Genomic DNA, 139,377 nt, shown 5'->3' with positions numbered 1-139,377 from the left:
TATCCTACATGTCACACATTTTAAATTATGATTCATAACAGTAGCAAAATTAGTTATGAAGTTAGCAATGATTTTATGGTTGGGGTCAGCACATGAGGAACTGTATTAAAGGGTCGCAGCAGTAGGAAGTCTGAGAACCATGACACAGGCTGATGGGGCTCTGAGATGGTGCTGGGCTAGCAGGAGGGGTGGAGAGAGAGCGAGCTTCCTGGGTCCAACATGAACTTTGAATGGCAAGAGAAATTTGTTGGACATTGGCTTGAGACAGGGGCCAGAGAGACGGCTCAGTGGTTAAGAGTATATATTGTTCTTGCAGAGGATCTGAGTTTGATTCCCAGCACTCATATCTGGCAAACACACAAACTGCCTATAATTCAAGCTCTAGGTGATCTGAACCCCTTTGTCCCGCCCCCCCATATGCAGACATACATAAATTAATAGTAATAAAAGAAGCTGGGTTGGGGACAGCTCAGTGTAAAGCACTTGCTGTACAAGCCTGGGAGACTTGAGTTCAGATCCATGTATAAGCCATGTCTGTAATCCCAGTTTATCTACAGGAAAAGAGAGGCAGACAAGAGAGTCTCCATGAGTTCCATAGCCAGCTGGTTCTGGCTTACACGATAGTGAAGAAACTGTCTTGAATGAGGTACAAGGTAGGTCTAATTCCTGAGAGTTGTTCTCTTCACGGCGGGGCGGCCAGGAGCGCACCCCACACCCGGGGCCTGTGTCAGTAGCCAGTCTGGGACTCCTATAGGAGGCCTGCTCTCCAGCAGTTCCTTCTCCCCTTTCAGGGCTTCAGGCAGAGCTGGGACAGTGGGGTGCCGCCCTCTGCCGCACACAGAAGGAGCTGCTGGGGAACTGGAACCTGGCCAGAGACTGCAGGACAACCGCCTTCCACCCCAATCCAAATGCCCCACCCTGGGAGTGGTGGCACACATGCAACCCCCCAGCACTGAGAAGGCTGAGACAGAGGAGTGCTTCAAAGTCAGGGTCAGCCTGGGCTATGTAGAATGACACCGTGTCTCAAACACTGAACATCTGAGGGTGACTGCTTAGGGCGGCTGAGAGAATGAGGAAAATCGGTGATTGGATATAGGCTGCTGCCCTGGGAGACTGGCAGTTCCTATGTATGGCCTGTGGCTCCTCCTGACTCCAGGCTTCTGGCTGTGACCTTCAGGGTGCTCCTTCCCAAGGTGGGCCTGACTCACAAGGTCATAGCCCTGGAGCCCCAAACTCCAGGACTGGAGCTCCCTTCTACCCGCCCTCGCCTACCGTCCCTGTCTCCAGAAAGCACTGTGACCTCAGCCTGAGGAGCGATGGAGACAAAGGATGGCAGCGGGCACGCAGCACACATCACCGAGCCAGTCACAGCGGTCTACCTGGGAACACCTTCCTTCTTTCAGAGACAGGATCACGTAGCTCAGGCTGGCCCAGGAGTTACTGTGCAGCTGAGGATGACCTTGAATTTGCAATCCTCCTGCCTCAGCCTCTGAGAGCTGGGGTGGAACTCAGCGCTTCCTGCACGTTAGGAAAGTGATCTGCCACCTGAGTCACATGCCCAATCCCAGCAGCTGTTCCGGGAACCCAGTCCTGGCCTTGCCCGCCTCTGCCCGGTATCAGTCCTCCTTATGCTAAGAAAGACTACCACTCCTGTCTGGCCAGGGTTTGAGTGGGGTCTGACCAGTCATTTCCTCCAGGCTTGCTGCTATGGCTCAGGGTGATGGCTGTCAGATGTGGCTGATGTCCACCACTATTCAGACACGAACAGGCTCAGTCTCCTACAAAATACTTGGTGTTTATTATCAGACAGGGTCTTGCTGTGTAGCCCAGGCTGGCGTGGAACTTGTGATCCCCCTGCCTCAGCGTCCTGAGTGCAGACCTGAGTTTATTTTATGCTTCTTAGCTGTCTGCCCTGTGGTCACAGCAAACGAGGTGCAATCTCAATGGTGTTAATCCGGAGGACGGTCTGTGGGTTCACGATGACTGAAAGAGAGAACCTTGTCATACGCCAGGCCTCATGTCCTTGCTGGTGCCCAGCTGTCCCCAGCAGTGCATTCTGCCTGGCCCCTGGCCATGTCCCTTGCCCCACCCTATTGATGTGTACTGACCACCTCACTCCTGTCATGGGCCCCACCTACAGCTGCTGATGCTGGAAGCGCAGCAGCCCACGGTCAAGGGTCTGCTCCTATAGCCACACTGGCCTTAAGGCCCCGAGGGCAGGATGGACTTACTCACTTTGGGAGACCATGGTGCTCCTGACTGGGTGGGTATGAGACTGTATCCCACTGCCTAGGGCTGCGTCGCAACTGCCTCTGTTACTATTTTGCGGGGGATGCAGGGAGGGAGCTGATAAAAAATTCTTTTTATTGCATTTATGGGGCCCCTCTGCCTTGGCGTTCCGTGGCTCTCTATCTGTTCATGGACAATTGGCTGCTTTGAGGACAATATCAAATGTCCACATCAGAACAAAGCAGGTAACAGAGTGGGTCGCACCTATTAGGACCTAACAACTAGGTGTTCCCTCAGGGATGAGGGGCAGCAACATCTGCACTGAGGATATCCTGCACTTCCCCTTAGGAACCCCCTTACTCCAGACAAGAGAGAATGACTGGAGGGCACTGGTGTTCCCTCCTGCCCGCCTCGGCACCACACACCCGCTCTCTGGCACTGCCTCCCCATGACTTCCACCACCACAGCTAAGCCAACCACCACCTTGCCCCCGTCCCAAAGGGAACGCAGTGCCCTGTGAAGTCACCCTCAGACTCCACCCTGCCCTCACTCAGGTCAGCAGCCTCATGGGATCACTCCTCCCTAGGACTGTTACTACTGGGGGCCGTGGGAGGGGGCCGACTAAAGAAAACAATCTCCCTGTGGGAGAGCTTGTCTTTGCCTCTGCCCCGTCCCCTGCACAGCTCCCGCCAAAGCAGCCCCGGGGCAGCTCTCAGCTGGTGCTGAGGGCCCGGCCTGCAGCCTTCTCCCATTGGTACTAGGCACTGTGGTCTCAACCCTGAACACTCCTAAGCTGGCCTCAGCCTCTCTCCTCACACTGGCTCTGGGGCTTCTTCAGCATCCTCTGCTTCCAGCCTTCAGATGAACCTGATCCTGTCACAGGCCTCCTCAACTCCCTAAAACTCAGCCAGCTGGCCACGGCCTTGACCACTCAGGATGTTTGTACTTGGCATCTCCATGACAACACTGCCGGGGCCCATTCCTAACCAGCCAACGCAGCATCACTGAGAAGGGAGGATGCAGACTGCCCAGTGACCAAAGGACTTCAAAGGAGCACAGTTGGCTCCCCCACTTCCTGCAGAGGTCACAGACGACCTGGTCCTGAGCGTCTAATCACGTCTCCCTTTGAATTATCTGTGATGTCACAGGTACCGCACATGCCAGGAGCTTTCCATCCTATTACGTCCTAAACCCAACCTGTGCCATGGAGGGTGAACTATATCCCACTCCTGTGGGAGCTGCTTCTGGTTTTCTGAGACAACTCAAGGTACTACTGCTGTCCCCCCAAGTCTCAAGTCGGGTGCTAGGCTCGGTCAACAGCTGCCATGTGCTCTGCGTGTCACACTGGGGCCATGTGAGTAGTTCTGGGGCCCTCACCCCACACAACACTGGCATGACTATTAGGGATGACATCACCCTGGTCTTGCCCAGCTACTTGGCAGGGAACATGGGTGACAATCACTATGTTCTGGGAGCACGGGCCTCAACACACTGTTTTGCACTTACTTTTTTTCTTCCTCAAGTTTTTCCTTTTCTTAAATTTCATGTTGATTTTGGGCCATGATTCTGTCTTTTCAATGACTGTGGCTTCAACTCGCACGAGATCCTTCCTAGAAAAAAGGAAAAGAAACAACAATTTGGAGGTGCACTGCTAATGCACCTCCTTGGCTGCTTTCAGCTTCACTCACACCTTGGGGAAGCTCCCCAAGGGAGTCCTGGCTTTGCAAGGGGGTCTCATGCAGCTCAGACTGACCTAGAACTCCCTTTACATCCAAGGAGCGACTCTGACCTGATCCTCCTGCCTCTGCTTCCTGTGCAGGAAGCAACAGACATGTGCCCACATCTGCTTTATAAACTGTAAACATTTTGAAAACAGTAAGAAAGCATAATGTAGAGTATGGCCTCCCAGTTCTTGGGAGGCAGAGGCAGGAGGATGGCCACAAATTCAAGGCCAGTCTAGTGTACACTGTGAGCTCCAGTCTAACCAGGCTATACAGTTAAACTCTGCCTCAAAAAGACAACAAAGAAAACTTTCTTTTTTCTTTCTGTTTGTGGTGCTGAGATATAAACCCAGGGCCTCAAACTTAACAGTAGGCACCCTATTCCTGAGTCGAGCCACCAGCCCTTAAGATGATCTAAAAGGCCACACTGGCTGCCAGCTATGGTGCTGCACGCCATTGATCCCAACACCCAGGAGGCAGAGGCAGTAGGATCTCTGTGAGTTCAAGGCAAGCCTGGTCTACATAGTGAGTTTCAGGACAGCCATGGCTGACACGAGAGAGACCCTGTCTCTGAAAACCAAAATAAAATAAAAGAAAGAGAGGCTGCACTGTAACGGATCAGTGACAGACCAGTCACCTGACTGGATGTCCCCTGGAGCAGCAAACACCCTCCAGAATGGTACAGGAGGATGTTGCATCTAGCTCTCACAGTGATGTGCGATAATCCCCACGGGGCCCACCACACAGTGTCCCATTGTGGATCGGCCTGGGCCCTGGACCAAGCCCCGTGTTTAGCAGCTCATTACCCGAGGAGTGGTTTGCCGAGGAGTGTGAAGTTGTCTGCCCCGACCAGCAGGACCTGAGAGGATAAAATGTATCGCATGTAATCCCTGGCTCCTCACCAAGGACACAGAAACCACTGGGAGCAGGGAGTGGGTGATGCCCACATGCTGAAACTGGACAGGAAACTGAAAATACAGCGAGGCCCAGGGCCCACAGTGGAGGGAGATAAATGACCTCTGCAAGCTGTTCTCTAACCCCCGCTAACTGCTGGAGAGATAGATGCTGGAGGATCAGGAGTGGTCTTGTCTACACAGCAAGTCTGAGGCTAGCTTGAGATACAAGAGACTTTGTCGCAAATAAAAATAAAATGATCAGACTAAGCTGCTCTGGCTGCCATGACTGCTGCCCGCACGGCAGCAGCATCCTGCTGGACCTTCCTAGCCTCCCTGCAGCAGCAGGTGCCAGAGATCCCACTCTGAGCTCTAATGGCGGCTTTACATCGGTGACTTACGGAGGCACAGCTCGGTCTCCTTGCCCTCCACCAGCCCTGGTTTTCCTTTTGCTCTGCCCCCACACTGATCCGGCTCCCCATCCACTGTGGCTGGACTCCTGTGTTCCAGCATAGCTGAGAACACCCTGTCAGTGATGCCCGTTTGGTGCCCAAGTCCCTGAGTCCACAAAACAACCTGCACCTCACCTTCTCCAGCCGAATCCTCTCCCCACACTTGATGTCCAACTCATTTTCAATTAGAATCAGGTCCTCGGAGGTCACCTTCCATTGGTGGCTGGCAAAGTGCACGACAGCAAAGAGCCGGCCATACTGGCCCGTGGCGATCAGCTCATTCACCTTCCTTACAACCTCTGCAGGACAGCAGTTGGCAATCATCCACTGGGCAGGTGGCTGGCCGCCGGCCATCTACTTGTGAGGGGTGCTCCCTGCAGTCTGTCCAGCCCTGCTTCCCCACCCAGTAGGCAGGTTCAGGGTTGGGCTGGTGCTCTCAGGAGTGCTGGCAGGGTGTGTCACTTCTGCAGTTCTGGGGCAGGACCCTCACCTTGCTTTGCTTTTTAAAAAAATCAATTAAGAGACAGTGGACAAGCTGAGCATGAATGGCACACGCCCATAATCCTATTATTTGGGAGGTTGAGGCAGGAGGACTGCAGTGAGTTTTGAGTCTAGCCTGGGCTACATCCCAGGGTGAGGTGTAAGCAGTCTGAGAAGTGAAAGGACAGTCCTTCTGCAGCCTAAGGAGCCAGAATTCTATCTCTCTGAACTGGCAGGGCCCTCCCGTCCTCCCCCACATTCCTTCTCTGCCCCCATCATCACATGCTGGCTCAAGTCATAGTCCCCTAGCCCTCAACTTTGCCCTGAATGGTACCCAGTGAGCACCCAGCCCCACTCCTAGGCTGAGGGCTGGACACACAGGATGGACATGACAATTCCTGCTCTGGAGACAGACCGAGACCAGAAGTGGCTCCTGGCATTCTTGGCGAAGGCTCAATGAGGAAGAGCCTTCAGTATCCTTGGGTTCAACATCCACAGAACTGGCCAGGCACAGACAGATGGAAAATATTCAGAAAACCACAATAAAAATCAAAAACAAAACTGGTGCATGCACCAACCAAACATATGCAGACCTCTCCTAGTGGTGGTACCCTCAACAGTGCAGTGGGGTGAGCAGAGTGCAGCGGGGTGAGCAGAGTGCAGGGGGGTGAGCACAGCGCAGTGGGGTGAGCGCAGTGCAGTGGGTTGAGCACAGTGCAGTGGGGTGAACAGAGTGCAGGGGGGTGAGCACAGCGCAGTGGGGTGAGCGCAGTGCAGTGGGGTGAGCACAGCGCAGTGCAGTGGGGTGAGCACAGTGCAGTGGGGTGAGCGCAGTGCAGAAGGGGCTCCAGAGGACAGGAAGGCCTGCACAGGCTGCACACAAACACTTTGCTGTTCAAAATCAGGGTATGACATTCATGGATTCTGATATCTGTGGGAAATCCTCCCACCAAACCCACAGACCCCGAGGCAGGACTCTATTTATCTTGAAGAGCATCTCAAACAGTATGTCAAATGCCAGAAGATTGCCTGCAACGGTGGGAACTTCTAACTCTGGGAAACTCACACGTGACTCTACAGCTGACACAGCTGTGCTGCTTTTCCTGACATGTAGCCCAGGCTGGACACGAACTTGTGATTATGAGGGTTGGGATGCCAGGCGTGCACCAACACATGGCATATCTGGAGATGGAGGTGGACCCACTCCCCACTCCCATCATTCGGCTGCCTTGGGGCAGGTGCTGGAGGGCTGTTTACCAAGTGAAGGCACACCTTAAATGTTGCTCACCCGTGCTGTGGTTCAGAGCACTCAGAAACCGGTCATCTTGCTCCATGGCAACGACTGCCTCCATGGCTCGTGAGAATGGACACTAGGTGCTACCCATTCATTTCCCTTTTTGTTCTGGTTTTTGAGATGGAGTCTAGGCTGGCCTCAAACCCTCAGTAATCCTCCTGCCTGGGTCTCCAAGTGCTAGGGCTACAAGGGCCACCCTGCCGGGCCCCTGCCAAGTCTTACCTGCATGGTGTCTGGTCTCTTCAGCTGGGTCTGGCAGAACCACCTCTTGCCAGGGTGGTGAACTCAGGGAGGTCTTTGGGACGTATCTGCAAATGCCAGTTCATAAATTCACATCACACGCACAGGAGAGGTGGCTTCAAGTGCCTAACAAACAGCTGGGTGGTGTCAAAGGGTGTGTGTACAAGCTTGCTATGGAGGGGTATGAGATCCACAGCACTAATGCTGGCTCTAAATCACTAACATGGGAGTTCTAACTGTTCTGTCCCCAAGGGAATGTGCAGACTTCAGACCTAAGCCTTGCCTGTCCATGCCATTCACAAGCACATCTGTGTAATGAATGGACACTTTCCCACCATACCAGTTCTCAAAGTCTCTAGGAACATGAATCCATGGTCTGTGGCCAGGCAGTGACCTTGGGGGCTGGAGGAGCTGTTCTCTGAGAGTCTCTGTTCTGAGTGCCATTGGGTCCAGTGACTGGGTAGGACAGATGGAGAACATGGAAAGAGGGAGCTGGGAAAACAATCTGTCACAGGAGAATCGGAAGAACAGGCCGCTCGTGAGATGCACTTGGGGTTCTTCATGTTTTCACACTCTGTTTTGTAATCTGTCCTTCTGAGAATCAAAGAGGCTTCTGCTGCTGAGACTATCCGCACAGCAGGCTCACTTATATAGTTTTGGGCCAAACCTGTATGCCAGATGCTGTTCTGGGGGTATGCATATATGTAACTTATGCACACATGCATGCATTACTTCTGTTGGGGATGGAACTGCATGTATGTAAATATATATATATATATGCATTTGTGCTGAAGGTGGAACCCAAGGCCTCAAGTATGTTAGGTAAACATGCTATCATTGAGCTATAGGCCCCCACAACTCCATCAAAATATAGACTTTTTGTTGTTGTTTGTGTTTTGTTTTGTTTTAAAGATAGGGTCTCTATTATGTAGCTCTGGCTATTCTGGAACTTGCTATCTAGACCAGGCTGGCCTCAAACTCAGAGAGATCCATCTGCTTCTGCCTCCCAAGTGCTGGGATTAAAGGCGTATACTACCAAGTCTGCCATCACACCCAACCTCAAATTTAGAGAAGTATTTTGTTTTGTTTGTTTTTCATAGGGTTTCTCTGTGTAGCTCTGGCTGTCCTAGAACTTGCTCTCTAGACCAGGCTGGCCTCGAACTCAGAGATCTGCCTGCCTCTGTTCTGTCTCCTGAGTGCTCAGATTAAAGTTTGTGCCACCAATGCCCAACTTGAGAAGTTTTAACTTGAAAGTAACATTTTTACAAAGGAATGAAAAAAAATCACCAAACCCACATATTGGTATCATTACCCTTGTGGATATGAAGTGCTCTGTGAATTGAACCTTTGAGAAGCAGACTGGAGCGAGGCTGTAAGAACAAGAGAAACATGGTGGGTAGTTACTCTGAGGAAATGCACAGATCTGTTGCAAGTGTCTGGTCTGACCTACGGGATCACAATCTGCCTCTGGAAAAGTCCAGGTGAGGACTGGTGATGGCTGGGGGTAAAGTACCTGCTATACGAGTGTGAGAACCCAAGTTCGGATCAGCAGCATTAAAACAGGCTGATCCACCAGGCATAGCACCACCCATTTGTTACCCCAGCACTGGGGATAGAGACAAAGGGATCTTGGGGGCTGGGTGACTAGCTAATCTAACCCAAAAGGCCAGCTCCAGGTTTAGTAAGAAACCTTGAGAAATAAGGTGGGGAGGGGCTGGAGGGGCTTAAGAGCACTGGCTGTTCTTGCAGAGGGTCAGGTTTGATTCCCCGCACCTACATGACAGCTCACAACGGCCTGTAACTTCAGTTCAGCCTCACTCTATCTTAGGTGTGAAAGCCATCTTATCTGAGTAAAGACAAACTAGGTTCATTCATGTTTATGATTAAATCTGTTTCTCAAGCGTCAGGTTTTGCCCCACTTGTGACCTTAACTACAAATGGTTCTGTACTGCCTGTTCCAGGAAACAGCAACTGTGCTTCTGTTTCAAAAGGTTATTATGACCACCTGTTGTTAGACCACCTTGTTATAACTGACTACCTTGTTATGACCACTTGCAATTCATTCAGAAGGTTAATATGACCAACTTATTATGCTTATGATCTGCTTCTGTAATCCCATCTATTTGCCTGCCAAATCTTCCATTTGGAAACTCCCTACTCCTGAACTATAAGAACTTATCTCACCCATGTCCAATGCTGACCTTTTGAACTCTGCCTTAGAGGGAAGCAGCTGTGTGTACATGAATTAAAAAACAAACAAACAAACAAACAAAAACCAAAAAAACTTGCTTTAATTAATTTGTCCATGATGATTTGGGTTGGTGGCTTTTCTCCTCAAATCTATGAGATTAATATCTGGTCCCTTCTTTTGGACTCCAAAAGCACCTCACTACAATGCACATATAAGACACCTCTCATACACAAATAGACATCAAAATAAATTTTAAAAATAAATTTTAAAAGAAAAAAGAAAGGAAGGAAGGAAGAAAGAAAAAGAAAAGGTAGAAAACAAATAGTGTTCACCTGACATTGTCATCCGCTCTCCACACAGGCATTTGCGCCCACTTGCACACATACATACACACAACACATATTCAACCCCAAAAGTTCGGCCGACAAAACTAAAGACACATCACTAAGTTACTAGTTGTGCTGCAAGATGGTTCATCCCATGCATGGTCTAAGATCCGAGGGTGGCTAGCAGCCCGAGGGCAAATGTCCACGTTCAGGAGTTGAAACCCTATATAGAGGCTTCTGAATCGCGTCTAAGTCCCCTCCCTCTATATGACCCTGGGTGGCACTTCTCTGAGACTGTTTGCGTCTTTGTAATATAGGACCTACATATACGTTTAAGAGTGCTTGTTATTATTAAACAACGAACTGAAGGAACAGCGTTCTCATCCCAGGTTCTCGGACTCCCAAATCCCGTGCAATATTCACGACGCATGCAACCAACACACCAGGTACCAAGGCGGACTCAGACAACGTGCTACAAACAGCGGGCGCACTGCTTCTGTTTCCTCCCTCCCCAGGCCTCCCTGGTCTCACCAGCTCCGGGTCCGGAGGATGCCAGGATGCAGCGGCTACATACAGACACCAGCCTCCCGAAAGCGCCAGGCAACGCCAAGGCCGCTATGGACGCCGCCATTTTTCCACAGTTCCAACCGGAAGCGGAAGCTGCGCGAACCTCGTGCTTCGACTCACTATCCCGGGAGGGAACACCTGGAAGGGGGGAACACGGGTCCTACTGGAATCACTGGTTTAACAAGGAACACAGGAAACGGGTCCGTCAGGATTCACTGTCCCGACAGGGAGTACAAGTCCGTTGAGGACACTGGCCCGGTGGGGGACAGGGTCCGACGCGAACACAGGTCCCACAAGACCGTGTTCCTGTTGAGCAGGAAGCACCAATCGGGCTGCACCGTGGGGGAGATGGCCTCGTCCACCGTGGAGAGTTTCGTGGCCCAGCAGCTACAGCTGCTGGAGCTGGAGCGGGACGCCGAGGTGGAGGAGCGCAGGTAAGTGCGGCCGCGGATCTCCGGGCCTCTGCAGCGCTCCTTCGTAGTCTCCCGGAGCCGGTCTGGTGTTGGCGGCGGGCCGGGCGGACCAGTGGGCAGCACGCGGAGTCGGCACTCGGCTAGGACTGCAAAGCGCTGTCAGGGCCGCACGCATGTCATCCCAGCATTCGGGGAGTCAAGGCAGGAGGATCGTGAGTTCAAGGTCTTTGGCTACATGGCCAATTTGAGATCAGCCTGTGCTACAGGAGACCCTTTGCCACTCCCTCCACCCCTTACCCCCACCCCCCAAAAAAAGAGAAAGAGAGGAGAGAGAGGAAGGGAGAGAGGGAGAGGGAGTAATCTGCAAATCAAGCTAGAACCTTGAACCACGGTTAGCGTGTTGGGGGTAAAAGGCAGAGAGGGAGTAAGGTATAAATAGGAGGCCCACAGGACTTGCTGAAAGATGGCGTAGAGGCATGGGAAGACTATTGGCAGACCTGGAGCAGGTTAAGCAGTACCAATCCTGGGAGCCGTGGGAGGGGCAGGGTTGGAGTGGAGCAGATTCCAATTTGGTGCCCATAAGCAGAACTCTTTCCTCGCTTACTTTTCCTGCAAGGGATTGAAATAGGAAGGGTGTGGACACAAACAGCTATCCTGGGTGTCTTCCAGGTCCTGGCAGGAACACAGTTCTCTGAAAGAGCTCCAGAGCCGAGGGGTGTGTTTGCTGAAGCTTCAAGTATCCAGCCAGTGCACTGGGCTGTACGGACAGCGGTTGGTCACCTTTGAGCCTAGGAAATTCGGGCCTGTGGTGGTGCTTCCCAGCAACAGCTTCACTTCTGGTAGGTGTCTGATGTAGGCGTGTGTTGACCATTGCTGGTGTTCAGATTAAGGCTTGTGCTCTCCCAGAGGCTGCAGGACAGACCCAGACGGAGTATGAAGCAATGAAAACTTCCTGTTCAGAAATCGGACGATTATGATGGCTGGTTTTGTTGTTTTGAGTCAGGGTATGAAGTTGACTGTCTAGCTGAGGATGACTTTGAGCCTTGAATTGATCTTACCATTACCTCCCAGTTGCTGAGATTACAGACCTACACCATCATGCCTGAGTATTTTGTTGGTTGGGTTTTGGAGCCAGGAATGCGACTGACTGTGTAGCTCTGGTCCATCTGGAACTTTCTGTGTAGACCAGGCTGTACTAGAAGTTGCAGTGAGCTTTCTGTGTCTACCTACTGAGTTCTGGGATTGCAAGTATGCACTACCACATTTGTCTGTGACGACACTGCTTTTTGGTTGCCCAGATTGTCAGCTGTCTCTTGGCAGTGCCTGGGATAGAACCCAAGGCCTCTGTCATGCTGAGCAAGCACCGTGCCATTGCTCTGTACTCTGGAGCTTTTTGATCACACACCAGGGATGCTAGGCTGGCTTCAGTCCTGAAAACTGAGAGCCAGCAGGGCTGCCTGTGCTGTCCTGTTTTGAGGGGCAGCCTCTGACTTCATAGACTCCTGTCCCAAGAGTTTTCAGTTCCTCTGCTGGGTTTCAAGAAGGTAAGATGAGGGGGAGGGGAAGACGATGAAGGAAGCTGCTGGTGGCTGTGAGACCAAGAACTTGAGGCCGTGACCTTGTTAAGGGAGCTACATTCAGTCGGCCCCCTGGGGAGATGGGAGGAGTGCCTGCCACTGTCAGGCAGGAGGGTGCAGGACGGAGCATGTTCATTGTCCTCTCTGAAGCTGTGTGGAGTGACTGGCAGGATGGGTGGTGGTAATGGGAATTGGGCCTCTGTGTGGAACACCAGCAAGCTGGAGTGGTGGTGTGTGGACACGGCTGTTGACCAAATTCAGGGGATGTGGCTATTGTTCTGAGGCGCAGTCTCAAGTCTCAGTCGCTCAGAAGAGGCAATCTTGAGATGAGGGGTCCTGCACAGGGTGGGGCATGGGGAGTCTGACACACAGCTCAGCTTCTGCCCAGGAGCAGCCTTGTCATATCCCATTTGTCTTTCTAAAGTCAGGGAGGAGACCAGTAAGATTCAAGGCATAGGTGAAACTCACACATGGGTGAGGTGGCTCCAGGGAGAAAGGTGCTTGAATTCAGTTCCCAGGATCCACATCGTAGAAGCAGGGGAACCAATTGCCACGAGCTGTCTTCTGACCTGCACATAACGAACCATAACATGCACTTGTAAATAAATGCATGATGATATATATTGTTTGAAATCATATGTATTTGTTTGAAACATAGAGGAAATGATCACATACTATAATATTTAGCTGGGTTTGTTTTTGCAGGTGATATTGTGGGTCTGTATGATGCTAACGAAAGCAGCCAGCTGGCTACTGGGGTCCTGACCCGCGTCACTCAAAAGTCAGTCACAGTGGCCTTTGATGAGTCCCATGATTTCCAGTTGAACCTGGACCGAGAGAATACCTACAGACTGCTGAAGCTCGCCAATGATGTTACCTACAAGCGACTGAAAAGGTGAGCATTCCAGGCTGAAAATTGGAGGGGCGTTTTCCTTGGATGGGACTCGTGGGCACCCTTATTTGTGTTGAGGGAGGGAGTGGCCTGTCTGCTGGGTGCTCTCAGGTGATGGTGTCCCAAAGAGCTCCTCATTTTGGCTCTGGTTCCTCGCAGAGCGCTGATGACACTGAAGAAGTACCACTCTGGGCCAGCATCCTCACTCATAGATGTCCTTTTGGGTGACTCCACCCCAAGTCCCACCACTGAAATACGTGAGGATTTTTTAATTTCTTTTTTAAGATTTATTTTTATGTGTGTGTGCGCGTGTGTGTGCATGTGCCAGAGATTGCTATCACATATCTTCCTCAGTCCCTTTCCATCCTGTTTTTTCTCTATTATTGTGTGTGGCATGTGCGTGCGTGCGCATATACCTGGGTATTATGCGATCACGTGTCTCCCTCAGTCCCTTTCCACCCTGTTTTTCCTTCATCTATTATTGTGTGTGGCGTGTGCCTGTGGAGATCAGACATCAGCTCTGGGAGTTGGTTCTCTCCTCCCTGCCTTACATGGCCCTAGAAATTGAACTCAGATCATCAGCTGTGGCAGTGCCCTTACATACTGAACGGTCTCACTGACGCCAGCTTAGGTTTGAGTTTTGAGGGAGGGTCTCTCACTGAACTTGGAGCTCACTGACTAGCTAGGCTGATTGGTCAGTGAGCCCCAGGGATCCACCTGTCTCCACTTCCCGGTGCTGGGACTTTAGGTGCTCTTCACCGTACCCAGCTTTTACATGGTGGTGGAGAGCATGTAAAGCACTTTGCCTGCTGAGCAGTCTCCCCAGCCCCATACCACAGTCTTAAATGATACTCTTTACCTTTTATTTTATTTTATTTTATTTTAAATAGGTCTCATGTAGCCCAGGCTGGTCTTAGTCTCAAACTTACTCTATATCCAATGATGACCTTGAACTCCTGAGTCTCGAGTGCCACAATACTCACCTCAAAAGTGTGTTAGCTGCCTTTAAAGACTGGTGGGTCCTCATTGTAGCTGTTCTCTCATTAGCAAGAATTGATACAATGTAGAATGTGCCAGAAACTTGGAATTTGGTAGTGCATGCTTCGTCTCTCATCCGCTCTTTTGATAGTCACAGGCCTGTTGCCTCTCATAGGTCCCCGTCAGCACCTTCTTGTAGGAGCCTGGTGCACTCGGGTGTCCCTGGTGGACAATGGGGCGGAGCCGAGCACAAGAGGCCGTTTGGGCTAGAGTGCCTTGGTGGGTCAAGTGCCTGCTGTGCAGTGTGAGATCCCGAGTTCAGATCCCAGAATCCAAATGGTCATGTATGTAGTTCTAGCACTCCTACTATGAGATGGGAGGTAGAGACAAAGTTCCTGGAAGTGTGTAGGCCAGCTGACCTGGCTGCACACTGGTCAACAACAGACCTGTGTCAAAGAAGGTGGAAGACGAGGACAACATCCGAGGTTGTCCTCTGACCTCTACAAGGATACTGTCACACAGGCACACACATGCACACACAGCACACAAGCACATGCACATACATGCATGCTCGAACACATACAGATGACTTTTTAAGAAAACATCATTAGTTATTTGAGTCTTCCATTATTCAAAATAAAGGCACGATCCTTTGTCTTTGTTATTTTATGGTCACTTAAGAGGGACAAAAACGGTGGAAATGAATATGGTCCAAGAAACAGTTCCTTCACGTCTGTTATTCTAGAGCATGAGTTGGCAAAGTTCATAAGAAGCAGGTTGTCAACATCTAGACTGTAGAGCCATATTATCTCTTTTGTAACTCACCTGCTGTGGCACCCAGCAGCCATTGGTTGGATTATAACTGAATGGCATGGCACTTTCTCATAAAATGGGGGACAGTCAACAGCAGGCTTGGTGTTGGTTCCTGTTCCTGGAGAAAGCTTGCTTTGGCAATGAGAGCTTGGGACTGTAGCTCAACTGATAGCATGCTTGCCTAGCACAAATGAAGTGCTAGGTTCCACCTCTAGCACCACTAAACCAGGTGTGGTGGTGTAGCCTGTAATTCCAGCACTCAGGGGTGGAGGCAGGAGATCAGAATGGCAGGGTCATATTCACCTACTTAGAGAGTTTGAGGCTAGCCTGGGCAATATGAGACCTTGGTTTTTTTTTTTTTTTTTTTTTTTTTTTTAAGTACAAGCACACCTTTAATCCCAGAATTTGAAGGGTAGAAACAAGTAGGTCTCTGAGTTTTGAGGCCAGCTTGGTCTACCTAGTGAATTCCAGACTACTCAAGGTTACATTGTGAGATCCCGTCTCAAAGAACAAGAAAACAGAGCAGATTGATTCTGTGCTGTGTAGCTCAGCCTGGGGTCCAGCCTGCTCTGTGTACTGTTTCTTCCTGATTGCTGACAATGGCACTTCTCCCACAGCCCCACTCACTTTCTACAGCACGACCCTGGACCCTTCCCAGAAAGAAGCTGTGTCTTTTGCACTGGCCCAGAAAGAACTGGCCATCATCCACGGGCCTCCTGGTACCGGGAAGACAACAACCGTGGTGGAAATAATCCTGCAAGCTGTGAAGCGAGGCTTAAAGGTGGGCCAGGAGCTGTCCTAAGAATGCTGGGGTTAGCCGTGTGGCCTCTGCTCCTGTTTTGAACGAATTTCCTCATCTTGTCATAAAGTGTCTGATCTCAGCTTATGATACTGGGAAAGTTCCTAGACTGTCCTCAGGGCACCAGCTCTCAGGTCCAGGCGGGAGCCATCAGCTCACAGCTAGTTCCTCCTGACCTCCCGGGACGGGTCCCCATGCTTTCTTTCTATAGACTGGCAATAATTTTAAAAAGCTAGCGAGGACTTTCCACATCAGGGCAATACAATCTTGTTTGTACTGTGCAAGCAAGACAGACAGACAAGGTACAGAAACCAGAAGTTACCAGTGTGGTATGTTTCATAGGCTGCCAACTCCTAAAGTTGGGACCCATACCATTGGCTAGCTGCAAGTGTAGGGTCCCTTTCCAATAAAACATCTGTTGCTGGGGGAGGGCCTCTCACCTGGTAAAGGCTTGCCAAAGCTGTGACTGAACTCAGGGCTGTTGCTGGCCATTTTACCAAAACACTGGCAGACAGGAGCTGGTCAAAAGAAATGGGTTGCCAGGTGGTGGTGGCGGCGCACGCCTGTAATCCCAGCACTCGGGAGGCAGAGGCAGGCGGATCTCTGTGAGTTTGAGGCCAGCCTGGGCTACCAAGTGAGTTCCAGGACAGCCTCCAAAGCTACAGAGAAACCCTATCTCGAAAAAACAAACAAACAAAAAAAGAAATGGGTTAATACTGGCCCAAACTGAGAAGAGAAAACTCCCTGGCTTCTCTGTGTTCTCCACTTGAATCTTTTCCTCCCTGCCTCTCCTCTCTCTTCCCCTCTCCACTCCCCCTCTCTCCCTCTCTTCCCCTCTCCACTCCTTCCCTTCCCTCTCCCCGTGTGTCTCTCCTCACTGTATAGCCCAGGCTGGCTTTGAACCCACACTGACCTTCCTGCCTCAGCCTCCTGAGCACTGGGATCACAGGTATGTGCCACTGCACTAGCAGCTCTGGAGCCAGCCGGCAGTGTTCAGTGCTTTGGATGCATGGGTTGTGGATACCTGGACTCTGGTTATCTGGGTGTGGCCTGGGTTGAGTGCCATGCACCCCTGACACCAATTTTTACTCTCTCATCTTAGTACCTACTTCCTGTCCTTTAAGGGTTATTGTTTCATTTAATGTGTTGGTAAGTGGGTTTGTTTGTTTTTGTTGTTGGTTTTGTTTTTCAAGACAGGGTTTCTCTGTGTAGCCCTGGCTGTCCTGGAACTCACTCTGTAGACCAGGCTGGTCTCAAACTCAGAGAGATCTGCCTGCTTCTGTCTCCCGAGTACTGAGATAAAAGGCGTGCGCCACCACTGCCTGGTTGATAAGTAGTTTTAATTAGGAAGGAAATTGCTAGAAGCCTCACTGCCTGCTTTCCCAGGTTCTATGCTGTGCTCCCTCCAACATTGCTGTGGACAACCTGGTGGAGCGTCTGGCCCTGTGTAAGAAGCGGATTCTGCGCCTGGGGCACCCTGCCCGCCTCCTGGAGTCTGCCCAGCAGCACTCCCTGGACGCGGTGCTAGCGCGCAGTGACAACGCCCAGATTGTTGCTGACATCAGAAAGGACATCGACCAGGTCTTTGTAGGTGTCATGGAGCCAGTGTCCTCTGGCATGAGCTTGTTTGAGCTTCAGTCTTTAAAGAGCGACTGTTCTTTTCTGCCCAGCTTCCACCTCCTCATCTCCTTCTGTTAACTCACTTAGTACTCTATAATCCAGGGCTGTGGGTGTGGCTCAGGGTAAGGTGCCTCCCTAGCTGGCACAAACCCTGGGTTCAACCCCAGCACCACATAGAATTGAGCATGGTTGCTCAGGCCTGTCATCTGAGCTCTTGGGAGGTAGAGTCTGGAGGATCAGAAGTTCAAAGTCATCCTGGGTTGCATAGTGAGTCCAAGACCAGTTTGGGCTACCTGAGACGACCTGGACCACTCTTTGGTGTTGAGCCCCTCGAGTTTGGACTGCTTACTGTGGGTAGAGAACTGCAGTGAGCGTTTATAGGGAGTATAGAGGAGGTGAGAAATTGTCCTGAAGAAAGGGTTTCCTGGGCTTGGGGGTGGTGCAGGGCAGAGCAAGTGCCAGTGTGTGCACAGTCCTCACTTTCATCTCTGGCACCAGAAGAAAATGCAGCCAAAATAAACATTTCCTTGGTACCTCCCAAGCACTGGCAAGGTGGGCAGGCCGATACTGGCAAGACCGAAAATACTTAGAAAAGTAAATCCCTTCTGGAATTGTTGGTCCGTGTCACCTCCTGTACCAAGGACACCAGGCTTGTAGAGCAAGGTGGTGGTGGGCTCCAGGTGAAGCGGCTCTGTTCTATTTTTGGTTGTGAGCCTAGCCTTTAACGGCTGAGCCATCTCTCCAGCCTGCGGCTCTGTTCTAGTAGCTAGTGGTTATAACTGGATCTCTCATCCACATCCACACCCACATTTTCCTTCGTTTCCTGGGCTGGGCTCTGTCCTCCCATCAGCAACCCCCCTGCCTCACCTTGGCACTCCTTGGTGGCCTCACCACTGGAGAATGATGGCAGCAGAGATGATGCCGGGGCAGGAGTCCTCCCGTTTTTGGGGAGATTGGAGGCTGCATGGTGCAGACTGAGGTGTCACCCTGGGGTCAGATGGTGTACGTGGAGGTGGGAACAAAGAGGAGTGTGCTGCTTGGGGCTCAGGCAGTGCTCAGGCAGTGTACTGCGTCCCCCTGCCCACATGTGATGGCAGTGAGCTCAGCCTCTGGCTGAAGTTCCCACCCAAGTCCAGACTGACACGTTCTTGTCTGGATCACCAGCTGTCTGTTGTCCCTGGTCACATTTGTAGCTGTCCCTTCCTGCCCCTTGGTGGGGACTGGCCCCTGCGGCAGGTGGGCTGTATGCTTCCTTCACGATGATTCTGCTGTTCGGCACTGTCTCAGGAACTCACTGAGCTGCATCTCTGACTGCCTGAGAGCAGCGTAACAGAAAATAAGTGCAGGGTCTTGTTGGAGTAATTACCGATTTTTCTCCTAGAGCAAGAACAAAAAGACCCAGGATAAGAGAGAGAAGAGTAATTTTCGAAATGAAATTCAGTTACTAAGGAAGGAACTGAAGGAAAGAGAAGAAGCGGCCATAGTTCAGAGCCTCACTGCTGCAGACGTGGTCCTAGCCACCAACACAGGTGAGAGCGCAGCCTCCCACCCCACGGCCTTGGCCACGAGTCTGCAACAGCTGTTGCTCTTCCTGGTACTCACAGAGCCTCTGGGCTGGGATTTGCTGTGTGGGGAGTCTTGTAACTTCAAAACCAATGTCTTTCACAGACATAGGCTATTCTGGGGTGTGTGTGTGTGTGTGTGTGTGTGTGTGTGTGTGTGTGTGTGTGTACATATGTACGTGTGCACGTGTTGAGTATGGGCATGTGTGAGTGCGTGCATGGGCATGTGTGCCCATGCACAGGCCAGAGGAAGAGGTCAGATGTCTTCTCTTCCTCTGCTGCTTTCTGCACTGTGTCTGAGACGGATTCTCACTGAATCTGGCGCTAGGTTGGGGGCCAGCAAGCCCCCGCAGAGCTCCTGCCTCCACCTGTGACAGTGCCCGGCTCTAGGCTCTGCGGGGCCACTCCCCCTTGTTTACGTGGGCACTGGAGAATTGGATTAGGTCCTTGTGCTTCTGCAGCAAGTGTTCTTACCCACTGGGCTATCTTCCCCGACCTCCCCCTACTTCCTTAGAAGAGGCAGCGTAAGGTCTCACTCTGTAGCCCAGTCTGGCCTGGAACTCACTGTGTAGCTCCGACTGACCCCAGACTCTAAGTGATGCTCCTGCTTCAGTCTGGTTGCTGGGATTGTAGGTGTGTGCCATTACACTGGCTTCCTTTCTCTGATACGGCTCCTAGCTCCTCTTGTGACAGCCCACAAGTTCCATGTTCTCGTTTTTTCACCCATTTCAAATGCTGATTTGCTGTTGTTGTTGGGGAGAGGGGGATGCCATGAAGTCTTGGTTTCCGTTTTGACTCACTTATTTAGCAGTGTTTTAGCTTAGTTTTATTTAGTTGGAGACACCTGTGCTACCTTCCTGACTGGCTTTCAGTTTGCCTCCCTGCCTGTTATGTCCAGTTCCATGTGTTGCCTTGACTTGGTTGGTCCATTACAAAACTCGCTTCATGGTCCACAGCGTGCTCAGTTGTCCAGAATGTTCTGTGTGTACTCCTTGGGAGAGGGAGCTGTGGTGTAAGTGGGATCATAGCAGGGTGCTGATAGCCTGTTCTGTTTGCTCAGTCACTTACAGAGAGACAGTGTGGCAGGTTCAGGGTGGAAAGTGTGCACCTGTGTGCTTCTCCAGACACTCAGCTCTTGCTCTGAATCCTTGGACGCACTTTTGGATGCACTTTCAGAGACGTGAATGTAAGGTCCTGCCTGCTTGCTTAATTTCCCAGTTCACATCGTGAAAGGGATTCATTTATTTGTTTTGGGATTTGTTTGTTTTGGTTTTGTTTTTTGCTTTTTTTTTAAGTTTTATTTTAATCGTGTGTGTGTGTGTGTGTGTGTGTGTGTGTGTGCGCGCGTGCACACGCACATGAATGCAGGTGCCTGTGGAGGCCAGAGACATCAGGTCCCCTGAATCTAGAGTTATGTTTGTGGACCACCTCACATGGGTGCTAGGAACAGAACTCAGTCCTCTGCAAGAGCAATACGTTCTCATAACTACTGAGCCATCCCTCCAGCTTCCAGATTTTTGTTGCTTTTTGAGTCTGGGTCTCAAGTGGCTCCAGGCTGCCTCAAACTTGATTTGTATCTGAAGATGACCCTGATTCCTTATCCTCCTGTCTCCACGTCCCGAGTGCTGGGACCACAGGTGGCCACACCATTCTCATATGGCTGTGTGGCTGTCCACTTTAGTGTCTAGTGTTGGTTTTTTCTCCTTTCTTTTAAATTTTAGTTGAAATCCTAAATAAGATATTTTATAGTTACTTATTTTGTGTACATGTGTGTATTGTGTGGGTGGACATACATGGAGGTCAGAAGACAGTTTGCAGAAGTCAGTTCTCTCCTTCCAGCATGTGAGTCCCGGGGCTTGAACTCGGGTCGTTAGGCTTGGCAGCAGGCTTCTTTATCCACTGAGCCTTCTCCATGGCCTTGTACACAGTAGTTTTCATATTAGACTAGGTCATGAAGCAGAAATGAGTGAGCCAGCTTGGTTCCCTTGCCTTCCAGGTGCGTCTTCCGATGGTCCTCTGAAGCTGCTGCCCGAGGACTACTTTGATATGGTGGTGGTGGACGAGTGTGCCCAAGCCCTGGAAGCCAGCTGCTGGATCCCCCTGCTGAAGGCCCCGAAGTGCATCCTAGCCGGAGACCACAAGCAGCTGCCACCTACCACTGTCTCTCACAAGTAAGACACTTGCCTGCCTGCTCTGCTGGCCCTCCCCTTAACTCCTTACTGTCCCACCGGGCCATCCTGCATGCCCGAGCTCACCATGAGGTCTGGGTATTCCTCTGTCATATGGCTCTCAACTGTATCTCCTCCCTGTGCCGAACTCAGGTGTCTCCACAGCCGATCAGTTGAGCTGTGTGCTGTGTGAGGATGGGGGCTGTGTCATCCTCATCCTGGCTTCAGGTCCTAGCATGCAGCTGGCTTGTTCCTGTGTTCGCTGGAGGCTTGTTGCTCTGAGAGCCTGTGAAGGATGGGCAGGCTTGATGGTGGAGCTAGGAAAACTCCTTCAGGCTGGGCGTGCGGCCGGTGGCAGTTAGCTCCCAGCTTGCTGTGGCTCTGCAGTGTGGAGGTGAGGCACCTTCACCAGGACTGGCGGAGTGGCCCAGCTCAGCCTCTCCTGGGTGGAGCCAGTGCTCTCTGCTGGCCAGCCCTTCACACCGTCTTCCCTGTCATCCCTGTCACCGCTCTGGCCACACTGGCCTCCTTGGACCTCAGTGTGCTCCGGCCTCACTGGGTATTGGGTAGCCTTGCCCTCCATTTCGATGGACCCTGTGTGGTTTCCTGTGTCCACTCTTCTCAACTGCTACTGTCAGTCTCTTTGGGGTTTCACCTGGTTTCTCTCAGCTTGAATCACTCCCGGCAGTGTCATGTGATTATCTGTCTTGTCTGCTTGTCATCCCATCTAGAAAGCCCACTGTGGCCTGTGTGCAGGACCTGACATATGAGCAATCATTAGCAGATGGGCCTAGTCCAGAAAGACAGCCTCTGGAAGCCAGGGCCCTCAGCCCTGCTTGTGGCCTCCCTACAGCTGAGGAGGCTTTGCCCTGGTTCCTGCTGCATTTGAAATTGCCTCTTCCCCATGTGCTCAGAGGTCCTGGTGCAGCTAGAACTCCGGTAGTGAAAGAATTGCTAGGAAAGGTGCTGTGTGGAACCTCCCAGGAGTGGGTGACCATAGAGGTGGGATGCTCAGGCAGGGGTGTGTTGGAGAAAAGCACCTACAGCAGCCCCTCAGAACCAGGCTTGGGAGGATCTTTGAGGGGTTAGACTGGAGGATTCTGAGGAGCGTGAAAGTCCTGATAGGAAGGGCAGGGGTCTGAGCAGGAGTGAGAAGGCTCATGGTTATGTGCCTGGTGGCTTCTCAAGTGGATGCGTCTCAGAGTATGACAGCAGACGGCTCTGTCCTCTAGGGAGCTGAGGGTGGAATCTGGGCTGTCCCTGGGAAAAGATGGACCATGTTTGTCCCTTGGAAAAGTTGGATGATATAGTGGCTGTGCTGTGCCATTCTGGGTTTATGGGGGGTATGACAGGCATCCTGCCTTTGGCCTATAGGCAGACTTTTCTGTCCTGCCAGCCAGCTCCCAAATAAAAACACAGAGACTTATTAATTATAAGTGCTTGGCTGATAGCTTAGGCTTGTTACTAACTAGCTCTTTTAACTAAAATTAACCCGTTTTTTATTGATCTATGTGCCACCCTAAGGCTTGTTTACCTCGTCTACATACTTCCCATCCTGTTCACTCTGCATCTCATTCAGCACCTCCCTTCTTCCTAGAATTCTCTGTCTGACTCTCCTGCCTATACCTCTTCCTGCCTAGCTATTGGCCATTTAGCTCTTTATTAAGACAATGAGAGCAACAAATCTTCACAGTGTATAAAAAGATTATTCGACAGCATTGGCTTTAGTTATTTTGGTGACAATGATTCTTAAGACTCAATTGAATCTGAGACTGGAGAGATGGCTCAGGGGTTAAGAGCACTGGCTGCTCTTCCAAAGGGTCCAGAATTGGTTCCTAGCACCTACATGGAGGCTCATAACTGTCAGACTCCACTTCCAAAGGATCTGATGCCCTCTTCTGGCCTCTTCAGGCACATGTGGGATACAAAGACAATGTAAAGTGCTGGGAAAACACTTATACACATAAAATTTTAAAAACAAATATTTAATAAGAATCAGCTGGCTGAGTGGTGGTGGCCCACGCCTTTAATCTCAGCATTCGGGAGGCAGAGACAGGCGGTTCTCTGTGAGTTTGAGGCCAGCCTGGGCTACCAAGTGAGTTCCAGGAAAGGCGCAAAGCTACATAGAGAAACCCTGTCTCAAAAAAAAAAAAAAAAAAAAAAAAAAAAGAATGAGCTGATTGTCAACTTGAAGGACTTTGTAATTGTAATTCCTAGGGTCATACTAAGAGAATGGTCTTGGACATTTCAACATGGAGAGGGGCACTGTGCCAGAGTCTCTGTGGGTGGGCAACCTCAGACTGTACTTAAGCTCTCGGGTCTCACTCTCTTTTGGATGAGGTAGAAATGGTTCAGCAGTAGAGAATGAGTGTGTTTATCCCCGGACAGTGTGAGCCTGGGGAGTACTCAGCCACAGTGACTGGCTATAGTGGTGACTGCTACCCGCTGGAACACATTTGAGTTTGTTTTGAGACATGTAGCCTAGGCTGGCCTTGGACTCACTATATAGCTGAAGGTGGCCTTGAATTCATGACCTCCCGAGTGCTGGGTCCAATCACACTTTACAGTGTTGGGGCCTCGGTTCTGAAAGGGGCTGCCTGGTCTCAAGGCTTCAGGGAGGCCCTGTGTCTGCCTTACCTGCCTTTCAAGGCCACTGCAGATGGTGGCTCAGGGTTCTTCGCCCATCTTCTAAGCAGCATGGTACCCTTGAATCTGCTTGGACCCTGTCTTCCTCTTGTGTCTTTGCTGTCTGCCAAGAGCCTGTTGCTCTAAAGGGGCTGGATGTATTCTCAGGCTGTGGTGGTTATGTTGACTACTGCAGCCCAGCCCAGACTTCCCTCCCATCGTGCGGAAAGCTGGGGAAGTACTGGGTCCTGAGACTGAGGGTAGTTTTCCCTACCTTCCCATGGTGTCACATCTGGACTTTTCATTCTTTATTTTTTCTTTTCCTGCTTGGGCACAGGGCAGCACTGGCTGGGCTGTCCCGTAGCCTGATGGAGCGTCTGGCAGAGAAGCATGGCACTGGCGTGGTAAGGATGCTGACTGTACAGTACCGGATGCACCAGGCCATCACACGCTGGGCCTCGGAGGCCATGTACCATGGGCAGCTTACCGCCCATCCCTCTGTGGCAGGACACCTCCTGAAGTGAGTGACTTGGCCTCTTGCTTCCCCTGATCTTTTTGCCTCACCTGGCTCTAGCCCCAGTTGGCCTTCTGTGGGAGGGAAGTGTGTCTTGTTAGGAGTTTGGGGTAGCAGAAGCTGCTGACACTCACCTTCTGGATGTTTCCTGGGCCTTCCTGGGAGCTGGACCCATTGGGCAGCCCTTCTGTCTCTTTGATGGGAAGGACCAGTGCTGTTGTGAAGGGGGTCAGTCCTACCTTCTGCCCACCCCTGTGCCAGGGATCTCCCAGGTGTGGCTGACACAGAGGAGACACGTGTCCCCCTGCTGCTCATAGACACGGCCGGCTGTGGGCTGTTGGAGCTGAATGAGGAAGACAGCCAGTCTAAGGGAAACCCGGGTGAGTTGCCCCTGTCCTTCTCGGGTTACATTTTATAACAAGTTACTCCAGGGCTGGAAATGCTCCTTAGCAGTTAAGAGCATCGCTCCTCTTCAGAGGAGCCAAGTTCAGTTCCCAGCATCCTTATCGGACAGATCACAGTGGCCTGTAACTCCAGTTCAAGATGTTTAATGGCCTCTTCCGGCCTGTGCGGGTACCCAAGCACATGTGGCTATGCTCACAAACACACACATTTATACGTAATTGAAAATATGTATTAAAAATGAAGTAATGGCACTGGAGAGATGGCTCAGTGGTTAAGAGCACTGACTGCTCTTCCAAAGGTCCCGAGTTCAATTCCCGTCAACCACATGGTGGCTCACAACCATCCATAATGAGATCTGGTGCCCTCTTCTGGCCTGCAAGCATATATGTAGGCAGAACACTATACATAATAAATAAATCTTTAAAAAAAAAAAATGAAGTAAAACAGGCCGCTCCAGGCCTGCTTTAGCAAGGCACTGGGTGGCAGAGATGAGGACAAGCTCCCAGTGAACTGTGGGCCTTGCTGGACTCCAAGGGCCAGGGCAGCATCCGTGCACTCTTCCTGGGGCACAGCCAATGCCTGGGCTCCTGGGGCTGGTAGCCTTTCCCATACTCTGGACACCAACCTGGCTGCTGGTTCATCGTGGGTTGCGACTCTCTCTAAGCCAGCAGTACCCAGGTCCTATGAAGCTCATCTGCCAGCCTGCGGCCCCTCTCTCTGGTCATCTGGCCACTCCTAAGATGCCCCCCTGCCCTTGGCCCAGCATAAGATCTGCTCACAACAGGCAGAAAGTGTTCCCCACCGCTCAGTCATAGAGGCTGCATAACATGGCCCTCACTGACACTGCCCTCTCTCCTCCCCAGGCGAAGTTCGCCTTGTCACTTTGCACGTCCAGGCGCTGGTGGATGCTGGGGTCCATGCAGGTGACCTTGCTGTCATTGCACCCTACAACCTTCAGGTGTGAGGGATCTCCTTTCGTTTCTTTGTGTCATTGGACTGAGCTAGAGGCTGAAAGGACAGTGTAGTGTGTTGGCTCCTGTGACTGCGGAGAGTCCAGGGCTAGCGTGGACCTCACTGTGCCCAGGTCTGGGGCCCAGAGGACACCAGCATGAGAGTGTATGTGTTTCTGCACCTGCCATTGCCACGAGCCTCACCTCAGCCTGGTTCCCCCCTTCCTCACTCCCAGGCTATGAAGAGAAAAAGGCAGTTTGCTGCTGTTGTAGTCACTGAAGGGTGCCCACGGTGGCCATTCCTGCAGGGCAGGGCTCCCAGGCGTGATGGGTCTTGAAGTCCCCTGACTTGGTGATGAGATCTCAGCCCTGCTTTCTGTTTCAGGTGGACCTGCTCAGACAGAGCCTCTCCAGCAAGCACCCCGAGCTCGAGATTAAGTCTGTTGATGGCTTCCAAGGCCGAGAGAAGGAGGCCGTGATCCTGACCTTTGTCAGGTCCAACAGGAAAGGTACATAGTGCAGCCCCCATTGGAGCCTTGTACATAGCCTGGGAGTGAGTGCGCTGATCCTGAAGGCGTGTGGAACTCTCCTGCATGGGCAGCGTCAGTGGTCAGCCTCTGCCCTCGAGCTCATGTAAAGCGCAGGATCAAGGAGCATGGTCTGGACCCCTGAGGGTCAGCAGAGCTGGGGAGGCAGGGAGCACCCTGGGAGGCCACGTGAACAGAGCTTCCCCCTAGTGTTGGGAGGGAGAGCATGGTGTTCTCAGCAAAGGGAATAGACTCAGTCTGGTCAAGGAGCAGGTGACTGGGGAGGCAGGCTGGGGCGTAGTGGGCCCCAAGTGACTTGGTCACCCTGTCCAGGGGAGGAACTACCCTTCATGCCCTAGAGCCTGTCTTTTAGCCTTGAGGAATGATTGATTTCTGTGTGGCCACAGCTTGCTATGCAGTGATAAAACTGCATCCAGGCGCTTGCAGAGTAGCCTAGGTAGCAGGCTGGGGATGAGTGAGGAGGGGAATGGCTTTGGCACAGAGCTCTGCCCTGTGTCCACAGCAGCTGTTCCTGGCATCCTGAGTCCAGGCGTGGGCAGGAGGCTGTTCTTGCCAGGCAGTGGTGGAGTCTCAGCGGTCCCATACTGACTGTGGAACTGCACTGGTCAGTGGGGCAGAGCAGCTGCTAGCCACCGTGCCAATGGCACGTCAGGCAGTGTGTGCAGGGAACGCAACAGGGCGGCTGTAGACTGCTGTAGCTCTGATGATGTGACTGGCAGTGACTGTCCCTGACAAGCATCCTGTTCCCTGACATGGACCTCGGTCTCTCTAACCTCTGGCCTGTTTTCAGGTGAAGTTGGTTTTCTGGCTGAGGACAGACGGATCAATGTTGCTGTCACCCGTGCTCGGCGCCACGTAGCAGTCATCTGTGATTCCCGCACTGTCAACAACCATACCTTTTTGAAGACCCTGGTGGATTATTTCACAGAGCATGGGGAGGTTCGCACAGCTTTTGAGTACCTGGATGACATCGTCCCTGAGAACTACACCCATGAGGGCTCCCAGGGCCACAGCCATGCCCCCAAGACCAGGGGCCCTGCCACCTTCATCAGGAAGCAGGAGAGTGGCCAAGAGGCCAGAGCAGCTGCTGGCCAGGGCCGCAGGAAGCCGAGCGTGAGGCTCCCAGGCTCTCAGGTCCTCTCCCAGCCCAGCTCCAGTGCAGGCAATGCCGACAGAACTGGAGGCACAGACCGCACCGAGCACTGGAGGGCCATGATTGAGAAGTTTGTGGCCAGCAAGGAGTCACAGTTGGAGTTTCCCACATCCCTGAGCTCCCACGACAGGCTGCGAGTCCACCAGATAGCTGAGGAGTTTGGGCTGAGGCACGAGAGCACCGGGGAGGGGAAGGCGCGGCACGTCACGGTGAGCAGGAAGAGCCCTGTGGGGCCTGGCGGTGTAGCCCCACAGCCTCCCTCACCCCCCAGCCCTGCACGGGCTGAGCCTCAGCCCCTGGCAGAAGAGCCCTGTGGGCAGTCACACGGCCCCACCCCGCTGGATCTGAAGGCACTGCACCTGGAGAGGCTGCAGAGACAGCAGGGCAGTCAAGCCCAGGCAGCCAGGGCTCAGCCAGGGGTGGGTTTGCGACCTCAGAAGGCCCCACAGAAGAAAAAGAAAAAAGAAACGAAAGGTGAGCCACATCTCAAGCACACGGTGCCACTTGGTTCCTGTCTCCTGCCACCTGCCACCCCTGCCACCCAGGAGCCGGTTAGACTCCCTGGCCACGTGGATGACTCTTGTCTCTCTGGCCTGGCCTCCCCTGGGGTAGTGACAGCCAGGTCACCTGCTCATCCCTAGAGCCCTGTAGGGGCACAAAAGAGAAGCCCTAGCATGCTTAATGCTGCTGTCCCTATGGAGGCAGTTAGGGCCCTATGGGGCAGGGTGTGTTCTGGGTGGCAGCGTAGGGGCAGGTACTTAGAGCTACAGGCTTGCTGAGACCACCGTTCTTTGGCACCATGCCAGGGCCCAGTAGACTGTGTGCTCTGCATTCAGCCTGCACTGTGCCTGGCATCCCCTGGGTGACTCCACCCCTGAGTTGGCACACATGCTCCAGCATAGTGAGGCTGGACCGACTGGGAAATGGTACAGGTGTTCTGAACACTTCAGTGGGCCCTTGCCAGCAGGACCACAGTAGGGCAGATCCCTCTGGGGCATTGTTCCCATGAGCCAGACCTCACGGGTGCCGTTCTTAGCTTCAGAACCAGCTTCCAGGGGTGTGGCACTGCTCCGTGCATGCCATAGCACTCATGGGATGGCTCCTGTAGCCAGGCTGTGTGCTGGTGACCAAGATGACCCCTGCCTCAGATGGAAAAGCACTGTTTCTATACCATGATAAGCCTGGACCTACCCACGTCTGCCTTTCCTGCTTGCCACAAGGCCTAGGTGGTCTGGGAGCCCCATCTACTCCTGGGGTTCTGGGATTGCCTCAGGCTACCATCTTTCAGAGTCCCCAGGACCTGCAAAGGCTCAGGCCCTGTGCCAGTACCCTGCCCAGCGGCTGAGGTACCGGGTGGCCACACCTATGACAGGTTGCCGGGCTGGTGCTCTTTGGGGCCCTGGCCGTGGAATGAATGATAGCTGGCGGGAAGGGTAGCTGAAGGCAGGAGGGTTGGGTGGCACCCTCCATCTGGCCTGATGACTCTGCCTGGTCCTTCTTTCCTGTCCGTCTCCTGAGCATGCTCCCCGAGGGTGCTGCCAGAATGGGATGCACCCTCCCCAAGGCCCTCTCTAAGCCACTTGGTTCTACTTGGGACGTGGCAGGGGCCAGGGACTGGGTGGCTTCAGTTTCCCCTTTATACAGCCTTAGGAGAGAGAAAGCCGGGGTGGGGTGGGGGTGGGGGCCAGAGCCAGGGTCAGAGCAGGGCCCGCCTCTGCCAGTGCTCTCTGTCCCTTGTGTTAGCACACGCGTGTGCTTTGTGGAGCCACTGTGTTGCTGCACCTCTGCTCCCAAGATTTCTCTGGCAGAAATGGGGTTCCTTTTTTTTTTTTTTTTTTTGAGACAGGGTTTCTCACATTGTAGGCTAGGCTGGCCTTGAACTCACAGAGATCCATCCACCTGCCTCTGCTTCCCATGCTGGAATTAAAGGCGTGCGCCACCACTGCCTAGCAGAAATGGGGTTTCTTTCTTTCTTTTTTTTTTAATTTATTAAAATTTTTTCCATTTTATATACCAACCCCAGTTCCCTCTCCCTCCCCTTCTCCTGCCTCCTCACCTCCCTCCCACTCTACCCTATCCACTCCTCAGAGTGGGTAAGGCCTCCCATGGTAGTCAACAAAGTCTGGCACACCAAGTTGAAGGAGAGCCTAGCCCCTCCCTGTTGTATCAAGGCTGAGCAAGGTATCATCACCGCAGGGAATGGGCTCCAAAAAGCCAGTTCATGCACCTGGGATAAGTCCTGGTCCTGCTGCCAGGGACCCCACAAACAGATTGAGTCACATAGCTGTCACCCACATTCAGCAGGCCTAGTTCGGTCCCATGCAGGTTCCCGAGCTGTCAGTCCAGAGTCAGTGAGCTCCAACTAGCACCGGTCAGCTGTCCCTGTGGGTTTCCCCATCATGTTCTTGACCCCTCTTCTTCTTCTTCTTTTTTTTTTTTGAATGCTGAATGCTGTTTATTGAAGGAGGGAGGAGGTCTTAAATACATGCTTACAGCACAGTGGGGGAACCCCGGAGGGCAGAAGTTCGCTTCTGATTTTTTTTTTTTTTTTTGAGCTGAGGATCGAACCCCGGGCCTTGCGCTTGCTAGGCAAGCGTTCTACCACTGAGCTAAATCCCCAACCCAGAAATGGGGTTTCTTAAACATTGGCAGTCACACCCTCCATCAACCAAGGCTCTGTTAAGACATTGACATTTATTGTGTACATACATTGGGTACATGTGCCATAGCACAGCTGAGGGTTCAAGGACAACTTGCAGGAGTCAGCGTTCTTCATTCCACAGATGGAACTCAAGTCACCAGGTTGGAGGCCTGTGTTCTTACCCAGTGAGCCAGCCCACTGCCTTCTGAGAGAGGTACCTGGCCCTGAGTACGTAGATATATAGTGTGCAAATCAAACATTTACTAGTAAGTCATCAAATTTTGCTTTAGAAGTTCTTTGGAATACATGAAATTTTACTATTTATTAAAGATGAGAACAAAATTGCATCCAGTCATCTGGACACTTGTCTAACCCAACACAGCCCAAAGATGTACCACTTGATAAGTTCTGAGGAGCGCTGGGCAGAAAGTGCCCCATTGTGTCTGGTGTCTGTCGCTGGAACAAGATGCCCTTGTGAGAATGGAGTTACATCCATACAGTGAAGCACCCAGCTCCTCCAGTGGCTGGACTCTGAGCAGAGGCTGGCCACTCTGGTGTAGTGGTGGGGCAGTGCTGAGCATGTGTGTTGTGTGTTGACATCCAAGGCTTCAGCAGAGGCTCTGGGTAGCACTCATTGATTCTGAAGAGATGTGTGCTTTCTGGAGTCTTTCACCGTTGCTGGGTTTTTCACGATTCCATCCCGACCCCAGAACACCCAGTTTAAGTAAGACACTTCACTGTCAACAGTTCCTGCCCCTCCCTGAGGGTCTGGGGGCTTCTTCTGGGACCTGAGTTGGGCAGCCTCCATCCCTGGTGGCGCTCATGTCTAGCCTGGGTCTGTGTTTGCAGTTGGTATCACGGGGAGCCTGCACCCCGCCCTCCCAAGGGTTTTCTGGGTGAAAGGGTGTGCTTTTAGAGGCACTCTATACCCTATCCTCTTCTCTTGGGGCTGGGCAGTGGGGGGGGGAGGGGCAGGCTGTCAGCTTGGCAAGGACTCTGGGCATGGGGTGTCCACTGTCTGCAGTGTCTGGTCTCCGTCCTCTCCTTGGCCTGAGCTCTGCCTTCTTCCTCTCCAGGTCTAAATGCGGCTCTGCCCAGTGAGGAGGACTTCGATGCCCTGGTGTCAGCTGTGGTTAAGGCTGACAACACCTGTAGCTTTGCCAAGTGCTCGGCCAGCACCACCACCCTGGGCCAGCTCTGCATGCACTGTAACCGCTGCTACTGCCTCAGCCATCACCTGCCCGAGGTGCCGGCCCCTCCCAGGTGGTGGTGGGGCATCACTTGGTTGGCGGGGGGAGGGGCGGTTATAGCCAGACCATCCTACCGTTTTCTGTAAAAGCCCAAGCAGATGCTGATCATGATCTGATGTGAACACTTGGGGCGCAAGGAAGCAAAGTGCACTTTTGCCAAGGGACAGCCACAGCAGTGGGATCTGGGTAGAGGAGCTCTGTCCACCCTGCACTCTGTAGATTGGCTAACCTAGCTCCAGGCAGAGGCTGGGGAGGAGCTCTGGCCTGCAGACTGAGTGGCACCTCCAGAATCCTCAGGGTCTGGTACAGGACCTCTGAGGACTTGGGCAGAGCAAGCTTTGACTACTCTGGGATCCGAGAAGGACACTGGCATGGAGTAGGGGACGTAAACTACTGAGTGCTCCCAGGAGGAAACCCAGGAACCAGGACAGTTGGGGGTTAGTGGGCCGAGGCCCACAGGGTGGAAGTCAGGCTGGCTGGGGGGTACAGGAGTGGTGGCAGGCTGCCCCTCTAGCGTGCAGAGACCCTAGCATAGGCAGCTGGGTCGGATGGAGTGGCCCGGGCTGTCAGAGTCAGGTGTGGGCAGCACAGAGTGTGACCAGGGCCATGGTATCACCAGGCTGGCAGCAGCTCAGGGAGTGGGGGTGGTGGGCAGAAGCAGCTGCAGGGACCATGTTGACTCCTCTGTGGGCAGACAAGAGTTAATGTCCCCTGTCCCCAGTCTCCAGGACTCCAGTCTCAGGATTCAGGCCCCTGGCTGTAGCTGTGAAGGATGGACTTGGGGAGGGTGGAAGGGCAGGTCCATGGCCTCGCACCAGCCTTAGGGAATCCCTTTGCTGCAGATCTGCAGGCTGCAGTTTCCCTTGGCCACAACTCAGCCTGACTCTTGTGTCTTTTCAGATCCACGGCTGCAGTGAAAAGGCCCGTGCCCATGCCCGGCAGAGGATCAGTCGGGAAGGAGTGCTCTATGCAGGCAGTGGGACCAGGGATAGGGCCCTGGACCCAGCCAAGAGGGCCCAGCTGCAGAGGAGGCTGGACAAGAAGCTGGGCGAGCTCAGCAGCCAGAGGGCAAGCAAGAAGAAGGAGAAGGAGAGGGGCACATGAGGCCACGTCCTCGTCCGGGGCTGTGTGGGGCAGAGGGCCAGACCCTGGGACCAGCTTCCTCGGGGTCAGCAGATGGGGCTACTTCTCTGCTTGACCTGGCAGGGCCCTGCTTCTCCCATGACAAGGGTGTTGTTTGCAAGGAGACCTGCCTGGTCTTAGACTCTATCAGAGTAGCTCTGCCCTGACTGGCCAGGCCCCTTTGATGATGCTCAGATGCATGTCCTGAGAAGTGAGTACCTTGCAAAGTGGGCCACAGCCACCTTCATCCTGTCTTCTTCAGTGACACAGTGGGGCACAGATGGTATACTCTAGGGATGGGAGGAGGTTGCTCCAGAGAGGCTCCTAGCCCGTGATGGCCTGTCCTCTGCTGCTTGGTGACTGGGATGGAGCTGTCCCAGGGCACCTCACTGCTTACCTCACAAAGACTGCATCCTCTGTAGCATTCTGTACAGTTGCTCATGGGAACTTTGACAGATGTATTTTAGCCTCAGACTCTTGTTTCAAAAGAGTATAAATTATTTGCAAATTAAAGTGCACATAGTGGCTCTTTGCTGTGTCAGAGGTGAGCGTCCTTTACCTCTGGCTCAGATGTCACCCTGCACAGGAGGTGAATGGGCAGTGATGGCACCTGCCCAGGGCATCCAAGAGTGATGGGATGGGTGATGCACAGTCTGGCAGTGTGCACAAGGCAGGGCCATTGCTGGGGAGGGTTCATGATATGTGGGAAGGAAAGGACACCCTCTCAGCTGACTTTCCTAGCAAGGAGGATGGAGTTTCAGATTGGGAAGTTTGGCACCATGTAACTGGTCAGTCAACCCAGGCAGCAGGGAGATGCTGGGGATCCCAACACTGACTGGGTGGGATGCTTCCTGATGGAGCCAGGCTCGGAATCGTCCCTCCCATGAGGGTCTTTCATGCCTGCTGTCTGCCCGCTCTCCTAAGGGTCATTTTTGTCCAAGCAAAGGGGAGCATGGCTTTTCTGGCCTGATGCCTGAGGTTCCCCTCCTGGGAGCCTGCTCATGCCACAATCACACGACTGTCCCTCAGGGGGCTGCACGCCTTGACCTCTCTGCTGTTGCCAGGGCAGGATGACCCTTGCCCTCTGTTGTGTGGCAATGTCCTGCATGTTGGACATGACCATGGCCACCTGAACCAGAGCAGCCATAATGTGTGCACAAGACCTCAGGAGACTGAGTTCCTTACCAGCCCCCTGCCTAAGGTCTCCCAAGACTCCTCCTGCCCTCTTGAGGTTGTTGAAGAGGCAAACCATTGGCTGGTGGGGGAACTCTTAGGTAATGCAACTGTCTGTATGTCCCCCAAGGGGACTTCCAGATGCTCCAGCTACTGTTGAGTCACCCATGCCCAGGGGACTTCCAGGAAGTACAGAGTCACCCATGCTTCTGAAGCCAGTACTCACCCATTCACCCAATTAGACTTGGACAGAATCCTTCCTTCAGTCTGCGGTGACCTATCTCCCTGGGGTGAGATGGTCCATTGTCCCAGAAAAAGTCATATGACACCACCTCCCCTCCTGCGCTCATGGTGTCATGCTTGTGTCCATGCATGGTGTCTGTTGGGAAGGGGACATGGCTGAGGCTGCGATTACAGCCCAGTGCAGAGCTCAGTCAGTGTTGGAACTGCAGATGGACCGCCACTGGTACAGTGCTGGGTGTTACACACATCACAAGGATGGCTAGCTGTGCTCTTCCCAAGATGCAGTGGGAATGCCATGCCATGTGGAAGAGTTGCTCCAGGGTTGCAGAGCTCAGAGTAGAAGCTGCTTGGTCTCCCTGACCTGTGGGTATGAGCCCTGATGGAGCCCCAGGATTGAGCTCAGGGAGGCAATAGCCTGGCTTACATGGCACCTCTTCTGCCCTGCCAAAATAGGGCAGGCTCAGGGATAGACCAGAATCCACCGGGGCCGGCCAGTTCTGCTCCAGTGTGACATGTCCGCTAGAGGAAAGACACCAGCTCTTGTGCAGGTCAGTGGCCACCCTGCTGCCTTCTAGAAGCCTGTCTGTGGAAGAGAAGGGATCTGAAGAGAAACAGACCTCCCAGTGAGGCTGGGGGTTGACCTGGTAACAGGATTGGAGCCCCTGGATCTATCCACACCTGACCTTCGTCCTCCCCTGCATTCTAAACGAATAAGTCCCCTTTTTAGCTGAGCAAAGTCCACTTTGGGTTTCTGTCCCTTGCTGCCAAAGGCTCTTTGCTGGTCCAGTTGTGCCTGAAGCTGTGCATCTTTTTAAAAAATGCGTGTGTGTGTGTGTGTGTGTGTGTGTGTGTGTGTGTGTGTGTGTGTGTGTGTGATGGGGAAGGGGCACGTGTGTGGGAGTAACAACTGCAAGAGTCAGTTCCCCCTTCCATAACGTGGTTCCCAGGAGTCACTCGGGTCGTCAGCCTTGGCGGCAGGCACCTTCCTCTCCACGTCTGGCTTTTACATAGGTCTGGAGATCCAAACTCCAGTTCTCATGCTTGAGCCGCAGTTAACCCAACTGAGCTGTTTCCCCAGCCTAACACATCTGTGTCTTACTGGGTCTGTGCATCCTGGCATGGAGGTTGTGCTGATCCAGTGTCCCTGTCCACTGAGAACAGACCAGATTTGCCACTGGGAGCAGCTCCCATGAATGGCCCTCCAGGAAGAGCTAGGCTAGCACAGGCTGGGGCCTGAGAAGATGCAGAGTCCTAGTACTGTCAACACCATCACGCTAGTGTGTGACTTCTGCAGGTAACCCCACCCCATGCACACACACACACACACACACACACACACACACACACACACACACACACGCCTGTCCATCTACTAAGCAGGGTAGGAGAATGACCGTGCCACTCTTGGAAGTATAAAGGTGTGGCTTGGGCCCTGTACGCAGGTCTCCATGCCAGGGCCTGCACTGTGTCTCCACACCCCACAAGCCTCTCATGGATCATCCTCACCCTTGATTGCTGTTCCTTAAACTGCTGGCATCAAAGGTGGCTGAGTTAAAAGTTTCCATGTCTCATCCCAAGAGAGCCCTCATTAGGAAAATGTCTGTGTCTGATTGCTTGGAAAAAAAAAAAAAGTCCTGTAGCCTAGCTGGGCAGGTTAGCCCAGGAAATAGAAAAGGCAGCCAGATGTCTGGCTCGGCCACTGTGAGCGCTGGGTCCCCAGGACAGCCTCCCAGGAGGGAGCGGTTCACACAGGAGTGAGAAGTTTCTTGTGGACGTCTCCAGGTGGCCCTGGGCCTGCCTCCTTGGTGCAGAGGGGCTTTACTCAGCATACGACAGCCCCAGGTATTCCTCATTTGTAAAATGGGGCATTGCAGGACCCCCTTCATAGGACAGTTGTGACAGAGAAAATCTTGTGCAAAGCTCTGGTGACAGTCTGGTCTCTGGCAAAGCCACTATGCAGGGGGTGGAGGTGGCTACAGTTCCAAGACACAGTGCTGCCCCTGCTGGTCAAGGATCATCAGTGTGCCTCTGTAGCATTGCCCAGAGGGGTGGCCCCAGTGAGCTGCTGGGCACACAACCTCTTCAGGAGGTTCCTGGCCCAAGTGACAACCTTGGCACTTACAGGGAATTGCAGTCTGTGCCAGGAGCTTGGCAAGAGCTGCAGCCTTATTTGGTCTGGAAACTTCTGTGAGTGAAGGAAATGTGGAGCAAGCCCGTGGACCTCTAGTGGGCAGGCAGAGATGTGACTGTTTTCCAGGACAGGATCTGGACGTCCTGAGGACCTCCATCGCTGAATGCCACCAGGCCCAGCGCGCTCCTTAGCGTCCAGAGCAGACAAGGCTGGCTGTCAGTGTGGCAAGGCTGTACTGCATCCCTGCTTCTCTGGTGCGCTGGCTGACTGCCCTTCCCTACTAGATTCCCAGCTCAGCCCTACCCTCTGCTGCCAGGAGTACCTGTCATGAAGCTTTGCCAAAGAGCAGTGATGCTACCACACAGTTCACCCTCTGAGAGTGCAGGATCCTACAGGAGTTAACAGGTAGAGTCCTGGTCACTCTAGTCTCTTCCCACCTCCCCCAAAAGCTGTGGTCTGTGCTTACTCCCTTTGCCTTCCTACAGTCCCAGGAACTGTGGATCCACCTCCTGTACTTGAAAATAGACCTGGAAACTTCATTGAGTACACAGTCCTTTGCCTCTGAGTTATCTTACTTGGCGTCCTGTGTTCGAGGTTTGCCCAGGTTGTGTTATGCATCAGTCTTGTTCCTTTTTATTGCCAAGTAACAGCCTGGTGTGTGGACATACCACAGGGTTTTGATTCATCCACCTGTAGGAGGCTAGTGGTTGCTTCTGCTTTGGGACTGTTAAGAACTACAGAGATGCTGTGAACTGAAACTGTACGCAAGCCCCAATTAAATGCTTCCTTTTGTGAGTTGCCTTGGTCACGGTGTCTCTTCACAGCAGGAGAACAGTACCTAAGACATCAAGGATGACCCTGACTCCTTATCCTCCTCCCTGTACCTCCCAAGTGCCGGGATTACACATGTGACTCCACACCGGGCTCTGGCACTTCCTTTTGGCCCTGACTTCTAAACATTCTGGACTTTCTCTTGGACCTTCCACTCACTCTGCTGACCCAGCCAAGACCTCAAGCTCTCTGTTCTAACTCCCACGTGGTCTCCTCTTCTCTGATTGACCTTCACTTGGCCTCTGACTGACTCTCACCCGTGCTTGTCCCCCTCAGTCTCCTCAGTTCTATAATATCACAGTTTGATGCTGCCATTGATGGTGGAGGTTTACCAAGCTGTGTATAGAATACTGTCTCTCGGCTGGAGAGATGGCTCAGAGGTTAAGAGCACTGTTTGCTCTTCCAGAGGTCCTGAGTTCAATTCCCAGCAACCACATGGTGGCTCACAACCATCTGTAATGAGATCTGGTGCCCTCTTCTGGCATGCAGGAATACATGCAAACAGAACACTGTAAACATAATAAATAAACCTTTAAAAAAAATACTGTCTCTCGTGGAGCAGCCTGGGCCTCGCAGGGAGCAGGAAGGGGAAGTGGATGTCGTGTTTCAGAAGACCCCTGCTGACCACCCTGTGGAGAAGGTTGTCACCCAGGAAGACCCGGGAAGTCAAAGGAAATTACCAGGCCAGATAGATGAGGAGGGGCTTTCTGCTGAGTGTTCAGCAGTGACAGCTCACATCACCTGTCTCTTGTCCTGATGGAAGGGTGGGGAGGCTGGAAGGTATGCGCATGTGGTTGGGGATGGGACTTGCAGTGGGAACTCTGTGACTTTGTAACTCATAACTGCTGCTGGGAAGTCTCAGCCCCAAAGGTTCTGGAGGGTTCCAGATTGTTCACTGAAGTCAGTAAGGTTGATGGCATTTGGCAATAAGAGAGGCTGCAGGCCAGGACAGACAGCATGCAGCCTTCCCTGGCCACCTTGGTCTCCCCATTCACCCTGGCTGTTCCTGTCTAAAGTGGATTTCCAGGTTCGGACTTGGGTAGAGCCCCACTGGGGAATACTAACTATAGGAGTCACAGAAGCCAGGACCAGAGGCTGATTTGGACAGACTCTTACCCTTGGGTTGACGTCCTGGTGGATGCAGTGACAAGATGGAGGAGGGTACTCAGGCAGGGCTGGGCTGTGGCCGTATTCTGTGGCCTGAGCTCTAGGCCACCTTAGCACCCCTCTCCAGATAGCTAGGAGTTCCGTCCAGTGCCATTAACAGACTGATATATGGCCTGGGATGTTTTCTGCATTCATTGGCGAGAGAGGACAGGGACAGAGGACTATCCCTGCTCCAAAGAGGAGAAAATGGAGACTAAGAGAGGGCAGCAGAAAGGCACAAGTACACGTGGCAGCTGAGAAGTCCTTGTCCTCAGTCCCTGCGGCCCCTCCGTGAGGGTTACCCTGCTGCTCACCTGTGCACTATGAATGCTGACTGGGCAGGAGAGTTGCTGCTTGTAGACCCGATTGCTGTGGTAGTGGGTATAATTTTGAAGTCACAGCTCACTACTCTTTGCCTCTTTTGGGGGCTCACCACCCAGCTCCCAAAAAATCATGCACAGAGTATTATACTTACTTATGAATGCCCAGCCTTAGCTTGGCTTATTTATAGCCAGCTTTTCTTAAATTATCCCATCTACCTCTTGCCCGTGGGCTTTTATATTTTTGTATACCTTTTTCTTTACTTCTTACTCCATGTCTGGCTCTGTGGCTCGGCCCTGGCATCCTCTCTCTCTTATTGTTTCTTCCTCAGCCCCTCTTCCCAGGTTTCTTTATCCGACCATCAGGTGTTTTAGACAGGCACAGTAACACAGCTTCAGAGAGTTAAACAAATGCAACATAAAAGAATGCAACACATCTTTGCATGTTAAACAATGTTCCACAGCAGAAATGAATGGAACACATCTTCAGCTAATATTCTACAACACAGGGGCTAGAGAGACCATGGCTCAAGGCTCAAGAGCACTGGCTGCTCTTCCAAAGGACTTGGGTTCGATTCCCAGCAAACACATGGTGGTTCATAACTGTAACTCTAGTTCCAGTGGATCTAATGCTCTCTTGGGCCTCTGTGGGCACCGGGCCCACACATGGTGCACAGACATACTTGCAGGCAAAACACCTGTATACAAAAAATAAATGAAAAAGGTTTTTTAAAGACATAACCCAATTTTAGATTGTTTGAAGTGTCATAGCCAACCACAAAGAAACAAACCTCAAAGTTGAAGAGCCATGTTCCCTTTTTTGTTTGTTTGTTTTTGCAACAGGGTGTCACTATGCAGCTCCAGGTGGCCTGCAACTCCCTATGTAGACCAGGTAGGCCTCCATTTTACAGTGATCTGCCAGCCTCTGATCCTGAATGCTGCCTGGCCCATGGCAGATGCTTTTGATGATGTGCTCTTTGCCAGCTGGGTAAAGTTGAGGAATCAGGCCTCCCTCTCAAATTTGACCTTTGCTCAGAGGGTGCTTGCTGTGGAACAATCTTTTTGTGCACTGTGAATATGTATTACTTTCACTGGTTAATAAAGAGCTGACTGGCCAATAGCTGGGCAGGTAGAGGTTAGGAGGGACTTGTGGATGAAAAGAGAGCTCAGGGAAGAAGGAGGCAGAGTCACCAGAAGAGGCAGAGAGAAGTAAGAGGAACACGGCCTGCTGAAAAAAGGTACCATCACGAGGCAGAGTGTAGATAAGAAATAAGGGTTAATTTAAGTTGTAAGAGCTAGTTAGTAACAAGCCTAAGCTATCGGCTGAACTTTCATAATTAATAAGAAGTCTCTGTGTGTTTATTTGGGAGCAGGCTGGCAGGACAGAAATATCCTTCTGCAGGTACTGAAGATGCATGAGAGGTGGGGAGCAGAAGCTAGGACCCACAGGCCTCACTACCTACCTACCCTCACACACTTTAGCAGGCACACATACTGGTGGGAGTGTGGGTGATTCTGCTGGTCCTTAGATTGTATTGGAGGAGGGCCATCTTGGAGACAGAGTATGTCCTGCCTTTTGCTCTTCTTTCTTCCTTGCTTGCATGCCTGAGCCCTTCTCTGTCAGGCACTGTCCTATGCCTGAGCAAGGCAATGACCAAATCAGATGTGGTCCCTGTCCTGTGAATGTGAAAACATGGAGAATATTGGATAGTGATAGATGCAGGGGGTCAGTGAGGCAGGTGGGAGGGGCAAGGAATGTGTGCGCTTGTGCACATATGTGTGCATGCATGTGTGCACATTCATGTGTGAATGTGTGCATGTGTGCGTGTGCGTGTGTGGTGTGGTGTGTGTGTGTGTGTGTGTGTATATGCAGGTGCATGCATGTATGTTGCACTAATTCATAGAAGGTGGTCAAGAAAGGCCTCACTAAAAAGGAGATCTTTAACTGTGACCTGTAGGAAGTGAGGGTGGAGCTGGGCGTGGTGGTGCACACCCAGCACTCAGGAGGCAGAGGCAGGTGGATCTCTGGAGGCCAGCCTGGTCTACAGAATGAGTTCCAGGATGGCCATGACTGTTACACAGAGAAACCCTGTCTTGAAAAAAAAAAACAAAACTAAAAACAAAAAACAAAGGAAAAGGAAAGAAAGTGAGGGTGGGAGCTGAGCACACAGGAGGAGCATGCTGGGAAGGGGAAGCAGCAGGTGCAAAGGTCCTGAGGCATAGTGGAGGAGGGAGCAGGAAGTGGTAGAAGACGTACAGGGAGACCATGCAGGCTGCAGACAAGGCCTGTGCAGGAGGGACAAGAAGGGCCTCAAAGGAGGCATGAGATGAATTCACAGTCCACGCGCAAATGGGCCGAGAGCACTCAGGCTCAGCCCAGGGAGCAGCATGTTTACACAATCAAGCACACATGAAATGCCTGCTGTATGCATGGCCTGTGCATGATGTCAGGTGTCTAGTGGGGTTATGGTATATGTCCTGGGGGCCACTGACTAGCTGCCCTGCTCCTGGTCTACAGGCCTCCTGGTGGGTGGAACTGGCAGAACCATGGCCGGGTGTGATAGAATACATGGCCTGGGAGACTCCTTCCCTTCTGGCCACTCCACACCCTGGCTATTCCTCTAGAAAACACAAATCCATCCATCCCATCCTGCCCCTCTCTCCTGTCATGCAGGGTAAGAGAAGTCCAGCGAAGCTTGTCCACTGCCTGCACAGGCCCCTGCCAGTCCCTGCTGTCCCCCTGTGCCGGCCATCTGTCCCACTCAGATGACTGAACACACTTCCAGTTCTTGGCTGCTCTCCTGTGCTGCCATTTGGCTGACAGTCAGGCCCTGGAGGCCCCTAATGGATGCACCTGTGCTGGTTGATAACTAGACCTCCCCAGCCCCCCACCCCTCCCCATTGCCCTGTCCCAGCTGCTCTCCCAGTACCACCGAGATCTCTCCATGATCCAGGAACTGAGGGATGAGCACCTCACACAGGGCCCAGCACCTGTGCAGGGATCAGGAAGTCCATCCTGGTTGCCTGACCTGGGTGCCTACCTGGCCACCAGGACTTCAATGGAACCCGCCTATGTCCTCTGTCTACCCCTTTTCCTGTTGCTGTGGCAAAAAGCCCTGTGAAAGAAACTTAGGAAAGGAAGAGTTGCCTGGCAATAGTGGTGGTGGCGCCCCTCTAGTCCCAGCACTCAGGAGGCAGAGGCAGGTGGGTCTCTGTGAGTTCAAGGTCAGCCTGGTCTACAGAGCCAGGTCCAGGACAGCCAGTACTGCTACACTGAGAAACCCTAATGGGGAGGGCAGGGGAGAAGAAAAGAAAGAGAGAGAGAGAGAGAGAGAGAGAGAGAGAGAGAGAGAGAGAGAAGAAAGAAAAAGAAAGGTTTATTTTGGCCCACAGTCCATCGTGGTGGAAAGGTGTGTTGGCAGGAGCTCCAGGCAGCAGGTCACATCCTCAGTCAGGGAGCAGAGAGAGATGGACGCTGGAGCTCAGTTTGTTTACTCAGCCTGGGACCCCAGCTGATGAGATGGTGCCACTCACGGTCAAAATGGGTCTTCTTCCTGCTAAGCCTCTCTGGAAACTCCCTCACAGATATTTCTAAATCCAGTCAGGTTGACAGGGAAGCTGGGCCATCACAACCCACACTGGCTCTTGTACCCCCTTACCCTAGACCTGACCCATGCTAATCAACTACCAGTTAGTGACCACAAGTGTCCATCGTGGGAGAAGGCAGACAGCAGTGAGTCAGAACCACAATGGCTGATTGTGGACTCGGGCCACTGCAGCAGGTGAGAGGGGCTAGCTGAGGACCAGGTGTCAGGGAACAGTTAGAAGACAACCACCTCACTGGAGCCTGTGGAGGGCATTAGCCTGGTCCCTGATGGCTCCTGCCGCCCCTGCTGGCTCCGAGTGCCTACAGGAAGTAGGTGAGAGGTTCAGAGCTGCTGTTCCTCGACAGATGAGGTGTCTGAAGTTGCCAGACAGAGTGTCCAGGGCAGGGCCTCCCCAGAGCAGCTGAGCCTGGAGATGTCAGAAGTCAGGGTGCAGGTATGAGGGTGGATGCCAGGATGGCCTCATCTCATGGGTCTGGGCACCATGCCTGGGAGCCTCCCTGAAGCTGAGTGGGCACGATCATGCAGTGCAGAGTCACAGTGGATATGTAGGCTACCCAAGTACAAAGAGCAGAGGGACCCCAGCTGTGCTATGCTACAGACCTCTTCTTCATTGGAAGCTTAATGGTCGCTGAAGAACTGCCCACCAGCCCCTGTTTTATCTGCAGGTAGCCATAGAGGCCAGAACACACTTGCAGGCATTGGGCTGCCCAGCCTTTGGTGTCCTCATGCCCCTGAACCACCTAGATGACTGTGCAAGGCTCCAGAGACCCAGTAAACAGAAGATACTGGAATAACTAGGGAACTGGTAGCAGGTCCATGTGGCCATGGGGACCCTAGGTTCCAGGATGTACTTCACACACACCTAGTGGAGTCTCCTTAGACGTCTGGACAAGGCTATGAAGATCTGTGGGACTCTACCCACACAGCCATAAACTCCAGGTCCAGGGCCTTGAGCTGGCCACACAGTTAGGCCCTGTGGTGTCGTGGTCAAGTGTCAGGGAAACTGTGTCCCTGGTATCCATCTTGGCTATGCTGTCGATATGAGAAGCCTATGGACAGCTTCTCAGAAGAAATAGCCCCACTGGTGCTGCCATCCCAGAACTCAGGATGCCGTGGCAGGAGGCTCATGAGTTTGAGGCCAGCTGGAGCTTCATGGTGAGCCTTTGTCTCAAAAAGCAGCCATGACAAAAATAGCCAAAGTCAAAAGGCATGACTGTGTGAAGCGGCATTGAATCAGAAGAGCCAGGCAGTGGGGATCAGCATGAGACCAGGGAGAGTTCCTTGGAAAAAGCCACTGGCTGTGAGTCCTGCCCCTCTTACCCTGGAGAGCATGGAGATGGAGGCAACTTTGTTTCTAGGTCAGTGAGGGCCTGAGAGAGTGACATGGAGACAGACAGACAGGGTCAGGCTCACACCAGGGTGAGACCAAGGCTGGGGCAGGCTCTGGTGTGGCAGCAGCGAGGACAGTGTTCCCGAGGCCACTGTGGGAGGGAAGGTGGCCAGTGTACTTCACTCTCAGGCTGTTCAGCAGGAGGCCGGAGGACAGGAGGAGCCATGGGTGGCGATGTCTGTGCCTAGGAAAGAGTCCCTGTCTATTGCTTGCCAGCCATGTTGGGAGGGTGAGACCAGGGCTGCCGAGTTAGGGTGCAATCGGAAGCTGGGACAACCCCGAGGCCTTCATGCATCCACTCAGCCCATCTCCGTTGCTGTCATGAAGCGCCAGTGCTGGATGCTTTATAAGCAAAAGAGGTGCATTAGCTCATGGTTTTGGAGGATAATAGTTCAAATAGTGTGGTGCAGGCTCCGGGGAGGGGTTGCTAGTGGTAGTGGTGGGGCCTGAGTCCAGAAGCCTGCGGACCAGGGGCTCTGATGATAAGAGGAGAAGGCAGATGCTGTGACTCCCAGCTTCAGCTCCGGAAGAGATGGGGGAGATTTACCCTTCCTCTTCTGCATAGCATCCCCACACCCACTGAGAAGGGTGGATCTTCCCTATGCCACTCATGGAGTCTGAAGTCCACCCTGCCCAGAACCCCTCCCAGGCATGCCCACAGCGATGGCTCACAAGCAACCTTAGCCCAACCAGGCGGGCCCATGGAGCTAACCACCACCATCAGCAAAGACCCTTTTTCCAAAAAGAGGTCCCCGCACAGGGCCTGGACAAAGCTTTGGGAGGGAGGCACTGCGCTGAGGAGGTTAGAGAAGTGGGGACATGCAGGTGTGAAGTAGGTGGGGCAGGGGTGTCTTCCACCTGCTGGTAACATGTCCCCAGGACAGCCCTCACCCACTGAGGGGTCCCAGCCACTGCCTGTCCAGCCCAGATCTTTACTCCTGCCCCACCCCTGACCTCTCCTGTGCCCCTCACACCTGACAGGTGACTGACCTCAAATGTGTGTATGTAACTGGTTGTACGGTGTCCTTGACGGTCCAGAGAGTTGGAGGGACCTCACTAGGTTTGTCTGCCCGGCATGGAGCCTTACACTATTGAGTTAAAGCAACACAGATTGTGGGGTCCCTGCCAAGAGGACCCCTCCCGCCACAAGCCTCATGACTGACTCTGATGGAATGTTCTCGGCCCCCCACCCGTGCTGGCTGGGGGAGCTGGCCTCATGCCTTTCCGTTGTCTTCCAAGATACACAGCCACCTCAGAAAGCACCCCCCGCCCCTCCTGGCAGAGGGAGTCCTGCATCCTGCATTTGGGCTCACAAAGAGCCATTTTTCAGAAGGACAAAGCCTACCTAAAGACAGTTTGGGGCACTTCCCAAGGCTTCCATCTGTTTTTTGTTTTTGTTTTTTTAAATAAAGCAAACAAAAGTGTGATTTTGTCCTTTTGATTCTTCTTCCTTCTGTGTGTTTATGTGTGTGTGTTTGAGAGAGCTGTTGGCTATGTAGCCCAGGCTGGCCTTGAGCTCGCCATCCTGCCTCGGCTTCATGGATGCTGAATCACATGTGCACATATGATTCAGTGCCTGTGGAGGCCAGAGGTCGATGTTGGGTGGGTGTCTTCCTTAGACACTGTGCACCTTTTATGGAGACGGGCCTCATGGAGCCTGGAGCCTGCTGGTTCACAAAGGCTGGTTTGCCAGCAAACTCCAGGGCCCTGTCTCTGTCCCCCAGTGCTAAGATTATAGTATGCACCACCATGCTAGAGTTTGATGTGGGTGTTGGGATTTGAACTCAGGTCCTCATGTTTCCCTGACAGCTGTTCTGCCCTACCTCCCTAGCCCCAGAATGGTTTACTTTTTAACACAGGGCAGCTTAGGCAGGTGAACTGGGCCTCAGGTACCCAGGCTCTGCTCCTTCTGAGGCCCCTCTCTTTGGCTTGCTGGTGGCTTCCTCTCTCATCCTTTCTTGGATGTCCTTTTATTTGCCTGGATCTTATATCCTTCTCTGAGAAGACCCCAGTGGCTTCACCAAGGACCCTTGGTGCCAGACTAATGTGGTCACCCCACCCTCACTCCAAGCTCGGTCACATTCTGATACGCCAGGGGCAGGCAGGGCTTCCAAATGTGAGCTGGAGAAACATACTTGGCCCATGATGGAGTCTTGGTCGTGGGGGCCTCAGGAAGGTCCCCCAAGAACAAACCCAGTATCTCAAAGTGACATCGGGATGGGTAGGACTCCCAGCAATGGGAAGGGGCCCTCTCTGCTGGTGTCAGCAGCTTACGGGGCGAAGGGACAAGTAACTCAACCCCTCAGGGAGCCATGGATCCCTGCTTCATGTTCCAGCATGGCAGAGGACACAGCTCCTGCCCAAGAAGCCAGGTACCATGTGTCCCTTAGGCCGGAATCTTGGACTGGAGGGCAGTCAAAGGAGCCTAGTGGGGATGCACAAATGAATGCTTAACAGAACACACCACCCAGTAAATGCAGAAATAGCAGGTTCCAGGAGCACCCACAGCTGGGAACACCCCAGTCCAGTGAGGTGGGCTGGGCCTCAAGCCTCAGAAAATGAGGGTGGCTACTACCACCCTGTCACCGCATCCTGAGTAAACAGCTGGCTTTAGTCCCTGCTGGCTTTGGTGATAGTTATTTGCTGTGACCTCCTGTACACACACACACACACACACACACACACACACACACACACACACACACATCCTTGATGCTGTGGTTGATGAATGCACAGATTAGTCACATTCCTTATGTTGCTCAGGGGAGCTAGCTCTGCTCAGCTCCCACAGTGCCTCACCCCAGCATACAGCAGGCCAGCAGCAGGGCCAAGGCAGTGGGAGGAGCAACCCTCCAGGCTTAAGGACCCTGACTCCGCTAGGCCTTGGCTTTGACTCAGTAGCTGATGAAATGCAGATTCCCACAAGGAGACTGGCTTTGAAGGAAGCTGGCTGCTAGCCACACCTCAGGCCCAGTCTGCCAAGATCCATGGCTTCTCCCAAGCAGAGGAGCCCAGGTGTTTCTCAGTGTGGGGGATAGGGGTTTGGGGGGCTGGGGATGCAGTTCTGACTCCACAGCTGGCTCTGGGTAATATGCCTGGGGCTCATCATCAGCAGAATCCGGCCCCTGGATTTTCTGGTGAGCTTGGGGAACAGTGCATGAGTTTGGTCCAAGTGGACTCTCATCCAGGTCATCCAGCAGCTGTCAGGCCCAGGAGATTCATGGGAAACATGGAAGAAAAGGATCCACCCTTCTCTTGGGGCCCCTGAGCTGGTAGAATGGAATCTGAGAAGTGGAAATCCATTATTCCAGCAGAGAGAGAACTCTGTCTGAAAGTCAAGCCCACAGGGGAGCTGAGACATGGGAAGGAAGCAGTTCCTGAGGAATTGCTTTGGTTACCTGTGTCCACCTGAGCCTGAAGCCACGGTGGGAGTTTTCAGTAACTGAGCAGTAAGTCCCTCTTCCCTCCGTGGGACGGGGCCCCTTCCAGCTCCTAGCAGCATAGATTCATAGGTGCATTAATGGTGTCTGCCTTGGTCATCACTCAGTGTTCCTCTCCTTTCTGTCTGTCCCTGCACACATCTTCTGTAAGGAAACCAGCTACTTTCAATTAGAGGTCACCCTAATCAACTAGGACCTTGCCTTAGCCAGTTATACCCGCCAAGGCCATAGTAATAGAACTGTCTGGGGGGAGATGGTCTCAGATAGCCCGGGCTGGTCTTGAACTTGCTATGTGGTTGAGGAGAAAGGCATTTGGGGAGGAAAGACTGGGCTTACTTCCCATCAAGTCTGGGACCATTCCTGAGGGGACCAAGGATGTAGTGATGCTTAGAAAGGGGACTTGGGGATTGGAGAGATAGCCCAGTTGTTAAGAGGACTTCCTGCCTTTGCAAAGGACAGGAGCTTAGTTCCCAGAGCTCACACTGGGTCACTTATGACACCTAGAATTCCAGCCCCAGGGGATCCACTGCCCTCTTCTGGCCTCTGAGAGCACTGCACACACATAGCGCACACAGTACACACAGAGACACACATGCACACAAATAAAAATAAATAGTTTTAAAAGGTGGGAGGCTGGTAAGCAGGGTGTGGTGGCACACATCTGTACTTCTAATTGACTTGGAAAGCTGAGGCAGGAGGATTTCTGGACCCACAATTTGAAAGTCAGCCTAGATAACATAGAAAGACATTTAAAAAAAAAGAAGGAAGGAGGAAGAGAGGGAGGGAGGAAAAAATGAAGGGAGGGAGGGAAGGAGTGAGGGACAGGCTGTGGCTCAGTTGGTAGAGTGTTTACCCAGCATGCATGAAGCCCTGGTTCCATGCTCAGCATTACAAACAGCTAGGCTTGGCAGTCCAAGCCTGTAATCCCAGCACTTGGGAAAGGAAGGCAGGAGGATTCAAAGTTCAAGGTTATCCTTGGATACAGTGAGTTCAAGACCATCCTGTTCTACATGAGACCCTGCTCCCCCCCCAAAAAAAAAGAATTGAGAAAAGAGGAGTTTGGCTGCCAGACAGGGAAGGCCCTAAACCACTCAGTTGAAGCTTTATTCTCATGCACACATTTCCGACACACACATGTGCTCACCGAGGGTATCTGAGACCATCCTGGTGTCCCTGTGTTGGAGATGGCCTGAGTCCCTGGCAGACAGTGTCTGGGTCTTCTCTGTGACTGTGCAGAGTGGGAAGAAGGGGCAATCATGCCAAGATCATTCCTTTTCCCTGACATCAGCTCTCTTTGGTCCAGAGCTCTGCCGTGGGAACCCTGGGCTGGGAGAGCTGGAGACTCACTAAGCCGCCTGCAGAAACTCAGGAACACAGCACCCCACACCCTGTTCCCTCAAACACCTACAGTGAAGCCTGCAGTTCTTCCTCCTCCATCTGGGGTCCTTTCCTCTCTGACCATCGTCGGGCTGCAGCTGACAGGGAATTGGGGTGACCACAGGGTGGGCTGGGAGAGGAACTAGTCCCAGCAGAGAGTCCCCTAGGAGGTTGGGGATTCTTCAGAGTGGATGAGGCAGTGTGGGGTGGGGCCCCTGAGGGTAGGAGAAGCCGGAGAGGGGTTGTACAAGGTCTGCCTGCTGGGAGCTGTCATCTGCCCTGTCCTCTCTGAACTTTCCTAATCTCTTTTTCCAAGGGCAGGCTCTGCAGGGGCTTGTGAGCAAGACCTTGCTCACAGTGGGTGCTCAGGAAGGTTTATTAAATGAACAGTAGACCTAGGCTGCTGTAAACTCAAGAGTTATCCCTCCCTTCCTCCCTCCCTCCCTCCCTTCCTCCCTGCCTCCCTCCCTCCATCCATCCATCCCTCTCTCTTCCCCCATTTCTGTGGTACTGGCATCAAACACAGAGCCTCACACGTTAGGCAAGTTCTCTCCCACTGAGTCACCCTCTTATCCCAATAAATGCTCTAATTCAGCAAACTACAGAAGTGTATTGTGAGGGATTTTTTTCCCCTTTCCTTCCCCTAACTGGCTTCTGGGAGTAGGGGTGTCCCTTCAGCTTTGGTGTAGAAGATCCCTTGGGGTTTCATCTCAGATATATGATGAATTAGTGTTTGAGATGTCAGTCTGTGACTCCAGGCACCCAGGGCTGCTGGGGGCAGCAGCCCCAGCCTACAGGACCTTCCCTTCCTTTTCCATCTGTCCCTGGCTGACCTGTGGGGCTTGCTGACCAGCTGGGATTGAAATGGGGCTCTCATGCCCTCACATTTTGTGTGACCCTAAGCTTGTCGGTTAAGAAGGGAGACACGCTGAAGGGGGGGAGTCACACAGGTGACTTCAGCTTCAGCTGTGATGACAAGCAAGGACAAGGGATAAGACCAGGGCAGGCTGTAGGTTGTGGACAGAAACAGATGCTGTAAAGAATCCAGAATCCAGTAGGGCGGTGGTGGCGTACGCCTTTAGTCCCAGCACTCAGGAGGCAGAGCCAGGTGGATCTCTGTAAGTTCGAGGCCAGCCTGGTCTACAGAGCTAGTCCAGGACAGGCTCCAAAGCTACAGAGAGAAACCCTGTATCAAAAAACCAAAAAAAAAAAAAAAAAAAAAAAAAAAAGAAAGAAAAGAAAAGAAAAGAAAAATCCAGAAAACTGTGATGTGGTTTTTAATCATTTTAAGCCATGCATGCTGATGACCTTCTCATAGGTCAACAGTTTTGATTATTTTCTGACAAGAATATTGAATTAGAATTTAAACTAAAGGCATGGCTGATCAAATTTTGTTTTGTATTGTTATTATTATTGTTGTTGTTGTTATTTTGGTTTTTGAGACAGAGCTCTAGGCCGTGGCTGTCCTAGAACTCACTCTGTAGACCAGGCTAGCCTTGAACTCAGAGATCCACCTGCCCGTGCCTCCTGAGTGCTGAGACTAAAGATGTGTGCCACCACTACCTGACTTGTTTTGTATACTATTATTATTATTGTTGTTGTTGTTTTTATTTGCCTTTCAAGACAGGGTTTCTCTGCGTAATAACTCTGGCTGTCCTGGAACTCCTTTGTAGTCCAGGCTGGCCTTGAACTCACAGATATTGGCTTGCTTCTGCCTCCCGAGTCTAGGATTAAAGGTGTGGGCCACCACTGCCCAGCTACTACTATTTTTTAAATTGTTGTTGATTTTTCTTTATGTGTGTGTATGTGTATTTGCATGTCTTTATGTGTGTCACGTGCAAACAGTGCCCTCAGAGGCCAAAAGAGGGCAGTAGATTCCTTGGACCTAGAGTAATGGATGATTATGAGCTGTCATGTGGGTGCTCGGAAGTGAACCTGGATCCTCTGCAAGGGCAGCCAGTGTACTTAACCTCTGAGCTGTCTCTCCAGCCCCTATTCTCTGTCTGTCTCTGTCTCTGTCTCTCTCTTTGTGTGTGTGTGTGTGTGTGTGTGTGTGTGTGTGTGTGTGTGTGGATGTGAGTACCTACTGAAGCCACAGAAGGGCCTTGGATTCCCTGGAGCTAGTATAACAAGTAATTTGTGGCTTTTGTGTGTGAGTGATGTACTTGTTGATGTAGGTGTGTGAATGTGTGAGTGTGTGAGTATGGAGGTAGATATTGGTGTCTGTCTTCTATTGGGCTCCACCTTTATTTATTTATTTTTTTAAAAGGTTTATTTATTTATTATGTATACAGTGTTCTGTCTGCATATGTGCCCGCAGGCCAGAAGAGGGCACCAGATCTCATTATAGATGGTTGTGAGCCACCATGTGGGTGCTGGGAATTGAACTCAGGTTCTCTGGAAGAGCAGTCAGTGCTCTTAACCTCTGAGCCATCTCTCCAGCCCCTCCACCTTTATTTTTTGAGGTGGGGCCCATTAAGCTTGAACCTCATGTGGGGCTAGCCACACATGAGGGATTAATTGTCTCCACCATGCCCCTCTCCACATTACTGGAGTCACAGGAGAGTGTGACCTCTGTGCCCAACTTTTTACATGGCTTCTGGGAATCAAAACTCAGTCTTTGTGCTTGCAAGAACTTCACTGAGCCATCTCCCAGCACCAAACACTTTAATTTAGACTTAACACTAGGGTTAGGAGAAAGAGAGGCTCGGGAGAAAGTGAAATACACCCTAGACGTGGTGTAGACTTCTAAAGAGATGGTAAGACAAGCTACACATGTGGTCTGAGCACCTCAAGGCAGAGCGCTGTGAGGCCTTAGCCTTAGCTACACACATTCCTTTGCTGACTTCAAGTTACATTTCAAGAGTTGCTACTCCCCCCCACCACCACCAAGGGAGATTATAAAGTGGTTCTGGTTCTGGAGGATGCCTTGGATGGGTTAAAGCCGATAAGGTGAATCTGGAAGCCTGCAAGGCTGCACAGGGGCTTAGGACACACCCCTTCCTGTCAACAGGGTTTCCGGGAGATTCCTAAAAACTAGGTTCCCAGCTGGGAGGGGAAGGCCTGGACAGTTAGTTTTGGAATCTTCACTTCTTACTGACAAGGGACTTTAACCAGATTCCTGGGTGAGGGGCTCTTGTGTCCCCAGGATTTTTCCCATCTTTCCATCATGCCCCATGTTGATCCTAAAAGGGGGATCATTTGGTGAGTACCTGGTTCTCCTCTCTCTGACCTCAGGCCTGGGCAGCACCCAGCCCCTCCAGGAAACCTCCAGCCATCTAGCCCTCGGCTCAACTGTCCTGGTCCCCTTGTAGCATCTACTGTACCTAGAGTTCCGGGGACTTCTGAGAGGTCTGAGGCTGTCGCTAAAGCCCCCATCTGTCTTCCAGCACTCTGTGACCAGACCCTGTGCCTCTGGCCTCTTCCCTTGCAGTATGGGAACCACTCAGACCACTACTGGACCTGGATGAAGAACAGGTGCGGGCAAACCTGTAATCCCAGCTACTCTGGATGCTGAGGCAGGAGGATTATGTACACAGCCCTTTCTGGTACCCTGCTAAATTTAGCTAAGCCCACCCAAGCTCTGCTAGCCCAGCTATTGTCACCCAAGCTAGTAGTTTACAGTAGAAAATGACCAACAGCCACACCTGCTGAATGACCTGCGTACAGAGGTGAGGCAGACTGTGTCAAATAAGCTTTAAAGTAAATAGGATTCAAAACATAGAGGTAAGTCCAACCATGATGTTTTGTTGTTGTTGAGAAAAGTCAAACCTAGGCAGTAGAGGAACAGATAAACCTCAGCTCACAGCCAGGCGATGGTGGCGCACACCTTTAATCCCAACACTGAGCAGGCAGAGGCAGGAGGATCTCTGTGAGTTTGAGGCCAGCTTGGTTTACAGAATGAATTCCAGGACAGTCAGGGCTACACAGAGAAACCTGGTCTTGAAAAACCAGAAGAAAAGAAACAAAAAGCAGACTCAGCCCCCTGTAAGACTGTAACTTCCCCATTACTCAGCCAATGGCAGGAAGTGGCCTGCACTGGAGTTTTAAAGGCTGATTGATTTTGTGCTGATGTCTGGCTTTGCAAAGTCAAGTAATAATCCTGCCTCGAGTTTGCTGCTCTGTGTCTCCATGTTTCTCACAGCTCAAGGTCTGTCTGAACAACTGATGGAGACCCCATCTCAAAATAAAAAGTGAAAAGAAGCTGTAATCCCGCGCTCAGGAGCCTGAGACAGGAGGATTACAGATTTAAGGCCATCTTGGGCTACATAGTAAGTTCAAGTTATCTAGCTGGTGCTGCACAGCAAGGCTCTGTCTCAAAATAAAAAGAAAACCAGGTGGTGGTGGTGCGTGTCTATAATCCCAGCTTTTGGAAGGCAGAGGCAAGCGGCTCTCCATGAGTTCGAGGCCGTACTGGTCTACAAAATGAGTTCCAGGACAGTCACAACAAGTATACAGAGAAACCCTATCTTGAGAAACTAAAGAAAAAAAAAAAAAAGTAAAAAGAAGGCTGAGCCTTCATGGTGGCTCACAACCACTTGTAGGTAACTCTAGTTTTAGGGGATCTGACGCCCTCTTCTGGCCACCACAGGCATTGGGCACACCCATGGTTCACAGTCATACATGCAGGCAAAACATCATACACAATAAAATTAAAATAAGTAATCTTTGGGGGAAGGAGGGTGAAATAATCTTTTGGGGGGATTGGGGCATTTAGACAGGGTCTCTTTGTGAAGCCCCAGTTGTCCTGGAACTCACTCTGTACCTCACTGGTCTCAAACTTGGATCCACCTGCCCCTGCCTGCCAAGTGCTAGGATTTAAGGCATGTACCACCACTCCCCCTTTCCCCCCAATAATCTTTTTGAAAAGAAGATGACTGAGGCTGTGCTCCCTGTTAGAATAGCCCCTGATCTGACCCCAAGGGGAATCTTTTTCTCAAACCTCAAAAAACTCAAACCAAACAAAACCCACATGCTAAACAACCCAGTGAGATTCCAGAGAGGGTTCCTAGGCTAATAACTGGGCTGAAGCGGCCACTGAGCCACCCTTCAGTTGGGGGGCAGGTGACTGGGGACTGTTTACTGAGTAGTGTCGAAGGTAATGTCCAGGATTCAGAGGCCGGAGTCAGGTCAAAAACACAAAGGTCTTTTTTGTGAGTTTTATTTTGTTTTTCTTTTCTCTTGCCTTTTATTGTTGATTACACGTAAGAATCATACAGGTTTATGGGGTCCAAGGTGCCATTTCGATACATATATACACAGTGGGGTGGTCAGAATTGCTGTCCCCTCAAACTCGCCACACTGGCCTTCCAGATCTTCTGGGAGCTGTCCGTTTGTTGACTCAGGCTTCCTGCTGTGCCTGCCTCCTACAGAGCTTTATCTGTTCAGCAGCCTCTTTCTGTCCTGTCTCCTTCCTCCCAGCCTCTGGCTGCCATGTTTCTGTCCTCTACTGCTACAAAGTCAACCCGTGCAGCCATCTTGGGAAAAGCCTATGGGCCTGTCAGGGGAAAAGAGATACAAGAGAACCCCATAGGCCAAGTCAGAGCCTGAGGGTGGGCCAAGGGTCAACTGGGAGTTGAGGACAGTGAGATGTGGATCAGAGAAGGTGACGCCTGTGGTTGGCTTGTGGAGTTCTGTTCTCTAAGTATCAGTCACAACCATTACCTCTGTGACCAAGCAGCTGTGAGTTCCCTCAGAGACCTTCAGGATGAAGCCTCTGGGGGTCCCCTCAAGAAAGGAGGGTGGAAGGGTCTGAGACTCCTCCCTCTTCCTTCCACAATAACTGAACTCCAGCTGCTCTTGGTTTGGGGAGGCGCTATTATGAGGAGGGTAGATGGGTAGTAAGGGGGCCTTCCATCTACACAGCGTCTGGAAACTGTCACCCATGCTAGGCTGGGACTTCTCAGTGATGTGGCTGCTTTAGGGTCACCTATAGTTCTGTAACGCTGACCTACCTCTCTATAAGTAACCCTGATCCACACTTCTGAGGGTCAATAACTCATTAGATCATCAGACTGGGATTGCAGATTGCATGGGATGATTGTTCCTTGGTCTGTTATCAGTGCCCCATCTGAGATGTGTAGGTGTGTGTTCTTGTCACCCCAGGACAAGTCACACAATATGCTGCAGGCACACTCAATGACAAGTGCCACGGAGTCTCTACTTTGAGCACCAAGTGATGTCACCAGGGTATCCTCAAGTACTAGATGCTGTGTTGTTTAGCTTTAACTGTCCACCTGGCACAACCTAGAGTCACTTAAGGAGACAGCCTCAGTGAAGAATTACCTAGATCAGATTAGCGTGTGGGCATGTCTGTGAGGGGTTGTCTTGATTGTTGATTGACACAGGAAGACCCAGCCTACTGAGGGCAACACCATTCCCTAGGCAGAAAGAGTTTAAGAGAGGGAAAAGAGGAGCAAGCAAGCAAGGATAGATCGATACATTTGCTCATTCTTTCTTCCTTTCATTCTTGACTCTTGACTTTGAATATGATGTCACTAGCTGCTTCAATCCTGCCTTGATTTCCCTGAAATGATGGGCTGTGAGCTGCCATTGTAAGCCAAATAAACTGTTTCTTTCCCTGTGTTGCTTTTTGTCAGGGAATTTGTTACAGCAACAGCAACAAAGCTAGGACAGACGCCATCTCATGGGGACAAGGTGTCCAGGAATGGCCTTTTTCACCCACAGGAGATGCTGTCTCTACCTGGAGACCCCATCTTTGCCGGCCAACGATGCACAAGATGGGGCCCGTGACTAGGACCTTTGTCTAAACAGGTGAAATGGAAAGAAATGGAAAGAAATGTTGCCTCATGTCCCAGTTTAGATTAGGGACACAAGGTGATAGCAGTGAGCCCTTTGGTATAGAGGAAAGTGACCCCAACATGGTGAGCTGCAAGGCCTTTGGAGTCACCCACTACAGGCCAGCGGGGTACTCAGAGGGAAGGGTTGGCAGGGAGGCCTTAGATGGGCTGCCTTCAGACCTCATCATTGGTGCACACTGATGGTGTCTCCCTGCCCTCTGGCTCAGGCTCATCCCGAAGTGCCCGCCCCAGCACAGCACCCAGGGACTCCTGCAGCCTGTGGCTCTTCTGGCTGCCCACGAGGAAGTAGATGACTGGGTTGGCACTGCTGCTCAAACATGAAGAGAAGCGTGACAAGCAGATGTACAGGAGCCTCACATCCTTTGGCAGTCCCACCCAGTAGAGTAAGAACCAATAGATGCCCAGGGGCAGAGAACAGGTGAGGAAGACAAAGACGGAAGCCAGGATGACCACAAACAGCCGACGGGGTCGCCGTCTCCACAACAGGGTGTTCTTCCGTACCTGGATGAGGAGTATGGCGCTGGACAGGATCATGACCGGCATGAAGATCCCCAGGATAAGACTGCTTAAGACCATGTCCACCTGAAAGCACTGGTCTTCATCGGGGTGCCAGAACCAGATGCAGAAGAAAGAAGCCAGGAAGTTCATCAGCAGGGCCAGTGCCCAGAGCGCACCACATACCACTGATGACAGGTGCCGGGGTTGGTGGCACTTATACCAGATGGGGAAAAGCACAGAAAGGCAGCGCTGGGTGCTGATGGCCGTCAGCAGGCTCAGGCCAGCCGTGTAGGCAAAGTACTTGATTCTCTTCATCCCCTCGTAGACTCTGCTGGAGGTGCTGGATGTGAACAGGGGCCTTGTTTCCAGGCTGAGCAAGGATGCCATGCAGAGCAAGAAGAGGAGGTCGGCCACTGCCAGGTTAAGGACATAAATGCAGAAGGGGGACCTCTGCACACGGAAGCTCAGTAGCCAAATCACCACGCTGTTGCCTGCCATCCCCAAAACACAGGTGACCATGGCGAGAAATGTTATTGAAAAGTAGACCCAGGTCACAGAGTTCATGGTGAGGATGATGGTCAGACCTGGGGCCAGACTGTTGTTCTGAGTGGAGTTCATTCCTAAGGAAGGGAAGGGACTTGTGTTAGATTCTGGGTCACCGGACCATCGGACTCATGGGAACACTGGAATTCTTCTTTAGGCATCCCCAGGCTCCCACTCTGGCTGAATCTGCCACAGGACCAGACAGACACCAACCTGCTAAATATGCTCCTCCTCAAGTTCCCCTCTCTGCCAGCCTGAGTTTCCTCTTTTGTTGAGACAAGGTCTCCTGTAACCCAAGCCGGCCTATGTAGCTGAAGATGAGCTTGAATTCCTGATCCTCCTGCCTCAGCTCCCCAAGTGCTGGGGTTAAAGCTGTATATCATCATACCCAATGTAGTAGTATCATTTTTCTAACAACTGTGATGCAAACAGTTATTAAAACAGGTACAAATTAGTCAAAGAGCTAAAAACTATTTTTGGTCATTAGAGTAGTATTTTACATCCTGTCTTTGAATACCTTGAAAACTCATTATGAAACTAGCCAACAATTTTGAAACACTGTCATGCCAACATCAGTTTATGTTAGTTTTGTGCCTGGAATCCTGCTCACCTAGCCTTTCCCTGTCACCTTTTTCTGCCTCACAGTTAGGGTGTTCACAGACGAGTCCTCCTCTTGGTATTATCATTTTTTAAGTTATTTTCATTTTATGCATATGGGTGTTTTGCCTGCATGTATGTATGTGTTCCATATGCATGCAGTGCCCTTGGAGTCCAGAAGGGTGTCGGAGTCCCTGGAACTGAAGTTATAGCTGTGAGCTATGTGGGTGCTGAGGACCAAACCCAGGTCCTCTGCAAGAACAGCAAGTGCTCTTAGCCACTGAACCGTCTCTCCAGCCGCCTCTTCTACCTCCCTTTCCTCATCCTCTTCCTTTTCCTAGTTTTAGATGGCTTCTTGCACTTTATTTATTTATTTTTTTTGAGACAGGTATCATGTAACCCAAGCTGGTTTAAGAGTCCTGATCTTCCTGCCTCTGCCTACCTTCCCATCGCTGGGGAGGGCAGGCCATGTGTCTCTGCTCTGACAGGGACCTGATTTTGTTCCAAGCACCTTTGTCTCCACTCACTTCACTCCTGTGGTTGCTTTTGTCTGTTGCTATTGTAGTTACAAAACAGGCTGGAGGTGTGACTGTTCCTCTGCCTCCAGAGCAGTTTGTGCCCTGGAAGATCAGCTTTCTTTGAAGGCTTGGCAGAAGGCAAAACCATCTGGTCATTTTTGTGTGTGGGACTGGACACCCAGAGCTCCAGAACAACACTCCAAATCCAACTGTTAGTGTTTTAGGTCTGTTCAGGTGCACATCTCTGCTTGAGTGTCCTTTGCGAATATAAAAATATTCTTGCCTTCTGGGTTCCCACTTGTCAGTATAAAGTACTCTCACATAGTCTCGAAACATTTTCAAGATTTATTTTTTCATTTTTCTTATGTGTATGTATCTGAGTGTGTGTAAGTCAGGTCTGTGGATGCTCACAGAGACTGGAAGAGGGCGTCAGATCCCCTCAAACTGGAGTTACAATGGTTGTGAGCCGCCTGACATGGGTGCTGGGAACTCTCGGGTCCTTTACAAGAGCAGGCTACAGTCTCAACCACGGAGCCATCTCTCCAGCCCCTTCTACTATTTTAGTTTTGAGATCCGGTCTCATTATGTAGCCTTGGATGGTTTAGAATTTACTACGTAAATCAGACTGGTCTCAAACTCACAGGGATCTGCCCGTCTCTGCCTCCTGAGTGCTGGGATCAAAGGCTTATGCCACCAACCTAGCACCTCATAGTTTTTAAAACCACAATTTTCTGTCATTTTTTATTTGTTTGTTTTCTTTCTTACTTTGCCAGAGGTTTGTTTTTCAAGAACTCTTTATAAAACATTTTCTTTGAATTCAGCTGTTTTTGTTTTTCGGGGGGCGGGGGCGTCATGTATTCAAAGGCCAGAGATGACTTCCTGGGGATGGTTCTCTTTTGGGGGGCCTTTAGGCTAACTTTGGGGTTCCTCTACAAACTTTGAACCTGAGGCTTTCTCTCTCTTCACCAGCTGAGCTGAGAAACATCCTGACCCAGGCACACTGCTGCTCTCCTAGTGGAGGGTGATTACACCTCTCAAGAGGAGACATTCTGGCTAGGGGGAAGGGGTACTGCTTGTGCCGTGAAAGTATCACCCATGCCTGGGATATTTGGCCTTCTGACCTGGGAATGGTCCCTGCAGCCCTGTCCCTTGGCTCTGATAGCACTGAACTTCTCTTCAGATACAAAGATACAAGTGCCAATATTTCTGATTCTTTTTTCCTGGCCTCCTCTCTAGTTGTTATTATTACACACACACACACACACACACAATCTGCTGAGTCTGTTCAGTCTTGCTTGCATATAAGTGATATGGGGTCTGACCACTTATCATCAGATTATCCATTAGTGGGCTCCTCCCTGGGGAGACTGCTCCTCTCTCAGCATCCCTTAGATGTCGGGAGTTCTTTGTCTGGAGGTCTGTAAGACTTCCCCTTCCCACCCTAGCATTTCCACTAATGCTGGCCTTATTCATGTCTTTTTTCCCCCACAAGACAGGGTTTCTCTGTGTAGCTTGGTGCCTTTCCTGGATCTCGCTCTGTAGACCAGGCTGGCCTCGAACTCACAGAGATCTGTCTGCTCTGCCTCCCGAGTGCTGGGATCAAAGGCGTGCGCCACCACCACCTGGTTATTCATGTCTTCATTAGGCAGCAATGTTGCTGATGTATCATAGTTGAATCTTCCCTGAAAATATTTCCAATTTAAAATTTTCCTGGGCTATAATGAATATATATATAAATGTTGAAAGCATTTTCATGGGCTGGGAACATGATTAGTTGGCAGAGCAATTGCCAGCATGCAGGAAGCACTGGATCCATACTGGATGTGGTGGCACATGTCTGTAATCCTAAAACTTGCAAGACTGAGGCAGAAGATCACTAGTTTGAGACTAGCGTGGGCTTTTTATAGAGTTCCAGGCCGTGGGCTGGAGACATGGCTCAGCCATTAAAAGGCTAGGCTCACAACCAAAGATAGAGTTCCAGGTCTGGGTTACAGGGCCCAGAACTCAAAGAACAAAATATCAAAGAGAAGGAAAGAAAAGAGAAGAGAAAAAAAAGGAAGAAAGAAAAAAGTGAAAAAAAAAGAAAGAAAAGAGGCTGGACATGTAGTTGGATGGATAATGCGCTCACCTGACATACTTGAAGCTGTGGGTTCCACGCCAGACTTACAAGAGCTGGGTGTGGTGGTTCCTAGCTGCTGTCCTAGCACTTAGAAGGTTGGATCAGGAGGAACAGAAGTTCAAGGTCATCCTCTGCTACACTGGAATTTTGAGTCCAGCCTGGACTATATGAGACCTTATCTCAAAACAAACAACGGTATTTTCTCTGTTCACAGCCAAAAATTAATGGTCCAAAAAATGAAACTGAGTTTAAAGTTCATTTTGACATTGTGATCTCTCTCTCTCTCTCTCTCTCTCTCTCTCTCTCTCTCTCTCTCTCTCTCTCTCTCTGTGTGTGTGTGTGTGTGTGTGTGTGTGTGTGTGTGTGTGTGTGTTGGGGAGCAGGGGTGGGGTGGGGCCGAGAGCATGCTAAGCTAGCTCTGCCTTCAACTGCTCTTTGTCAGCTGAACCTTAGAATGCAGGACTGTCTGCCAGCCTTAGTAACCCATTCTCTAATAATCACGTGAATCTTTGTTCCCAGGGTCCTGTTGTCCATGTCTTATTGCACTTGAGCTGTCTCTAGAATGTAGACAAATAACTGCCCTGCAGCCTTAGTTTAGAAGGTGCTGTAGATGACTTATGCAGAGGGCAGAGCACAGTGTGTTGAAGTCTGCCCTCTCCCTTCTACCATGTGAATTCAGTTGTCAGGCTGAGTTTCAGGACTTCCAGCTCCGTGTCTTCCTTGACCGGGCGCCTCGCTCTTCCTGCCCTCAGCCTCCGTCTGCTGTTGCCTCTTGTCTCACTTTACACGCTCATGAGCCAGTTTTCAAAGCCCGACTAGAGAGGCTGAGACACCAGCCCAGGTCCCCAAGCTGCCCCTGAAGAGCCAGGCTCTCACTGCATTCCAGTAGGTCTTGAACTTCTATACCCTTCTGCCTCCACCCAGACAGACTGTAAAAAGAAACAAGCCTTCAGGTGGATCCCTGAGTTCGAGACCAGCCTGGTCTATAGAACGAGTTCCAGGACAGTCAGGGCTACACAAAGAAACCCTGTCTTGAAAAACAGAAAGAAGAAGAAGAAGGAGAAGGAGAAGGAGAAGGAGAAGGAGAAGAGGAAGAAGAGAAACAAAACAAGCTCTCACCAGGTCCCAGATGTGTCAATCTGTCCTTCTGCAAAGGGTGCTGATCCCTCTTGGCTCTGCTCCCTGGAGGTGTCTACAGCTCTCCTGGGCCTGGAGTTCCAACTGCTTCTGCACTTTTCTGGCTCAGCGTCTCTCCCACTAAACAAGACTGCTCCTGTCTGGCTCCTCTGCTCCCCGCCTCGTAGAAGCCTTGATTTGGGGGACCTCTCTGCAAGAACCTTTGCTTCCTTTGAGAAGTGTGAGAAGGAGCCCCAGATATAAATGCAGGAAGGATGCCTGCCCACTCTCTGGAGACCTGGACACACAGGAGCCTCGCTGAAGGCTAATGGGCCTCCCAGGAATGGCCCTCCCCGATCCACCCAGGTCCCCCTTGAGGCTGGGGGCTTTTGAGGATTAGGGAGAGGACCACCTTTTCCGGCATCATCCTGGCAGCCCGTCCCTTCCCATGCCTCAGAGCATTAGCAGTCCCATCATGAGTCTGGGAGCTGGGGTGGGGCCTCAAAGAGTGGGGTTCTGTGGGCTGGGAAAGGCCATTAGGAGCACCAATATGGTGGGATGCTCAGCTAATGTACTTATCCAGCTAAGCTTGCTGAAGGTGGGGAGACACTGTATGGGGAGTCTGCCATCTTATTCTGGCACTGGTGAGTTGAGTGACTATGGGATCAGGCAACTCACTGAGCCTCAGAGTGTTCATCAGAGGTTGGGTATCTCTCCCTGACCCTCTACAGCCCAGTGAGAAGTGAAGACCACACACATGCTCTTGGCCCTGGATGGTGACCCTTCCTCACATTTCTGCTGGGTCTCAGAAGGCAGGATGGAGGCTGAAGTCACCTGGGTCCACAAGTTCTTGGGACACTTGCACCTAGCCACACCCGAACTTTTTAGTAGTATAAGCCTATGCAGATGTGTGTGTGTGTGTGTGTGTGTGTGTGTGTGTGTGTGCTTTTTTTGTGTGCATGAATATGTATGTATGTATGTATGTGTATATATAAGTGTGTATGTATGTAGGGCTGATGAGATGGCTCAGTGGTTAATAGTGCTTGCTGGCCAGGTGTGGTGGTGCACACCTTTAATGCCAGCACTCTTGAGGCAGAAGTTGGCAGCTCTCAAGGCCAACCTGGTTTAAAAAGCAAAAAGAGGGCTTGCTGACCTTGTGGTGGATCTGAGCTCAGTGCCCAGAATCCATATCAAGTGTTTTGCAATAATCAGCAACACCAGATCCAGAGGGTCTGATGCCTTTTTTCTGATCTCTGAAGGAAGCTGCACACGAATAGTTTGTACACACACACACACACACACACACACACACACACACACACACACAACAAATAAATAAATAAATAAATAAATAAATAAATAAATAAATAAATCTTTAAAATGAAATGCAACACAAACTGAAAAGCCACCCTTCTCCACCTTCCCACACTGGCATTACAGGCACACACCCTGGTGCCTGGCTTTTTACGTGGGAGCACATGGGTGCTGGGGAATAGAACTCAGGTCCTCACACTTGCACAGCATGAACATTACTGACTGAGCCATCTCCCCAGCCTAGGGTTTCATATTTTATGCCAGGATCCTTTTATTTATTTATATTATTTTTAACTGTGTGTATGTGTGTCTACCTGTATGTGGGTGTGTGCACATGAGTGCAGGTGGCCAGAGATCAGAAGTATCAGATTCTCTCCTCCTCCCAGGAGCTGGCTGGGACTTAGCTCATGTGAGTGTTGGAGTTGAACTCAGTCCCTTGGAAGAACAGTCATGCTCATAACCACTGAGCCATCCCTCCCAACCCCTGTGCCAGAATTCTTAAATTAAACCCCGTTTTTTTCTGTATCAGAACTTTTTTGGTTCAGAATCTTTTATTTTTTTTAAAGATTTATTTATTATATATACAGTATTCTGCCTTATGTGTCCCTGCAAGCCAGAAGAGGGCACCAGATCTCATTACAGGTGGTTGTGAGCCACCATGTGGTTGGTGGGAATTGAACTCAGGACTTCTGGAAGAGCAGTCAATGCTCTTAACCTCTGAGTCATCTCTCCAGCCCTGGTTCAGAATCTTTAACCAATGGCCTGGAGAGATGGTCCAGTGGTTAGGAGTACTTGCTGCTCTGGGAGAGAACCCATGTCTGGTAGCCCACAACCACCTGTAACTCTAGCCTTGGGGGAATCGATGTTTTTAGGGCACCTGCACTCACATCCATAGCCCCTTCCCCTTATACACATAAAAAGTAAAACGAACCTTTAAAACACACACACACACACACACACACACACACACACACACACACACACACGAAAAAACCTTGAGCCAGTTCAATGCCTCCTTCCCAGGCTCCTCTAATGGGGAGGAGGAGAGGCTGTTTCTAGAGCAAACGGGGGTGTGGGGGGGAAACCAAGGGACCTAGAGAATGTTACTTGAAGCTCCTGGTCCTGGTTCAGCAGTCTTGAAAGCCAGGGTCCCTTCTGGAATTTTCTGGATAGGGGTCACTAAATTTCTTTACACACATCCCATGCACTGCCAAGATGGCTTAACGATGTTTCTGTCCTGAGACAGAAAGGCTGCTGACGGGGCTGCTGGACATCGCATAAGGCACATGTACGGGAGGGCGCCCTGGGCGGGGCAGGCCAGGCACTGGATGGCTGCTGCTCAGTGGCTCGGGGGTATGTGGATGGATTTGATCGGATGTTCATTACAGCTCCAGTTTAATTAATTCCAAAGGCTTTCAGAAATCATGTGCCCAAGTAGGTGAGTCTCTCTTGAACTGCCAGGAAACTCCGAGCTGGCAGCTGACTCATCCAAGCAGAGTTTTCCGTGAGCTTTGGTTTGGTAAGCTGCTCCTGGCTGCTTCTGAGTTCTCCGACTTTCAGCTCCCTGCTGGCTTACAACAGAATGTTTTCGCACTCTGTGGTTCAACACCGGAAGTTTGCCAGAGCGTCTTCCTAGCTTTGTGTCTTTATCGCCAGTCTGTCCGAAGGTCCCTTTCCCAGGCTTATATCTCTCTTCCTTCCCACGAGAGGAACCCATCTCAAAAACAGGTGGATGGCTGGCAAGGTGGCTCAGTGTGTAGAGGTGCCTGCTGCCAAACATGATGACTACCCGAGTTTGATCCCTGGCACAACCACGGTAGAAAGAGAGAGCCGACTCCCACCAACTGTCCTTTGACCTACACATGTGCACCCACCCACCCACAAAATGAATAAGTAGATGTAAAAATTTAAAAATAAGGTGGAGAGTGGTAGGGGAAGACAATGTTGACCCCTGGCTGATATATAGATGTGCATGTACACAGAGGAAGAGGAGGGAGAAGAAGGAGGAGGAGGAGGAAGAGGAGGAGGAGGAGAAAGAGGAGGGGGAGTAGGAGGAAGAGGAGTAGGAGGAGGAAAAGGAGGAGGAGGAGGAGGAGGAGGAGGAGGAGGAGGAGAAGAAGAAGAAGAAGAAGAAGAAGAAGAAGAAGAAGAAGAAGAAGAAGAAGAAGAAATGGAGGGAGGGAGGGAGGGAGGGAGGGAGGGAGGGAGGTGTGCTTCTAGAGAATGAAGCCACGTTATCTGAGAGCCCCCCACCCACAGGCGTGTGGCAAAGCCATCAAGGCTGCAGACGCACCTGAATCCCTTGGTGAGGTGGGAGGTAAGGAGGGGGCTGTGGTAGCTCACAGCCATTCGCCTTCTGTCAAACACCCATTCTCAGACTGCAAGCCAGCCAGACGCAGCTGGGTTCACCTGGGACCTGATGGCCAAGTCTGCTCTTGGCATCTCCCAGAACCTGACTCCTAACACATTGCTGATGAGAGACATCAAGACCAGAGGTCAGTGTGAAGAGACTCACAGTGACTGTTTTGTGAGCTCCGACTTTCTGCAACTGGAGTGAGCAACTTTGTAGAGATGTGCAGAAACCTATGTGAAAAGATCAGCCGGGAGCCTGTAAGCACAGTCTGTCCCTAACAATCAGCCATTGCCCTGATCACTGGCACTTGGGATTAGCTGGCTGTGTGTGCATGTGTGTACATGTGTATGTGCATGTGTGTGGAGGACGGAGGTCAACATGTGGTGCCTTCCAGTTTCACTCTCTCCTTCCTTTTCTGAGATCTCTCACTGAATCTGGAGCTTGCCAATTTATCTAGATTGACCTGCCATGGAGCAGGATCCTCCTGCCTCTGCCACCCCAGGCCTGGGATCACAGGCACACCTCGCTATGCCTGGCTTCTGACATGGGTGCTGGAGACCTGGATTTATAGCAAGGACTTTGCCAATTGAGCTGCTGTGTGTTAACATATGCCTACTTCTCCTTCCCTGTCTTGTGCTCAGATGCATGCCACCACTCCTGAAGTCTAGGCACAGGTGGACTACAGTCCTGTGGCTGGCAGGTAGCAGATCTACTTTCCAGAGGGCTCACTCTTGATCTTCCCCTTGTTCTGTCTGACAGCGGGGCCCTCTTCTTGTTTATCTTCGCAGTTACTAGGTGGCAGGAAGTATAAGAGGCACTGAGTGCTGGCTGCCTGGCATCCCTCCTCCAGTCCACCCGTCTCCGTCTCCAGGTCACGTGCTGGTGGGGAGTCCAGCTTAGTAATAGCCTCGCGGTCAGGCAGCACCTTAACAGGAGCTGTCCTGTGGTGGAGAATGGCGTCGCTCTTGGCTTCCATGGAGACAAATCTGCAGTGTTTGGGGAGTCCTGCCTTTGTGACCCACCCAGAAAGAAGGTAGCTTGGGAGAACTGCAGGAGACCTGTCGTGCACCTGCGGCCACCGCTGCCTGGCCCCTCTGCAGCTCACTTTAATAATTGAACAGTGGAGGAGGGTGGAGGAAAGGGTGGGCCTCCGCGGTTTCCATCCACTTAGTCCTCTTGCTTCTTCTCCATTAGCACAGAGTAGGGGTCTGGGGAAGAGCAGAGGAGCACCTGGGCTAAGCGTTCATGGGGTAGCAGAGAAAAGCCTCCTCTTCCACAAGACTTTGATGCTCTGCACAGAATCACCCCACCCTCCACTTCAGCATCCCCAGGGTGGGTGCTATCTGTACACAGGCCCTAAGTTATGAACCTCGAGTTGGACCCAGGTGAGGTGGCCCCTTGTGGGGACACAGCTCACTCCCAGGGGGTTCAGGTGTGAGGGCTGGGTGGAGACTCTTAAGGAAAGACTTCGCAGGAATGGGGATTGACTGAGCTCTGGGGAGCCAGGAGACTCTAGGTGGCCCCTCACCCCCAGGACTCTGAGAAGTTTCTCCCCACATGGCGCTGAGATCATCAGTATTTTTCCTGGGCTGTGGTACTTGCCCATTCTCAGTTCTCTATCACAAGGGTGAAGGCCACAGACTTCCACCCCTTGTCTCTAGGATTCTCTGAGCAGAAATGGGGAGGGGCAGAGAGTAGTAGACAGCCTCATCCAGGCACAGGTGAGGGGCAGGTGGTCTTGCACACCTGAAGCTCCTGGTGTCACCTGCTCTGACCCACCATGAAAGCTCTCCTTGTTTAGAGGAGACTAGGTAGCTTGTGGCCTGGAAAGAACAGATCAGTGTGGCTGGGATGATGGACCGTCAGGGACATGACCTTGGGGAGTTTGCTGCTACCCTCAAGAGCTAGTGCTACAGTCCCTGCCCTGGGATCGTGTGGCCTAGACTAAAACTCAGTGGACTCAGGGTGTGTGGCTAGCATGTCTAGCTCTGGGTGAGCATGCTGCTCACTCCTTCCCTGCCCCCCTGCCCTCCTTGGCTCCCTGTGAAGGAATGCAGCTCCATTGGTGGCACATCCTTACAGACCACGGAAGCCTAGGTATAGACAGAGTCAGGTAGAGCAGAAGGCAGCCCAGAGGTGTGGCCAGACAACCGGAAGGGTCCCAGAGCAAGAGCAAAGGCCACCCACCCTTGGCTGGCCTCACTGTGGGACATGGAGATACAGAGAAGACGCTGGGCAATAAGCCTGCTTCTTTGTTGCAATATTTTAAAATGTGTATTGATATATACTTTATTATCTGTTATAAAACTTCCTTTGGCTACACAGGCCTCTGTGCTGGATGACGGATGACACCATGGTGGCAGCTCCCAGGGGGCAAGGATGGAACCAGAATCCACTTTGAAATGGGCTCTGGAGTTTGGGGACTTAGGAGGGAGCTGCCACAATGGGCCACAGTGGCCTGAAAGACACCAAGTGCGTGGTCAGCTGCCCAGAGCTGGCTGGGGGTGTCAGAAAAGCAGTCGGCTACCCAGAGTGGCAAAAGGTCCTTCCTGTCACGCGGCTTGCCAGGGCCAGGTCCTACCCCATTAAAGTTACCAGATGACTCATCAAAGGGACAGGGACTTGTCTGCAGGCTGCAAGGCGGGTGGACAGGACCCTCTTCCAGATAGCGCCATTCTCTCGGGTTATTCCGGCGCTGTCTTGGGAGGCTGGACAACTCCTCGCAAGTGGAGCTGAGGCTGCTGTCCCAGTTGGGAGGACGGTGACTGAGTCACGTTTGAGGAGGGATGACCCAAGCGGCAGGAGGTGACCTCCTGCTCACCCTCACCCAGGAACTCCTGTTGAGGAGGGATTCCGCCACACTGGTAAGGGCAACTTCGGTACAATGAGTCACAGAAGCAGAATGGCTGGGGAGCAGAGGCCGCAGGGTCTGTCTACAGGTGGCTGCTCAGTCTCTTGGCCACGCCTGGCAAGAGGCAGATGCCTTGAGCTAGAGGCAGCTCTTCTTCCCGGTGGCACAGGGGCAGCTGCCCTGCTTCTTCTGCTCTTGGGCGGAGTGTCTCTGGAAGCTACTGGCCGCTTTCTGCTGTGGCCTTGCCCCAGACCCTGGCCTCTCATGATGCATTCCCAGAGGGGCACTGCATCTCCATAGTGACTGTGTTAGGTGTGCTGCTAGCAGTATCGGCTGGCTCGGCACCATCCCGTAGAGCCCGCTGGAAGACTACCCTGAGAGGTTCCCACAGGCGCTGAGACTTGTCCCTCCCAGACAGGAAGTAGACGATGGGCTTGGCGCTGCTATTGATGCAGATACACAAGTCAGTGACGTACTCAGGGAAGGGGGCCGGGATCTGGAAGACCCAGAAGAGGAACCAATCGATTCCCAAGTAGATGGAGGACACGAGGAAGACAGAGACAATAGCCAGGACCACATGATTGAGCTTGGCAGAGCGCTGGCGGCGCCGTGCCCGGCACTCCACATGCAGGATGAGTGCCAGGCAGGGGAGTACCATGAGTGGACAGAAGAGAAAGAACAGCAAGATGCCCAAGGAGATGTCCATGTTGCGGCAGGCTGTCCCTGAGGCCTCTCGGCCCAGGAACATGCAGAAGTAGTTGTGGATACTGGTAACCAGGAAGGACAGCAGCCAGAGCAGAGCACAGACTCCAGCAGACAGGCGTTTGGGCCTCTGACGCCAGTACCAGGTGGGAAAGATGACGGACACGCAGCGTTCGGTGCTAATGGCCGGCAGGAGGCTCACACCTGCGAAGAACGTGCAGAGCCCCACGATCCGGGACACTCTGCGCACATAGTCAGGGAAGGACCCCAGGAAGGCCCCCGTGTTCAGGAGGGCAATCACCGCCTTGCTGAAGAGGTAGACCCCATCAGCGCTGGCCAGGTGCAGGAAGTAGATGGAGAAGGGCGTCCTCTTGATGGAGAAGCCGAAAAACCAGAGGACCAGGCCGTTACCCACCAGGCCACACAGGCAAAGCAGCAGGAAGATGTAGTTTGTGATGGCGGGCGGAGGGGGCGTGGCTATCTGCTCGATGGTCAGGAAGCCTCTGCTGTAGAGCTCCGGAGCCTCGCTCATACCAGGACACATCTGTGTAGGTGCAGAGGGGACACATCTGTAAGGCGGTCTGCCCTTCCCTGGCCCTCAGCAGGCCTGTTCCTGTACCAGCTTCCATCAGCTATCCAGGAGGCAGGATCTGCCAGATCTCTGCCTGTGGAATGACTAACTGGCAGAGGCCAGAGCAGAAAGAGCCCCATACCCGCTCATGCTAACACTGGTTCTCAGATTCTAGAGCCTGCAGGACGACGGCATCACCACAGGATGACCAGACAGCAGCTCTGGGCTGCTCACAGGTCGACTGGGTCCAAATGTCCAAGACAACAGAAAGCAGAGGAATGGGGAGATGGTCAGTGCATAAAGTGCTTGCTGAGCACTCGTGAGGACCAGAGTTCAGATCCCAGGTCTCCCTGTAAATGCCAGGTGGGCCCAGTGGCCCTCCTGTATTTTGAAAGGGGATCTCCTAAAGCAAGCTGTCGATATTGCTTACTTACCTCAGCCGGTTCTGATTTTAACTGAGAGACCTAGACTCAGTGAATGAATATGCACACCACTCACACTTACTCCACACACTCACACACCACATACTCACACACACCACTGCACACAACCTCCCACACACACCACACACACATACATACATATACACACATACACACACACCACACACACATACACACACTGACACACACTCACACATACACACACATACACACCACACACATATACATGTGTGTCTGTCTGTATGTATGTGTGGTGTGTATGTGTGTGTGGTGTGCTACAGACACACACAGACACACCACACACACACACACACACACACACACACACACACACACACACACATACACAGAGAGGAAAAGCTGGGCAGCCTTTCCATTTGACCAAAGAGACAAGACCCATAAATCCAGGGCTTGAGCAAGTGTTGGAAGTCAACAGTGACTACTGAGGGTCTTTCTGGGCAGCAGGACAGTGACAATAAGGCAGTGTGGATTGTGGGATTGTGTCAGTGGATGCTTTCTGTGCTGTGGGTGAGCAGGAATGCCCTGTTCTCAGAGGTGCAGCTTCTTTGGAGGCAAAGGGGTTTAGTGTCCACAATTTATTTGCAAGTAATAATGGGGGAGGAAGTTCATCTATCAAAAGGTGCAGCCTCTATACATGAGCCATGGCATTCATACACACATTCACACACACACACACACACACACACACACACACACACAAACACATTCACACACACACACACACACCACACACATAACACACACACACACACACACACACACACACACACACACACACATACACACACTTTTAAAAAAAGGACTCAGCATGTGGGAGCCTGAGGTTCAGTCCCCAGTACTAAATAATGAATCATGGAGGGGATGGTAGATGTGTGTACAGTCTGTTCTTGTAATTTTCTAGTAAATTGTTCATATAATGTTTCAGTTTTAAAACATGAAAATACTTATTCTTAAAGAAATAAAATTACGGTTAGGGATTTAGCTCAGTGGTAGAGTGCTTGCCTAGCAAGTGTAAGGCCCTGGGTTCGATCCTCAGCTTAAAAAAAGAAAGAAAGAAAAGAAATAAAATTACTAGTAAGGAGTAGGGGTGGGGATAAACAAAAGACCTTGGCCACAGCTGGAGTAGGACTATCCCACAGCTGGACAAGAGGACACTGGGGCTGAGAGCTACCCTCTGCTGGGCCAGGGCTGTCCTTGGGGGTCCCAGAGGTATCCAGGAGGGGAGAGGCTCAAGGTGGTGGTCATTCTTCAAGCTTCAGGGAGGGGCTCAGCATTTTACAACTGGGCAGGGTAGAGTAGCTCAGCCTAGCTGAATACCAGTCCTGGTATTCAACCCTGAGGGCTGAGCTGGCACATTAATGCATGAGGCTGGGTCAGATCTCAGAACCTGGGAGCAGACACAGTTGCAAAACCAAGGCCACACCTTCCTAGTAAAGTAAGTGGCCTCTCTACTCTAGCCAGAGGGTATGGAGGACCTGTGGGTGGAGCGATAGTACCTCCCTTCAATCCCAGAGGAGCCATATCTATACATGGCAACATGAAAGAGATATTTCTGGGTTCACATTTTAAAACAACTGTGTGAGCCAATAACATGAGCCAGCAACACACTATTGTGTTCTCAGGGTTGTTTTGATCCCTCTTTTTCAGTGGCAAAGGTTGCCCTATGCACATTGCTGCCCTTCCCTCCTCCCTGCAGACATCACTAATCTATCCCAGGACTCTCTCCTTAAGTCTGGTATCTGTTTTCATGGTTCAGGGAAGTAGGAAGGTTCTAGGGGCAAGATCTTTCCTGCCACCTTCCAAATGGCCTTAGCAGAAAGCTGGGCCCTGAGATAATGCTTTGTGTGGACATTCTCTAATGCAGAGAACTGTCCTCTGGCCTGGCTGTGTCAAGAGGAATTTACAAACAGGAACTAATGGTGCTGCTAAACTTAGGGAGACACTGTATTGTCAGGACAAGTTCTTTATGGGGTTCTGCTTTCTACCTGTCCACCTCTAAGAATTTATTGGCTAACGTCTCCTGCCCACCCCTAAACCTACTTAGCTTTCTCTCTGCTCCCCTTCCTTGGAGTTGGTCTGTTGTTGCTCCAGGCCTCTGAGGGCCGACTCAGTGTTGGAGAACTCAGCTGAGATGCAGAACCCTGCCCCATGAGGACCAGCTCAGCACTGGGTGCTGGCCTTCTGGGCTGGGCAGAGCCCTCTGTGTATCACCCAGCTGGAAAAAATCTACAGTCCCCCACTGGGTGTTGGGGGGGCACTGGTGAGTCACTGGGCGGGAGCTACTATTTACAGCCCCATACTACCTTGTGAAATGCCACTCTGCAGCCTGCTCCCTCCCAGGGCCTTATCTCCCTCTTCTCTAGGGACTTTGAAATGCTCCTAGTATGCCCAGTCACTGCCTCCTGGGCTGCCATCATTGCACGGTGCTTCCTATGGGAAGGAAGGAAAGGACCAAGGGCATGGTGAGGGTAGGGGATGGGAGGGTGGGAGATGGGGGGTGGCGGTTAGGAGTCAGTTATCCTGATACAAGCCTTGATTTTCTCAAGTCTAGGGGAGGCTGGGATAAGGAAATAAACCAGAGGGGTTCCCAGCTTAAGAAGGGAAGTCCACACTTTTCTAGGGAGAAGCAATGTCCAGCCCAGGCCATTATCCAAGCTTTAGGTGGGGCTAGTGCCAGCTGCAGATTTACATTCATGCCTCATGCTCCAGACTTGGGGCAACACTTGCCTTGGGTGACCCAGAGTGGTACGTACACACAACAGATACAGGGCCACCATGGAACCAGCAGAGGCTCTCTGCTTGGTCTGACCATAGTAATAACAATCGTCCTGTCTCTGCAGGGAAAGGGGGAGGGTGTGAGACCTTTCAAAGCTGATAAACCATGACCCAAGGACAGCATGGAAAGGGACTTCCAGGATGCCCAGTGCCTGTGTTTGCCTCACTGATGATGACACTGACCTCAGAGGAACCAGTTAACCAGGGCCACGGAGTCCAGATGTGCTTGCTGACCACTAGAACCCAGGGCTGGAGGGCAGGCCTGGAAAGCAGGCTGTGTTGTCCCTCCCAACTATACCCTGCAGAGACCAAGGACCTCCTGCCTGTGGCACTTGCCTTGTTCTGGTTGGTAGAGTGAGCCTCCCATGAGCAGTTTCCGGCCATCTTCGAGACTTCAGTGTCCAGGCTCCTGTTGGGAGCTCACAAACCTACTTCCCTGCCTGGCAAGAGCCTAGAGAGAGGGTAAAGTAAAGTCAACACCTCAAGAGCCTCTCTACCTCCAGCCCACCAGCCCCAGCGCCCTAGGCCTTCAGGCCTGTGGTTCTCACCGCAGAGGAAGGGCTACCCTGGCTCCCTCTGAGGTGGGGACTCGATGCCTGTCCTGCCCGTCCCACCTCTCCTGCCTGTGGGCTCGCATTCAGACCCTTCCTGGCTCCTGGAGCATCCACGGCCACTCCCTGGGGAAGATGCTCTCTCCTTTCTCTTCTCATTGGACTACAAGGTGTCTGGGCCAGAATGTTTTCTAGTAACTTCAATGATGGGGTTCCTTGCATACTCGCCTGGCACACCTCCTTTGTGCTCTGCTAAGAGGCCTTGCTAAGAAATGGGTGATAGAGGACGATTCTCTCTGACAGAGGGGCTTCCTGGAGGAGGAGGCTTTTGTCTGGGTCTTGCTTTATCATGGTCCTCATCCTAACTCAGGGGCGGGTGTCCATTCCTCCCTTTTGTAAAAGACAGGGTCTCACGAAACCCAGGCTGGCCTTGAAGATGACCTTGAATTTCTGATCCTCCTGCCTCCATCTCTTGAGTACTGGGATTACAGGCGGAACCACCATAGCTGGTTTATGTGGTGGTGCGACTCCAACCCGGGGCTTTGTGCATGCTAGGCAAGCGTCTACCAATGGAGCCACATCCCCAGCCCTTCATTCCTTTTTGATGGTGCTCTTGGTCTCAAAGACACACTCCTAACCAGGGCACATAACAAAACTTGGAAGATCTGTGTACTTCCAAGACCTGGTAGCTGTCCCCTGCAAGGTTCACTTGGAGGAAGCAAACCAAGAGGCTGCTGTGCTGGCCCTGGGTTCCAGACTGGATGCAGAGAAACAAGGCTCAGCCTCATCCAGCCAATCTGGAGGCCTGGAGGTGTGTTGGGAGACAAGCTAGGGAGGGGGGCCCTGCTTGAGACTGGTCCACCCTAGCTGGCAACAGCTCATCGATGTATCCACTCTGGGTCTCCTGGAATTACGCCACATCCCCAGCCTGCACTCTGCCCCACCCCTCCCACAAAGCAGGTGGGACGTCTGAAGCTGTGACTCAGGACACAGCCTGGCTACAGGCTGCCAGACCCTCCTCTCCCAGAGCGGGGATGTGGGTAGCGCACTGCTCCACTCCTCATAAATTCCTTCCTCGAGCAGGGCGGATCCCCAGCCGCCAGGAGCATGGCCACTGCCTCCTCCCTCCTGGATATGTGGCCCAGGCAGCTGCACCCACCATTGGCTCCGGTCCGCTCGTTCAAGTGATGCACCCCCTCTTTAACTTTAGGCCGCTTTGCTTCTCTGGGGGCCAAGGAGCCTGGTGGGGTCTTAAGCCACACTCCCAGCCCCTCATTCCTATTGGATGGTGTACAGAGGCACTCTTCTAACTAGGGTTCACAGAGCCCCTTCCGGCCCCTGGCTATCCCGCCGGCCCTCTACATGTTTGCTCCTTCTGGTGCTTTTGTATCCCGACTAAGAGTGGCCTGCTCACGAGTCCCAAGTGACAGCACCGTATAAGTGATGCTTGTGCAGAGAGTGATGCTTGTGCAGAGAGCTTGCAGATTGCCCCCTCCCACCCAGGCGTCATTCCGTTGCTATGCAATGGGACCAGCCCAGGTTTTCCGGGTACCTGCACCTCCGGAGGTAAGCATCCACTGCAGCCTCACTTGCTGTCTCTCTTCCAGACACCTGCTACTCCCTCCCAACTTTCTCCCCAGTGATGCTCTGACTCAGGGGACGTTTCATCCCACCAGGCTTAAAGCCAACTAGACACATGCCCCCTGGGACAGGTGAGTATGCTCCCTGGTCACCTCTGTGACTGCTTTGATCTCTATATCTGGTCCATCTCCTACCCCAGATCATTTGCAAAGTGATTCACTCATGCAGAGAGATCCAGAAAGCCAAGTGGACCCCAGATGGGCCATATTAAAGACATGTGTGCAACGTGTACAGGGATGCATTGAGTGCATGTGCTATAGCCAGAATCTGAGCCGGGACAGAACCGACTTCACTAAAGCCGAAAGGCTACCGTGTCTGTACCCTTGGTCCCCCCTCCCCCAAAACAGCCTGGTGGACTGCTTGGACTGATGGATGGACAGACCAGCCCTAAGGTAGCTCCCCAACTCATTTCACTTCTTCTAAACCCTAACCCAGCCTCTTGCCTCATTCCTTAGCTATGGCTTGGTCTGTGCTGGCCATGGGCGGGGGCAGCCTGCTGCTGTCCTCAGATACATAGAAAGCCTGTGTTTCCTCCCAGGACTCAGCTCCCTGCTCACAACTTGACAGAAGAGGCTTCTCTACAGGGAATGGAGATTTGGCAGACCTCTGGCAAGCACCTTCATCTGAAGCCAACAACAGCACCAGGCCTGGCTGGAGCAGGAGAAGGTGAGACAGATTGTCAGCTGTCCGACCTCATGTGGCTGATCCCCAAGTGTCCTCAAAGAGCTGTGCACTGCTGTGCTCATGGCCAGCGGCATGCCTGAGAGCAATGGGAACCATAGCTCCATACTTGAACCGTTGCCCACTGGGTGTTCCCTTCAAACCCTTCCAGAAACCAGGCTTGGATATAAGGTTGAAGGAAGGATGGGAAGCCCCCCACCCTCAGGGGGACCGGATGGGAGCTGGTATTGGAGGATGTCTTGAGGCTAGGGGTAAGGCCAGCTGAGTGGGTGTCAGGGGACGCCACACAAGAGGGGAGCTCTTAAAGCCTTCCCTGGGACACTCAGAGGTGTGGAAGGGGTGGGACAGGTCTTCAGAATGGGGACAGCTTCACTCCAGGTCTTGGGGCTCGCTGCTCAGAGAGATGGGACTTTCTGCAAGCTGCCGGTCATGATGATGCCCATTTCCCTGTCCGGAGGATGCCAACCTTATTTGCCTGCCCTGCTTAACCTTGACCCTGCAGCCCCCGTCCCCAGTCTCTCTCCCCCAGTCCCTGGGTCCCAGAGTGCTACCTGTGGCTCCTGATCCTCCGAGGTCTTCCTTTTGCAGAGATCTCTTCCCAGCACTCCGAGCTTGCTGACCCACGGGGCAGCAGGCTAGCAAGTGCAGCCTGGAGCCTTGGAAAATTTAGGCTCAGGGTGGAGGACGAGCCCTCACCCGCCTGGCCTGTTGGAGATGGCTTTGGAAACAGAACCCGCCCCAAACCCAATTCCAGGCCCAGCAGAAGGGGGAAGGGAGGGCAGGAGGAGGAGGAGCAGGAGGAGAAGGAGGAGGAGGAAGAGGAGGAGTATCTGAACAGTGATGAGGCTTGAGGAAGGAATGCCCAGTTCAGGAGCCTCCCCCCACCACCATCCCCACTGGGAACTCATCTCTGCCTGGTGACGTCATGCTGGCCTGAGCACTGGGGCTGGAGTCCAGATGTTAATACCTCCCATATCCTGCAGCTTCAGAGGGTTGCCCCAGTAGAGGGAGCTCTGGGTTGTTCACTCTCCTGGTGCCTTTGGCCTGCTTCCAGTGGGCATTTCAGGGCATGTAGTGGGGGGGGGGGGGGGAGGGGAATGTCCACTCCCTTGTTTGAACTGACTCAAAGCCTGGCACAGAGAAGCCAGGAAGCAGCAAGTGAGGGACCCCCATGGAGAGCGGTGGAGAATTGGCAGAGAGAAGGTCACACAACCCAGATGGCACCAACTCCCCCCTTGCCACCCCAGAGTCTTCCTGGGGGCCTCCTGGGGCCTATGGCACCAGGAATTCCCTTCTCTCTAGCCCTAATAACAATCAGATGTCGCAAATGGAAAATCACAGCCCTTGCTCACTTGGGCTGAGCAGGGAAGTTGGCAAGCTACCATGCCTGGTGCGTGCGCTCCTCAGTGAAGATGAGTCAGCCTCCCCCGGAGAGGGGGTCCTGGAAAAAGTTAGTGGCCAGGGCATGGAGCCCAAGCCTGGGTGGGTATGGAGGGAACAGAGGATTGACCATAAGGGTGGGGTGCTGAGGCCTCCTTCTGCCCTGGGCCAACTTTCTCATGACCCAAGAAGCCTGAGGAATGAATGCCACACTTTCCTATGGGAGTGAGCAGTGCTGAGACTGGGAGAAATGTGCCTTGTGGGCATCTTGCAGTGAGCCCGGAAATAGACCTCGCTCTGCACCTGCATTGGAGCCTCCTCCTCCTGCCCATGGAGAAACCACTCTGTCTCTTGAACCAAACCTGAGAGCAGGGAGCCTTGGATGGTGGCCCGCTTGGGGCCAGCTGGCTTCCTGGGATTTGGTGGGGGGGGCAGGGATCTTCTGGGATTCTGGAGGCTGAGAGAGGCTGAGCAGGCAGCAGGGAGGATGGTGACCCAGCCTCCTCCTCCAGGGCAGGCAGCTGTGTCCCAGCTGGGCCACTTGTTTACACTGAGAGGCTGGGGGAGGCTGAATCCCAGCACCGTCCAAGTATAATTGCGCTTGGACACTTAAAAGGAATTGTGTGAAGTGGGCAGAGGCTGTGGAGTCCGCGGCCTTATTTGGTATGGAAATATGTTTCTTTGACAAACAAGAGAAGAGGTGCTTGCTAGAGGGAGCTTGTCTTACCCTGAGTTTGCAGAGTCCCCTGAGCCACTGACCCTGTCCACTGGGGCTGCTGTGGACCTACAGAAGCTGTGACCCCCATTCATGAGCTCCTGGAGTTCCTTCTTCGAGTGCTGCAGGCTGGACAATCTAGCAGGAGCACTACAGACTGGCATTGCTCACATCATCCCGGGATCACAGACATACCTTTTGGCCTTATATTACGAGGGACCGTCAGCTCTCTGGGATCCTTTCCATGAGGACATCCATCCCCTTCAGAAAGGGTCCACGCTTATAACCTAGTTACCACAAGAAGACCCCGAGTCCTACACCACCCCCTTTGGGGTAACCATTTTAGCATGAGTTTTGAGGGGGACACAGACAAGCAGTCTACAGCAATCACTTGTGTCTCCCTGTAGAAATGGGTGTGAGGCTGCGTGGAGAGGAGACCCAGAGGCTGTGTTCCAATGGGGACAGTAGAGAGGACCCTGCCTCATGTGGGATTCCCATGGCTGCTTCCAGTCATAAAAGACCCTGGGAATGTCACATCTTACTTTGGAACTTTGTTTTTTTCTGGGCTGGCAGTGAGGGGTTGGATACCTGGGAGAACCACTCTTATTGGACCTCAAAAATTCTGTGCCTGGGCTGGAGAGATGGCTCAGAGGTTAAGAACACTAGCTGTTCTTCCAGAGGTCCTGAGTTCAATTCCCAGCAACCACATGGTGGCTCACAACCATCTATAATGAGATCTGGTGTCCTCTTCTGGAGTGCAGGCATACATGCAGTCAGAACATTGTATACATAATAAATAAACCTTTTTAAAAAGTTGCCTTGAGCCTGGAGAGATGGCACAGAGGTTAAGAGCACTGGCTTTTCTTCCAGAGGACCCAAGTTCAATTCCCAGCACCCACATGGTGGCTCATAATAATCTGTAACTCCAATTCTAGGGGATCTGACACCCTCATACAGACATACATGCAGGCAAAACACCAATGAACACAAAATAAAATAAAATAGCATATAAAAAGTTGCCTTGCTGGGCGGTGGTGGTGCACGCCTGTAATCCCAGTACTTGGGAGGCAGAGGCAGGTGGATCTCTGTAAGTGCGAGGCTAGCCTGGGCTACCAAGTGAGTTCCAGGAAAGGCGCAAAGCTACACAGGGAAACCCTGTTTTGAAAAACCAAAAAAAAAAAAAGTTGCCTTTGGTCATAGTGTTTAAAACAAATTCATTTGTTCTCTCTCTCCTCCTTACTCCCTTCCCTTCCCTTGCTTTATTATATAAAAAAAAAATTCTATACCCTGGACTTAGGTGTGACTGGCATCATTTGCTCACTCATCAGGGCTCAGGACATAGACTTGAGGTAAACAGAATGGGGCTGGCAGACATGGTTTTTGTTCTTTGTGGTGGTATATTGTGCACCTCAATAAAACTTATCTGGGGATCAGAGGACAGAGCCATCCACTAGATTAGACATAGAGGCCAGACAGTGATGGCATACACCTTTAATCCTATCACTCAGGAGACAGAGATCCGTTTGGATCTCTGTGAGTTCAAGGCCACACTGGAAACAGAGCCAGGCATTGGTGGCACACACCTTTAATCCTAGTACCGGGAAGCACACACATCTTTAATCCCAGGAAGTGATCTCTGGGTAGAGAAAGGTATATAAGGCTTGAGGAAACAGGAACTCACACTCTTGAGGCTGAGGATTTTGTAGAAGTAAGAACGAGGCTGGTTTGTTTCTCTGATCTTTCAGCTTTCACCCCAATATCTGGCTCTGATTTTTTATTTTATTAATAAGATCATTTAGCAATTCATGTTATAGTTCTTTGTAAAAATTTACTGTAGCCTGGCAGTGGTGGTGCATGCCTTTAATCCCAGAATTCAGGAGGCAGAGGCAGGCAGATCTCAGTGAGTTTGAGGCCAGCCTGCTTTACAAAGTGAGTTCCAGGACATCCAGGACTATTACACAGAGAAACCCTGTCTTGAGACACTCCCCCCCACACACAAAAATTATTGTATTCTTATTTATTTGTCTTGAGTGGTTGCTGCAGGGCTACTGCGGAGGTCAGAGGACAACTTGAGGAAGTCAGTTCTTTCCTTGGGCCATATGGGTCCCAGTGACTGAACTCAGTCTTGATGGCAAACACCTTTACCCACTGAGCCATCCTTGGTCTTAATATTCTTCCCACGTGCTTTGAAAAGCTACATCCTGTTATTAGGTGTCTCCTTAGCCCCTCCCAGTAAAAAGGAAGACATTTAAATGTTAATTTTTAGAGAGGGTTTTATGTAGCCCAGGCTGTCTTCAACTGTCTATGTAGTCAAGGCTAGCCTTGAACTCCTAATATTTTTGTGTGTACCGTCAGGTGCTGGGATTATGGGCATGCACAACCACACCCCGTGGGAAATTTATTTTGAATTGTCCTCTGTCAAAGTTCATGCAGATGGACTTAGCTGTCTATGCCTTTCCCTCTCAAGGGTTCAGGATTGGACTCTCCTCCACTGAGGCTGGAGTCCAGTTCAGGCACAGGTGTCTCTCAGTGTGCTTCTGTTGTTGACTGGTCCTGCTTTACAGTGTGGACTGCTAACCAGGCCCTCGACAGCCAGCAGCACAGCAGATCATCACCATCACACTGTTGGTTCTTATGGAGTACCTTGTGGGTACCAGGCACTGGGCTCTGGGTGGATGAACAAGATAGCAGAGACTCATCAGGTGGTGGTGGCGCACGCCTTTAATCCCAGCACTTGGGAGGCAGAGGCAGACACATGTCTGTGAATTCGAGGCCAGCCTGGTCTACAGAGCAAGATCCAGGAAAGGCACCAAAACCACACAGTCTCAAACAAAACAAAACAAAACAAAACAAAACAAAACAAAACAAAACAAAACGATAGCTGAGACTCCTGCCCTTGGAACGAGCTGAGTGGGCAAGGAGGCTAGTCACAGCCAGATACCCAGGAATGTGAATGTGCTGTACAGAAGCAATGGGGCAAGGCCCTTGGGATGTGGATGGTATTTTGAGGATGACAGTTCTGGGACCAGGGAAAGTTGAGCATATTTGTGCTACATCCCTTTTGATGGCGATGGGCTGGTTCAGGTGGAGTCTGTGTTGAATGCCCTCTTCTCTTGATTTAACCCTGGAAGAGCTAAGGTTCTCCTGGGGAGAGTCCCCTCCTCTGTCTCCTAGCATGAACCTTGAAGCCCTTGCTTTCAAGCCTTAAGATTAAAAGTCCTCTCCCAGGTCACTCTGGCTTTCCTGGTTTTGAGAGGGTGTGGGATGTCCTTCTGCAGTGAGGTTGGCTGCCCAGTAAAGAAAAGTGAAGCTTAGGAAATCCAGAAGCCTCTGTCCCTTCTGTTCTCCATGTGAGAGACCATTCTTTCACTTGTTCATTTGTCTGCTGTCTATCCATCCACCCATCCATCCATCCATCCATCCATCCATCCATCCATCCATCCATCCATCCATCCATCCCTCCATCCATCCATCCACCCATCCATCTGTACATACATACATCTACCCACTCGTCCATCCATCCATCCATCCATCCATCCATCCATCCATCCATCCACCCACCCACCTACCCACTCATCCATCCATCCACTCATCCATCCATCCATCCATCCATCCATCCATCCATCCACCCATCCATCTGTACATACATACATCTACCCACTCGTCCATCCATCCATCCATCCATCCATCCATCCATCCACCCACCCACCTACCCACTCATCCATCCATCCACTCATCCATCCATCCACCCACTCATCCATCCATCCATCCACCCACCCACTCATCCATCCATCCATCCATCCACCCACCCACTCATCCATCCATCCATCCATCCACCCACCCACTCATCCATCCATCCATCCATCCATCCATCCATCCACTCATCCATCCACACATCCATCCATCCACACATCCATCCATCCATCCATCCATCATCCAACCATCCATTCATCCATCCATCCATCCATCCATCCATCCATCCATTCATCATCCATCCACTAACAAATTCACTCTTTCACCTGTCCTTCCTCCCATCCATTGCTTCTTGTATTCACAGACTCACCCATCCTTCTACCCACACATTTATCTACTCACCCTTCTGTCCATCTGTACACTATTGCATTTGTTAATTTTTTTGTTGCTATGATAAAACACCATGATCAAGGCATCTTATAGAAGTGTGGTAGTTTAGATGTAATTGGCTCCCATAATATCATAGGGAGTGGCACTATTAGGAAGTGTGGCCTTGTTGGAGTGGGTGTGATCTTGTTGGAGGAAGTGTGTCACTGTGGGGGTGGGCTTTGAGGTCTCATATGTGCTCAAGATACATCCCAGTGTCTCAGACCACTTCTTCTTGCCTACAAGATGTAGGACTCTCAGCTACTTCTCCAGCACCATGTCTGCCAGCACGCTGCCATGTTCCACCAGAATGATAATGGACTGAACCTCTGAAACTGTAAGCTGCCACCCCAATTAAATGTTTTCCTTTATAAGAGCTACTGTGTCATGGTGCCTCTTCACAGCAATAGAAACCCTAACTAAGACAAGAAGAAGGAATTTATTTGGGCTTACAGTTCCTGAAAGTTAGAGTCCATCCCGGGGGAAGGGAAGGCATGGCAACATTTGGAAGTAATGGTGGCAGGAGCAGCCTGAGACCTCACATCACTAAACACAAGTGCAAAGCAGAAAGTGAAACTGGGAATGATATGAAGCCTTAAACTCTCAAAACCTGTCAAATGATTTACTTCCTCCAGCAAGATGCACCTCCTAAACCTCCCCAAACAGTGCCACCACTGGAACCAACTGTTCAAATAACGGGACATTACTTATTCAAGCCACCAAATCTATCATCTGTCCACACACACACATCTCTTGCTCACCCACCCACCCACCCACTCATCCACTTATACCTCTGTCTCTCCACCTGCCCATCATCTATCTGTCCATCCATCCATCCATCCATCCATCCATCCATCCATCCACATACTAACACATTCATCCTTCACCCATCCATTCTCTAACAGCCCATCAATGGATGAATGAATTCATACATCCATACATCCATCCATCCATCCATTTACTTGCGCACAAATTCATCCATTCATCTGCCCATCCACCCATGGATTCATTATCAACTACATTTGACTCAATGAACACCAACAATGTTGGTTCTGGGGACAGAACTGTGGAAAACCCAGAAATGAAGAAATGTAATCAGGAGCTTAAACAGAAAGCAAACAAACCAACAATTCTAACCAGGGGTCTGTGCCATGAAGAAATCAAGCTTGATGATGAAAATTTGTGGAAGAGGAGGGAGAAGGAGGTAAGCTAAATAATGGTCCCCTGTTAATGCTGATGTCCTAATCAGATCCTGAGACTAAGTAGCCTGACACATAGGTAGAAGGACACTGCAGATGTGCTAAGGTTAAGAGTCTTGAGGAGGAGTGTCATCACAGATTGTCCAGGCAGGTCACCAAAGTCCCTGTGAGGAGACAGGAGCACCAACCCTGTTGCTGCCCATGTATCATTAGGATTCTCTTGGTTGGATCTGTGGCCATTCTGGCACACACCTAGCAGTGAGCTACATATGAAAAGCCCACAGAAGCGTTAGCATTCCTACTAATGACAACCAGTCATTCCTGAAACTATGACATGCCTGGCCACTATCCTTATCCATTTATTTTTGTGGGGCCCAAACAGGTCTACTGTGGAAACACTCCTTTTAACCACAGGGTCTTTTACTGCATCCAGGCCTCCATCTTCCTCTCTTCTTCCCCTCATCTCCTGCCTCTCTCCCTCCTTCCTTCCTTATTTCCTCCCTTCTCTTCCTCTTCCTCTTCCTTCTCGAACACTTTCTTCTCTTCCCTTTCCTCTACTTCTCCTTTCCCCTCCAATAGGATTTTATTTGGGGAATGTGGGTAGTTTTTTTCCAGAATTCCTTCCCCAAGAAGACATAAGCAAATGCCTACTCCATCCTTAAAAAGACTCCAAGGATAAACCAAAGCACAACACCACCTAAGTCTAACTTGGTAAACCAGTGAGACTATTGGGCTTACTTAAAAAGGGATGAGTGAGGGCCAAACATGGCATGCGCCTTTAATCCCAGCACTTTGGAGGCAAAGGCAGGTGGATCTTTGAGTTTGAGGCCAGCCTAGTCTATATAGTGAGTTCCAGGACAGCCAGGGCTACATAGAGAGACCCTGTCTCAAAAACAAACAAGCAAAAACAATAAAGAGGACCAAACAAAACAAAAGAGCATGGGTGAGGGATTACCTACAGGATTGTGGGGGACCCACAGCAACTGTACCAGAAGTCTCACTCAGTGCAGATGGTGCCTGCTCTGTAAGCCCACAGATGGAGCCCTTTCTTCAGTTAGCCTTCCACAGTCTTCCACTTCCCAAGCCTGCTAGGGGCTGTGTCTGTGAGGGCATTCCCCGAGGAGACCGAGGAGGGCAGACCCACTCTGAATTGCAGCACTGTACTACTTACAGGCCAGTTGGTGGTGACACATGCCTTTAATCCCAGCTCTGGGGAGGCAGAGGCAGGTGGATCTCTGTGAGTTCAAGGCCAGCCTGGACTACAGAGCAAGTTCCAGGACAGGCACCAAAGCTACACAAAAAAACTCGGTCTCAAAAACAAAAACAAAACAAAAAACAAAACAAAACAAACAAAACAAAAAAACACAAACTACTACTTAGAACTATGCTACCATGTCAGTGTTTATCCTCCATCTCTATCACTAACTCCTAAGAGCTTGTAGCTCTTTGGTCCCATGATCCCAAGAACACATACCTGTCTCCTCCGCAAAATCCCTGGATCCCTACACCTTCACCATGTCAGAGGGGAGCCCAACTTTCCTGGCCACTGTGGGCTTGCCTTCTTCTTCTTCTTCTTCTTCTTCTTCTTCTTCTTCTTCTTCTTCTTTCTTCTTCTTCTTCTTCTTCTTCTTCCTCTCCTCCTCCTCCTCCTCCTCCTCCTCCTCCTCCTCCTCCTCCTCTGTGCTCCACGGTCACACTGGGTCACACACAGGTCCCAACAGAAAGGTAAAAGCTGGTCTTAGAAGAATTACCTTGACAAAGAGATGGTTTAGTGAGTGAAGCACTTGCTGCCAAGGTTGATGACCCAAGTTCAATCCTAAGACCACATGGTAGAAGAGAATGACCCCTGAAAGCTGTCCTCTACAAGCATAGTGGGGTGCACATATCCCACCCCTAAGCACAAAATTAATGAATGTAGAAAACAGCCACAGGCATCTGACGAAGACCCACGCAGGGTCCCCAGATGCCCCAGCCCTCACTGCCTGTGGGATCTACATGATCAGAGAACTCAAGCACACAGAGGCTTGGCTGGGGCAAGAGGGATACTTTGTTCTACTGTCTGCTCAGCTCTGGCAGCCTTATGGAAAACAGGGATGTGGGAGAGCACCCCCTGATGAGCTCCATGCAGCATCCAGATCTGAGGGGGCCTGAGTGTTTCTGCCTGTGGGCAGGAAGGGCCTGATGAAGCTCCTGCAGCTTCCTCTTAGAAAAACTACCTCAGTCTGGTACCCCTGCATTCCTGAGCATGTCACTAAGGACCAGGCATTATGTTCACTCTCTGACATGCCAGTGTTATTTATTTATTTATTTATTTATTTATTTATTTATTTATTTATCATTCATTCATTTATTTACTTACTTATTTAATATGCATTGGTATTTTGCCTACATGTATGACTGCATGAGGGTGCCGGATCCCCTGGAAGTGGAGTTACAGGCAGTTGTGAACTGCCATGTGGGTGCTGGGAATTGAACTTGGGTCCTCTAGAAGAGCAGTCTGTGCTCTTAATCTCTGAGTCATCTCTCCAGCCCCCTGAAATTCCCTTGTATTAGTAAGGCTTCTAGAAGGATTGTTTTGGTTATTTCCTTTTAAAATGTAGTGTGTGTGTGTGTGTGTGTGTGTGTGTGTGTGTGTGTGTGTGTGTTGCATGCCTCTGTGTGTGTGTGTCTGGAGATTGGACCTAGGACCTCTATATTTATTGCTTTTCTCATTGCTGTGAGGGAGGACCTGAGTGGGGCACTTGAGAAAAGAGAAGTTAGTTAGGCTCATGAGCAGGGTCTGATGCTGTCTTCAAGGGTCACAATGGAGAGCCGTACACTGAGTTAACAACATCTTGCACAAAGTTTATCATTTTGTGTTGGGCTACATCCATAGCTCTCTGTGGGTCACACTTGTCTGACGGAGGGTACAGTCCGTCGTGGGAGGGCAGGCTTGGTGGCTGGAACGATGGCTTGATTTGGGGTGCTGGGAGCTTGCAGCAGCTACTTCCATTGTGGCTGGGGACAGGAAGCAGAGAGCTGGGGCTGAAGGTAGCAAGGCTGAACCTCTTAATGCCTGCCCCTCATGGCTGGTACCTCAAAGGCTCCAAACACCTCCACAGACAGCGCCACCACCTGGGGCCAAAATGTTCAAACACATGAACATTTTACATTGAGAGATGGCTCAGTGGTTAAGAGCATTGGCTGTTCTTCCAGAGGACCTGGGTTCAATTCCCAGCACCCACATGGCAGCTCACAACTGCCTGTAACTCCACATAAACATACATGCAGGCAAAACACCAATCAACACTCATAAAATAAAAATAAATAAATTATTAAAAAAAACATTTTACATTGAAACCCAACAGTCCCCTTGGCCAGCTTTGGAGAAGGACCCTCCTGAGCATTTAGTTGGGCATGAGTGAGTCACATAACAATCCACTTCTGTTCCTCTCTGGTTTGTGAGCGCCCTTCCCTACAACTCCCCCCCGCTCCCCCGGCTAGGGCAGATTTTGCTCCAAAATGAAATTCATCAAAGCTCACAGATACCTTCAGTTGTTACAGGCGTGAGGGATGAGTTCTGTACTGGGTCGGTTTTTGTCAACTTGACCTAAACAAGAGTCACTGGGGAAGAAGGAACCTCAACTGAGGAACTGACCTCATTGGCTTGGGCTGTGGTCAAGTCTGTGGGTCCTTGATTAATAATTGATCATCAATAATTAATGGATCGAGGGCCGGCCCACTGTGAGTGGTATCATCCCTGGGGAGGTGGGCCCGGGATGTTGGGGGGGAAGAGGTAGCTGAGGGGGGGGGAAGAGGTAGCTGAGGGGGGGGAAGAGGTAGCTGAGGGGGGAAGAGATAGCTGGGGGAAGAGGTAGCTGAGGGGGGGAAGAGGTAGCTGAGGGGGGGAAGAGATAGCTGGGGGGGAAGAGGTAGCTGAGGGGGGGAAGAGGTAGCTGAGGTGGGGGAAGAGGTAGCTGAGGGGGGGGGAAGAGGTAGCTGAGGGGGGGGAGAGATAGCTGGGGGGAAGAGGTAGCTGAGGGGGGGAAGAGTAGCTGAGGTGGGGAAGAGGTAGCTGAGGGGGAAGAGGTAGCTGAGGTGGGGGAGAAGGTGAGTGGGGGGAAGAGGGAGCTGAGGGGGGGGAAGAGGGAGCTGAGGGGGGGAAGAGGTAGCTGAGGGGTGGGGGAGAGGTAGCTGAGGGGGAAGGAGAAGAGGTAGCTGAGAAAGCCAGAGGAAGCTAGTAAGCAGTGTTCCTCCATAGTCTCTGCCCAGTACTGAGGTCGGCGCCCTCAAACACCTTCGCCCCCTAATAAGCCTGGCATAATGTTCGAGCCCCCTGCTCCCAGTCTCTGTCACCCTCTCAGGGTCTTGAGTAGATACCATTCTCCTTTCTTGTCTGCTAACATCTACCAACCCCTGTCCCACCCTCAGCCCAGGGGTCGGGACCCCTTTTGGCATCAATGACCCTTTCACAGGGGTCACCTAAGACCATCGGAAAAGACAGAAGTTTACATTACCATCCCTAACAGTAGCAAGATTACATTTATGGAGTAGCAATGAAATAATGTTGTGGTTGGGGGTCACCAGAGCATGAGGAGCTGTGTTAAAGGGTCACAGCATTAGGAAGGTGGGGAACCACTGCTCTAGGCGATGGTCTCAAGTGCAGACTTTTCTCAGGGGTCTCTGTCTCCTCCACAGTTCCTGGCATGCTCACCCTGTGCCAGTACCCATGAGGTAGTCAGGAACACACAGCTCTGGGGCCAAGCCAGCCACAGTTCCCTGCTCCCCTCTGCCCCAACCACTGGCGGCCCACTGTGTGCAGGACTTCTGACCTAAGGCGGTGCTTGTCTGAAAGGAGGGGGTCTGGCTTGAGGATACAGACCCTCTCCCTGTTAGCATTCTGGCCTGCCTCTTGGGGACCGGCCCAGTGTCCTGATGTCATCTTACGTAAAGTCCCCTTTAAGAGAAAACCCCTTTCCCTTCTCTCTCTTCCTTCCTCTCTCCCTCTCTCTCCTTCCATGAGGCTGTGAATACCTCTCTCTCTCTCTCTCTCTCTTTCTCCGTCCCTCCCTCCCTCCCCTCTCCCTCTTTAATAATAAAACTTTCTCTGTCTTTTCACCTTGGCTCAAACCTGCCAAGGCTGCCGTTTTTTATAACACTCCCCCCATCAGCTTCCAAGACAGCCTAACATGCCTACTTTTCCCATGTCTCCTTCAGTGTCCTCTCAGGGCTTGCTTGCAGCCCAGGACACTCCTGCCCCCACCCTGGAGACTCCTGACCCTTCAGTTTCCCCTCAGCTGCCACCACATCAGCGAGTTCCCAATAAAACAAGCCATTTGGGTGTCTCCCCAGATCCCCATTGCTAGTGTCAAGGGTAAAGGAGCCCAAAATAGCAAGCAGCACCCAAGCCTGGCCTGGGAAGGCTTTGGCTTTCCCAGGGGGCAGTCCCCAGGGGCAAGGGTCAGTCCTTGGCTTAGGGATTGCTCAGCAACAGCCTGCGTTTGGTTCTGTGCCCAGCCTACACGCTCTCCCCAGGCATAGGCTAGGCTGTGTGTCTGCTGAGCCCCCACTCTATGTGAAGCGTGGGGACATTTGGGTCTCGGTCTCCCCAAATGCAGCAGACTCTGGCAGCTTATAGGGGTGCTTAAAGGCTCAAGTGAGACAGGCAGTAGAGAAGGGAATGTGTTTGTTTTGTTTTTGAGGTAGATCTCATGAAGTCCAGCTTGGCTGAGGGTGACCTGGAACTCCTGATCCTCCTGCCTCCACCTCCTAGCACAGGGATTACAGGTGTGCACTCCATACCTGGTTTATGTGGTTTGGGGAACAGAAGCCACGGTGCCATGCATGTTAGCTAAGCACTCTAACAACTCCATCCCTGGCCTCTGTTTTGTTTCTTTGATACAGAGGCTTGGTCTGTAGACCATGCCTAGAACTCATGGTAATCCTCCTGCCTCAGCCTCCAGAGTGCTGGGATTACTGGCTTGTACCGAAATGTGGCTTGAGAGTATGATTTTAGACCTCCTTGTTACTGTTTGCCCCAAGCTGGATGTGAAGGGAAGGAGGACAGACTCGGAGACCAAGGCCTCTATCACAATGATCCCCAGTCAATGGATGTGGACCTGAGGGCCCACATGGTATCAGGCTGGGGGTGGTAAAGGCCCATCCCTTGTCCACTTGACAACAAGTGGAGATGTGTTCTTTCTCCCAAATGTTTTTAGAAACACTTGACACTGTTCTGCTCCGCTTGAAGCATTATTCAACAGTGTGTAGGGAGAGTTCTTGGTGTGTAGTAGATGCTCCATAAATGCACTTGTAAGTGAGTGAAGGAACAAAATCCAGAAAGCTACCTATTCAAATCCATGTAGGTACATGCTAGCTGCTCAGGCCATCCGTGTAGCCCAGGGGCACTGAGGTGGTGGGCACACTCCTAGTAACATCCCAACAGTGTTGGGAGCCTGAGGGCGTGTTTCTGACTTAGAGCCTCATTTGGCACGGTCTCCAGGGATCTTGGGAGAGAAGCCTATAGCACTGGCTGGGCAAGACTCTTGCAGTGACTCTGGGAGGTAGGCATGTCTGAGGGCCTGAGTCCAAGCCAGTGTCTCCACCAAGAGGTTGTTTCTCTTTACTGCAGGATCCAAGACCACAAAAGCACCTCAGGGTGGTGCCAACTGTGTGCAGTGGGTGTGACAGGGTGCACTGTGTGGTGCCCCCGGGGTGGGGGGTCAGGGACTGGATCCCAATGTGAATCTCATCTGTTTGCATGCCTGGGGGCAGGGAAGGGAGTTTCCAGCAAGGCCCCCTTTCTTATCTGCACCCCAAACTCCTGGTTCTGGCTGTCTGAATGCCTCATCTGGTCCTGCACACTGACACCAGGAAGGACCCTGCTGTGGTGGCTCTGGACAGCCTTTCTGGTTGAGCTGTGGGCAGCTCACCTGCTGTGCTTGTGGTTGTGGACTGAGTGGGAGGCAGGCTGGGGCTGTTGTGGGACACTGTTCCAGTCCACTGAATGATCCAGCCTTGGGAGGGAACCTCGTAGAGACCCTCCAGCCTCAGTTTCCTTATCCGCACCCAGGAGTGACAGGCCCCTTGGCCTCCAGTGTGGATGAGCAATTCCCCTGCCTCTGCCTCCAGAGTGCTTGCACTGTATGCCTCTGTGCCCAGTGAAACCTTTTTATTTACTCAGCCTCACTCATTTATAGTAACACAGATCAGACAACTCCCAAGAACTTCCATGTTAGAAATGTGTTCACGGGCTGGGTGTGGTGATGCACACTTTATCCCAGCACTTGGGGAGCAGAGGCAGGTGGATCTCTGAGCTCCAGGCCAGCCTGGTCTACAGAGCAAGTTCTAGGTTAGCCAGGCAGGGCTACATTGAGGAACCTGCCTGACTCCATTTTGAAAGCAGGATCAATTCCGCTGTATTTTAAAAAATAAGTGCTTATTTACTGTGAGAACTGAGATGCTCTGTTCTCTGTTCCTGAAATCTGACCTTCCACAACCCATGACCTGGATTTGTTTTTGAGACTACCCTGACCCTTCCTGACCCTTCCCTAATCACATGGTGGGTAAACCACATAATTTTTTTTAAAAAGACTTTTAAAAATATTTCCTTATTGCCCATTGTCTCCCTTCTGTAAAACTGCTCTTGATTTTACCCCTTAAAAGGGATCCAAGAGGTAGATTCAGGGCTGCTCTTTTTTGGGTTTTTTGAGACAGGGTTTCTCTGTGTAGCTTTGGTGCCTGTCCTGGAACTCACTCTGTAGCCCAGGCTGGCCTCCAACTCACACAGATCCATCTACCTCTGCCTCCCGAGTGCTGGGATTAAAGGTGTGCGCCACCACCACCTGTCTTGGAAGCATCAAGAAGGTGACGCACCTTGAGAAAGTACAGCCCCCTGTCAGACCTTGTCTTATGATGGGCCTCTTCCTTTGAGCTATGCCAGAGCCCTGTACTTTATAATAACCAATGGTAAGAGTTGGAGAGATGGCTCAGTGGTTAGGAGCACTTCCTGCTCTTGCAGAGGACCTGAGTTCAGTTCCCAGCACCCACATCAGGGGGCTCACTAGTGTAACTCCAGGCTGAGAGGATCTGATGTTCTTCTCTGATGACCTGGTGCCCTCTCCTGGCCTCCTCAGGCATTGCACTTGGGTGCACCTATACCACCCCCCCAACCCCCCACCCCTGCCCCCACGTACATGTGGTTAAATGACTTAAACCCGCAGTAGTAAAATTCTGTGAGCCATTCTGGCTTTTTTTTTTTTTTTTAACTTGAGAGTGGGTAGTAGGCACCTCTGTTTATAATTAATTGCCTTGAAGTCTAGGGAGGCTTGCTCTTAGCATGTGAGTGTTAGAGTGTGTGACTGTGGAGTCTATGCTAGCTCTAGGCAAATGGTGTCAGAATTAAATTGTGTTTTAGGGCACCACTGGGCATCCAGGGAATAGGCCAAACCCTGTGGCCAGCACTGCTCACTGATGCTGTGTCCTAAGCCATGGCTAGCAGAGTCAAGTCCCCACGATGGCAGGGCTGCTCGGAACCTGCTACCACCTGTGAGAACTCCATGATTGACTTCCTGGATGCTACCTGTCTGCACACCAGGGACATTCTGGCTGAGCTAGGAGTAGGTCACGCTGTGTCTGAGACTCAGAGCCCTCTTCTGGTGCTATACTGTTCTTGTGGTTTATTTCTGTATCCCATTTGTGACAAGTCCCCTCTGTGAGCCCTGCCTACCTCCAAAGGAGACTGACTACTTAATGGCAGCCCTTTGCCATTCGATCCTCTGGAAGTTCTGGAAGTATCTAGGAAGTTCTTTAGTTGCAATAGACATTTCCCTGAGGCTACATAAACTAATTTCTTTTTCCTCAAAAAAAAAAAAAAATTAGGGCTGGGGAGGTGCTCAGTGGGTACAGTACTTGCCCAGCATGTACTAAGTCCCGGGTTCCACCCCCAGCACTGAAGAAACTAGGTGTGGTGGTACACACCTGTGATCCCAGCACTTCAGAGGTGGAGGCAGGAGGTTCAGTGTAGGGAGAACTAGACACACAGTGAGTTTGAGGGCAGCTTGAGCTATGGAGACCTGTCTTAAACCAAACAAATCATAAATAAAAATTTAACTTTTGTTTAAACAAACCAAAGCAAACGAATAACCTTGAAATCATGGTTTCTTTCCACCTGCCCTGGGGTAACCATAGCCCTGCCTTCTAGAACTGATCCTCTGATGTCTGCTGGCTGATGGGTTCTGTGGAGTTCATTTGCATCTGTTTTACATGTGTGTATTCTAATGAGGTAGGGCTGTCTCCAGGTGTGTGTGTGTGTTGGGGCTTATTCATGCTGGGCAAATGCTCTACCGCCGAACTACAGTCCAGCCTCTTGTTGATGTCAATATTTTCTTTCAGTTTCATTGGTCCGTCCTATCTAAGGATGGTCTCATCTTTAAACTTTATTTTATTTTCTGTGTCTGAGTGTTTTGCCTGCATGTGTGTGCACCACATGCCTGGTGCCTTCAGATCAGAGAAGGGTGTTGGATCCCTTGGAACTGGAGTTACAAATGGTTGTGAACGCACAGGTGGATGCTTGGATCTGAAAGAACAAATGTTCTTAGCCACCCAGCCATCTCTCCAGGCCCCAGAAAATTTGATCTCTAAAACTGTACTAGATTTATTTTGTGTGCACGTGTGTGCACATGTGTGCCGTGTGTGTGTGTCTGTGTGTGTGTGTGTGTGTGTGTGTAGAGGTCAAAAGATAATTTTCAGGAGTTGGTTCTCTCCTTCTTCCACATGGATATGGGTCCTGGGGATCAAATTTAGGTTGTCATGCTTGGGGGCAAGTGCCTTCACCTGCTGAACCATCTCACTAGCATGGACTACATAAGACTTTTATTCTTTACGACCCTGCTTACATTAGGTTAGACAGTTTAAAAAAATTAAAGAGCTGGGTGGTGTTGTAGAATATTATCTTAAGATGTGTTACATTTGTTTATGCTGTGGAATATTTGTTTAATGATGCAAATATGTGTTGCATTCTTTTATGTTGCATTTGTTTAACTCTGTGAAGCTGTGTTACTTTGCCTGCCCAAACCATCTGGTTGGTCTAATAAAGTGCTGAACAGCCAATTGCAAAGGCAGAGAAAGGATAGGAGGGGCTGGCAGGCAGAGATAATAGGAAGAGAACTCTGGGAAGAGAAGATCTAGGAAGGAACAAGAAAAGAAGAGAGAGGACACCAGGGGCCAGCCGAAAAGCCACACAGCTAGCCATGGAACAAGTGTGAAAGTAAGATATACAGAAGTAAGTAAAAGAAAAAGCCCAGAGGCAAAAGGTAGATGGCATAATTTAAGAAAAGCTGGCTAGAAACAAGCCAAGCTAAGGTGGGCGTTTATAATTAAGAATAAGCCTCCATGTGTGAATTATTTGTGAGCTAGGTGGTGGGCCCCCAAGACTAAAAAATAAAAACAACCAACAATGAGGTGGTGGTGGTGCCCTCCTTTAATCCCAGCACTCAGGAGGCAGAGGCAGGCAGATCTCTATGAGTGTGAGTTCACCCTGGTCTACAAAGTGAGCTCCAGAACAACCAGGGCTACACAGAAAAACCCTGTCTGGAAAAACAAAAACAACAACAACAAAAAATTACACATACACACACTATCAACATGAATAAATAATAAATTTTAAAGAGACAGAGATTATCTGGATCTAGGCTGGCAAATTATAAGTTTGAGGCCAGTCTGGGCCACTCAGCAAGATGTTTTTGAAATAAATATCATTTGTGGAGGGGCCCCAAAACAGCTTGACCACACAGCTGCCATGACAGGCCTAGGGGCCCAGACACAGCTTCTGTGACAGGCTTACTGGCAGGCAACATACAAATCCAGGAAAAGCCATAAGCAGACACCACCCAGCGATCCACCCAGGGATGGGGAAGTACCTAATATCCCAAACATTCCAACCATTAGATAAGGTGGCCAAATGTCCCTGAGTTTAGCACATACCTATTTTTGTTTTACAGATACCCCTAGACAGATGTCAGCCAATCGGGGTCCTGGGCCCTAGAAATCCCCTCACCCCAACCTCTGCTATGATAAAAATCCCACTCTGCCTGGGCTCAGGGCTCTCTGCTCTCTCCACTGCCTGGGACAGACAGACCAAGCCCTGGAGCTTGAAAATAAAGGCTCTTTGCTTTTACATGTGGGATTCAGTCTCCGTGGTGGTCTTTTGGGGGTCCCTGTGATCTGTGCATAATACCATTAAAGTATAAAATCAGTTTGAGAACAGGGTAGCGTTTCAGTATCTCAAGATGAATGAGGTTTGAGAGTGAGATGACCCTGTACAGTATTGTGAATGGCTCTATACTGCTGCTGTGAACTACACACCATACATCACACACATATACAATACATCACACACACATCATACACACACCATACATACACACATCACATACATATATACCATACATCACACACACACACACACATCACACACATCACACACATATACAATATATCACACACACATCATACACACACATACACCATACATCACATACATACACACACATCACACACATACATACCATATATACATATATACCATACATCACACACAAATATCACACACACATCACATACATATATACCATACATCACACACAGATACACATCACACACATATACATCACATACACATCATGCACACACATACACCATACATCACACACATATACATCACACACATACACACACATCACACACACATACACACACATCACACACATATACACACACATCACACACATATACAATACATCACACATACATCATACGCACATACCCCATACATCACACACATACACACACGTCACATACATATATACCATACATCACACACATACACACACATCACACACATATACATCACACCCACATACACACACATCACACACATACATACCATATACACATATATACCATACATCACACACATACACACACATCACACACATATACATCACACCCACATACACACACATCACACACATACATACCATATACACATATATACCATACATCACACACATACACACACATCACACACACATACACACACATCACACACATACACATACATACCATATACACATATACCATACATCACACACATATCTCACACACACATACACACACATCACACACACATACACACACATATACAATACATCTCACACACACATATACCACACATACACACAACAACAACAATCAATAATAATAATAATAATAAAAGAAAAAAATTGAAAAGATCCCAGCATAGTGGCCACAATTGGTTTCAGCCTTCTGAGGCCCCAAGAAATAGAGAAGACTTCTGCCCCACCTTTGGACTTCTGACCTCCAAGGCTGACAGGCAGCAGAGGACCGCAGTGTCTGTGTCTCCCTCCCTCCCTCCCTCGCCCTGGAACTAGCTAGCAGCAGACTGTTCTCGAACTGGCATCCTCTTGTCTCTGCTGCTGGAGTGTTTGAATTCTAGGCGTGTGCAGCAACATGTCTAGCTTCATGGTTTAAAATCTTACCCTTAATTATATTTAAGTTTTTCTTAATTTCAGAGGAAAATCTCAAGCTCCGTGGGGCGGGGGAGGGCGTGACCTTTGTGGTCAATCTCTTGTACACAATACTCGCATGTGTCAGAGTCACGCAAAATGCTTGCTTAAACACTTCTGGGTTTGGGTGTAGCTAGAGGGAGAGAGCTTGCTGGGCGTGTTATAAGGACCTGGAAATAAAAAACAAACAAACAAGCAAAATCCCAAAACAAAACGAGAGATTTCCTGGGTCCAGCCCCGGGAGTTTGGCATTCCTAGAGCTGGAAGGAGATGGCAGTAATCTGCATTGGTAAAAAACTTCCTCGGCGCTCAGCTTCCCTCCCCTCTGCCCCTCCCTGCTGGAAGGAAGCGGAGCTCCACCCATTGGAGGCGGGGCTTGTTGCTTCCGCCTCCCAGCACGATCCCTCCGTTCTCATTGGCTGTCGCTGGACGTCATCACAGAGCGGTTGCTCCTCCTCCGGAACGCTTGCTCTCGGGTAGCGCTGAATCCGGCTTGGGTTGGTGGTGGGATGGCGGCAGAGGCGCAGCCCCTTCTGGGCAGGGACCGAGGCGGTGGCCAGGCCCGCTCTGGTGAGTGACTTCTTTTTTTTCTCCTTTTTGAGACAGGGTCTCAAGTAGCCAGGCTGGCTTTGAACTCCAGATCCTCTTGCCCCCACTTCTCAAGCGCTGACGTTACTGCACCATCACTTCAACTTCTTCCTCTTGGGGGAAACTGAGGCTTAGAGAGAAGAGTTTTCCAACCCAGGGTCCCCAGGCATAAGTGGCTGAACACCCTGCTGGGAGTGACTTTGCTCTGCCTGCTAGGGGCTGAAGCTGGTGTCCCGAGGCCAGGGTGGCTTCCTTCCCTGTCCCCGTAAGTGCTGGGGACCCCTTATTCGCTCTCTCCTTCTCTCCTCTTCCTGTGGTCAGGGAAACTGCTGAACTCAGGGAGAGTGGAGTCATCTTCCCAGCCATCTGCAGAGGCTTAGGTAGTGACTGAGAGGCAGAGGGTTCTGGTTCTGGTTTTCCAGGTAAGGAAACTGAGGCCAAGAGAGAGAGAGAGAGAGAGAGGAGAGGAGCCCTCCCCACCTCTGACCTACCTCAGGTCACAACCCACCTTCTGGTGTGGCCACTGCCAGTATGTATGTACTGCCCTGCGCGTGCAGGCCTGGCCATGCAAACTTCCCTTTCTGGACCTCCTTTCCTCTTCTGTGTGGGAAGACTAGATTGGCACAGTGGTCCCTCTCTGCCCATAGCTCATGCCTTTCCATTGAATAATGAGGCCACAGAGGTCCCTAATAGGAGATGCGGAAGCAGAGGCTGAGGTGACCACATGCCCTCCCCCTCACCCCTACCCTCCTCTTCTGAGTGTTGAGGCATGTGGTTCAGGGAACACATGCTTTATGTTGGGGCATCTAGGGGACCTTTCTGGGGCTTCCAGTTGCTGGCTGTGGGATTTTGGCAGGTTGCTTAGCTTGAGTCTCAATAAAAGGGGCAGTAATGGACTGGTGGTGTGGGGGACACATTTGGGGGATCCAATGAGAGATTCTGTGGAGTCTGGTGTGTGGGTCCTGACAGATGTCCGAGGTAGCAGTGTCATGATGCTTATAAGTCCTGACCCTCCAGAATGGACAAGTGGCAGATTCAGTCTTCTCTGTTGAGGCAAGACTTAAGGCTGGGCAGTGTTGCATGAGAGACTCAGGGGGCTCTTTGTCCAAACACTGTGGCTTTGGCTAGGGATGTTGAGAACCCAGACAACACTCTTTGTGTTTGCCTCTCCTGGGCTGGGCTCACCATGAAAATGCATCTTTCAATCTCCACACTAGCATCCTGTGGGTGAGAGATGGTCTCCAGGCTCTGGGTTTGGCTGCCCTGTGACCAGACTCTCAGAGTGGGTAGCTGTTGCTGCAGACCTCCCCAAGGACCCCAGGGGTTCCTGCTGTTGTGTCCTGCTGAATCAGGCCTACCTGATTGACCCCTGCCAAATGTTGCAGAGAGTAGTTTTACTTGTTCCTGGCTGGTATGAAACAGGATGAGGGGGCTCACAGGCTTTGTGGACTACCTGTAAAGCTGAGGCTCTTCATCTGGCAAGGGTTGTGGAGGAAACTGTGCAGAAAGGTGAAGGGCATGCCCAGAGTCACACAGCATGCTGGGCAGGGGTCTAGATTGGTTGTGCAGAGTCTAGAGTGAGAGGCAGAGCAAGCCTAGACCTGGCTGTCAGGAAGTAGAGGTAGGGAGGCTTGTCCACAGGTATCGTGGGGGACACAGTGTCTGAGCCCCTGTTATTGGCCCTCACTTTGCCTCATTCTGACCCTGTGTGCCCAGGAGAAGTCCCCTGGCCCTCATGGTTGGAGTTACAGGTATCAACAGGTGGTTGCTTACCTAAGGTGATGAGCTCAGGGCAGGACAAGTAGCCTCTGGACCCTCAAGTTAGAGGAGGATTCTCTGGCAAAGATGGCAACCTGGGCATGGGCTTAGAGACTCTGGAGAGCCAGGGATTGATAGGTTCAAGTTCAGAATGTGTAGCATGGCTGGGGCAACAGGAGATGGAGTGGGTGGCCAGAATGGGTTCCCAAGTGCCAAGATGGGGTGGAGTGTGGACCTGAAGCATTGGGGACCCCCAGAAACCCATGCCATGCTTCCTAGAGCTGTAGGGTGTGAAGGATGCTGAGGTGGGAGGGGCTTCTTCAAGTGCCTCATGCCTGGGTGAGCTCAGGTAGCAGGATCTAGAATCTTCCATACCAACAGCCAGAAGTTTGATGAAAGGCCCCTGTTGTTACAGAGCCCTGGGGTGCTGACCCACACCTGTGATGGCTCGTCTGGGTGGACATGAAACTAGCCTCAGCTAGTTTCTCATCTAAGAAGCTTTTGTGGTTCATGGCTCCAGACTCAGGCTACACTCTCTAGGGTATGGCCGGGCCTCTGGGCTCTCCCAGGATGCCCTCAGCTGCCTCTCTCATTGGGCCAGTTGGTTTTTGGTTCTGCCATGCTGGGAACACAGCAATATGGCTTCTTTTCATAGCCATCCCAGGAAACCTTCAGGAGTGCCAGCACCCACAACTCTCAGAGCCTCTCTGAGAAATAGGGTACCTTTAGGATAAGCCTCACGGACATACATGTAGGGAAACTGAGGTCCTGGTTGATAAGGTGTTGTAGCATGGTCAGGGTAAAGCCAGGAGTGAGGTACATCTCTGGTTATCGTCTGGGGTTTACTACCTCTGTTCTGTGACCCTAGACGTGATCCCCAAGAACTAGAGCAGGTGGCTCTTCAGAGACAGAGGGGGGCACACTGTTTAGGCAGCCGCTGGGGCTCTGGCCATGGCTGTGTGCGGGCCTCAGGGCTTCTTGTTCTTTTCTTATGGAGGCTCTGTTCTTAGCAGGGCATGGCTCCTGTGGGTCCCAAAAGGCTGGATTTTATAAAAACCAGAACTGCAAGCTGAGATAACGCCATTGCTCATTTTGTTTTCAGCATGATGAGATGTGACTTGTTGGGGCTGTCCAGTCCCCTAGTTCCTCTGCTCAGGGCTCTATTTGGGGACCACCTGGTCCTGAAGGTGGGGAGGGAGGGGAGCTCTGTGGTTGTCGGTATTGGCTGAAGAGTGGGGACAGTACCTTTGGTTCTAGCGGTGGTTGCTCATGTTGGTGTGAAATCTGTGTTCCTTGGATAGAGGTTACCCCGTCTCACAGTGGAAGATACTGGCTGAACTGGTGATACCAGTGGAGGTGGCAGGGTGACGACGGCAGAGTGGTGACGGCAGCCCCTTCCCTGAGCACCAGGGGCTCCTGCACCACATGGCACCCACTCGGGAGTCAAGCAGGTTGCCACTGGCACCCACTTGACGAGGGCAACCATTTCTGCTCTTTCCATGTTAGTAGATGGGGCCGGGCTCTGAGCCCTGAGTGCGGTACCAGGGTCCTGCAGGTTGCTACTGCCTCCGAGCCCTTGTGCATGCTGTGTCCTGGGCAGTGGTGGTCCTGGGGTCGAGCTGCCTTTGCTCTGGGCCTGATGTCCTCCACCCACGCCATATGTTTTTTCCCTGTTGGGCACTCTGGCTTGGACAGGTACCTGCTTCAGAGTTGGGGTTGGGGGGCCCCTGCCTGCAGCTGGCCACAGCTGGCTTCCTTCCTGCGTGTGCTCATGCTGTGGAGGTGAGGCTGCACTGTCCCATTTGCTCACCTGCTGTGTTCCCTCTGCCTGCAGATGCCGCAGCCAGTCAGGAGCTCTGCATAGACCAGGCTGTGGTCTTCGTTGAAGATGCCATACAGGTGTGTAGTGGCTGTCCTGCTGATCAGGAGTCTACCCAGTCCCTTTGTTCCTTACTGTCCTGGGGCAGGGACCTTCATATAGGATAGACATAATGACAGGTACCTAGACCCGGCTGTCCCTTGTCCTCCGATGGAGGCCACCTCCTTAGTGTTGGAATCATGGTGTCATTAATTTAGTGTGTACTGAAGCCAGCCTTGGGCCACACTGTGCTAGGTCTGGTAGACATCTGCAGGGTGGATACAGTTGTATTGGAGAGTGGAGCTGGCCTTCCATGCACAGCCTTAGCCTGTACTAAGGGAGCTCTCTCCACTGGGCAAGCTCTGTAGCTTGTGCTGATCTAAGCCTGAGTCCGTGTGAGGGGCCTGTTTTGTGCCCCTGCTGATACAGACTCGCTCTAGCACACCTGGATTAGGCCTGCCTCTGTGGAGATTGGATCACTACATGTGTGGTATTGGGCACAGTCAGGGCATACACATATGTGGTATTAAGGGGAACCCCTCCCATACCCATATGTGTGTGCCACTGAGGGGACCCCGCTCAAGCCCAGTGTGTGGCGGTACTGGGTGAACCCACTCACATCCCTATGTGTGAGGTGCTGGAGAGACCCAACTCAGATCTCTTTGTGTATAGCACTTGGGGATAGTGCTAAAGCCCATTTGTGCACAGCGCTGGCCAGGGACCCTGGTCACTTCCCTGTATTGTGTAGCACTGGTGGGACCCTGCTCATTTTGCTGTGTGTGTGGCCCAGTATCGGGGGAAGATCTGTCTCATGCTCATGTGCCCTTTGTTCCCAGTACCGCTCCATCTACCACCGCATGGATGCTGGATCGTTGTGGCTTTACCGCTGGTATTACTCGAAACTGTACCAACGGTGAGACTGCACCCCAGTGCAACCAGACTGTGCAGACCTGCTTGGTGGGCTTGGGCTGACCCTACATTGTCGTGGGCTAAGCATGCTCCCAATCCTCATGGACATAGAGATGACCCTTGGTCCCTCCTCCACAGAGGAGCCAGCTGTGGTCAGAAGGTGGTAAGGGTTTCCTCCTCAGAATGCTGGGTCAGCCTAGACACGGAGTCTTGGGCAAGGCTGTGTTACTTGGCCAAGCATGGTGGTCACAGCCAAAAAATGCCAGCTTTGGTCTTCTATTCCCAAGACCCCAGTGCACCTCCCAGTTGGCTTCCCGGCCCAACGCTCACCCACTGACAGTGTTTGTCTCCTTTCCAGAGTGCTGGGCTTCACCATTTTCTTGATCTTGGCCTTGGCTTTTGTGGAGTTCCCATCATCCTTCACAAGAACCGCAGATTTGCGCTACCGCTCCCAGCCCTGGCAGCCGCCCTGTGGCCTGACCGAGACCATCGAGGCATTCTGCATGCTGGTCTTCCTGGTTGACCTCTCTGTGAAGGTGAGATGGGTGGTACGCGGGTCTACCCACTATGTTTCTGGTGTTGTCCAGATTCTCTGAGCTATCATTGTGTGGTTGCTGGTGAGCCTTGGCACCCGAATGAAGGTCTGGGGTGTGTGTGTGTGTGTGTGTGTGTGTGTGTGTGTGTGTGTGTGTGTGATTGGTGTGCTCAGGGTGGTTTCTCGTTTTTTCTATCTTTGCCCATGATGCAATGGGCAGCTCTAGGTTTTAACTGGTGAGAATTTGGCATTCACTAGCCTGTGGCTGGTGCATGAGTGTATTCTCAAGGTGAAAGAGAACAGAGGTTTTTAGCCTCTGGAGGCAGGTGTGATGGAGGAACATCAAGAGGGCAGGATGGGCAGGACCCTACCTCCTGGATCACCTTCCTGGAGTGGCTGTCAAGCCCACCCAGTGCATGTCCTGCTTGTCCTCCTGTCTTGGGATGCTCTCCCGTTTGCTCAGCACGCACTGGTGACTTAGATAGATGAAGCTGGTGGGGACCCCTGTCACCAATGAGGAACCCAGCCAGAGAGGCTAAGTGCCACCTCTGAGGTTGCACAGTGCGTCGCTTGCAGCCTTGGCAGAAATGCATGCTTCCCGAACCCTGCCCACACCTCACTCCCCACCAGTAGTGCACAGAGACTGGACTGTTGAACTCCCCACTCTTTTGCCCATGGCCTTGGGTGTGCACTGATGCCCTCTGCCTGGCTGCAGGCCCATGTCTGCCTGGCTTGCCCTTCACCCTCCCCCATCTCTTGCAGGGCTACCTGGTGGGGCAGGCCCAGTTACAGCAGCACCTGTGGCTGCTGGCCTACTTTGTGGTGCTGGTTGTATCTGTGGTGGACTGGACTGTTTCACTGAGCCTCGCTTGTGAGGAGGTAGGTGGTGCATCAATGCTGAGACTGAGGCAGTGCTGTGGGTGTGGTGTGCAGGTGCAGCTGAGCCCTGGGTCATATGTCTGTCTGCCCATATCCTGGAGGGCTTTGGTTTCCCCCAATGCAGGAAAGGGACTGTGACTTGAAGGCCAAGGTTTCCCCTGTCATGCCCCATTGGTGAGAGGACCTGGAAGCAGGGTCCGAGTTGCTGTGACCACTGACCCTTATAAGAGAGCCATCCCAGGGTACCACTGTGCCCCTAGTTTCACACCCAGAGCTGTTTGAACTCGGCACTAATAAGCCTCATCCATTCTGACCACAGTGCCATGCTTCCTCAGAAGCACCCAGGTACCTTGGGAGGTGGTATGGGCAGCAAGGCAGGGGCAGGCTGGTTTGGCCTTCATGGATCTATTAGCATGTGATGGTAAGAGGGGGACATCAATGGGAATGGAATAGAAGGCCTAAGACTGGTGCTCAGGACTTAGTGGAGCTGAGGGGGCTGATGGGAAACAGCGCTTGGAATCCTGGGGGAATCCCAGCTGCAGAGCTGGCTTGTGCTCTGCTCTTTGGGTGGGTCATGCCTGGTAAGGACAGCCAGTGAAGGGAAGGAGGGAAGCTTGTCTCTCACCACCAGCCTGCAAGCCTCCCCCAGGCCCTACAGGGAGCTGATGGGAGAGAATGGTGGGTGGTGGGTCCCTGCCCCTGTACCCAGCAGAGACTGAGGGGACCATGGAGGCACAGTTGCACAGCTATTTGGTACCTTCTACGTCCTGTGTCCACTCAGGACAGGATTTTGCCCTCCCTTGTAAGATGCAGTTCCTTTCCTGATTGAGGAAGAGGTGCCCATGCCTTCCCAGAACAGGAGGGATATGGCCCTATAGCCACCATTTCTCATTGAAGCTTCCCATGGGTCTCTGCGCCTGGCAAGCCAAGTTCCCAGCCGTACCTCCGCCAAGGATGCTTATGTGCTGCCAGGAGGAAGGGAGATGAGGCAAAGAAGCTCCTGTGACATACAAAAGAGTCTACCCAGTACCCGAGCCAAGGTTGGGATGGACAGGCACTGAGTGGCCGTGGCTGCCTAAGAGGTCTTTATAATGTCGCTCTGCAGCCTGCCCCTGTCCCTGTGCCTCAGACTTGATAGCTGGCCAGGTTTGTTATGGATACCAAGACCTCTGTTCCTAGAGGTGGATTCTTGAATTCTGCTTCCTTCTTTAAATAGCTGGAGTGTTGTGTCAGCTCCTTCCAGGGCCTCGTGCATGATGCTGGACAAATGCTTTTCCACTGAGTCACCCCCTGGCCCCACAGCTGGAGTTTTCCCTGGAGGACGTGAGGCCTCCTTATCACTCTTGAGTGGTAGTGGCCTGTGCTGTCCTCTGGAGTTGGTTATTTGCCCTTTGGACAAGTGAGGTTCCCATGTGGTAGGACCAGTGTGTGTCCTTGGCAGCTTCTGCCTTTGGAAGTGGGTACTTGCAGACTAGTTGGGCCCAGGATGGCAAGATGAACGGTAGAGATGTGGTCACTGATGCCAATACCCAGCTTCCTGTCCAGCTGAGCCTGAGTCCTCTGAGACTCTGGATCCTTCCTGCGGGCCATGGATCTGGCAGCCACATTGCAGGAGGGTTCCTCGTCATACTGAGGTAGTGGGAACTGCTCACTGGGTCATTTCCAAGCTCTAGGATGGTGGTGCTTGGTGAGACACTGTGGACAGGAAGGCAGAGCATGATCCAGGGGTGGATCAGTGTCCCACATGGGGAAGGGCACAGTGCCATCTGTCACCAGGGGCCATGTAGAACCTTGTGCTGGGCTCTATTTCTGCCGAGTGGGTATGTCATTCATTGGCCCCAGGTAGAACCTTCACCCATGTCCTGGTGGCTACTTCATGCGTAGCTGAGGTCAGAGGCTCAGGGTATTTGTAGGACCTACTGAGTTGATATGCTGGTTAGACACTTCTGGGGCCTGGGACCTGGGCACACTGTGCCTGTTTGGAGGGAACCTGTCCACGTGTGTCCTCTAGACTCTTTGTTTCCAATCCTTCAGTTCTTTTCACGACATTCTCTGCTCTCAGGAATCATGTCCAGTTAGTAGGACTCCTGCCTGCCGCCTCTCCCTGAGGGACTCTTTCACCTAAGGCTGTCACGGCACACGAGGTCCATCTCTAGTTAGGCGGCTGTATGACTGAGAACCTCTGTGGCTATCAGGGCCCTCTTGAAGCCCTCCCCACAGATGCTGGGTGGCTTGATGGGGAGGGCCAGGCCCCTGACCTGCTCTGCCAGACCAGGTTTGGCTTCTGCCCAATTAGGTCCTCCTGGTGGATGGGTTGGGTGACAAGGTCTGCGGGCACTGGTGGTTGTGACCACATGCACCCTCTATCTCTGGATACTTGCTTCCACTCTGGGATCTGGGTTCTGATCCTCACTGTCGTCCTTGGAGATGGTCACCTGGATGTACCTTCTCTCATCCTCCGTCTGTGGCATTGCTAGGCCCACACAGCCAGCAGGACCGTAAGTAGCCGTTGTGTCCCGGTGTGACTGGAGGTTAGTCCAGATTCCTGGAGGGTGATGAGTGTCCAGAGGGCTGGACAACACTGGGGTTCTAGCTGCCACTGTGGGTGGTATGTGGTGGCCTGGGGAGCTGAGGGCGCTGATCTCTCAGTCATGGGAGCCAGGCAGGGCATCATCCGGGTTGGGCCAGAGCCCTGGGCAGTTTTCTGGTTGTCGTGGCTCCTGTTGCCCTCTCATTTTGTTCCAGGCTCTGGGGCTCTTCTGTGTGAGCACAGCCTAGGGGGACCAAGTCCTCCCGAGGGTCCCTTGGGAGCCTGTCATGTGTTGGTGCTGGTGGGCCATTGTCCTGTGTTACCAGGAGCTTAGAAAGAGAGGCTGCTGATAAATTATTGCACTGTGACAGGTGCTGTGACGGAGAGGAACTCAGGACAGTGAGTAGAGGGCAGGAGATCTCAGGCCACGCGACAAGGACTGCTGTGAGCTGTCCGCGCTGTGGCCAGCAGGCCTAGGATGGCTGGAGTGGTCGGCAAGGACTGCTCCCTTCTCCAGGCCCCGGGATCTCTAGAAGGAAGATGTGTGTGGTCCTGGTTCAGCGGCTGGCTTCTTCTTGTCTTCCAGCCCCTGCGGGTGCGTCGGTCACTCCGTCCCTTCTTCCTGATGCAGAATTCCTCCATGATGAAGAAGACCCTGAAATGCATACGGTGGTCGCTGCCAGGAATGGCCAGGTGAGCACCGGGGCCTCAAGCTGCAAACTCGGCCGGCCAGAGGGGCCAGAGGGTAGACCTGCTTCTGTGTGGGTATGGTTGGGGCAGCCCCCTGGGTACTCCCAGCCCAGCATCCTGCAGGACCGGTTTGGGGTCCTGGGCAGACCTGGGCAGACGCTATAGACTCACACCCCCCACAGCCAGTTGCTGAGTTGAGCAGATGCCTCTTTTCTTGTCTCCGGGGTCTCCCATTGGTTGACTGCACCTCCTACTTCAGTCCAGCTGCCTCTTACACTGTGTGCAGCTATGCTGGCCTGGAAGCCCTGTGGCTCTCAGGGTCCAGCTCTGCGGAACTTCAACTCTCCAGACCTCTCTCCGCCCTCTTGGTTCCTGCCAGAAAAAAAAAAAAATGTCACCCATTTCCTCCCTCTGGTGCCTTCCTTGGTAGGCCACGTGCCTATCCAGCACAAAATGATGAAAGTGACCTCTGTCCTCTGTGTCCTGGTCCCTGGTTGGCATGCCCCTGGGGTTGTGTCCCACCACAAACAGAGGATCCAGGGTAGGCCTAGCTTCAGGTCCTTGTCCCAGGGCTGAAAATACTCAGTGTCTCCAAGGAGAGGAGACAGCACTGTGCCCATACCAGAGACCATGGGCAGGATGGGGTCGCGCCTCTTCGGGTGTGTGGCCCGTGCTGTCCCAGGCTGAGCACCATCGTTTCTCCCAGTGTCGGGCTGCTGCTGACCATCCACCTGTGCCTCTTCACCATCATTGGGATGCTGGTGTTCACCATTGGTGAGACGGTAAGTATGGCCTTGGCCATAGGTGGGGCTCATAAGCCCTTGTCCTGCAAAGCTTGCCTGTTCTGGAGTAGCCAGGGTGGCTGAGGGTGACAGACCAGGAAGTGGGTCATGACACCTCTTGAGGGTCTGTCTTCTGCATGGCCAGCATTCCCATCACCGAAGCCTCTGTCCTCTCCTGTCCCTTGTGCTGGCGACCTTCTCCACGTCCAGGTATGACAGGCTCTCTCTCCACTGAGGGTGTCTTGAAGGTTCCCCTTCAGTCCGACCATGCCTTAGCCAGGGCTGCCCAGCAGTGCTTGGCTAAGTTCCTGGCCTCTGACTCTGGGCCCCTGCCCTGCCCAGCTGCAGTCTTGAGACTTTGACTCTAGTAACTTGTTGTCATGGGGAGGTGTCCACCACACAGGGGACATCTGCCGTGGTTGCTCAGCTTTAGGTTCTGTGTGTCTCTCCTCACATCTAGCAAGTGTTATGTCCCAGCCAGGTCACTGTCCTCCAGCCTGGGCCATCCTGCATCTCTGCATCTGTTGTGGGGTATGGCTGGTATGGTCACAGCTGGTCACCTCATGACATTGAGGTGACATACTGGAGCTGTGCTGCCAGGGTGGGAGAAGACAAGATGGTGCCTTCCAGCTTTGGGTGCTAGGGTGGTCCCGTGTGTACCTGGTGTAACTACATGTGAGCATCTCTGTATGTGTGTGCCTGTTATCATTGTTACGTGACTCTCTAGATAACTCTTGTCTGAGGGTGTCTCAGGATGTGTAGTGTGTGACTGTGGATGTTCCCTGCCTCACCTGTGCTCTGCAGGTCTTCCAACCCTGTGACATTTTCTTGTGACATTCATGTCCTCCACCGCTAGTCATTTGTGACATGTGCATGTGCACGTGTTGCCTGTCTATTGGTGTCTCTCCATGTACGTATCTGTGAGTGTCTGTGTCTACATGTAAGTATGCATGTCTGTGTATTTGTCTGTGTCTGGGTGTGTCTCCACGTCTATGTGTGAGTGTGTTTCTGTGTGTATACGGGTGTGTCTGTGCGCATGTCTTGGGTATGTCTCCATGTTTGTATCTGGGTATGTCTCTGTGTGCATGTCTGGGTGTGTCTCCATGTCTGTTTCTCTGTGTCTTTATTTCTGTGTCTTTGTGTAGTGTGTCTCCTTCTCTGTGTTTGTAGGCGTCTCCGTGATGTGCCGAGTGAGTTCCTGGGTCTGTTCCACACCCTGCAGACCTCTGTGTGACTGCCCCATGACTATGATTGCTTGTTTCTCAGAGCCTGGGTTAGGGAGTGTGGGGGCTGGCAGTGATGATAGCCTCAACTCAAAATGAATGTGCAAGCCTCTCCCCTGGAGTGCCGTATCCGGAACTACCAGAAGATTCCTCCTGCAGGCTGGGTTTCTGCCCCGTGAAGGGGAACTACGCTCAGCAGGATGAGGGTTGTGTAATTGAGGGTGACTTCCTGTCACGGCCTTCCTAGTCCTTGTCCTCTGTTGTAGTTGGGAGAGTGTGAGGACTGAGCCTTGCTGAATTCCATGTCCTTGGCCATCTCCAACCTTGCCAACCTGGTGTGGGGAACAGGTTGAGAGCCTGCTGCATGTCCCTGTGGTCCAGCCTGGTGTGTCCAGGCTTGTATTAGCCGAGGACGCAGCAGTTAACCTTGTCTGAGCCCCTTCTGTAGGCATCCTCTGTGGCTGCTCCACTTGCTCCCCACATCTTCCTCACCACATGGTGCTGGCATTTGGGACATGGGGTGTCCCTAGCAGCAGCACCGTCATTACACCTCACAGGCTGTGTGCCGCATCAGGGCCGTGGCCATGTGTTGGCGGTGGGCCGGCTGTGAACCCAGGTTCTTACAGCCGGGGTTCCCTCCGCTGCCTTGGGCCCACGGCTCAGAAGAGCCTACACAGCTCGTGGAAGGAGTAGGTTTGTGGGGGTGCTGCAAGAGGCCTGCGGGGAGATGGGCCAGGCCGGGGCCTCCTGCCTTGGACACCTCTCATCCCCCTGCTCCACAGCCTCAGTCTGGGAATGGATGCAGGTGCTAGACCCTTCCTTGACCAACATGAAACCTTCCCTGGGCTCACGCAGTGAGCCCTAGAGGGCTACCTTGGGTCCTCTGATACTGTCCCTGCACATGCCCTTGGGGGGTGGCGTGTCCTCTGGGCCCCTCAGCTGAGCAGTGTCTTTGAAGGAGTTTGATGTCCTGAACCCAGCTGTGGCTGCCTGGTCCTCTGGTAGCAGCACCCTGCCTCTCCCATGCCCAGCATGTCTCTCATCCTTGTTGCTTCTTGTGACAGTCATGTCCCCCACGCCTAGTCATCATTTGCGGCATCTGTTACCACTGATCTGTCGTCAGGCCCCCTGTGCGGCAGACGGGTGACAGTGCTGTTTGGTGGTTGAGACAGGTGGGTTCTGAGGTTGATGCTTGTCCCGGATCCTGTGCGGTGGGGAGCCTGCATCAGGTGGCTGCTTGCTGGGCCCTTGGCAGAGCTGGCCTTTGGATGGCAGCGGCACCTTGGAAGTTGTTGGAGGAGAAACTTGGTTCTGTGTGCATGCCATCTGCTTCCTGTAGATCACTTGCCCTGTTGACATTGCCACCCATTTTCTGTCTAGAGTCTGCAGCTTGGTAGGCACAGGGCAGCTCCAGGGGCCATCCTAGAGTTCAGGAGTATGGAGTTGAGGTTACATTTTTTTTTTTTTCTTTTTGCCAGAGCTGAGGACCGAACCCAGGGCCTTGCGCTTGCTAGGCAAGCGCTCTACCACTGAGCTAAATCCCCAACCCCTTGGAGTTGAGGTTACTTTGAGGCAGATACACTGCCCATATTTGCTGCCCTCCATGTCAGGGAGGACAAAGGCTGGGAGCCCATGCATGGCCACCCCTGCTGACAGCTGTGGAAAGCCGCAGCTGTGTGGATAAGGAGCACCATGAGTGGTCGAGGGCCTCTGCTTCTGGAACAGTGAGTCTCTTCTGTGGGGGAAGGGTCCCTAGAGACACCCCACTGCCCTGCGGCAGCTTCCTTGAGGCCACACTTACCAGGTCTTTGCCCATCCCACCCCTGGCTCTTCCTCACTGTGCACACAGCACCTGACAGTCAGGCTCCAGGTCCTTCATGTTGTTGCTTGTCTGCCGGGCTGCTATGCTCACTCAGCTAGCCTGGCTCAGTGTTTCCGTCGAGGTTCTGGATAGGCCATTGTGGTCAGAAGCCTGCTTACGTGCCTGCAGGCCCTGAGTTCAGAACCTGCTGGGACGTGATGGGCAGATGCAGGTCAGGGGTGCTGACTTAGACCTCAGCTGGGGGACAGAGGTCCAGGTGGCTACCTCATCTGCTCTCAGGATGAAGCCCAGGACAAGGAGAGGCTGGCCTATTTCCAGAACCTTCCACATGCACTGATGTCACTCCTGCTGCTGTTGACGACTTCCAACAACCCAGATGGTAGGTGTGGGGTGTGGGAGCTGGGAGGGGCAGAGAGCCTGGCCTGGGAGGCCGGTTGGGATGCTGAGTTCTGGAGCTTGCCCTGAGTGTGTGAGCCCTTGGTGTTAGCCTGGGGATATGATACTGGGTCCCTTTCTCTACCTCCAGCCCTTTGTGTTCTTGGCCCCTTCCAGTCCCTTCTTCCTTTCTTGGCTCGCTTTGTCTTGTCATTTTATTCCTTGGAGAAACTGAAAGTGTGTGGTGGTCTGTGGTGATGTGGCGTTGGTCAGTGGTTCCTCTATAGTGGCCTCTTTGAGGCCTGGCCACGCTCCCTCTCACCACCCAGGCCTGCTGTGAGGTGCATGCCATTCAGGGGCATCGAGGGTGAGAGATCTCAGGTCTTACCTGGCCATGGTCGAGGGCCGCCAGCTCCTCCAACTGCTCCAGTGTGGAAAGCTGCAGTCCCGATATCTGCTGGGGCCTGGCCACTGTGGCTAGTGTCACTTATCCTGGGTTTTAAGACCTTGAAGACCTCCCCTGAGGGCAGCCTGCAATTCCCATCCCAGAAGTGCTGTGCAGCTTGACCCCAAGCCAGTCACTGTGGGAGAGCTGCTGTGTGGCTTGGGGTGTGGTCACAGGCAGGCCCACCAAAGAACTTCCATCCCAGGGGGTACCAGTAGTGGAACATGCAGTCCTCAGCCCCCCTGTCAAGGCAGATCATGTGGGGTCAGGATGGACATGGGGCCAGGTGCTGCAATGTGTGTTCAGCCTCTGACTCTTCCTTTTTCTCAGTGATGATTCCTGCATATATCAAGAACCGGGCCTACGCCCTCTTCTTTATAACCTTCACCTTGATAGGTAAGTGCTGGTGGGTCTGTGTAGACACCAGGCTGGTGTTCACCCATGCGTGACAGGATCCCTATGCTCAGGAGTGGCTGTAAACTGGCCTCTGCTTTTCTAACTCCTCAGCTTGCTTCTTCCCGTAACTTTCCCTCAGTCTGCCCTCACCCTGTATCTTCCTCTCCCTCACACCCCTTAACTCGACCTTAGCCTGCTTTCACCTTATAGCTTTACCTCAGCTCATCCCCTAGCCCTTCACCTTCAACTGACCTCTCAGTGTGTCCCCACCCTGTAATTTCCCCTCAGCCTGCTCCCTCAGCTTGCTCCCAACTTACAGCTTCGTCTCAGCTTGTCCACCCGCGGCTTCACCTCTGTTCCCCATCCTGTATCTTTATCTCCCCGTACTTCCCGTACAGCCTCGCTGCTCTGTCGTCTCCTCAGCACGGTCCCTCTGTATACTGCTGACCCATTCTTCCTCTCAGCTATCCCACCTCTAGAGCTTCACCCCAGTTTCCCATCCTGAACCTGTGTGTGCCCCCACACCACCTCAGTCTGCTCCCCAGCCCAGCTTCATCTTAGCATGCCTGCTCCACTCTTCCCCCTGGTGGTATGCGGTAGTTGATGTCCCTGTCTGTCTTCCTATCCATGGCTAGGAATGCTTGGCCTCAGCCCATTGATGGACAAGGATGCAGGAGTCTGGGGGTTGTGTGTGGCCCCTGTTATGAGACGGCAGGGAACTTGTGAATGTGACTGTGGTCGGTCATCCTGTGCTCCTGGCCACCATGCCTAGGCTGGCTGAGACCTTTGAGCCCGAGGGCGGTTTTGGTCACTGGCTGCTGCAGGCTGTGCTCCACTGGCCTCAGGTCAGGTTGGTGTTGTGTTTTCCTTTCACAGGAAGCTTGTTTCTGATGAACCTGCTGACAGCCATCATCTACAGTCAGTTCCGTGGCTACCTGATGGTGAGCTGCCCTGAGCCCCTGCTGAGCTGTGCCAGAGCTGGCCCCAGATGCCAGGCAGAGTGGGCCCTGAGTCAGCTGACCTTGATGGGGTGGGGAGCCGGTTGCTCTTGGGGACCAGCTCAGATACACTGTCTCTGCTTGGGGTCATTTCAGTAGCACAGGTATTGTCATGGCTACCCAGGGTTTCCTTCTCTGTCCTCCCACACCAAGAGGAAAACGCCCAGAGGGTGCAGGTGCAGAGAAGTGTAGACTTCAAAGACTTGCATAGTGAGCCACGGTTGGCAGCCATCCCAGTCCTTGCCTTGGCTGGGCTCCCCGCTTTGAGGACTCTCCCTTGGAGTGGTGCCCAAGGAGTGAGGGGCTGGCTCCCTAGGCTCCCCCTTAGCCCACTCCCCAGGCAGGGTGGACAAGGATAGAGATGTGTGTGGGAACTGCAGGAGCTGGGTGTTCAGAGCCATGCTCTTTACAGAAGTCTCTACAGACCTCGTTGTTCCGCCGGCGGCTGGGGGCCCGTGCAGCCTATGAAGTCCTTGCTAGAGACACCCCTGAGGCGTGAGTGCCGGGTGGGGTCCTCCCCCAGGACGGTATGCTGGGAGCGGGGTGCTCATTAGGGGTTTCCTGAGTAGCCCCTGCTGGCTGGTGCCAGACTGGCTATTCCATTTGGGGCTGTGTAAACTGCCAGGCCCTCCGTGCTTCCGATTTCCTGTTTGCTTTTGCCCACTTGTTCCTAAGGCAGGCATCCACACTGCCAGGTGGGCAGAGAAAGGAGGCGGGCAGGCTCTGGTGTGCCACTGAGAAAGTCCTGGGCTTGACCTCTCAGTGGCATCAGAGTCTGCGGTCCCTCTTTATGGGGGCGTCTCTGGGGGATCTCACATGGGGCTTGTAGGACCCTTCAGCTCACCCCATGGTGGAAGCTCACCAGGGCTCCATTTCCGTTTAGCAGGGTGGATTCATGGCCAACTTCAGGCCGGAGGAGCTGGCACTGGACATGCTCACTGGGGCGGGGTTTCTTTGCCACAGAGTTGGGGTAAATCCTGAGGACTTCCTTCGAGTACTCCAGAAAACCCAGCTTTGCAAAATCCACAAACAGGCCATCATGCAGGTTGCTGCTCTTCCTGGGTCTGCCCCAGCTCCTGTTGGGTGGGTCCTCAGCCCAGCGCTTACTGCCTGTGGCTTGAGAGGGGCCCAGGCCTCGCTCCCCATTGCCAGTGGCCAACCTGGCCTTCCTTCTACAGAAGGTGCTCTCCTATGAAGGCCGTCCAATGCTGGCTGATGAGTTCCAGAAACTCTTCGATGAGGTTGACAAAGATGTGATCCAAGAGGTAACGAGGCCTGTCCTGTGCCACCTGTCCAGCTTGGGCTAGTGGGGTTCTATTCCCCATTGTTTCCAATGTCCACAGCCAGGACTTACCTGCCCTGGATCCCCAGTCCCTGGGGTTGGCAGTGGGAATCCTTCGGCTTGTACAGCTCGTGCACAGTCCCTTGGGGACCTTGGCGTCCCCTTCAGCTCCAGTCAGAGGACAAGAATGCCTGCATGTTCCAGTGTGGGTTTCTGGGGTGAGCAACCTTGCCAGGCATAGCTCAGGGATCCCAGGCAGGCAGAGGGACTGCTGTTCCTGCCAACCAGCCCTGAGAGGACCGAGAGAGGTCTGGAACCAGGACAGGCCAAGGTGGGTGGGATGTGTCCTGCTGCGTGAAGCTTTGACAGTTCCAATGCTGTGTGACCCAGTTGCTCTGCCTGCCTTAGGACACACCATGGCCACAGGAACTGGCTCTGATGTCTCTTGTCCTGGAAGCCTGAGATGGAGACGTCATAGGCCCAGGCCCTCTCAAGGCCTCTCCATATGGCTGGCCGATGGTGTCCTTTCCTGATGTCTGTATATGGTCATCCTCTGTGTGTGTCCCCAAATCTCCTTCTTACAAGGACATAGTCATATGGAATAAGACCCTCCCCAGTATCCCACATTCACACCGTCACCTCTGGAAAGGCATTATCTACAAAGGCATAGTATTCTCTAGGGGTAGGGATGGGCTTGAGTGGATGGAGAATTCTGTGGAGCGTGAAGGGTCAACCCATCCTGTTAGCTGCTCCAGGAGGGTTTTCAGCTTCTGTGGCCTCAGGTCCCCATCACAGGTGGTTGTCTTAAAATGATGTTTTTCTCAGGCCTCCCCAGGCCTTCTGAGGCATGCATTTGTTGCTGATGTCCTTGGGGGTGTCGCTTCTGCCCCGATCTTGGGACACGGGAGTCTGATGATAGCGATGTATCAGTAGAGGGTACCGTGTAGACAGTCTGCCATCTGACCTCTGCTTGGACCAGGTGGGCGTTGAGGGCCCCTGGATTTGGGGTGTATGTAGGAAGCAGATGCTGTTGGATGTAGCTTGCAGTGATCAGGGATGGGCCTCACAGGACCAGAGACTGGGAGGCTCAGGTGGCGGTTCCCAGCCTGGGTAGGAGGAATGCTGCCTCAGGAGAATGCTCTTGGAAGCCACATGGGCTAAGTGTGTTGTCAGTCTTTTCTAGGTGCAGTCAAACCTGGGCAAGAGAACAGTCTCCATGTAGGTTCTTTCCTTGGTCTTGCCCGGTAATGCCTGCTGGACTGCCCCGTTCTCCCTATACTGGTGCTTGCCAGCCTCTGGGGAGCACAGTAGCCAAAAAGCTTGACTCCACTCTCTCCCACTCCAGGATCTTATGATATCTGTCCTCGAGGAGGCGCTTCCTGTAGCGGTGCTGCAGAGGAAGGACACACAGACTGTGTCTATCCATCGAGGTCCAGTAGAGCAGGCTCAGGCTGGGGACAGCCTAGCATTTGAGCCATATCCCTCCTCTGGGCCCCTTTCCCAGCTACTTTTTGGATCCTCTGAGACAGGGTCTCCCTAGGTAGCCATAGCTGTCACTCCTTGAACTCACTATGTAGTCCTGGCTGGCCTCAAACTCACAGAAACTCACTGTCTTTGCTCAAGAAGGCTGGGGTTAAAGGTATGCATGGCCAGACTTGGCTTTTCCAGTTACTTCTCTGCTCTGCGGGCCGTGCTCTTTCTGATGGTCCAAGATTGAGACATGTGTTCGAATCTGGAAGTTTTGAGAGTCAGATGCTCGCCCTGGTATTTTGTCACTCACCCTTTCTTCCAAAACGGAGCGCAGTGGGGACTGCATTTCAGTTTTGAGGCTCAGTTACTTGGGGGTTGCTAACTTCAGGCTGTGGTTTTGGATCGGCCCCTTCAGAGAGGCACTCTGGGATAGGTTGGTGCTGCGGTGGCCTGCATGACCCGCTTGTCTGCCGTCAGGAGGCTGAGTGTGTGTTGGTAGGTGCAGAGCAGGCCCTGTGTGGCCTCTGAAAAGTCCTTCAATGAGTGTAGTCACCACTGTAAATGGTGACAGAATAGAAAACCCCGCCCACTGCCCTTCCCAGAGGCAGCCTCTGTCATGGGGACACTGATTGGTTTAGCTCCTAGTTGCACAGGTGTGTGTGGCTATGTTCTGCTAAGTCTGAATGTGATGGAGATGCTGAACCTCTCAGCAAGGTGTTAGTGTGCTTCCAGTCAGGCAGACACCACAGAGGGAGCATAAACAAGGCCCCCTCCCTACCAGGAAGTCTCAGATGTGATGAAAGACCTGCTGTAGAGAAGGAAGAGCTCTGGGGTGAGGGACAGTGTCCGAGCAAGGATGACCTTAAAAGGGGACCTTCCCCGACTGGACTTAGGCCTCTGTGGAGAAGTGTGGCTTATGCTTCTAGAGAGAAGGTGGCCCAGACCTCTGGAGAAGGTTTCCAGACATCTGTGGAGAATGTGACTGAGATTCCTGTGCAGAAGATGACCCAGACCTCTGGGGAACAGACCTCTGGCCTGCCTGAGCCAGTGCTGTCTGTGGGCCATTGGCAAGTGAGAACAACTGTACTGGATGGTGGGGGCCCAGGCTATCTGCAGCAGAGGCCAGGGTGTGCAGAGCACTAAAGGGCCTCTGGGCAGGCAGGCAGCCCCTGCACACTAGCTCACATGTCAGCAGGTCAGCACCCTGAAGCTCTAGGGTGCCAGGAGGACTGCATGATAACCTAAAACTGCAGGGCCTGCACACTCCTGTCTTGTCCCGCACTGTCTGTGGAGAACCACCCCATGCCTGCTGTAGGTAAGGGATGCTGACAGGAGCTGGTGCTGACAGTGAGTCAGAGCTGAGACCCTTCCCAGAGGAGTTATTCTGTCCAGCATGGTGTGTCGACATTTTCCTGGGGACACCATCCCGTGCAGTCCTAGGTGTGTTTGTCCCTGATGCGGCGTTCATGAAGTTCGGGATCTCTCCACTCTTGGTGATGAATCTCTCTTCCCTGCACCCCACTGGTGGTCCTGACCCTTCTTCACTTGGAGCTGTCACCTGAAATGTGGCCTTTGCTAGTCACTGAAGAAGTCAGTGGTTCCGTCTCATCCTCGAAACTTACTGTGCATGTGTGGTGGTGCTCCCACCCTGGGAGCAGCAGGAACGTTCTCTCTGCCTCCTCCACGTGGACTCACAGCACATCATCCTGGCTGCCGCTGTGGCCCGCCGTGGCATCAGTCTGCTGCAGCCACCATCCCACGCTGTCCTTGGACGTGGTGGAGAGGTGTCACGGGAAGGCACGGACCTCAGAAAACACTGGGTCTTGTGAGGCTGTCCCCCACAGCTGTCCACTCTGGATGGCCACAGTGCACCTGGCTTTGTCCTTATGTTGTCCTCAACCTTGGCGAGGCAGTGTTAGGGATGTTTCACAAAGTTGTTCATTTGGTATGCTTTTACAATCTTAATTATTTATTTGTTTATTTATTTTTGTTTTTGTTTTTGTTTTTCTTTTTTTTTTTTTTTTTGGGTTTTTTTCGAGACAGGGTTTCTCTGTGTAGCTTTGGCCTTTCCTGGATCTCACTTTGTAGACCAGGCTGGCCTCGAACTCACAGAGATCCGCCTGCCTCTGCCTCCCGAGTGCTGGGATTACAGGCGTGCACCACCACCGCCTGGCTATTTTTGTTTTTCAAGACAGTGTTCTGTGTAGCCCTGGCTGTCCTGGAACTCTCCCTGTAGAGCAGGCTGGCCTCGAACTCATAACTCAGAGATCCACCTGCCTTTGCCTCTTGTGCTGGGATCAAAGGCGTGCATCACCACTGCCCAGTGCAATTTTTATTTTTATTGTATTTTATGACCTTTTTGTGTGTATGTATGTGCATACATGCATGCCACAATGCATGTGTAGGTCAGAGGACATGTTTTCTTTGTCCATGTGGGCCCCAGGGGTAGAACTCAGGTCATCAGGCTTGGCGACAAGGCCTTTACTCACACATATTTTATGTATATGAGTGGCTTGTCTACATGTATGTGTGTATACCACTTGCGTGTCTGGTCCCTGTGGAGGTCAGAAGAGGGCATTGGATCACCTGGAACTGGAGTTATAGATGGCTGTGACATACCATGTGGGTGCTGGGAACTGAGCCCAGATCCTTTGCAAGAACAGAAAGTGTTCTTAACTGCAGAACCATCTCTAGCTCCCATGCATTTTATTTGTTTGTTTGTTTGTTTGGTTGGTTGGTTTCTCGAGACAGGGTTTCTCTGTGTAGTTTTGGTGCCTGTCTTGGATCTCACTCTGTAGACCAGGCTGGCCTCGAACTCACAGAGATCCGTCTGGCTCTGCCTCCCAAGCTTTGGGATTAAAAGCGTGCACCACCACCACCCAGCTGCATTCTTTTTTAAACTATTTTACTTATTTTATATGTATGGGTGTTTTGTCTGCGTGTGTATCTGTGCACCGCATGTGTGCTGACGCCTGCAGAGGGCAGAAGAGGGTGTTCTATCTCCTGAGACTGGAGTTAGAGGTAGGTTGTGAGCCACCATATGTATACTGGGAATTGAACCTGGGTCCTCTAGAAAAGCAGCCTATCCTCTTAACCACTGAGCCATCTTTCCAGTGCCCCTGCCCCGGCAGCATACATTTCAAATGTCAAATGACTAATGTGAAATGGTTTACATACAAGTCATTAGACATTTAGACCATTCTAGCTATGTAAGGTCACTGAGCTGAGGCGCTCATGTATTTGGAATTACTTCTGAGGCTAGATAGAGCAAGGCAGGAGGATGTCATCCCGGAACAAAAGGCAGGTCACCTGCCTCCCCACGGCTCTGAGAGTGTGGGTTCCCTTTGTAGCGCCCGCCGAAGCCCCAGTACCAGTCTCCGTTTCTGCAGAGCGCCCAGTTCCTCTTCAGTCACTACTACTTCGACTACCTGGGGAGCATCATCGCTCTGGGAAACCTGTTGTCTATCTGTGTGAGTGGGGGCTTACCCTGTGGTGGTGTGGGAGACCCTCTCCTGCAGCCAGCCTTCCCTTGTTACACACATACACACACACACACACACACACACACACACACACACACACACACACACACTGTGGCTGGCCACAATGGTAAGCCATCCCTCCTGTGTGGCTTTGCAGGTGTTCCTGGTGCTGGACTCAGACTTGACGCCCGGGCAACGTGATGACTTTGTTCTGGGAGTAAGTTCAGGGGCTGCTGGCCTGTGAAGTTGTCAGCTCTGCCAGGCACTGAGCAGTGAGGAGGAGCAGGGTGGAGACAGAGTGGCTGAGCCCAGAGCAGTGATCCCTCACGGAGCTAGAGGCTCTGGTTATGTGGGCAGAGGGTGTCTGGGTGGGGACAGAGTAACTCCCATGGGCCCCTGCTTAGGCGAGTGGGAGGCTGAGGGTCCTGGGTCCTGTGGAGACAAGAGACCAACTGGGCTGCAGGGTTGGCTGGGTCCTGTGGGCTGGCTGTATGGCTTCAGGCTTTGAGCTTTACCTCTGAGAAGTAAACATGATCCTTTCTGATGTTAAAAGGTTCTGTCAAATTCCTTGGGAATTGAAGCTTTTCGCTTTGAACTTTGAGCAGAAGCCTGTTGTCCTCATGTTAGATTCTGTTAGTGGCTTCTCAGAGGCTGACAGCTCAATGAAAACTGTCTTTACACCTGGGGAGTGAACCTCCCATAGTCTGTCCTGTGGCGAAGGAGTCTCCATGTCCCCTTTAGAGGAAGAGCTAATGTTTTTCCTTCAGAGGCCATCTTGGTGAGCTCACACCCCAAGCTCTCTGTCCTGTTGGGGAGAAGCTTCTGCAAGCTCAGGTTCCCCTGGGAAGGGCTAGCCTAGAATGTTCCCTTTCGTTGCCTCTTGGCTGGGGAGGCCTGGGTGAGAGAAAGATGTGCATCCTTGGGGTCCCTGTGGACCTCAGAGATAGGACAGAGCAATAAGCAGAAATACCAGCGATGCCCTAAGTATGGGGCATGGGGTCCCAGAAGGGCAGCAGAAGATGTGGGGGGAATGGCATGCCCACAGGCCTGGGACCAGCTCTGGGGATACATGGGTAAGGCTAAAGCTGGCCTCTTCTGCCTCTTCAGATTCTTAACTACGTCTTCATCTTGTACTACCTGCTGGAGCTGCTGCTCAAGGTGTTTGCGCTGGGCCTGTGGGGCTACCTGTCCTACCCTAGCAACGTGTTCGACGGCCTCCTCACCATCCTCCTCCTGGTAAAGTCCACGAAAGCTGGAGTCCCTCTCCTGGCAGCTGTGTGAGCCTGGCTGGTGCTTTGCCTGGGCCCTTTGGGTTTACAGTGTAGTATAGTATATAGATCTTTCAGGCAGTATAATGGACTGCCCAGGAGGAGGTAGGGCTCCTGGCTCGAGGGACCTGGGGTGAAGTGCATGATGGGATGCAGAACTTGGTCTCCATTGTATAGTAGTGCTGCAGGGGCTGGGCTACCACTTCTCATCCTGAAGGAGGTCCAGCTGGACCCAGAGCTATCAGCATAATGCTGCCCCTGGCAAAGCCCTTCAGTGCCTCTGGTTCACAGTGCAGCCATGGTGTGGGCAAGTGAGTGTCAGGGGTCTCAGCTATCCATGAACTTTCTTCTTCCCATTTGCTGGGAGGATGTGAGGAGCTCACACTTGGTGTGGGTGTCATAGCAGTGACCTCAAGTGACATTTTGAGAGCCAGTGTGCCCCTGGGGACATGCATAGAAAGAGTTACTTGAACCGGGACTTTTGGTCCATCCATGATTAAGTGGCTTCGGAAGTCCTGATTCCTGAAGCCAGAGTATTCTTGCTGACAGAAGTCCAACATCTGGATGTATGGGGCTAGGCCTGAGCTCTGAGTCCCACTGCATGCCCAAGTGATGGACTTAAGTTTTGGGATTCTGTTGCAAGCCGCCTGGGTTGGCACTGCTGGACGATGCCCCCTTCTCTCTGTGGTTCAGGTTTTGGAGATTTCTACTCTGGCTGTATACCGATTGCCGCACTCAGGATGGTATGTGATTGCAGAGAACCTGGGGACACCACCTGAGCAGTGACCTGTCTCACTGCATCCAGGCGACAGATTCCGGTACCACACTGGGGCCCTGGCCACTGGCATGTACTATTTATTCTCCCAGTAGGGCTGTTGGACTGTGGCCTGAGTCTGCCCTGCATGGGAGACATGCAGAAATGGATACCACTCCTTGTTCAGACAGTCCCCTTTGCAGTGGCCTGGTGGGCAATGGTGTTCCCTGTAAGGTGTCTCTTCTCTCCCACCGTCTCCAGTGTGGGAAATGAGGCCCAATTCAGGTCTAGGGGATCTGACTGGGCTGGGTCCCTCTGCTGGAGTGTGGGAAGATCCCCTTGCTAGTGCCTGCCCAGCATGTGGCTTTGGCTTATCCCCGTGCTTGGCGTCTGTTTGCTTTCTGTAAATGGTGTCCCCGGCTTTCCTGAGGTGTTAGGGCATTGTTTGAGCCCACTGAGCCCTATTCTTACTGTACTGAGAGACTTCTGGGTAGGGTCCCAGGACTTTTGGCATAGCTAGTGGATGCTAGGCTTGTACCACTAGCACCTTTGTTGGTGAGGCTGCCCTGTGCCAGAATGACACATTAGGTTGCTATGAGAGAGGCTCCTGTGAGCCAGGACTTGGCTCACACAGGCCTGGGGCCACTGATGTCCACTTTGGATCCCTGCCCTGCCTTGTCTTAGACAGTGACACAGTTGGGAGAGCTGTCTGAGGGCTGGGGGTCCAGCATTGACCTGCAGAGTTGCCTCTGGGGTGTCTGCCGGGATAGCTTGGAGATGGGCAGGGGCAGTCTGCCCACGTGCCAGGCAGGAGCCATATGAGAGCAGCGATCTGTTTCTGGTGTGAGCCAAGCCCTTCTCAAGCTCTGTCCCATCCCCTTGAGAATTGGGAGGGTGACATTTGGGAGGAGAATGGCTTACGTTGAGATAGGAATCCGAGTACAGAGAAGCCCCGGGGATACTGGAGTGGAGTGGTAGCCACAGAGTTGGGGGTCAGGACTGGATCCTAGGATAGGAAGTTGGGTCAGGAAAGGGTCAGAAGTCATAGGCCCAGAGGGGAGCGGGTCGGTGATGGGACAGGCGGGTCGGTGATGGGACAGGCGGGTCGGTGATGGGACAGGCGGGTCGGTGATGGGACAGGCGGGTCGGTGATGGGACAGGGCCAAAGGCTAGGTAATAGGTTGAGGCTGAGACAAGCTTCTTATCAGTTCTTCAGGAACTGAGCTCAGCAGATCTGGGACCTGGGCATTGAATACTATCTCTGCCTTCATGCTATAGAGCTGCTTTGGGAGGTATGGCCATGGCTGTGGCTGTGCTGGGAGGTGTGGCTGTGGCTGTGGTTATGGATACCTGGGTATGAGTAGGGTATGGCTAAACTCAGTCCCCCACCTCCTGGGAGCTTTTCCTGCCTGGTGCCCCTACAGTAACTCTTGCTGTCTGTTCACCCCTGCTGCCTAGCCCCTCTGCTCCTGGAGCACCTAACATGGCTCCTGTGTCTTCCCAGGATGCCCAAGCAGTATGGCCCACTGTCGCTTTGGGACATGACGCGGCTGGTGAACACACTGATTGTGTTTCGATTCTTGCGCATTATCCCCAACGTGAAGGTATTGTATCTCCCCCGCCTCCACCACGCCATGGTTGGGGTAGGGACACTCATCACCAGAACCCCTTAGGAGCACACCTTCAAACCCCCTTAGTGTTCTTGAGCTGCTAAGGTGGGGTCACTGGATCAAGAGCCCATGCTTCCATTTCTTTTAGCTTCCGGGTCACAGAGATGCAAATCAGGTCTTAGTGGACTGGCAGGTAGAGGGTGGCTACAGGGTCTGGATGCCAGGATCTCAAAGGGACCTGTGACTCAGGCACCCACAGGAGGCCGGCCTGTTTGGGGAATATGTGAGCATGTGTGTGGGTGTGGAGGGTTTCTATATATGGTGGATGTGTACAGGATCTATGTAGTGTATGGGTGGCTATGGGAGTGTGATGTATATAGGTGTGTAGATGGCTTTGAGGTGGGTGTCCAAGTGTATGTAGGTGTGTGTGGATGGCTATGGAGTGTCTTGCTGGTCCATCCTGCTCTCCTGGTCAGGGTAAGGGTGTGTGTTGAAGGGGACACTGTTGTCCCTGGGGCAGGAAGAGTCAAGCTAAACCTTCTTCTTACCCACAGCCAATGGCTGTGGTGGCCAGCACCATCCTGGGCCTGATCCAGAACTTGAGGGCATTTGGTGGGATCCTGCTGGTATGTCTTGGGGCTCCTCTGGTGGTAGTCTGGGTGGGCTGGCTCTGTGGAGTCCAAGTCACATGTGGCTAGCCTGCTTCTGCTTTGGTGAGGAGGCCCACAGACTTGGTTGGTTCCTTCCTTTCAGAGAGGACCTGGGGATACTCTATGCCAGGGTCCTTGTAGTAAACTGTCCAGTTCCTCATGACCCCTGGGAAATGTACCACAGTGAGAAATAGTGAGGAAAGCATGGATGGCCTTTCCAGGATCCCCACTCCCCCCGTAGGCCCAAGCTTGAGATTCTGGAAGATGCTCTTTTAGCCATGTGTGCTAGACAGAAGCTGAGATGTGCCTGGGCCTCCTCTGGGCCAGATGGCTTGGTCGTCCTCTGTGGAACCTGAGAAGCACACCGACCTCCTGGAGAGCAAGCCTGGTGCTTCTGATCTCTCCAGCTGCCATCTTTAAGGCGGGGTCATCTCTGTGCCCCCCTGACTCCCCTCCTTTGGCCTCAGCCTGGCCCTGTGGCTGCACTGACAGCGGCTCCTCCTCCAGGTGGTATACTACGTGTTTGCCATCATTGGGATCAACCTATTCAGAGGCATCATTGTACCTCCTGGAAACAGCAGGTGAGGAGCTGCCCATGCCCGAGGGCATTAACCTCAGTGGGCCCTTCCCCTAAACATCTCTTGTAGTGTCCTGACTTGGGTCTCCTAAGCACAACACCCCCACCCCCATGGGGTCTAGGCTATGGCAGTGCTGGGGTAGGACTGGGGGTAGAGTGCTATCCTCAGAACCTGGAGGATTCTGGGCACGGGAGGCCTCTTGGGTCATGCCATATACTTTCCCTGTGTGGCTGGGAAGTGGCATCTTCCTTTGCCCTTCCTTTCCCCTGGGGCCTGAGAGTCCATGTTGGGCTGAGGAGTTGGGCAGTGTTCAACTGCTCAGGCCCCTGGCTACAGCTACTAACCAAGGGACATTGTGTCTCCAGCCTGGTGCCCAGTAACAGCTCAGCACCTTGTGGAAGCTTCGAGCAGCTAGATTACTGGTCCAACAACTTTGATGACTTTGCTGTGAGTCCTCTGCCTTGTTCTCAGGTCCAGCTCACCTGGGACCCCCCACCCCGCCTCTGCCTCGCCCCTGTTCCCTGTTCCCTGGGTTCCTCCTCCGTCTTGTCCTGGGCCCTCCTGGACTCTTACCTCTGCTGCTTCACAGGCTGCTCTGATCACGCTGTGGAACGTGATGGTGGTGAACAATTGGCAGGTGATCCTGGATGCCTATCAGCGCTACTCAGGCCCGTAAGTCTGTCTGTCCCAGTGCTGGCTTTCAGTTGGACATCAGAGAAGCAGCAAGGCTTGGACTGAGAAGGGAATTAGTCCCTGACCTTGGAATGCTGACCAAGCTGTGTCCTGGCATGCTTCAACCTTCATCCACACTACACTGGGAGATAGCCAGGGCCCTGGGCTTACGCACTCTGTGGGTGCCAGTGTGGGAGAAATAAATGGTGTATATGATTGCCTGGGGCTTCTGGGGGTTTCCATGGCGTGGAGTCCTAGGGGAACAGTCCTAGGTGGCTCATTTAGCCCAAAGCTTGGAGAGCTTTGACCAGCTCAGCAGAGGGGCCTGGGTTCAAATCCATCTTGCACCTCACGCTAGGCTTCCTCTGGTGTGTCTGGCACCTCCAAGTCCTGGTATTATGGGGACATTACCACAGGATACACTGTGGAGTTAGCAGCAGGGTCTGCTGAGGCCCTCACAGATGTGCTCTGGGAGCTGTTTTGACTTCCTGGAATGATCTCATCCCACTCACAATGGGTCCTGGCCTCCTTGTCCTTCACAGGTGGTCAGTGGTGTATTTTGTGCTGTGGTGGTTGGTGTCCTCTGTCATCTGGATCAACCTGTCTCTGGCTCTGCTTCTGGAGGTATCAGATATCCCTGTCTGGGCCTGAGATAGCCGGCTGAGCTGTCTAGAGTTTTGGTGGGTGATCCCTGCTACCTACCAGGGCCGAAGGGAGCCTGGCTGGGGGCCCCTGAGATGCTTGCCATGGCTGGTCTGTCTTAGTTAGGGTTTCTACTGTTGCAATGAAACACCAAAAATCAAATTGGGGAGAAAAGAGTTTATTTGGCTTAAGCTTCCAAATCACTGTTCATCACATCAGGACAGGAACTCAAACAGGGTGAGGAACCTGGAGGCAGGAGCTGATGCAGAGGCCATGGAGGGGTGCTGCAGACTGGCCTGCTTTCGTATAGAACCCAGGACTGCCAGCCTAGGGATGGTACTACCCACCGTGGGCTGGGCCCTCCCCCATTGATCACCAATTGAGAAAATGCCTTACAGCTGGATCTCATGGAGGCATTTCCTCAACTAAGGCTCCTTCTTCTCTGATGACTCTAGCTTGTATCAAGTTGACACACAAAACCAGCCAGCATAGGGTCTGTGGGGTTCTCAGGACCCCAAGCTGGCCTGTGGCTGGAGTCAGGCATCTTGCTATTTCATGGGTGTGGATCTCATAGGCTCTGCATCCAGTTGTCCAGGGTGAGCTGCTCCCCACAGTGACTGTACAGTGACTGCAGACTGGGCGATGGGGGCGAGCTCTGAAGCTGGTGCCACATGGGTACTTACACCCTCCCTCTTGTTCCAGAACTTTCTCCACAGATGGGACCCCCAAAGTCATAAGCAGCTCCTTGTTGGTACCCACCAGATCAACTATCAGATGTCTGTGGAGCTCATGTTCAGGTGTGTCTCTGGGGCGTGGAGCTGAGAGTTGAGGGGAGGGGAGTGAGGAAGGCCTTCTGGCAGGGTTCCTCCTCCACCAGTCATCTGTGCTGCCACCGAGCTGGCCAGAGATGCTCACAGCACAACAGTGGACACTTGTGCTTCCACCAGGGACAGTGACTCTTCTCCACTTGTGCTCCTGCATGTGGAAGGAACCATCTACCCTCCAGGGTCTTATAGCGTCTGGTTGATGCCATGGGACACAGCCAGGTGGCCTGAAGGAGCCACGCCTTCCCCTCTTGTGGCATCATGGAGATTGCCCTCTGCTTGTATAGAAGAGTGGCCGTCATCCCAAGGCCATCTGTCACAGGCCCCATTTCCTTTCACCAGTGTTGGCTGTGTGCTGTGACCAGCCTCCAGGCTTTTCCTTTTTTTTTTTTTTTTTTTTTTTTTTTGTTGGGTTTTTCAAGACAGGGTTTCTCTGTAGCTTTGTGCCTTTCCTGGAACTCACTTGGTAGCCCAGGATGGCCTCGAACTCTTAGAGATTCGCCTGCCTCTGCCTCCTGAGAGCTGGGATTAAAGGCGTGTGCCACCACCGCCTGGCCAGGCTTTTCTTTTCTTTCTTTCTTTCTTTCTTTCTTTCTTTCTTTCTTTCTTTATTTATTTCTTTATTTATTTCTTTATTTATTTATTTATTTATTTATTTTGGTGAGGGTGTGGAGCCCAGGCTGTGTGCATGCTATGCTCTATGTGGAACCCCTCCTTAGCCCCCTCTAGTGTGTTCATCACCGCACACACCTGCATCTGTATCTTCCTGAGGCAGGACCTCCATGCCCATGCCCCCATGCCCTGTCACAGCCCGTTTTGAAAGTACCTCCTGGTTGGGCACTGAGTCTGGGCACTTGCAGACCTTGCCTGCTGTCTCGGAGAGACCCAGGCCTATCTCTCTCTGAAGCGTTTGTGTGACTGTCCCTACCCTGCAGGGATATCCTAGAAGAGCCCATGGAGGAGGAGCTGATGGAGAACCTGCATAAGCACCCGTACCTGAAGCTGTGTAGGTGACACCAGAGTGGCCTCCCAGCTGGGCTGGCAGGACAGAGATGCTGACCTGGGGCCTGTGCTGTGGAGGCAGCAGCTGGTTAGAGACCAAGCCAGAAAAGACGGTGCCTGGGACAGACCACTCAGGGACAGACAGAGGCTGGGACAAGGACTGTGGCTGCTCAGCAGTAGCCACGGTGCAGTCTCTGTGGCCTTGGCAGACCGGTGGTCCACACTGCAGGGCTGCATCCCTCCATTTGCTGCTCTTCCAGGCTGCTTTGGTGAGACTTGCTAAGGAGAAGGGGTGATTTTGCCCTCAGAGCCCCGGAAGAGAGAGGGCCCCAGCTCCAGCTGCCCTTGTTACCACAGCTTATCTGCGCCTTCAGCGTTGGTGGCCTTTGGGAACCCACGCCTGCACAGGGTCTGTGGAGGGTAGCCGGCAGGTTTCGGGGCATCAGGGTTGGTCTCACGTGTCGAGAATGTCACCTCTTTGTTTCACAGTGTCCGTGGATGTGATCGGGTATGCCTGGGGGTCACAGTGCCAATCATCTTTCTGATTTGTAAAGAATGAGCTTGTTTTTACTCTGCCCTTGCCTCTCTCTCTCTCTCTGCCCCAGGGCTGTTGGGTAGGGTTGCCTAGGTTGTGGGCCGCAAAGGCTAAGCCAGAAGTTTTGTGGCAGAGGGAGCTAGGGCAGGAAAGTAGGAGAATCCATTGACTCCGGGCACTAGACTGGCCTTTGGTTTTCTCATTTCAGATGCTAACTCTGGGGGTTGGTGGTAGAGTTTCTTGGGGTCTTTCAGGCCATGGGCTGGCTCCAAGTGATGTTTGCCGTGGGCATTGACAAGGAATGGGGGCTTGGGGCTGCAAGCTCCTGGGCTTTCCCATGGTTTGGGAGAGGAATCTGAGGGAAGTGTAATCGAGGAATCTTCAAGAAAGCCAGGAAAGCACAGTGCTCACGCTGTGAGTGCTGGGGAGGTACCCACTCCCCACAGGAGGCACAAGGTACCCAAGCTCAGGAGCGGCTTGGGAGTCCTGGTCATTTCTCTGACATCCTCACTGTGAGGCCTTTGAGACTCCTGAAGACAGCCTGAGACCTGCCCTTCTGCTGGCTGCCTCCCTGGCGGCTGGATTGGAGGACACCCCCAATTGTCTGGAGCTGGGCTGGTCTCTGGCTGGACCAGACTGACTGCCTAGCATTATTGTCTCTGTTCCCCCATCCCGATGCTAAGCCTTGAGTGCCACCTACTGGTAAGATGGGCTCTGCTGATACTACCAAGGCCTGGTGGCCTCTAGGACTCCCCAGAAGCTGCTCCTTGGTTTTCCAGGCCAGTTCACAAATCTCAGGTCCCCCGTTTTCACCTCACAGTGAGCCTGATCCGGTACCTGTTGGGTGGATGTCAGCCCTGGTTCTGCCTCTGCTGAAGCAGTGTTGCCCAGCCCACCCAGTGTCACCCACCCTAGCTTTTGTGCAGAAGTCTACCCTGCAGGGCATTTTAACCAGGCAGAGCTGGGTGCGGGGAGATGATTTCCACTCAGTCTGTGCTGCAATCAGCGAGGGTACGTGAGATGATAATCACCGGAGTGTGCGTGTGGAGGGAACAGAGGAACCACAGTGGTATTCTGGAGGCTTCCTCAGCTCACTGTCCTGTCCATTTCGAATGCTGTGAGTCACCAGTGGCCCCGGTAGGGGCTTTGTGCAGCACGGGTGGCCATGGGACTGCCGTGGGGACAGCCTATTTGAGGAGTGTGGGCTTGCGCTTCTCAGGGGGCCTCCATGGTTGCTCTGCGGGCTTCCCCATCTTCTGTCCTCACCTCTTGGTACTGGGTACAAAAGCTGGAGCCTGAAACATGCAGCGTAGGACAGAGCTGGTGTCACAGAGCCCTGATGGCTGTCTGAAGAGAAGGTGGGGTGAGAGGTGGCCGAGGCTGAGGATCCTGGCGCTAGGGTCTGGGTCCCATGAGGGGCCTTTTGTCCCTATGGCCCAGGGAGTTCTGGGGTCAGCAGGAGGCATGTATGAAGTAGACAGCTGGCTCTGGTGGCATGGGAGGCTGAGCCTGTCAGAGCAACAGTGAACTCATGGTGAGTGGGGTAGGCACCTTGGCCTCAACCCCGAGCTTGGGCTGCCCACACTTCAGCAGAGCACTGTGTTAGACACATCTAGTGCACACTGGGAGTCAGTGAGGGCACCTGAGGATGCATGGAGACCAACCACATGCACCTGGAGGTCTTAGCCCACCCTGAACACTGAGACATTTTCACTTTCTACAATGGGCACCTTGGGCAGTAGCCATCACCAGGGGCTCCTGTAAGTCCCTGACACCCAATCCCAGGTCATATTGTAAGCATTGCCTGGACTTGTGTGAATATGTGCCTCCCTGGCTTTTGTGAGCCTCCAGCCCAGCACTTCCGGGTTCAACCCTGCACAGGGGACCTTCTGGTATCTCTTTTCTCCCTGATTGCCAGTCTCCTTAATGGGTGCCTTTGAGCCATTTCCAGGACAGTTACCACCCTACTTGTAGAGCTACCCAACGTTGCCCCTGGCTCAAGTCTCATCCCTAGGGCTCACATTAGTCGCTAAAAGTGACCTTGGGAACCTTTATTTGTCTAGATAAATAGTTCTCAACGTGTGGTTCATGACCCCTTTGCGGGTCGAGTGTCAGATATCCTGCACATCAGCTACTTACATTATGATTCTTAACAGTAGCAGAATTACAGTTATGAAGTAACGAAATAATGTTATGGTTGGGGGTCAGCACAGCAGGAGGAACTGTGTTAAAGGGTGGCAGCATTCGGAAGGTTGGGAACCACTGCTCTAGATTTGTATTGTCTGGCTAGAAACACCAACACGGCTTATTGCAGTGAGGTTTCAGCTGCTTTGTGGCTGTGAGGTTACATGCAAATCACTTGCTTTTCTAAATTCTGGCCAGAAGGGTGTGGTGGATCACACCTTTAATCCCAACATCCAGGAGGCAGAGGCAGGTGGATCCCTGTGAGTTGCCGTTTTGGTCTACATAGTAAGTTCTAGGACAGCCAGGGCTGCATATTGCAACTCTGTGTGAAACAAAACAAAACCAACCCCACCTCGGGAGAAGACGAGACTTACATGCTTTATCATTTCCTCATTATCATTACTACTATTATTTGACACAGGGTCTCTGTAGGACTCAGTCCTCCCTCCTCAGCACCCCACTTGCTGAGGTACTGTGAGCCATCGGCCCGGGGCTGAGTTTTCAAAGAGCTCTTGGTAGAAGTTCGGCCTGACTGTGTTAACGGTGCAGTTGGCCTCTGTGCCTGGGCGCTCGGCCACGGTGTTGACTCACAGTCAAAAGTATTTGAAGACTGGGAATGTGCCTGGGGCTTGCTGCTGCTCTGTGATGTGTGGTAGACACTGACTCGCGCCACTGAGCTGCGGTTGTCTTCTGGATGTGGTTTAAAGTGTGCAGGATGAGAACACCGAATCACTTCACGTGGATGTTGGCATCCTTGGGTGGGACCAGGGCCAACCTGGAGCCATTTGAGGCGACTGAGATGCCAGTAATTCTGGGTCCAGGTACCATAGGCGGTGACCAAAGGATGTACTCATCTCTTGGGGAGACGGGACTGGAGAGAAGAGGTGTGGGAGCCTCGAGTTCGGGGCCTGGTGCACAGTCATGTGTTTGGCTTTCTTACTCGTGTTATACTGTGCCGAACATTAACATTGAAGGAAGGGGAACAAGAGAGGTGCCGGGCAGGGCTCGAGGTTGGGTCCTCACGCAGTTTTGCTTCAGGGGTGGGAGGAAGTTCTCTGTTTTCAACATGGGATTGCTATGTGGACAGACCATGTGCATGGTACTGAGCTCACTGCTGAGGCAGAGGGGGGTGACCTGGTCACCCTGGGGAGGGGTGGTGGTGTGTGGTTGAACAGGGCTGTGGAACGGAGGTGGTAGCAGAAGGTGTTGGGGCAGCAGCTGGATGGGGTCAGGGTGGCCTGGTGGGGGTTGGGGTATATGTACTCCACTGCACCTGGGGGTCAGAGCGGTGCTGGAGCAGGAATCCTGCTGTCCTCTCCTTCAGTATCACCTGTGGGAGCAGATGGTGACCATCGGGCATCTTCCCACTGCCTCCTGATAGCCTCCCCTCGGTGGCTGGCTGGCTGGCGTCCAGGACTGATGCCTGATCTGTGACTGGGGCCCAGGAGCAGGGCGTTTGATGTGGTCTCGGTCCGCTCTTCCTAGATGCAGTCTCTTCTCCCTAGAACAGCCCAGATTGAGTTTCCAGCCTTGGAGATAATTGGTGGTTTTTATTCACAGGTTAGAACAGTACCTTGCTTCAGAAAGAGAGAGCCTGTGGGTCTTGGGCACACCACTGCTCTTAAAAGTTAGAGGAGGCGTGGAGCTCAGGTGACGCGCCTCACATCAAAGTGGCCAGCAGACGCCGGGGGCAGCAGGCGGGCATCACCCTGCCCTCTAATCACACTTTGGGGCCTGAGCTTTTCTTCTGGGTCATTCAGTCAAAGCCTCACCAGGCAGGAGAGGGGCACACACCTGTGGGGCACCTGCCCTACAGCAGTTGGCTAATCCATGCAGGGGCTGGGGCCCCAGCAGCACCTGTCTCTGAGTGATCCGGGCCTTCCTCCTTCCCTCCTTGGCCCTGAGCCTTTGGCCTGAAACGGGAAGTGGGGTTCTCATATAGCCTGGGCTGGGCTTGTACTCACCTTGAACTCTGGTCCTCCTTTCTTCGCCTCCCTAATGTCCGTCTTACAGTCCTGTACCACCAAGGCCAGCTTATGTAGTGCCGGGATCAAATCCAGAGTGTCATGGAGCTAGACAAGCATTCCACCGCTTGAGCCCCAGCCCCAGCTGTGGCCTCTGATGGGGGAGCACAGCTTTAGATGCATTGCCTTCCACAGCGGATAGGCCAAGGGCACTCACCAAGAGCAGGACTGTGTGGGCTCAGTTTAGGGCCCTGCCACAGAACTTCTGACTGAGGTGGTGGCCATGGAGCCATTCCTGGAGCATGGCTGGCCTCCCTCCTCCTCCTTGGCCTCTTTCTTGTTTTCAGCAAACAGGAGGAACATCCACAGTTGCTGTTGGGTTGATTCGCAAAGCAGCCTTGGAGAGAGGCACAGTTAACCCAGGCCCTTCTCCAGAGGTCAGACGATGCAAATGGTCCCCGTGGGCAGTGGATTCAGGGAAGAGCTCCAGCTTGGTGCTGCTGTGGTCCTCTCCTCACTGAGGATGTATACCTTGGCCAGTGGGGTCCCAGCAGGAAACCCTCCTCTCTGTCACTTTGCCTGAGGATCTGTGTCCAAGCCTCTTGGATGGTCATGGAGAACCTGGTTGGAGCATGTCCTGTTGTGCAGGGGCAGAGAGGGACTTAGAGTTTCTGGGCAGAGATTGAATCCCACAGCCTAGCCACTACCTGATGCTGTATGCATGAGGTGGTCATGGTCTGGGCCCACTTGCTTCCTGCCTTGGTCCTAGGTATGCAAAGCATGCCTTCCATCTGTCCCTCTGCTGGATGAGGTGGTGAGGAAGCCCAACCTTAACCAGGGACTTCCTGCAGGGCACACTGGCTTTCTAGGCCTTGGTAATGGATGAGTAGACTTTCACCTTCTCTAATGTTGGTGGGGGATGGGTGAGAAGGCTCTGGAGTGGCTACACTTTTTGCTGGGGTCCACTGCCTCCCCACCTCCTACCCTGGGCTGGGAGCCGTCAGTGCCCAACTGTTCACGTGTGATTAGAGCCCAGGACCGGCCAGGCTCATGGGCTCTGCAGCAGGGGGTACCCCACTCCACCTGGTGGTCTTGTATGAGCTCTGCTTGCCATTGAAGAGAACAAGGGCCAATCCCTGACAGGACTAGGGGAGGGGCCCGGTATACTCAGGGATGGTAATCTAGACCAACAGCTTCCTCAGACCTAGAGCATCCTTTTGTATGGAGGCACCCAGGAAACCAAGGTCAGGACCCTTGTTTTCCAGATAGGGAAACAGGCCAGAGAGAAGAGGGGCTGCTGATGCTGTGTGGCTCAGAGGGGGTGGGCCCTGGGCTCTTGTGGGGGCTGGTTCATGATGGTCTCACTAGACTCATGCTGGATATAGAATGGGAGAAGCTCCCCTTCCCTTCCCTCTTCCCCTGGTGACAAGCATGGTGGCCGTGATGGGGGTCAACTTGCCTCCGAGGGCCTCAGCTCTGTGTGAAGTACCAGTTTTTAATCCCATCACATTATTTTTATCATATTCTTCAGTGCTTGCGATTAAACCCAGGCCTTCATACACACCCAAGAACATGGTCAGCATGGACTCTAGTCACCTGTGGTCACTAAAAGAATGGGACTCCAGTGTCTTGATATCTGAGTCCCGGAAAGGGTTTGTGTGGCTCAGGTGTGCGGGTGCATGTGTGTACATGAACGTGTGTGTACATGCATGTGGGAGCCAGAGGATGTCCTCAGGTGTCCATTCCTCAGGATTTATCCACCTTGTTTTTAAGACAGGATCTTTCACAAGTGGCTCCCCCCCCCCACCCCTACACACACTGGCACTGGGATTACAAGTGTGTGCTACCATGCCTTTTTATTTACTTATTTTAATGTGGGTAAGCACTGTGCTGCCTAAGCAGGACCTGAGGCCTTTTCCTTTTCCCTCTAACATCCTGGAACACCCCCCAGGGCAGCCACAGTGGAACTGGTGGGAGGTGGTCTGGGTCAGAGGCTTTGCTTCCCCGGGGAAGAAGATGACAGGTGTTGACAGGTTAACAGCTGCCTTTGGGACCTTGGGCTTCTTTCTCCCTGTGCCTGACTGGACACTGACATAGTACCTGTCTGTCTCCAGACCTACTGGACACCTGTGTTCTCTCGTGGTACCTTGTTGGGTCTTAGGATAATTCACCTCTGCATCCTTGCTCTCTCCTCCCCAAATCTGCCCTCACCACGTTGGCTGGCAGCACCCCCTCCCCTAGCCTAGCCCACACTCCACTCTGCTGCCACTGTGGCATCCCTGTTGTCCTTGGGCTTAGTGCTGGAGGACACACCTCCCCCTCCCTTAACATTCTCTGGTGACAAGGGACATGAGAACCTGGGATCTGGTGCTGGTCCATTTATCCTATTCAATCTCTCTCTCTCTTTAAATTTGTATTATTTTGTGTGTATAGGTGTTTTGCCTGAATATACCTATACCATTTGCATGCAGTTTCCTTGGAGACCTGAAGAGGACATTGGATTCCCTGGAACTGGAGTTACAGACAGTTGTTAGCCACCATTTGGTGCTGAGGATCTAACCTAGGCTCACTGGATTTAAACTAATGCTCTTAACTGCTGAGCTGTCTCTCTAGCCCCAGATCACGAGCCACATCTCATGTTCTGCTGGAAATGCCCTATTTTAAATGTGTTTTATTGAGGTGTGTGTGTGTGGTGTGGTGTGGTGTGGTGTGGTGTGTGTGTGTGTGTGTGTGTGTGTGTGTGTGTGTAGTAGAGTAGGGCGGGAGCATGTGCTTGCCATAGAATGCGTGTGGAGATCAGAGACAACTCTGGGGAGTCAGTTCTCAGCCTCCACCTCGTTGAGGCCAGGTCTCTTGTTTGGAGCATCTGGAAGCACACTCTAGGCTGGCCAGCCCACCAACTTCTTGCTGATTCTCCTCTCTTGGCCACCCATCTCTCAGTAGAAGTCTGGTATCACAAATGCCCACTGCCACATCTGGCTTGCTTTTTTTTTTTTCTTTATTGTTTTTAGCATGGGTTCCTGGGATGGAACTCAGATCATCAGGGTTGGGTGGCAAGTACTTTTACCCACTGAGCCATCTTGCCTGCTGCAGGCGTCTGCTCAGGTGAACCTGCCAGGCTTCCCCTGAGGGTGGATCTGCAGGCCCTGGGCCTGGACCTGTGCTTCTCAGTGTTCTAATTCATTCCACAGCACACTCCAAGTACCCGGAAAACAAAGATGTTTGCAGAAATAATCACCTCCCCCAAATCCTATCTCAACTGTGACTATTTACGAGCTGCTTTAGCATAAGATAGAACATTCTGGGTAGGATAAAGATGAGGGTCATAGCTTAAGCTTATGCACTTTTCTGTGCTCAGGACCTTTGCACGTCTACAGAATCCCAGGTTTTGTCTTGGAACTGATTTTAGATCATGCCTGAGACACAACAGGAGTGTGTGTACTAGAGAGGGGTTCTGAATGATGGGAGTACCTGGCAGCCTGATACACTGGCATATGTGTGATTTCTAAGTCTTAGCCAGGTGTGGTCACATCTGTCACCCCAGACTTGGGAGATGGAAACATGAGGGTGGGAATTTCAAAGGTGAGTTCCAAGCCAGTCTGGGCAACATGGGGCCCTGTCTCAATAATAACAATGATGAATAATTGTTATTATCATTAAATAAAAGTAAGGATAATGTTTTAAGAGCTGGCAATGGTGGTTATATGCTATCTCAGTGGGCCCAAGGCCACAGCTGGGGCTGCTGTGTGATTGAGGGGTGTTGGTGATACCATTTGGTTTTCTTGTCCAGGGTTCCAGGGACTACAAGAATGTGCCAGCAGGGTTCTGGCCTGTCTGCTGGACCGTGGTGTTGGATGAGCTCCTGTCCAGTTCTTAGCTAGGCCTTAGCCTCTTTGCTTAGTAGTGGACTTGACGGGAGGTGACCCAGCCACTCCAGGAGCCCCACACTAATAACTTCGACGCCTCCTGGGCAGCTGCTTTCTCCCTCTAGCACAGCTGGGTGTGGCAGGCATGGTCAATGCCACCTGTCCCAGGTGCTTTAGCCCCAGGAAAGAAACCCATGGTCTCAGGAACTCACCCCACTGCCAGTCTCCCCCTGTGGCAGCTGGGAACATGGAAGTTGTCTTGGTCCCCTAAGCTTTAGTATCCATCAGAACCCCCGGATAGCTTGCTGGGCAGATTGCTAGGCCCCACCCCCAATATCTGGCTCATAAACCTGGGCAGGGAATCCCATGCTAAACTGCTCCCCATGGTGCACAAGCCTGGCCGTTGCACTCTGAGAATGGACATGTCTCTCCTCCCCACCCCCAGTGACCTCCAGAAGTGGCCGAGTCCTAATCCCTAAGCACTTTGTGACCTTACCTGGGGACAGAATCTGCAGAAGTAATTAAAGATCTTGAGATGGAATCACAGTGGGTGTAAGGTCTGCCTCATAGAAGGACTGTTGTCCTTGTGAGGGAGACAGAAGAGTCCTGTGGAGATGGAGGTGGACATCAAGTGATGTAACTATCTCAAGGAAGGCTTGGGATTCTAGAAGCCAGAGCCAGAGAAGGCTCTTCCCTTAGGCCCTTGAGAGGGACAGGGCCCACATGTTGGCAAGCTTGGATGCCTATGGTGGCCTGTCACAGAGGCTTGAGGCAGCACAGCTCTCTTTGAGTGTCTCTTGGTTTTTCGAGACAGGGTTTCTCTGTGCAGTTTTGGAGCCTGTCCTGGATCTCACTTTGTAGACCAGGCTGGACTCGAACTCATGGAGATTTGCCTGGCTCTGCCTCCTGAGTGCTGGGATTAAAGGCATGCACCACCACCGCCCGGCCTCTTTGAGTGCCTCTTACCAGCATCTCCTGCTGCTGCTGGACCCCAGGCCACCAAGACTCCTAGAGTTGGCCTGGAGTTGGAAGTCAGTGGGGACAGAGTGGCTTAAATGCTATTTTCTGGATGTGTCTCTGTCTAGTGTCCAGGGAAGCAGGTTCTGTCCACACTGGCTTGTCGCTTTGTTCTGAGGTAGTAGCATTGGAAGCTGTCCGAGCTGGGGCCAGGACCACCTGTGGGACAGAGGGCTGCTCTGTGATGACTTGTCATGGGGCTGTGTCATGGGGAAAGCATGTTGTCCTGAGCTGGAGTGGTCCCCAAGCAGGCATGTGCTGGCTGGTACTCACCACTGCCTTCCCAGGTGGGGATTGCTCTGGCCACCATGGGTCTCAGTCGCCTCCAGACATGGCTCTGTCAGTCGCCTCCAGACATGGCTCTGTCAGCCTCAGGGGTCTGTGGACCTCAGAAGCTAGGTCTATTTACCAGTGGCTCTTGGGAGAGAAGAGCTAGGGGTTTCTCCAGGCTAGAGCTCTGTTCTGAGACCTTCTCCCACTACCTCTGTTTCCTAGTGTACATGTTAGGGCAGGCATGGTCTCTGGGGCTGCAAGCACTCTGGAGACTACAGCTCTTAAGGAAGCTTTTGTATGGTGTGTAGCATCACTGATGAATGGCTGTCAGAAGTCTGGTGTGACAGTGGAACAGGGAAGGGACTTCATTTCTCATGGGCTCTTGGCCAGTGGGGACCTGGCTCTTGGCTTGTCCTAGCAGTTTGGGGCTTCAGCACCCCCTTCCCCTTGGTGTCTGAATGCCGGTGCTTGGTCTTGTGTTCACCTGTTCCAGTGAGTGTTCTGAGCAATGTCCCTCCCCCAGATGAAGTGTCCACTGGGGTAGCAGGTACCTGTGTGCAGACCCAGAGGCCCTTGGTGTCTGAGTTAATCCCAGTGGGGGCTGGGGTGGGCTTGGCATCACCAGTACCTTGTAAACACACAAGATGTCCAGCATTGGCTTGGGTAATGGGATATGTGCCCTTCACAGGGTCCGGCTGGCAGTATCAACTGGTGCCCAGAGATGATTTGCATACAGGTGAGGGCCTGTGGCAGGCCAGGGGTTGTCCAGGAGATGGGCCAAGGTATAAAGAGTCCCAGACCAGGGCACCTGAAATCCCTGGTCTGGCCAGCAGAGGGCAGCAGAGCTCCAGTGGCAATGATGGATCCTGTCCCAGTACCCTCATCTCTGGACACTAATACTATTTAATATTAAATGGGCCTGCAGTGTGCTTGCCAAGGGCTCTCATTGATCACGATCAGGGTGCATTTGATTAATATACCACGTGGACACAGGCCGTGCTTGGCTAGCCCCCCAGCATCCTGCTGTGGAGGGGCTCTGTGTGCAGGGGGGTGGGTGAGAGGCTGGTGCACACATTTGGCTCCAGTGACCATGCTAGGACTTGGCCTGGGACTGCTCTCAGCCCTCTGAAGCCCTTCCTGTGCCTGGCTCTGTATGCCCAGTGCAGACCTTTGCATTTCCAGTTTATCCAGATCCACTGTGCAAAACCACATCATCCAGGCCCAGAGCCCTGCTGGCCCTGTCTCCCAGGCCTCCGTGGGAAGATGCCTCTGGGCCATTCTCTGAGCCTGTGGGCACAAGAAAGGAGCAGGTCCCAACTACCTGTCCTCTATGAGCTAGCCTGGTGAGGACAGGCCTAAGTTCCCAGGGTTCAGCTCTCCCCTACTGTGTGGTCCCAGGCAGGTGAGAGTTGAACTATCTGTCTCTGAGGAAGGCCAGGGAAACAGGATGAGGCAGCAAAGGGGCAGTGTAAGTGGTTGTTGGTGACCCCAGCTCCTGACTAAAGGGAACCCTGGGGAGGGGAAAAGGGAGCACTGGAGGTCTGGCTGGGGAGGAGCATCTATGCGTGGACTGTGTACATCTGAGCTGTTGGCATTGTGCTAATTCCTGAAGAAGGGTAGGCCACCTAGGTGTGCGCTCCCTCTTTTGGTGAGCTGTGACCACTGGTCTGACTCTGGCAAGCAAATATGTTCTCCAATGGCCAATGGCTTCTGCTTTACAGGGTTGGGAAGTCTGAAGGAGGAAGAGCCTTCCTTGCCCTTGGCTTTCTGTCTCTTGGCTCTGGCCCCATGAGATGAGAGCACTGTGGACCCAGGGATGTTAGAGCTATCATGCATGGCCATGCCTACTCCCCATTTCAGGAGAGGGTCTTCCATGCCAGGTCCCAGTGCCAATGCTACAGCTCCCTTCCATGCCCTATCCTGTGGGCTTGTTGCAGCTAGACCTCTCCCTTCCCTACCTGAGCCTTTGGTCTGAGACACCCTCAGTCACATCCCTTCCTCTCTTCTCTTGCCCTCTCTAGTTTTCTATGCCAGTGGATCATGTCCCTGGTTCAGACCCAGTCATGGACTTCTGCCATGGTAGCCCTAGGTACCATGAGGATGTACACTCACCATCCACATGCCTTCATCTGTGGTCCTGCCTTATCACTGTCCTGTAGTATGCTTCTGCCTCAAGGCCAGTGTCTTGGACATTTATATTGTGCCAGATGGGGTCTAAAAAGATATGACCCTGAAGTCACACACCCCTATAATCCCAGCACTCAAGAGGTGGAGGCAAAGGATTGAGAGTTAAGGCTAACCTGGGGTACCTAGTGAGACCCTGTCCCCAATAGAAGACATCAAGACCCATGATCATGACCTTGTTTCATCATGTGATGAAGGTAACACAATGTTGGGTTTTTGCCCATCCCCTGAGATCATGGTTCCCTTTGTGTGGTGTCAAGAACTGGAGTTATCCTCTCTGGTGCTTTATGGAACCTCCAGGGAGTGGTTAGGGTCAGATGAGGTCAGAGTAAGGACCTGAGAGAGAATTTTGATGGCTTTATCAAAGACAGACAGACACAGACAACACAACACACACACACACACCACAACACCACACACACACACACACATACACACACACTCTGTCTCTCTATAGGATGCCCTGTGCCATCTGGGACACCACCAACAAGAGGGTTAATGCCAGGTGCAGCCCTTAGCCATTTATCAGAACAATGAGCCCAAATAAACCTGTCTTTGCAACTCACTCAACCTGTGCTACTGTGTTATTGATAACAGAAAGCAGAATGACACAGGAATTTCAAGCCAACATTCTGTGTCACCTTTGTTGGCCTGAGATCCAATGACAAGTGTCCTCTAAGAGACAGAAGAAAAGACATGGGCAAGAGAAGGACACAGGTAGAGACTGGGGGATCATAAGCCAAGGAGCACAGGCAGTCACCAGAGGCAGAAGAGGCAGGTGGTGGGATCCTTCCTCTGGAGGGAGCATGGCTCTGCCATGGCTTGTTTTCAGACTGGTTACCTCTGGGATATGGAAGAATTAGTTGCTTTCTAGCTATTGGGCATGAAATCATTTGTCTTGGCTGCCACTGGAACTCATATGTTCTCTTTGGACCTGATGTGCCTTTCTTGCGCATCTTGGATGTCTCAGCTGATACCCACTTCCCAGTGCCTATTGGGTCACTCCTTCCCCTTGGAGAGCCTCAACATAATTCACCCTTACGCTTTTGTCATGGTCTCTATCACTTCTGATCATGCAGGAGTAGCTCCAGAGTACTCAGGATGGTGCTGTCACCTGCTTGGTACACTTGTCCTCTGCACTGTCCTGCATGGAGGAGGCACATGAGCATATGAGGCACATGGCTATCTATGGGTAGGTCTGAAACCAGAGCCCTTGGACCAGAGGGCATGAGCTGGAGGTGAAACTTGGATGCGGATGTGGAGGGACAGTTGTCTGGGAGAAAACTCTGCACAGTGCTCCAAGGGCAAACACAAGGCTGAAGGGAGACATGGCCTTGTCCCTTGACCCTTGTCCAGTTCTAAGGAGACAATGAGCTTTCTGGAGGATTACTAGTTTTCTCTACCTACCTATCACCTGCCTCTCTCCCAGCTATCCTCCCTCCCTCCACCCACCAATCTTCCCCTCTCCCCATCCATCTATCCAACACCCATCCATCCATCCATCCATCCATCCATCCATCCATCCATTTCCCCAAACTTCATCTAACACTTGTTTGTCTGTCCACCCATCCATCTCTCCAACATCCATCTATCCAACACTCATCCTATGTCCCCAACAACCAACCATCTCTCCATCAACATTTACCCATTTATTCCTATGTCCATTTATCCCTCCAGCCAGCCAGCCATTCACCCACCACTCACCAGCCAAAGTAGTTTTTTTCTCTCTCTCCTCCTCCTCTCTTCTTCCTGCCTCCTCCTATCTACCTATCCACCTACTCATCAACCAAATTAATTCTTCCCCTTTCTCCCTCTTCCACCACTCTCTCCAAGCATCCCCCCGCCCCATCTCTCCCTTGCTGACCCCAATTCTGTTCTGCACTCCATTTTCTCAGAGGTTACAGGGAAATGGGATCTCACGATCAAGATGGGCACTTGCAGGCTCTCAATGCCAAAAGCTGAAGGAACATGTGAGCCTAAAATTAGGCAGGTGTGACACCCCTAGAGCTCCCATGGCAGCTTTTGCACATCTTTCCCTGTCTGTTCATGGGTACAGTCTGTTCGGACCTTTGGAACATTCCTTAGCTTTGATTGAATGTGGGAAGAATCATTTATGGAATTAGCATATAAATTGGCAGAAGTCAGCAGCTCTTACAGTAGCCAGTGCCGTCAGGCGGGGCAGCCGTGGGATGAACCCTGTCCGGTCCCACACTCTTCTCTTGCTTCCAGAACCACACACTCTGACTCTTTCCCAGACTAGCAGCTTGGAGAAGGGTACATCCGTCCTCTTGGTGATGGCCAACAGGGAGAGTAGGTCTTGGCCCAGGGAGAAGCAGAGTACGTGGGAAACTCCCTCCAGTGCAGTGGCTCGTGGTGGGAAGATCTTCCCCAACAGTACAATTCTCAATGGCCCTGCATTCGCATGCAAAGTATTCCAAAAGGAGAAACCAAGGAAAATCGTCACCCTAAAGTTGTCCCATGTCTGGATGGTCAGGGGCAGGGCATTTTTATTCACATTTTATAGCCTTGTGAACTTCCAGGACTTCTGGACAGGGTGACCAGTTGGAATCATTACTGTTTTGCTACGTGTGGCATTTCAAATCTAGCTCAAGATAGCTCATCCAGCATCTTGATTCCGTCTACCCATTGGGCCATGGCTGAGCCAATAGGGGTTGGTGCAAATTCCCCGGTGAGCCAGAGGAACAGGGCTCTTGTGGTGGGCCCCACGGGCCTCCCTCAGGCTGCTGCTGATAATATGCTTACCTCTACCTTTTGGAAGTCTGGCCTGCCTGTGACCCTGGCTGCTGTCCTCTTTTCACCCCTCCAGGGTCCACCCCAGATGGGGTGGCAGCTCGATTCTTGCTAGCCTCATGTCTGTATGGTCCCTGGCAATGACACAGGCATCCCTCTGGGGCTGTGGTCCTCACACCCTCGCTGGGCCTGGGGACCAGGGGGCCAGGGAGCCTGAGGGCCAGGGGGCCAAGGGGTCTGGGGGCCTTGGGGACTGGGGACTTGGGGGTCTGGGGGCCACGGGGCCTGCGGGCCTGGGAGTCTGGGGGCTACGGGGCCTGGGGGCCAGGGGGCCTGGGGACCTGGGGTCTGGAGGCCTGGGGACCTGGGGGCCTGGGGTTCTGGGGGCCACAGGGCCCGGGGGCT

The 139,377-nt window shown here is 52.4% G+C and overlaps 5 protein-coding genes across 8 annotated transcripts; 2 read left to right on the top strand and 3 right to left on the bottom strand.

The window, feature by feature from the left end:
- Positions 1–1,770: 1,770 nt before the first annotated feature.
- Positions 1,771–10,496, bottom strand: Mrpl21 (mitochondrial ribosomal protein L21). The gene is made up of 7 exons (XM_036200355.1): positions 10,358–10,496; positions 8,622–8,679; positions 7,292–7,377; positions 5,431–5,594; positions 4,757–4,809; positions 3,736–3,839; positions 1,771–1,983 (listed from the first exon to the last, which is right to left on the bottom strand). Exons 1-7 carry the CDS (start codon positions 10,455–10,457, stop codon positions 1,919–1,921), a joined length of 630 nt encoding a protein of 209 aa, XP_036056248.1. The 5' UTR covers positions 10,458–10,496; the 3' UTR covers positions 1,771–1,918.
- A 32-nt stretch (positions 10,497–10,528) lies between these two features.
- Ighmbp2 (immunoglobulin mu DNA binding protein 2) lies at positions 10,529–32,952 on the top strand. Of its 3 annotated transcripts, none has more exons than XM_036200345.1 (15): positions 10,529–10,827; positions 11,476–11,645; positions 13,089–13,278; positions 13,435–13,532; positions 15,684–15,847; positions 17,252–17,452; positions 18,867–19,014; positions 21,044–21,218; positions 24,178–24,360; positions 24,616–24,734; positions 25,623–25,717; positions 26,095–26,218; positions 27,048–27,884; positions 31,128–31,297; positions 32,202–32,465. In XM_036200345.1, the coding sequence occupies exons 1-15, from the start codon at positions 10,742–10,744 to the stop codon at positions 32,403–32,405; spliced, it is 2,964 nt and encodes a 987-aa protein (XP_036056238.1). In that variant the 5' UTR covers positions 10,529–10,741; the 3' UTR covers positions 32,406–32,465. The 3 variants fall into 3 exon arrangements, with proteins under 3 accessions (XP_036056238.1, XP_036056244.1, XP_036056235.1); XM_036200351.1 differs by having other exon boundaries at positions 10,645–10,827; positions 31,128–31,320; positions 32,202–32,259; XM_036200342.1 differs by having other exon boundaries at positions 10,646–10,827; positions 31,128–31,314; positions 32,202–32,952.
- A 22,104-nt stretch (positions 32,953–55,056) lies between these two features.
- Mrgprd (MAS related GPR family member D) lies at positions 55,057–56,019 on the bottom strand. Its single transcript, XM_036184564.1, has one exon. The coding sequence runs from the start codon at positions 56,017–56,019 to the stop codon at positions 55,057–55,059; it is 963 nt and encodes a 320-aa protein (XP_036040457.1).
- Positions 56,020–66,246: 10,227 nt separating this feature from the next.
- Mrgprf (MAS related GPR family member F) lies at positions 66,247–74,905 on the bottom strand. Its single transcript, XM_036199915.1, has 3 exons — positions 74,749–74,905; positions 71,661–71,775; positions 66,247–68,058 (listed from the first exon to the last, which is right to left on the bottom strand). The coding sequence occupies exons 2-3, from the start codon at positions 71,706–71,708 to the stop codon at positions 67,075–67,077; spliced, it is 1,032 nt and encodes a 343-aa protein (XP_036055808.1). The 5' UTR covers positions 71,709–71,775; positions 74,749–74,905; the 3' UTR covers positions 66,247–67,074.
- Positions 74,906–94,636: 19,731 nt separating this feature from the next.
- On the top strand, positions 94,637–124,773 carry Tpcn2 (two pore segment channel 2). Of its 2 annotated transcripts, XM_036200319.1 has the most exons (25): positions 94,637–94,746; positions 98,357–98,421; positions 99,217–99,293; positions 99,648–99,825; positions 100,587–100,703; positions 103,820–103,926; positions 104,630–104,705; positions 108,030–108,129; positions 108,901–108,966; positions 109,843–109,907; positions 110,377–110,459; positions 110,928–111,009; positions 111,143–111,229; positions 116,067–116,186; positions 116,356–116,415; positions 117,306–117,434; positions 118,160–118,209; positions 119,725–119,824; positions 120,385–120,456; positions 120,988–121,061; positions 121,424–121,505; positions 121,648–121,730; positions 122,273–122,354; positions 123,075–123,169; positions 124,132–124,773. In XM_036200319.1, the coding sequence occupies exons 1-25, from the start codon at positions 94,686–94,688 to the stop codon at positions 124,208–124,210; spliced, it is 2,190 nt and encodes a 729-aa protein (XP_036056212.1). In that variant the 5' UTR covers positions 94,637–94,685; the 3' UTR covers positions 124,211–124,773. The 2 variants fall into 2 exon arrangements, with proteins under 2 accessions (XP_036056212.1, XP_036056218.1); XM_036200325.1 differs by lacking the exons at positions 94,637–94,746; positions 98,357–98,421; positions 99,217–99,293; positions 99,648–99,825; positions 100,587–100,703 and adding an exon at positions 103,058–103,201 and having other exon boundaries at positions 103,449–103,926.
- The last annotated feature ends 14,604 nt before the right edge of the window (positions 124,774–139,377 follow it).

The sequence above is a fragment of the Onychomys torridus genome, chromosome 1 (assembly GCF_903995425.1).
Source record: "Onychomys torridus chromosome 1, mOncTor1.1, whole genome shotgun sequence".
Taxonomy (NCBI): domain Eukaryota; kingdom Metazoa; phylum Chordata; class Mammalia; order Rodentia; family Cricetidae; genus Onychomys; species Onychomys torridus.
The sequence above is the reverse complement of the archived record's forward strand: the minus strand, read 5'-3'. Positions and strand labels throughout refer to the sequence as shown.

What these genes read in the sequence shown, in the direction of transcription:
- Mrpl21 (XM_036200355.1), bottom strand. Translation starts at nt 10,457, where the DNA reads ATGGCGGCGTCCATAGCGGCCTTGGCGTTGCCTGGCGCTTTCGGGAGG. An exon ending in AGAGACCAGACACCATGCAG is followed by an intron (nt 5,595 to 7,291) that starts GTAAGACTTGGC and finishes GCTGTCCTGCAG; the next exon opens with AGGTTGTAAGGAAGGTGAAT. An exon ending in AGAGGATTCGGCTGGAGAAG is followed by an intron (nt 4,810 to 5,430) that starts GTGAGGTGCAGG and finishes TTATCCTCTCAG; the next exon opens with GTCCTGCTGGTCGGGGCAGA.
- Ighmbp2 (XM_036200342.1), top strand. Translation starts at nt 10,742, where the DNA reads ATGGCCTCGTCCACCGTGGAGAGTTTCGTGGCCCAGCAGCTACAGCTG. An exon ending in TTGCACCCTACAACCTTCAG is followed by an intron (nt 25,718 to 26,094) that starts GTGTGAGGGATC and finishes TTTCTGTTTCAG; the next exon opens with GTGGACCTGCTCAGACAGAG. An exon ending in TGTCAGGTCCAACAGGAAAG is followed by an intron (nt 26,219 to 27,047) that starts GTACATAGTGCA and finishes GCCTGTTTTCAG; the next exon opens with GTGAAGTTGGTTTTCTGGCT.
- Mrgprd (XM_036184564.1), bottom strand. Translation starts at nt 56,019, where the DNA reads ATGAACTCCACTCAGAACAACAGTCTGGCCCCAGGTCTGACCATCATC.
- Mrgprf (XM_036199915.1), bottom strand. Translation starts at nt 71,708, where the DNA reads ATGGCCGGAAACTGCTCATGGGAGGCTCACTCTACCAACCAGAACAAG. An exon ending in ACTCTACCAACCAGAACAAG is followed by an intron (nt 68,059 to 71,660) that starts GCAAGTGCCACA and finishes GCACCTACACAG; the next exon opens with ATGTGTCCTGGTATGAGCGA.
- Tpcn2 (XM_036200319.1), top strand. Translation starts at nt 94,686, where the DNA reads ATGGCGGCAGAGGCGCAGCCCCTTCTGGGCAGGGACCGAGGCGGTGGC. An exon ending in TACTCGAAACTGTACCAACG is followed by an intron (nt 99,294 to 99,647) that starts GTGAGACTGCAC and finishes TCTCCTTTCCAG; the next exon opens with AGTGCTGGGCTTCACCATTT. An exon ending in CGATTGCCGCACTCAGGATG is followed by an intron (nt 118,210 to 119,724) that starts GTATGTGATTGC and finishes GTGTCTTCCCAG; the next exon opens with GATGCCCAAGCAGTATGGCC.